General features: G+C 48.8%; 8 protein-coding genes across 17 annotated transcripts; 6 read left to right on the forward strand and 2 right to left on the reverse strand.

The window, feature by feature from the left end:
* Window positions 1–11,715: 11,715 nt before the first annotated feature.
* Window positions 11,716–43,357, forward strand: Cd4 (CD4 molecule). 3 transcript variants are annotated; one of them, XM_087904238.1, is made up of 10 exons: window positions 11,716–12,076; window positions 22,342–22,437; window positions 22,565–22,729; window positions 35,217–35,375; window positions 35,720–35,956; window positions 38,151–38,486; window positions 39,983–40,180; window positions 40,719–40,843; window positions 41,046–41,195; window positions 41,753–43,357. In XM_087904238.1, the coding sequence occupies exons 2-9, from the start codon at window positions 22,389–22,391 to the stop codon at window positions 41,169–41,171; spliced, it is 1,395 nt and encodes a 464-aa protein (XP_087760364.1). In that variant the 5' UTR covers window positions 11,716–12,076; window positions 22,342–22,388; the 3' UTR covers window positions 41,172–41,195; window positions 41,753–43,357. The 3 variants fall into 3 exon arrangements, with proteins under 3 accessions (XP_087760364.1, XP_087760366.1, XP_087760365.1); XM_087904240.1 differs by having other exon boundaries at window positions 11,727–12,076; window positions 41,128–41,195; XM_087904239.1 differs by lacking the exon at window positions 11,716–12,076 and adding an exon at window positions 13,869–14,148.
* Window positions 43,358–43,982: 625 nt separating this feature from the next.
* Window positions 43,983–49,740, forward strand: Gpr162 (G protein-coupled receptor 162). Its single transcript, XM_085687103.2, has 5 exons — window positions 43,983–44,421; window positions 45,938–47,215; window positions 47,741–47,930; window positions 48,540–48,697; window positions 48,974–49,740. The coding sequence occupies exons 2-5, from the start codon at window positions 46,349–46,351 to the stop codon at window positions 49,523–49,525; spliced, it is 1,767 nt and encodes a 588-aa protein (XP_085543229.2). The 5' UTR covers window positions 43,983–44,421; window positions 45,938–46,348; the 3' UTR covers window positions 49,526–49,740.
* Window positions 49,741–50,420: 680 nt separating this feature from the next.
* On the forward strand, window positions 50,421–66,197 carry P3h3 (prolyl 3-hydroxylase 3). Its single transcript, XM_085687101.2, has 15 exons — window positions 50,421–50,967; window positions 51,930–52,082; window positions 52,667–52,865; window positions 52,953–53,084; window positions 53,494–53,630; window positions 54,787–54,876; window positions 55,991–56,043; window positions 56,141–56,208; window positions 56,395–56,519; window positions 61,952–62,053; window positions 62,349–62,499; window positions 62,662–62,779; window positions 62,883–62,958; window positions 65,363–65,503; window positions 65,663–66,197. Exons 1-15 carry the CDS (start codon window positions 50,476–50,478, stop codon window positions 65,828–65,830), a joined length of 2,205 nt encoding a protein of 734 aa, XP_085543227.2. The 5' UTR covers window positions 50,421–50,475; the 3' UTR covers window positions 65,831–66,197.
* An 88-nt stretch (window positions 66,198–66,285) lies between these two features.
* On the forward strand, window positions 66,286–73,870 carry Gnb3 (G protein subunit beta 3). Its single transcript, XM_048444208.3, has 10 exons — window positions 66,286–67,338; window positions 67,537–67,623; window positions 67,889–67,927; window positions 69,365–69,471; window positions 69,552–69,615; window positions 69,743–69,905; window positions 70,004–70,070; window positions 70,168–70,369; window positions 72,338–72,554; window positions 73,340–73,870. Exons 2-10 carry the CDS (start codon window positions 67,567–67,569, stop codon window positions 73,444–73,446), a joined length of 1,023 nt encoding a protein of 340 aa, XP_048300165.1. The 5' UTR covers window positions 66,286–67,338; window positions 67,537–67,566; the 3' UTR covers window positions 73,447–73,870.
* Window positions 73,871–74,522: 652 nt separating this feature from the next.
* Cdca3 (cell division cycle associated 3) lies at window positions 74,523–78,117 on the reverse strand. Of its 2 annotated transcripts, none has more exons than XM_087904243.1 (6): window positions 77,970–78,117; window positions 77,167–77,314; window positions 76,514–76,640; window positions 75,461–75,757; window positions 75,238–75,341; window positions 74,523–75,119 (listed from the first exon to the last, which is right to left on the reverse strand). In XM_087904243.1, exons 2-6 carry the CDS (start codon window positions 77,284–77,286, stop codon window positions 74,967–74,969), a joined length of 801 nt encoding a protein of 266 aa, XP_087760369.1. In that variant the 5' UTR covers window positions 77,287–77,314; window positions 77,970–78,117; the 3' UTR covers window positions 74,523–74,966. The 2 variants fall into 2 exon arrangements, with proteins under 2 accessions (XP_087760369.1, XP_087760368.1); XM_087904242.1 differs by lacking the exon at window positions 77,970–78,117 and adding an exon at window positions 77,534–77,655.
* Window positions 78,118–78,358: 241 nt separating this feature from the next.
* Window positions 78,359–93,164, forward strand: Usp5 (ubiquitin specific peptidase 5). Of its 3 annotated transcripts, none has more exons than XM_048444205.3 (20): window positions 78,359–78,541; window positions 81,222–81,347; window positions 82,387–82,453; window positions 82,580–82,713; window positions 82,861–83,006; window positions 83,270–83,454; window positions 84,100–84,194; window positions 84,816–85,009; window positions 85,759–85,830; window positions 86,132–86,219; window positions 86,338–86,463; window positions 87,007–87,160; window positions 87,383–87,557; window positions 88,141–88,229; window positions 89,112–89,303; window positions 89,751–89,894; window positions 89,975–90,120; window positions 90,327–90,480; window positions 90,736–90,820; window positions 92,516–93,164. In XM_048444205.3, the coding sequence occupies exons 1-20, from the start codon at window positions 78,431–78,433 to the stop codon at window positions 92,607–92,609; spliced, it is 2,577 nt and encodes an 858-aa protein (XP_048300162.1). In that variant the 5' UTR covers window positions 78,359–78,430; the 3' UTR covers window positions 92,610–93,164. The 3 variants fall into 3 exon arrangements, with proteins under 3 accessions (XP_048300162.1, XP_048300163.1, XP_048300164.1); XM_048444206.3 differs by having other exon boundaries at window positions 89,112–89,234; XM_048444207.2 differs by lacking the exon at window positions 78,359–78,541 and adding an exon at window positions 79,621–79,641.
* A 771-nt stretch (window positions 93,165–93,935) lies between these two features.
* On the forward strand, window positions 93,936–97,344 carry Tpi1 (triosephosphate isomerase 1). Its single transcript, XM_048444217.3, has 7 exons — window positions 93,936–94,188; window positions 95,303–95,426; window positions 95,511–95,595; window positions 95,671–95,803; window positions 96,275–96,360; window positions 96,569–96,656; window positions 96,775–97,344. Exons 1-7 carry the CDS (start codon window positions 93,963–93,965, stop codon window positions 96,891–96,893), a joined length of 861 nt encoding a protein of 286 aa, XP_048300174.1. The 5' UTR covers window positions 93,936–93,962; the 3' UTR covers window positions 96,894–97,344.
* Window positions 97,345–97,431: 87 nt separating this feature from the next.
* On the reverse strand, window positions 97,432–106,222 carry Spsb2 (splA/ryanodine receptor domain and SOCS box containing 2). 5 transcript variants are annotated; one of them, XM_085687100.2, is made up of 3 exons: window positions 106,121–106,222; window positions 98,071–98,813; window positions 97,432–97,781 (listed from the first exon to the last, which is right to left on the reverse strand). In XM_085687100.2, the coding sequence occupies exons 2-3, from the start codon at window positions 98,732–98,734 to the stop codon at window positions 97,651–97,653; spliced, it is 795 nt and encodes a 264-aa protein (XP_085543226.1). In that variant the 5' UTR covers window positions 98,735–98,813; window positions 106,121–106,222; the 3' UTR covers window positions 97,432–97,650. The 5 variants fall into 5 exon arrangements, with proteins under 5 accessions (XP_085543226.1, XP_048300172.1, XP_048300173.1 ...); XM_048444215.3 differs by lacking the exon at window positions 106,121–106,222 and adding an exon at window positions 99,262–99,419; XM_048444216.3 differs by lacking the exon at window positions 106,121–106,222 and adding an exon at window positions 99,049–99,182.
* Window positions 106,223–121,669: the final 15,447 nt, after the last annotated feature.

Below are 121,669 nucleotides of genomic sequence, written 5' to 3' on the forward strand. Positions count from 1 at the left end.
TGTTCTTGGATTCTGTTTGCCAGTATTTTATTAGTATTTTTGCAGCAATGTTTATGAGTGAGATTGGTCTGTAATTCTCTTTCTTAGTAATATCTTTGTGTGGTTTGGGTATCAGGGTAATTGTAGCTTCAAAAAATGTTTCTTCTGCTTCTATTGTGTGGAACAATTTGAGGAGTATTTGTATTAGTTCTTCTTTGAAAATCTTGTGGAATTCTGTACTGAAGCCATTTGGTCCTGGGCTTTTTTTTTTGGAGACTTTTAATGACTGTTTCTATTTCTTCTGCTTCATCTATATTGGGGTGTTCAAGTCTTGCTGTTGTAGAGCTACTAGTTTTTGTTGGTATCATTGTAACGGATTAAGTAAAATGCTGCAGATCCCCGAGCGGCTGCAGTGGCAGAAACGCTGCAGGTCCCCAAGCCATGGCAGTGGGCAGCGGGTCCTGAGAGCAGCCAGTCCCAGGCAGGGATGGCGCAATTCCCAAGTGGCTGCATTGGGCCATAAGGGACAGCAAGTCCCATGAGGAGAGATAGACAGATGGGCAAGTCATGAAACCACGCCGCAGGCAGGCAGAGAGCCACATGGCGGGCAAGAGACAGAGACATGGATAGGCACGCCATGCAGAGTGAGGTTGGATATTTATCTAGTGGGTTATAGAAGGGAAGGGGAGAGGGGATAGGAGGAGAAGGGGGAAGAGCAGAGAGAAACAGAAAGAGAGAGAGAGAGAGAGAGAGAGAGAGAGAGAGAGATGGGGGGAGGGGAGAAGTGGGGGGAGTGGAGTGAGACAGAAGCTGCTTCTTAGTGGGAGAGAAAGAAAAGAGAAGGGACTCAGTTTGAAAGTTGAAGATCAAGAAGGGGGAGAGTAGGCCTGGCTTGTCTCTTAAAGGGACAGAGCAGACCATTATGATCATCTTGCTCTTTATGCTGTTGAGTGTGTTCTTACCTTGTCTACCAATCTTTTCCTCTGATTGGTGTAGTTGGGACTGTGTCTCCAATGATCAATCTTCCAGGTGCCAGTGGATCAAAGACCCAGATAGTTGCTCCTTGCGGTGCAGTTGGGGTCACTGTTCCACCCACCCTGGAGGTCACTTCGTGTTCTTGGAGGTCACTTCGTGTTCCTGGAGGTCGGAGGTCGCTTGTCACTCCCAGGGGTTGCTCTGCAATCCCAGGGTCATCCAGGCCTACTCCCATGGAGGTTGATGGCTTGGGCCTGGTCCCTGGGCAGTTGCTCCCTTGTAAGAGTGGGTCCTCTACCAAGGCTGGGTAACCACAAACTAAGCCTGCTTTTGTTTTTTTTTTGAGACAGGATTTCTATGTGTAGTTCTTGTTGTCATGGAATTTGTTCTGTAGACCAGGTTGGCCTTGAACTCATAGAAATCCTCCTGCCTCTGCCTCTCAAGTGCTGGGATTAAAGGCAGGCACCATCATCGCCTGGCTCAGTTTTTAAAAAACTACCATTCTGTCCCAGTTTCTGTATCTATGCTTGGGGAGTAGAGCCCAGGCCCTGCCATTCTTGGTTTTTTTTTTTAAAGCTTTATTTATTCTCATTTTTATGTGCATTGATGTTTTGTCTGCATATATGTGTGTGAAGATGCCAGATTCCCTGGAACTGGAGTTACAGACAGTTGTGAGCTGCCATGTGGGTCTGGGATTCGAGCCCAGGTCCTCTGGAAGAGTAGTCAGTGCTCTTAACTGCTGAGCCATCTCTCCAGCCCCTCCTGCCATTCTTGTAAGGATTAAATAAACATCAATCAGCCTGGACGTGGTGGTGGTACACGCCTTTAATCCCAGGACTCGGGAGGCAGAGGCAGGTGGATCTCTGTGAGTTCGAGGCCAGCCTGGTCTACAAGAGCTAGTTCCAGGACAGGCTCCAAAACAACAGAGAAACCCTATCTCGAAAAAAAACCAAAATAAATAAATAGATAGATAAACATCAATCACAGGAAACCTGTGGCTAAGTCAAGTGCTCACCACAGACCTTTCTTCCTCTTTTCTTGTCCTCTCTAGAAGGCCCCTCAGGGGAAACCAGCTTGCACGTCCTTGACCCCCAGGAGCCCAGCTGTACAACCACTCACAGCCTATACCCCAAAGTCAGTGGCTGACTCAGCCCACAGTTTGCAAACTGTTGGGTCCAGAGCTAGAGCCAGGCCTGGGAAAGCTTTGATCTACCAAGTGGCCTTACAGAACACTTCCCTGTGGTCATTAGAATAAGAAGATATTACAGAATAGCTGGTTTTCTTACTCTCCTTCAGAATTTTGACAGAGCTGGCCATTCTGTCATTATGATATAAATTCTACTGCTGAGCAGGCCATGGTGGTGCAAACCTATAATCCCAGCACTTGGGAGACAGAAGGCTGGAAGATGGGGAGTTCAAGACCAGCCTGGTCTGGGGAGTGAGTTTCAGGCTGCATGAAAGCTTGTTGGAAATAAACTTCTATTGGTTCCGCTGAACCTATGAAGGTGGCTTCAGCGCTTCCTAGATGAGGTGGGTACCCCCTGACTTTCCTTAGTTCCCACTCCTCCCTATTACAGTCAGTTCTTTCTCATTTACTTCACGTAGCACACTCCTAAAGCATTTAGTTAGGTTGGAGACCTACTGCAGTAGGCCAACCCTCTTCCGTTCACTTCCTCATTCATCCGTTCATTCATTATCAAAGAGCTAGGACCTAGCAAGCCCCCCATTTGTGTGTGTGTGTGCACGTGCACGCATGCGTGTGCACGCGTGTGTGCACATGTGTAGGAAGTTATGGCGTTTCATGAGGACAGAGTTTAGGTGGGGAGCATGAAGTCCTTCTAGTGGTGGATGGTGGCGTCGATGATATAACTATGTTAGGGAAAAGTTCCACGCTGTTCTAAATTTAACAACAAGGGCCCAAGGATGGAGAAGAGCAACAGGGGAAGTTACTCAGCTAGCAGCTACGTTGGCAAACCAACACCAGCACCACAAAAATATCCTGCAACTCTGAATGTATATATCAAAGGCTTGATATATACAAACAGCAGGTGGCTGACTGCCAAGAGTCGCTATACTTTAAACACCCACATTTTCCTTCCTCTACTTATAAAAATCCTTGCTGGGCTATGGTGCCAGTACGGGGGGGGGGGGGGGAGAGAGGCAGGCAGATCTCTGTGAGTTCGAGGACAGCCTGGCCTACAGAGCTAGTTCTAGGCCAGCCAGAGAGACCCTGTTTAAGTATATATATATATATAAAACAAAACAAAAAAACCTGCTCTTGGACAAAAAAGTGTAAAGAAGGTGTGTGTGTGTGTGTGTGTGTGTGTGTGTGTGTGTGTGTACAGACTACAGTGATTCAGTGGAACCCCGTTATTTTGTATATTAAAATTGGGGGTGTATACATATGTGTGCATAGGCGCTGTTGTGCACACGCACCGATGTGCACACAGGTCAGATGGACAATGTCAGATGTTTTCTGTGGCATTCCACTTCAGTTTTTGAGACAAAGTCTCTCAATGAACCTAAAACAGGCCATTTCAGTTAGGTTGGTTGCCAATGAGCTTTGGGGAGTGATCTCTGCCCTCCAGCACTGGCGTTAGGGGTACATACACACAACTGTGTGAGTGTTGTGGATTTGCACTGAGTCATCTTTCTTTCATGGCAAGAGCTCTTATCCACTGGACCATCTCCCAGCCATAAGTTTTTCTCTTTCTTTCCTCCCCTTCCTTCTCTCTCTCTCTCTCTCTCTCTCTCTCTCTCTCTCTCTTATTATTATTATTATTATTATTATTATTATTATTATTCATAGAGGTGGGAAAAGTGCCATAATTTGAGATCATCCTTATCTACATAATGAATTCCAGGCCAACCAGAGCACACTGGCTGTTCTCTCTGAGGACCCTGGGTTTGATGTCCAGCACCCAAAAAGCAGCTCCAGTTCCAGAGGCTCTGATGCCTCATCTGGCCTTCATGGGCACGCATGAACAGGTATGCAGGCAAAACACCCACACATATAGGATAATCCTTTACTATTATTATTATTTAGTGTATGTTTATGTCACATGTATACAAATGCTTGCTAGAAGCCAGAAGAGGGCGTCAGATCCCTTGGTGTGGGAGCTGCAGGCATTTGCGAACTGCCGGATGTGAGTGCTGAGAACTGAACTCGGGTCCTCTGGAAGAGCAGCAAGTGCTCTTGTCCGCTGGGCCACTTCTCCAGCCCCCATCCCTCAAGATAAATTTTAAGAATTAAAAACCAGGAGGGTGGTTGCTCACATCTGTAGTCTTAGCACTCGGGAGGGGAGAAAGAAGGACCAGGAGTCTGAGGCCAGCCTTGATTACATGAGAGTCTGAAGTTACATGAGATCCTATTTCAACAAAATAAAAAATAAAAACAATTTTTTTTTTTTTTTTTTTTTTTTTTTTTTTTTAGTTCTCGGCTTGTCAAGCCTAGTGAGTGTATTTTCAAGTGCTGTTTAACTTCCCGCTGGAAATCTTGAGAATGTACCGTTTCCTAGCAGGAGTTGGTAATGATTCAATAAACCCTTTTATTTCTGGAAGCTCTTGGTCTCAAGGGTTTTGCTGTAAGATTAAATCAATAGAGCCTGTAATCACAGCACTTGTGAGGCTGAAATGAAAGGATTTGTTCTTTTGTTTTGCTTTTCAGCAGGGTCTTGTGTTCAGGCTGGACTTGAATTTTCTATATAAGCATAGGATGACCTTGAACTTCTGATCCTCCAACATCTACCTCTTAAGTGATGGGACTTTAGGCATGTGCCACCATGCCTGGTTTAACAGAAAGAACTTCTGAGTTAGAAGCCTATATAGACTATGTAGAGAGACTGTTGAGAAGGCAAAAGGTTTCAGTTTAATATAGTGAGTGTACTTAATCCCACAAAGGTGTGCATTTTAAAATGGTTGCAATGGGGGCTGGGATATAGCTGGGTGGTAGAGCTTGTAGTTAGCATGTATTCAATCCTCAATCCTCAGGACCAAAATTTAATATATAAAATTTAAATGGTGTAGAGTTGGGTATGGTGATGCATGCCTGCAATCCCAGCACTTGGGAGGCAAAGGGAGGAAGATTAATAGTTAAAGGCCATCTTTGGCTATGTATCAAGTTCAAGGCCAGCCTGAACCCTGGCTGAGACCCTTTTACCTACAAAAAAAAAATCATTACCACCACAAGAAAAACATTTACATGGCTAAAATGGCAAATTTTATGGTATGTATATTTTACTGCAAGAAATTTAATATCAATTTCATGTACATTAATTTTAGCATATACAATATATTCAATAAATGATATGAATATAGGCCATGATTTAGGAAATAATTGGTTGAGAACAATGGTTTAGAAATTGATAAAACAGGGGCTGGAGAAATGGCTCAGTGGTTAAGAGCACTGACTGCTCTTTCGGGGATCCTGAGTTCAATCCCCAACACACACATCACAGCTCACAACTGTCTGTAATTCCAGTTCCAGGGCATCTGACACCCTCACACAGACATACATGCAGGCAAAACACCAATGAACATAAAATAAAAATAAATAAATCCCTTTTAAAAAAAGAAAAACATTGATAAAACAAAGAGCCGAAAAGTTGTGGCATACACCTTTAGTCCCAGCATTCCCGAGGCAAAGGCAGGCAGATCTCTGATATCTAGGCCAAATCGAGAAATGGATAAAAACAAAACAAAATCATATCCTGGCCAGAGTCTGCAACAGTTCTTGTCCTGATGACCCAAGGTCAAAACCTCATCCACTCAATCTACAGGAAGTAAACGACACGGCTTGATTCTAAGAAAGTGTCTCCTAATTCTGGAAAATGTCTGTTTGTGACACGAAGACCCTAAAACAACGCAGACAGGCGATGGCTGAGACAGAGCAGGGCTTACCTCACAAGCACGAGAACGCGGGTTCAGTCCCCAGACCGCTGAGCCTGGCTGCTCTCCGTGTCTTGGGCACATACTCTGCTCTTCTGTTTGCTCCAAGAAATCTGCCTGCTCTTGTTGAAGCTCTTTTTAAAAAGGGGGAAGGAGTCTTGCTATGTAGCCCAGGTTGCCCTAAGCCCAGAGCCCTCTGTCTCCCTTTGTCTTCAGTGTTGGGATTATAGACATGGGCCTCGTTTCCCTTGGATTTCTTTTCCCCAGAACACCAAGAACCCCTGAGACGACAATATGGTGACCTAGGTATGGAGTCTGCTAGGGTCACTGTACTCTGCTGGGATCCTGGGGGTGGAGCGCTAAGTAAGGCACTGGCCACCATTAGGGAGATGGACACCACCTAATACGTATTTTATTCTGGTTGAACATTGGCTACAGAGAGAAGGCACAAGGCGTCCCTCCTACCTTACATTAGGAAAGTGTATTTTATCTGAGAAACTGGTGTGGCCTTAGACTATGGGCAGATGTCCTGATGGGAAGCAACAGAAGGCCAAAGCCTAGCACTAGCACCTGGTGCTCCCTCCCACAGATCCGCCCGCCCAGGACCTCTTTCATATGAGGAATAAACTCGCATTTTGGTCAAGTCAAGCTACTGTCTTGCGCTTTCTTTCGTTTGCAGCAGACAAAAGTTTGCGATACTTAATAATACATGTGTCGTTGACATAAGGAGACTTTGTGGTAAGCTCTCTCAGCCCTCCGTGTTTTTCCTTTTGTAGTGCATGCCGTCTGCAATGAGATGATTCTTTATAGATGTGTCCCCCCAAAGCTTGCGGGACCCTATCTGTTTTCAGATTCACTGTCACACCCCAGCCCTGACTAAATTGCCTCAGGCTGGTGGGTAGTTAACATCCCTTGAATATGTGGATGGACGGATGGACGAATGGACGGATGGATGGATGGATGAATGGATGGATGGATGGAGAGTATAGAATCGAGTCACAAATTCAGCTGCCTACTGAAGCCTGCTAGGTAATGCGGATGAGATGGGAGGCTGGTTATATTATAAAAAAGGTGTTTGCATGCCAGACTGTCAGAAAAGAAAGCCCAAGGCAGAGCTTTTAAAGAGCAGCTCAGAGGATCTGTGTGGCCCTTTCAGTTCGATTCATTCACAAAACTGTGTCACTTGGCCAGGCTGACTGCAAAGGAAGCTTGGAAATACGTCTTATATCTGGGTCGTGAAAGTCAGAGCCAGTTGCTGCAGCTCTGTAATCCCAGCTACTTGAGAGGCTGAGGCAGGAAGATTGTTTGAGCCTGGGAGCTTAAGATCAGTCTGGGCAATATAGTAAGATTCTATCTCAAAATAAATAATCAGTAAAAATTGAACTCAGATAAAAATCGTGAGTTCTGGGGCTTGGGAGATGGCTCAGGGATAAAGATTCGTCTCACAAATATGAGGATTAGATTTTGGATACCCCAGGCCCCACGTAAAGTCAGCTAGACGCAGCAGTGAATGTTAGTAGCCCCATGATGAGACGGGAGGCAGAGGTAGAGGAGCCCCAGGAGGCTCGTGGACCCAGGATATGTAGCAGTGAACAAGAGACCCTTTCTGAAATAAGGAGGAAGGTGGTGACTAGCAAAGATTGCCCTTTGACCTCTGTATGTACTCAGTGATACACTCAACCTCTCTCTCTCTCTCTCTCTCTCTCTCTCTCTCTCTCTCACAAACACACACACACGCACACATGCACACATGCACACGCACACACGCACATGATAAAATAATCGAGGGGCCTATTACTAAGAAGAAGAAAACCGATTTGAGAAGCAGCTACAAAGAGAGCTAGGGTCTGAAGAATGAATGACAGCTCCCTAGATCTGTGATTCTCGTTACGAAAGGGTGGCCTGTGGACCCCAGGAGGCCCTGAGACCTTCCAGGGGGTCTTAAAGGGCGCTAGTTCCATAAAAGTGACAGGACCCCATTTGCCTGTCCTGTGTTACATCCCAGCGAGGCTGCAGAAGCTTCCTGTGCGTAACTGCTGCCTTGGCACAAAGCAGGGTAGTAGCGCGAAAATGTGCCATGGGTCCTCCTCTGCCAGGCACTGACAATGTAAGAACATGCCCGTATTTTACTGAAGAGTGTCTTTGATGAAACAATAAAATTTAATTTTATTAAAATGCAGCCCTTGGGAACACCGTGTTAAGAAGCAAGAAGAAGCAGGGAACATTGTCTGCAGATGAAGTTGCGATGGTTGCTGTGAGTAAAAGCACTATATTCATTGTGGGTGTTCCAAGCCTAACTACATTTTAATATCTCTCTTTTATTATCATTATTTTTAAATAACTAATCTGTTTTAGCAGCCAGTACTCTTAACTGCTGAACTATCTCGCCAGTTCCTTACTCTATTAAAGTTAGCATGCAAAGTGGTGGGTTTCATTATAGCATTTTCATACATATACATTATTATACTTTGTTCATATCTTATTCTCCCCTCTCCCCTATGCCCATCTTTCTGAAGTAGCCCCTTTTTCTGTTTTTAATGTGTGTGATGATATTTTCCCTGCATCTCTGTGCATCGTGCATGTACCTGGTGCCTGAGGAGATGAGAAGATGGGAGTGATCAATTCCCCGAAGCTGGAGTTACAGACAGTTGTGAGCCACCGGGTGGGTTCTGGGAATCAAACCTTGATCCTCTGGAAGAGCAACCAGTGTGTTATTAACCACTGAGCCACCTCTTCAGGCCCGGAACCAGCTAATTTTTTAGAGAGGGAACGGCTAGAGGGTATGTGCACCGTTTATAGTCAACACTCTGGCTGTTCTGTGAAACATGACCTGGAGGAAGGCAGGATAGAGCGCCATGGCCAGTCCAGCCATGGGTATCAAATAGACCTGGAGAGAAAGGTCACGATAGGCAGAGACCCAAGACCCTGGATTCACTTCAAGACTGAACAATTTTTCCGGGCATGGTGGCACATGCTTTTAATCCTAGCGCTCAAGAAGCAGAGGCATGGATCTCTGTGAGCTGGAAGCCAGCCTGGTCCACAAGGCAAGTTCCAGGGCAGCCAGGTCTATGCAGAGAAACCCTGTCTCAAAAAACCAACAAACAAAAAGATGGACACTTTATTTTCCCACCATCATTTGTGTACTGTTTCTCTAGCTACCAGAGACTGCATTGCAAGCAGAACTTGAAGAAACAGCATCTCTGTCCCTTCGATGAGTTCTTCCTTCTACACACCCTGCGCTTGTGGCTTTGTCTTGCTCCAGAGGACATTCCTCCTAGGTTTTTATCTGTGCTTGCAGCTTTCCAAAGTCATGCAGTCAAGGGGCCACATCTGGGTCAGGGAAACAACAAATCACTTGGACCCCAACAGGACAGGACAGGAGATGAGAGGTTGAGGTAGGAGCTACTGCATAGGGGGGCAGTGCCACCCAAGCCTGGAATGGTGGTGCAGAGTGGCCTGGAGAGACTTTTGAAGACATTTAGAAGGTGAAGTCACAGGATTCATAAATAGGTACACGAGAGGGGTTGCATGAGGAAGTTAGAGCACTTTCAATGTGTTTGGCTTGAGTAGCTTGGATGGCAATGCCTTCACTCAGTGGTTAACCTGGGACAAAGGTGTGCAGATGCTAAGTTAGTCTGGAACTAGCCTGAGAAGTGTAGAAATTGCTACATCTGTGTCTTAGTCACTGGTCCATTGCTGTGAAGAGGCACCATGCTCAAGGCAACTCTTATTAAAGAACTATTTAATTGGGGACTTGCTTATGGTTTCAGAGGATTAGTCCATTTTCATCATGGTTGGGAGCACGGCATTGGAGCAGTAGCTGAGAGCTACATCCTGATCTGTAGAAAAAGAGAGAGAGAGAGAGAGAGAGAGAGAGAGAGAGAGAGAGCCAGTCTGGCAGGACTTTTGAAACCTCAAAGTCCACCCTCAGTAATATATTTTCACCAGCAAAGTGCTCTCTGTCTTTCTCCCTCCCTCCCTCCCTCCCTCCCTCTCTCTCTCTCTCTCTCTTTCTCTCTCTCTTTTTGAGACAAGCTTTCTCTCTGCAACAGCCCTGGCTGTCTTGGAACCTTGGAACTAGTTCTGTAGACCAGGCTCGAACTCACAGAGAGTCCTCCTGCCTCTGCCTCTGAGTACTGGGGTCAAAGGCATGTGCTAACAAAGCCCCAACTAAGATCACATCTCCTAATCCTTATAATCCTTTCAAATAGTGCCACTCCCCAGTGGCACTAAGCATTCACATATAGGAGCCTATGGGAGCCGTTCTTACTCCACCACGTTATGGTAAACAAACAAGTGGAGATGTTCCCTGGGAAGGCAGGTATCTACCCACAGAACTTAGAAGAGAGCTAGGCTAGAGAAGAGTTAGGTGAAATTTTGAAGGGAGCAGGCAAAAGCACTTGGCCATTTGACTTCAGACTCCATTTTAGCTGTAGGATGAAATAAAATTCAGGTTCCCAGGCCCTGGGGAACGAAGAGCTTTTCAATGGCCAACCAACCTCTTCCCTAAACCACAGAAATAATCATTATGCATCTTCAGTTCTCTAGAAACGTGGCTGTCCTAATCACAGAAAGAACAAATGGATCTGATTGGTTGGACTGAAAGGCTTGCATTATGTGTTGGTTGACAATGATGGGACAGGCAAGGAAAGTCCCTACTCTTTGATTCCTGATTGTTGAAAATTGTAACTGCAACTTGCCAACAAATGTTTGTGAATTTTGTGCTTATGAACCCCATTTCTGCCTCTGTTCGAGGTTATCAAGAGAAACAAGGTTCTCGAGTCCTAGTCTTGCAGCCCTGATTGATCACTTAGGTGGTGATTTAATAAAATTTTTGGAACCCATAAGTGTTGTCTCTCTTCTTCATCTTGATGCATAACAAGCTAGGTGTAACAATGTTAGCAACGGTGTAGTCCATGGTCACTCTGGTTCCCTCAGGCATCCACAGTGTGGTCATGGTTACTCTGGTTCCCTCAGGCATCCACAGTGTGGTCATGGTTACTCTGGTCCTCTCAGACATCCACAGAGTGGTCCATGGTCACTCTGGTCCTCTCAGGCATCCACAGTGTGGTCATGGTTACTCTGGTCCACTCGGGCATCCACAGTGTGGTCATGGTCACTCTGGTCCTCTCAAGCATCCACAGTGTAGTCCATGGTTCTCTCAGGCATCCACAGTATGGTCATGGTTACTCTGGTCCTCTGAAGCATCCACAGTGTGGTCCATGTTCACTCTGGTCCTCTCAGGCATCCACAGTGTGGTCCATGGTCCCTCTCATCCTCTCAGGCATCCATATTTCAACCCAGGCCTTCTCTGTCACAGTGGACCAGATACATAGCTGCTACTGTTCACAGCCCTGGAAGAGGCCACACAGAACAGATATGCTCAGAGGTGTGGAACAAGAATCCTTTGTGGCATTTGCCACAGCTGCTTTCAAGTTGTCTCTAAAGGAAGAAAGGTCTTGCTTGCCCACCTGTCCAAACACAGTGACCCTGTTCTTCCTGTCAGAGAGGCCGTGCAGTCTAAATGGCTTATCCATACCTTTTCCATAGAGGAGACACATAAAATTCTCATGCTTTTGCATCTCAGCAGCATGCAGCCTACTCAGTCCCGAAGAATGGAAGGAGTAAAAACCAGACAAGTACTGTGTTCGCTGCGGTGGAGCCCTGGCCCTCTCCAGGCCCTTTATCATCTCTTAACAGAACAGCTGACTCAGTGGGTTTGTTGGGCAATATAATCTCATCAAAATTTTCCACTGATTTAATTTGTGCTAACTTTTCTTTTTCGTACGTGGTATTACTATATAACCCAGTCTGGCCTTGACTTTGTGATTCTTCTGCCTAAATCCCCCAAGTTCTGGGGTTACAGCTATGTGGCCCCTAAACCCTGCCTGGTGCTAGCTGGATCTGATTGTGCCGGCCTGTGTCTTGGCCCCCAAACAGACAACAGTAACTTTCCAGACTCTAGCCCAATTCTGCGTCGCTGCTTCCAATGACTTTGGTAGTTTTAATTTGTCAATTTCCCCAACAGCTGGGGTGGAAGGGAGGGACTCCAGAGGGCTGGCCCACGTCTAGCGTGCAGCAGAGCCTCACTACCAGGCTTCCTGTTTCTTCACTTACGGACATCTGTGAAGACATAGCAAACCCTTCTTCCTCAGGAGGCACCTGTTTGTAGAGCTTCGCCTCCTCACACAGACACACCTGTGCAAGAAGCTGAGCCAAGAAGGGCTGGCCAGAGGTAAGAGCAGCGCTGGACTTCGTCTTTTCAAGGAGCTGGAAGGGGCAGCAAAGGTGGCAGCAGAGGCGCCGGAATGTTCTGGATGCTGCTCTCTGTGCCTAGCTGTGTTTCTCTCAGAACAGGTCATGAACCATGATCTCCCACTAGAATCACGAACTTCAAGAGGTTAAGCAGTAAAGCCATGCTCACCCTTGCCTGCCCACCCGGGCGGAGTACAGAGCTCAGAGCAGCAGGCCTCAGGGAAACACCCTGACTAGAATGCAAGATCAGAAAGGCAATGGCCGGGAGAGACAAGAGAAGGCAGCTGGCCCAGGGGTCATGGTGGAGAGGCGAGGCTGGGAAGAGAGAAAAGGCAGAAACAGTTACGGAGAGAAGGGAAGGCTAGAAAGAATGACAGCTGTTGAGTATGGAGGACACATAAGAAAGAAAAAGAAGAAGAGAAAACCAGGACCATATGCAATTTTTCTAAAATCTTCCCTAGAAATCTTCGCTAAGGGTCAGATACTCAAGAACAATTTAAACCGTGTGATCTCTGCAGCCTCTTTCATCTCTTTTGTGATTATGTGAGCTCTTTAATGTTTGTCCTTTTCTGTGAAGTTTTAGGAGTTTGGCTTTTATTTTGTTTTCAGGTCTCATGTTGTTGCCCGGACCGATCTTAATGGCCTGGGCTCTGGTGACGCTTTTGCCTCAGCCTCCCCAGTAGCTGGGACCAAGGCACATGCCACTATGCCTGGATTGATATTTAGAATCTTTGAAGTGTCTAAGGGAACTCTGTTTTCATTAGCTTGAGTTAGGAAGGGAGGAAGGGAGATCCTCAGAAAGTATTAAAACTGGACTCTTGCCTCTGGAGCGCGGCAAATGGATGCTTCTTTCGGTAGACAAGTCGTCAGGACCCTGCCGACCCTGGTGCTCTTGGTGGGAAGTGGGCATGAAGCCAGGCTCTATTTCTCAAGGAGGGGTGCACTATCCAACTCTAGCCCTGCCTCTGCACCCTCAGGCCTTTCTCTTCTCTTAGTCGTGAAGTCACCCTGTGCCCCCTGGAAGTCCTTCAGTTCATAGCATTGTTCCCAGAGAGATTCCCTGAGTTCAGTCTGATCCTTCAAAATGGAAAGGTTCCATTTTGATAATTCAAAGACTTTTCTGAGTGTATAGCTCTTCCCAAATGTTCTGATCTTGAAGGGCACAGTGGGTTTTTGTTTGTTTGTTTGCTTGCTTGCTTGCTTGCTTGTTTCTGTTTCTGGTTTATTTTAATGTACTTTATTTTGGCAAGCCAGGCCCAAGAGTCTGAAGAGGGAAGACCGCTGTTATTTTTTGTTCTTAGGATTTCTGGTGCTGCCTTAGAGTCTGTAGGTTTATACAAAATGGCTGCCTTGCACTGCTGACGGAGAGCCCCTGAAGAGCTAGAAAGGCAGGAACCAGGAATCACTTTCCCTTTTCAATCCTAGGCACTCTCAGAAGAGGCCTGCCCCAGAACCATCTCCCAGTTCTCCCCAGAGACTTGAGGTGGCCTCAGGCCTTGCTCTCGGCCGCAGGGGTGAAGTGGCAGTGCTTGGAGTTGGGTGGTCAGGTCTGGCACATTTTAGACGCTTAGTAAATGCCCGTCAGATTGAATAACTTGGTTGGAGATGGGAAATAAGACCAGTGTGGGGAGGATGTGGGCGTCTGGAGGGCGAATGTTGCGTGCTGTTTACAGCTCTGTTTAGCGCTTTCAGAGAGAAGGGAAGGAGGGGGTGCAGAACCCAAATCCACCCCCCCACCCTCCATCCTGTGGGCATCTGAGGCAAAGGAGAGGGTGACAGAGGTTGCAGCCGCTGAACCGCAAGGGTCGCTTAGAGGGTCGCATCTCTAGGAAGTGTGAATGAAGCCCGTCAGAGTTGAAGGGTGTGTGGTGGGGGCCACATCCCACGACTGAGCTCGAGTGGGCTGACTGGAGGCCGTGAGGGGAAGATAAAAGTGTCTGTGGACCACAGATGGTCGCTGTGGTGGAGCTGTGCCGGGACCGTGCCCTCCTCTCCCGTCTCCGGGGGCCCTGTGAGGGTAGCAGGAACCCCAAGCACCCTGCAAGCTGTGTGGTAGGTATTGCCATTTTCATCACGTCCCTTGTGTGAGCCCTCCCTGCATCCTTTGTGTCCCCTGCAAGCTTCTTGCCTCCCGGAACCCCTTCATGTCTTTGCCTCTCCTCTATCATTCCTGAGAGGCTCTGTGTGCTTTGTGTGTTGGTGGATGCAGGGATGGGTGGCTGTTGCTTTAGGGACCTCTCTGAGTCCCTTTCTCCTTCCCTCGAGGCCTCTGTGCTTTGTTTCCAGAAAAATCTGCCTACTGTCCTTTGTCCTCTGTGTCTCTCCTACTCGGCAGCCAGTTCCTCTCACATCCACCCCTTGGGTCCAGCCCATCCTCTGCAGCTTTGCCGCAGATCAAAGCTTTGGAAGACCTGCTGGCCTGCAGGAAGCCAGTCTGCTTGTTTACAGTGTAGAAAAAAACTACATCTTAGTGGCATCTAGAGAGGGGAAAGAGGAGAAAGAAGAGACAGGAGAGCTCCAAGTTCTCTTCCAAGCCAGAGAACAGTGCCGACTGTAATGGTTGCAGCCCCGAGGAAGCCACCCTGGGAGCATAAGCATGGAAGAGAGAGAGATTCAGAATTGCAGATGTGAGCAGAGAGAGGGGGAGGGGGGCGTTGCAACCAGTCAGTCTCTGCAACTTCTCCCAGGGGTGATGTACACAGGATGCTACCGCAGGAGGTACAGCACCCCTGGGGAGGCTGAGGCTGTGGGAATCAAAGGCCAGGTCTCTCAGGTGGCAGCGGAAGCCTACAGCACCAAAGTAGGCTGTGGCTGGAAACCCACAGCCTCCTCCACTAAGCCAAAGCCCAGAGTGCATTGGGGTGATGCTAGGAGATGTAGACAGAGATAGCTCTCTGCAGAATCTTGGAGTGAGGGGGAGAGAGTGGTTACCATCTGGGGAAGAGCCAGGAATGCCCTCATTCCTCAAGCATCTTTACCAGGACCAGGAGAATTCCAATCCCGCGGAGGGAAAGCCCATGCAAACTGTTTCTCTGTTAGCTTCTCCTCCAGGGACACGTCTGCTGGGAAAGGTTCTCCATCCAGGAGTAGGGGGGCAGTAGGAAACCCTTTCGGGGCTACACTGCCCCTACAGCTCTGTCACCACACCCTTCCCTTAAATGCTCTGCAGGCCCCTCCCCAAGCTAACAGAGCCAACTTGTAGGCACCCTCAGGACTCAGGGACAAGTTTCTTGCTCCCCCCTTCCCCAGACTCCTCTTCTGACCCCTCCTCTTTCTAGCTCCCTGTTTTCAACAAAATGTATTCTCTCTCTCTGTCTCTCTGTCTGTCTCTCTCTCTCTGTATCTCTCTGTCTCTCTCTATCTCTCTGTCTCTGTCTGTCTGTCTGTCTCTCTCCCTCTCTCTCTCTCTCTCTCTCTCTCTCTCTCTCTCTCTCTGTGAGTGTGTGTATGTATCCATCATCTATCTGTCTCTTCTTCTGAAGCATCTAATGTGTTTCAGGTTCTGGAGAATTCCTCTTTCACCAAGTGGAGGAACTGGACAGGGTTATTTCTTAGCTTCCCCAAACCTTATTGTTGGAACAGCCCCCAATACCTTCTCTGAGTGCTAAATCCCTGTCAAGAATTATGTATTTGTGGTCAAGATGGCCCAGCAGGTGATAGGGTAAGTGTCAGGACCTGAGTTCAGTCCCCAGCATCACTAAAGTTGGAAGGAGAGAACTGACCCAGAGTTCCCTGACATTCTCTCCTCTCACTTTCTCTCATAACACAATAATAATTTAAAAAAATGTGTTAGAACCCAGTAGGAAATCTACCTCAGATGGTTCAGGGACTGCAAAGAAAGGGAATTATTCTGGAGTCAGGGACAGGGACAAAGAGACCCACCAGCATGTTGAGGGGCACAGACACTAGCAACAGCAGCGAGGCATTAGAAGGCAGGAAAGGTGTTTCTGGAAGCAGTAGAGCCTAAACTGTGGATAAGGGCTGACAGACAGCGGTTGCAATGCGACAGGGTGGAGGGAGGGTGGACACACAGCTATTGGTGGTGAACACACCAGAGCATGGAGAGAGAGAGAGAGAGAGAGAGAGAGAGAGAGAGAGAGAGAGAAAGAGAGAAAGTAGGGAAATACACTCTCTCTCGCTAAGACACTCCCATCTCCTTTTCGCATTTCCTCTGGGAAATGCCCCAAGTGGTCCCTAGAGGGCCAGGAAGCCTAAAGGACACAATGGCAGCCAGCCCCTTCGGGGGCATTTGGGCACAGATGATGGAGAAGAATACGCTGTACGCTTGTGAATGACTTGGCTCCGTCTGGGCCAGTGCTGGGTGTGAATACACACTTAGGGACTGGCCTTGCTTCTCCTCCCTCCCTTCTCAGGTTCCTTCTCTCCCCCTTCCCTTCCTTCTTCGTGGCTACATTTTTGTAGTACTGAGGATGGAACCCAGGGTGTGCTGAGGAAATCTGTACCACTGAGCTACATCCCAGCCTTCAGTGACCCAGTTAAGAAACAGAATTCGTGTACTACATGCAGTAAGACACACCAGTGAGTTATTTTCCTCTGTCCCATCCTACGTGGCCTAAGTGACACAGGCGTATTATCCATCTCTGCGCTTGCCCGGTGCCGGCCTTGTGGCAGCTCAAGGCAGCCTGAACTGTTCAGACTAGCAGGGAAGCGATTACATGAATCCTTCAATCTTTAAGGTGGACGACGGGACGTGGCCAAGAGAGCGGCAACAGGGAACTGAGTTCACAGAAGGCAGGTTGCTGTAGAACAACACAGGAAGGGTGAGGCAAAGGGAGAGAAAAACCAGGCTCAGGAGGAAAAATAATAAGAAAGTCTTCACGAATGTCTTGTCTCATCAGCTCTGGACCAGATCCCTGGGGAGTTTCTAACAGTCACTTCTCTGAAAGCCACTATAGCCTGGGCCCCTGGATTGCAGTGTGTGTGTGTGTGTGTGTGTGTGTGTGTGTGTGTGTGTGTACGTATGTGCACGTGTGTGTATGTGGGCGCACGTGTGTGTGTGTGTGTGGTGTGTGTGTATGTGCGTGCATGCGTTGTGTGTGTGTGTGTGTGTGTGTGTGAAGTGTAATCAACAGTGGCTCCAGTCACCTCCAGAACTGAGTGAGTCTCAGCTCTCCTAGCTTGACGTTAAAATTGTCAGGCCCCAAGACCATCGTCTGTCAGCGAGCGCCCTGCACCTGCTGTCGCACACTCTCTTTGTTCTCAGAACATCTGGCACACCCCACACCTCGGAGGCACTGAGAACACTCCTCTCCTTTTTCCTCCACCTGAGTGTGTTTTAGGACTTGGACGTGCCTGGGTCTTCTAGAGGCTTGTGAACACACCAACGTGAACCCCTTGTGCCAACTTTGGAGCCCTGGGTCTGGGGTGGGTCTGTGGATCTGTATCTTACAAACTCAGTTTCTCACCTGTTTTCCTGGATATGTGGCAGCAAAGAATCACTCTTCTGCGCTCCGGAGGCAGAGGCAGGCGGATCTCTGTGGGTTCAAGGCCAGCCTGGTCTGCATAGTGAGTTCTAGGCCAGCTACGGCTAGTAACGAGGATTGCTCTTGTCCTATAAGGCTGTCTTTTTCCTCGCATCTGTCGCCCTTTCTCACCTTCTACCTCAACTGTCAGCGTCACTCACAGGCCACAGCCCTTGTCTTTCCGCTGACCCAGACTTCGTAGGCTTTACACTGTCTGCCTGTCGGTCAGTCTGTCTGTCTGTCTGTCTGATACTGACCAGGAAATGAACTCTCTGGGCTTTTGTTTTGTTTGCCTCTCGGCCCTACATGATGCTAAGTCCTCATCCTAAGACAGGCAAAGTAGTGGTGCACACCTGTAACCCCAGAATTTGGGAGGTCTGGGCAAGAGGATCAGGGGTTCAGAATTATCTTTAACAAAAAGAGATGAAGGAAGAAAGGAAGGAAGAAAGGAAGGAAGGAAGGAAGGAAGGAAGGAAGGAAGAAAGAAAGAAAGGAAGGAAGGAAGAAAGAGAAAGACTGGCAGACAGACAAACATCCGGTCCCTCGGCTCTCTTGCCTTCCAGCCGTCTTAGGGAGTCTGTGTCTGCTCAGTGGAATCACACCTTGGTTATCTCAGGCTTATCCTTTCTCCTGCAACTGGCGGGATCCATTTTGCAACCAGAATCACCTTCTCTGCCTAAAACTATCTCCTGGTTCCTGAGCCTCCAAGATCAAGGCCCAGGGTCTCCGCCTACACCCCAGATCTTGGCTCTGTCCCCTCAGTCCCCATCACTTCGCCATTTTCTGAAACCGCTGTTTCCATCCGCAAATAAGTCATTCTTGGCCAGGGCACAACATTGAAAAACATCTGAAGAATTTTTTTTTCTTTGAAACAGGCTTTTTCCATTGCTTTGGAGCCTGTCATGGAACTCGTTCTGTAGACCAGGCTGGCCTCAAACTCACAGAGATCCACCTGTCTCTGCCTCCCGAGTGCTAGGATTAAAGATGTGCGCCACCACCGCCTGGATTGAAGGAAAATTTTGACAGGCTCTCGTATAGCCTAGGTTGGCCTCTAACTCTGTGTAGCTAAGGGTGACCTTGAACTCCTGATTTCCTGCCTCACTCTACCTCCTGTGGTACACACTGTGCTGCATCGCGGCAGCTAGTACCACTGATACTCCTGTATTAGTAATCGCTCCTGAACCCAGGGCCTCCCATACGCTAGGCAGGTACCTACTAGCTGAGCCACATTCCCCATTTTAATTTTCTGAAATTTTTTTTATTAGAACGTTACCATTCTCACCACAGTGACTTAGTGGTAGAGCACTTGACTCATGCGTGTGGCCCTGAGTTCCACCTCAGCAAAAAGAAAATGAGTAAACCGGGCTGGTGAGATGGCTTGTGGGTAAAGGTGCCTGCCACTAAGCTGGCATCTGTCTACACCCCTGAGCGCCACACAGCGAAAAGAGAGAACGGGCTGGCACACAGAGGTCGTTTGCTGACTGCTACACAAGTGTAACATATACAATAGATACATGAATAAGTAAATAAAGTAAAAAAATTTAATTAGTAACAAGCTTCCCTTGCCCATTTAGTAAGCAATGCGTTTTGTTTTCAGTCGGAGTCTTTTTTTTCTTTCTTAAGAAAGTTTTTCTTAGACAATCTTGTACATGTGTAGAATGCATTCTGATCGCTCATCCTCCCCACCTTCTTACCTTTCTCCCACCCTTATCGAATACTCTCTTCTCCCCAGCAAAGTCCCCTTCTCAAGTCGTTTTGATTTTGTTGTTCCGTGACCCGCCCAGTTTAACTGGGGTAGTCCCAGAATCGCTCTGGAGCTGTGTACAGTGCATGGACAAGACACCCTAGGGGTCTCGGAATCACTCTGGAGCTATCTAATGCAGGGACAAGGCACCAGTGGCCTCGCCCAAAGACTATGACTGTGCCTCCAGCAGCTGTCTGCTACCCATAGTTCCTCAGGGAGAGGCAGGACCATGGCCTCCTGAGCTCCTGCCCACCCATGAGTGGGCCCAGTCTTGCACAGGCTGAATGGTTTAAAATGACAGAAGCCTGGGCTATCAATCACACTCGGTCTTGGAGCAGTTTTAGCTTTGGCAAGTAGGCAGAAAATGCAAGAAACCCAGAGGCCTGAGGATCCAGTTTAGTGACAGAGCTCTTGCCTAGCAGGTGCGAAGGGCCGGGTTGCATCCCTCGTACCGCAAAACAGAAAAAGAAGCCAACGATGTCGCCTGGGTGCAAGGTCCATCTGTTAATATATTAAATATTTGAAAATTACAGCTATCAGGACTGGGAGAGTGTAGTAATGCTAGAGAGGTCCACGAGGGCCCGGAATGGAGGAATCCAAAGGTTTATTTATTTGGGGATAAACTCACAGTAAGGATAGCGATCCACAGTCCCCTGCATGCGCTGGGAACTGAAACCAAATCCAGCGGAGAAAGGACTGCGCACGCTTTTCATTTGCACTTGTAGTACATGAGACCACACCCAAAGTAGGTTGGATCTTAAAGGCTGTTGACTGAAGGAGTTCTCACAGCAGGAGAGCGGCTCAGTGGTAGAACACCTGCCTGGTGTGTGGGAATTTTTAGGTTCTAGGCCCACAGAGGAAAAACAAAACAATTTTTAATAGTATCAGTAAAGGTGATACGGCTTATAGGTGAAATAAACCTACCTGGAAATGGTTTACCAAACTTTCTGAACCTGGATCTAAATACATATATGTGTATGTGTATGTATGCATGTGTACATATGTCTATATTATTTTATTTACATGAAATGAAATTGTCAGTCTACACTTATATTTTAGTTTTTTGTTTATTTACTTTATGTGCATGGATGCTTTGTTTTTCTGTGTGTCTGTGTACCATGTGTATACCTGGTGCTGTGGGCCTGAGTTCCAGACAGGCCAACAGTGAGTGCTGGGGATTGGACCCAGGTCCTCTAAAAGAGCAGCCAGCATTCTTAACCACTGGGCCATTGCTCCGGCCAATGTTTACTTTCTATCTCTCTATCTCTCTATCTCTCTATCTCTCTATCTCTCTCTCTCTCTCTCTATCTATCTATCTATCTATCTATCTATCTATCTATGTGATTTTTCGAGACAGGGCTTCTCTGTAGCTTTGGAGCCTGTCCTGGAACTAGCTCTTGTAGACCAGGCTGACCTCAAACTCACAGAGATCCGCCTGCCTCTGCCTCCTGAGTGCTGGGATTAAAGGCATGTGCCACCACCGCCCGGCCACCAGTGTTTATTTTAAAGCCCAAGTCTAACCAGGCCAGAGATCTAAACTAAAAAGAGATATTTCTCTATCAAAATCCAATAGCTTCTTTTATGAACTACTTGTCCAAACTACAAATAATTCTCAAAACAACAAAATCCATTCATAATATTGTCTCTCAAAACTGGATGTGTATGTATGCAGGTATGTATGCTTGAGTTAGTGTATGCGGGGCATGAGTATCCATGCCAGCTTGCTCCAGGGAGCCCCTATTTCTCCCTCCCAGTCGCTGGGATTACAGGTGCCTTCCTGGCTTTTAAGTGAGGTCTGGGGGTCCCAACTCCAGACCTCACATTTGCATGGTAAACATAGTATCCACTGACCAGTTCAAAATTAGATATTTCTTAAGTAGAAAGATCAGAATTATTTTTCTGTTTTGTTTTGTTTCGTTTCGTTTTTACAGACAGGTTTTCTGTGTAGCTCTGGCTGTCCCGGAACTTGTTCTGTTGACCAGACTGGCCTGAACTCAGAGATACACCTGTCCCTGCCTCCCAAGTGCTAGGATTAAAGGTGTGCACCACCACCTGGTTATAATTATTTTTATTAAAAGTCTAGTGGGTTCCTAACCTTTGAGACAGGGTCTCATATAACCCAGGTTAGCCCTGAACTTGCTGTGTAGCTGAGGCTCTCCTTGAATTCTCTCTCTCTCTTTTAACTAAAAATATATTTTATGTTTATGAGTGTTTGCCTGCATATACATGTGGGCACCAACTGGGTGCCTGGAGCCTGCTGAGGTCAGAAGAGGGTATTGCATCCCCTGGGACCAGAGTTACAGATAGAGCCACCATGTGGGTGCTAGAAATCGAACCTGGTCCTCCGCAGGAGCAACACATGATCTCAGCTGCTGAGTCAGCCCTCCAGCCCCTTTAATCTTATTTTTGAGATGTGGTCTCACTACGCAGTCCTGGCTGGCTTTGGACTCATGGTTCTCCTGCCCCAGACTCCTGAATACTAAGATTACAGATACGTGCCTCTGTGCCAGGGTAGGTGACTGGAACTCTTCATGGAACTGCCTGAGATCGTAGTTTGTATTGACACCCATGATTATACTTATTTCTAGGTATACATAATACGCTGCTGTTGCTTAGGATATTAAAATTGCTGTTATGTACCGGGTGGTGGTGGTGCACAGCTTTAACCCAAGCACTCGAGAGGTAGAGGCAGATGGAGTTCTGTGAGTTCAAGGCCAGCCTGGTCTACAGAACAAGTTCCAGGACAGGCTCCAAAGCTACATAGAGAAGTACTACGTTGAAAAACAAAACAAAACAAAAAAATGTTCTTATGCTACCAACATCACACAGTCTTAATTTGAATTTGGCACGGAATACTGCGGTACATTACTGCAGGGTGACTGCTTCATGTATGCAAATAAGGTGCTGGGGCTAGTTACAAAGGCCCTGAGGGAGAGAGGGGTCTTGCATGCTCCATATCCAAGGAATTCCTTAAGACTAATGATTTCTATCTGCCTCTGCCCCTGCCGTTTTTTGCAGACTCCAGTCCCCAGCGACTCAAGTCTGTCGACCTCAGCAAGGCCACAATGTACCAAGGAGTCTCTTTTAGGCACTTGCTCCTGGTGCTGCAGCTGGGTAAGTTTTCTGACTTGAGGACCAGCAGCAGATGGTGCAGGGAGGTGGGCAGATGGGAAAACACAAAAGGCGGGGCTCGGAGAGGAGCCGGCAAGAACACTGAAGCTCGACCTTCTTTCCTATCCAGCACAGCTCCCAGCCATACTTCAAGGGAAGACTGTGGTGGTGGGCAGAGAAGGGGACACGGCGGACCTGCCCTGTAAAAGTTCCCAGGAGAAGAGCATGTTCTTCATCTGGAAGCTCTCTGACCAGACGAGGATTCTGGGGAATCAGAATAACTTTGTGACTAGAGGTAGGATTCCCTGTTCCCCAACCCAGGGAGGAAAACAGTGAGTTGAGTGAACTTACAGGAGGAAACCTGTGCCTAGAAAGCCCAATGTCTCATGGTGGCTAGGGTTGACAAAAGTCTCAATGGTCCTCTACTCTGGTATTTCCTTTCTTCAGCTGCTGCTGATGAATGACTTCTGGTAGGATCTTTTGTTGTTCTTTTAATATTCATGACTTTAGTGGACATTGGAAAACTCATCATAGAAAGTGTATGATTTCAAGAGTTATTACTACAGACTGTGAAGATGATGTGGTATTTTGTTTACTCCCATTAAAGGCAACAGCTAGTGATACAGAGTGCTTGCCTAAAACATCTAAGGGTTTGAGTCCCCCCCCCCCAAAAAAAAACAAACAAAGAAAGAAAAAAACTCCAAAAACAAAGCCAAGTGGTGGTGGCATATACTTTTAATCCCAGCATTGAGGAGGCAGAGGCAGGTGGATCTCAGTAAATTCAAGGTCCGCGTGGGTACAGAATGAGTTCCAGGACATCCAGGACTACACAGAGAAACCCTATTTTGGAAAACCAAAACAAACACCACCACCACCACCCCAAAAAACAAACAAAAAGCCCACAAACAACAAAAACAATAGCTCATATCCTGTGATTAGGTGTTAAGGCAAGAAGGTGGTAAGTTTTAGGTCATATGCCAAGACTGTCTCAAAAATAAATGAAATAAATTTATTTAATCTTAGAAGTGAACACACTCTGAGTGAGTTCCAGGACAGCCAGGGCTACACAGAGAAACCCTGTCTTGAAAAACCAAACAAAAACAGAACAACAACAACAACAACAAAAACCTGAACACATTCTAAGATGCTGCATAAAGTAGATAGATTTGGATAAACTATGTGCGATGTCCCTGAATGGCTGAAGTTTGAGAACAGCCCCAGCCCTACTCTTCTTGGTAGGCAGCTGAGGCCCCACCCCAATCTTTCATGCCCACATAGAAGCAGAGCTGGGTCTGGAATGCTGGCGGGGGAGGGGGCTCTAAAGAGCTGTGATCTAGGCAATGAGATCCTGCTTGATGTCTAGACAGGTATTTTAAAGATGACTCTGTATTCCAATGTGTATAAATACATATGCCTGGCTGGTGGGATGACGCAGCAGGTTAAAGGTGTCCCTGCCACATCTGCTAACCTGACTTCCAGTTTGTGACCCACGTGGTCCGCACTTTGTCTTCTGACCTCCATGTGTTCTCTGTAGCAGGCGTGAGTGGGGACTCTCACATGCCCTCTAAATAAAGTAGTAAATGTAGTACAAAAAATTAAAAATACTTATAAATATCTGAAGTTAATATGTATTTCTAGATCATTTCTTTTCTGTAACTGCTAATTCCTCATTCAACTCTACTATGATTTATTTACTTTACTAATCCCATATTGTTGGACACTGAGGCTCGGATCTCCAGGGAATACCTTTGAGCTCATTTTGCAAATACCTTTTTTTTTTCCTTCGAAGCAGGGTTCTTCTGTTGCTCTGGCTGTCCTGGAACTCGCTTTGTAGACCAGGCTGGCCTTGAATTCACAGAGTCAGCTGCTTTGCCTCCAGACAGTCCTGTGCTGGGAGAGGCCTGCACCATCACCCTTGGGCTCATTAGGTCTTTAAGATCAGCATAATCTGCTTCCTGGCTAGATTTGCATCCAGGACTCTGCTGGGTAGAGCCCTGGCCCCTTGGCAGAAGCCAGATGGCCTGTTGAAACTAAGATAATGGCTCTGAGGATCTCAGAGCTGGTGGGGTGATTTTTCTTCCTCTTGAAAACAGCCCTTGCCGGGCAGTGGTGGCACATGCCTTTAATCCCAGCACTCGGGAGGCAGAGGCAGGCTCAGCTCTGTGAGTTCGAGGCCAACCTGGTCTACAAGAGCTAGTTCCAGGACAGTCTCCAAAGCTACAGAGAAACTCTGTCTCGAAAAAAAACAAAAAACAAACAAAAAAGAAAGAAAAAAAGAAAACAGCCCGTATTTATCCCTAAGTAGCTCAACTACTTCAAACCAGCAGTGTCCGCCCATAAGATCCGTGAGCTCTCACTGCCTGGAACACATTTCCTCATGTTTGGAATATGAGAGGACTGATAATTTTCCAAATCTTTAAGACTGGGTCTTTTGTGCTTAGAAACCTCTTCAGCTAAATATTCAGTTTGATTATTGTGAATTCTACCTACACAAAATAGTAGAAAATTAGCACAGTTTAGTCAAGCCCTTGATCACTTTGTAATAAGAATCATTTCCAACAATGCACACCTCACTTCTAAGATCTGGAGCCCAAAGCTATCTAGACATGTGGAATAGGCCCAGAAAGAAACAAACCTCAGTGAAAGAGAGCCTTCACTCCCTGAAGACTAGGGAAGACACCCAATCTAGAAAGACAAAAACCTCTTAGGTAATTACTGCCCTTCAGCCAAACATCAGAGGCAAAACTGTGTCCTGTTCCCTAATGTATGCCAACCCTGAGCAAGGAGCCACACTTCCTCCTCTTGAGACCTCGGCAGGGACGGTGCCCTCGGAGGTGAACTTGAGAGCTCACTGTTCATCCAGACCAGTCTGTCACGGGCCCTGCAGTGTTGGTGCAGCGTGTCAGAGAGTGTGGCTCAGCCCGCCTGACAATGAATGCCACTTCCTGTAGGGGGTGGTGTCGGAGGAGGCCTGGTGGACAGTTAGGATTTCCATCATCACCAGCAGCAATGAGATCACTGCGCGGCCATGTGGGTGGAGACCAGGGTACAGGCTGGCGTTTCCGCTCAGCCCAGCAGTAATGAGGGGCGTGCCCCTCAAGGGTCAACAGATGATGGAAGGAATGTGCATTTCTAGCTATCTGCAGTGTTAAGGAGGTTCCCCACCTTCCCTGAACAAATGTCATCCAAAGGAGTCAAAGTCGAAAGTTTAATGCAAGCCACTCATCTTCTTCCTGTTGTCATTATTGTTGTTTATTTTTGTTTTTTGAGACAGGATCTCTGTGTAGCTCTGGCTGTCCTGAAACTTGCTGTGAAGACCAGGCTGGCCTCAAACTCACAGAGCTGAGCCTGCCTCTGCCTCCTGAGTGGCTGGGATTAAAGGCGTGTGTCAGAAAACCCAGAACAATACAAAATCTTAAAGAGTCCAACAACAAAGTACTTACAACGCAGCACTCAAATCTCTAAATGTCCACATTGCTTCTCTCCCTTTCCTCCTTCCTTCCTTCTTCTTCCTTCTCTACACACACACACACACACACACACACACACACACACACACAATGATTTTTTAAAAAATGTTTAAACACTAGGAAGGCAAGAAAAGGAATACTGAAACATGTGACTTGAAGGATGAAGCTTGGTTGTAGAGTACCTGCCTGGCACACAGGTTAGACCCCTAACAGACAGGAAACCCTGGGCTAGACTCTTAGCACATAGGAAAGCCTGGGTTAGACCCCTAGCATACCATAAGCTGGGCCTGAGAGGCTTATAACACCAGGACTTCAGCTATGAAGCAAAAGGATCAGAAGTCCAAGGTCATTCTTAGCTACTTGAGGAGTTTGGAGCCAGCCAAACTCAAAACAAAACAAAACAAAACAAAAATAAAAATAAAAACTAAAAGTAACAGGCACAAGCCCTAACATCAACAATTACATTAGGTATAAATGATCTGCATACATTACAGTAGTCTACATGAATTGTAGTAGTCTGCACACATTATAACAACAATGCACATTGTAATAGTGAACAACATTTTAACAGTCTATACACTTTATAACAGTCTATACACATTGTAACAGTCTGTACACATTATAACAGTCTGCATACATTGTAACAGTCTATATACATTTTAACAGTCTATACATATTATAATGATCTACACCACATAATAGTCCACACGGGTTGTTGTTATTATTATTATTATTTGTTGTAAGACTAAGTCTCACTACTTAGCCCTAGATGGCCTGGAGTTCACCATGTAGACCAGCCTGGCCTTGAACTCATAGGAATCCTCCCTGCCTCTGCCACCTGAGTGCTGGGGTTAAAGCTATGTGCCACCACACCTGACCATTATTTCTATTTATGTATTTGCTTAGTTTGGGCTGTGCTGGAGGTTTGAATCTAGGGTCTCCCACATGTAAGGCAAGTGCTCTACAACTGAGTTTTATTCCCAGCCTCCAGACATTTGTTAACAGAGAGTGTTGGGGGTATGGCTGTAACTCAGTGGTGGAGTATTGATCAAGTCCTAGGTTCAATCCATGGCGCTTCCAAAAAGGGAGGAAAGAGCAGTAGACAACATTCTTGAAATTCCTGATTATAGAAATGGACAACAGAAAGGAATGAGGGTCCACAAAGAAAAAGGATGTGAGCCGGGCGATGGTGGGGCACACCTTTAATCCCAGCAATTGGGAGGCAGAGGCAGGTGGATCTCTGTGAGTTTGAGCCCAACCTGGTCTACAAGAGCTAGTTCCAGGACAGTTAGGACTGTAACACAGACAAACCCTGTATCGAATAAAAAAGATGATGTTTTAACTTTCTTTCATTCATTTGTTTTGTTTTTGTTTTTCAAGACAGGGTTTCACTGTGTAGCCCTGGCTGTCCTGGAACTCACTCTGTGGACCAGGCTAGTTTCTAACTCACAGAGATGTGCCTTTCTCTGCCTCCCACATGCTGGGGTTAAAGGCGTGTGCCACCACTGCCTGGCATACCACAATTTTGTAAGACGTGACTATTGAGATAAACTGGGAAGCGTCCGTAAGATTTCATGCTCTTATTTCTCACAATTGCATGTGACTGACTCTACATCTCTAGATAACTAGAATAACATCAGCTTCCATAAACTGAAAAGAAACACCCATAAAGGACCTTGTCAAGGATATTCTGCTAAGTGAAAGTTGATCGGTGGACGTGTCATATAATCCCATTGGAAAGATTGCTTTCAACTCTGTATGAATGTGTGTCTAAGTGCAGTTGCTAGAGGAGGCCAGAAGAGGGCATCAGATAACCTGGAGCTGAAGTCACAGACTTGTAAGCCACTTGACAATGGATTCTGGAACCAAATTTAAATCCTCTGCAAGAGCAGTATGTGCTCTTAACTGGTGAGCCATCTCTCCAGCCCCATTTTAATTTGAAGATTGATTGTATGTGAACATGTTTGCATGAGAAGAAAAAAAAAACCATTGAAAACTCTATATCAAACTGTTGATAGAACTAGAACGGTGGACAGAGAAGTGGAACTTTTCTGGTTTAAATGACTAACCCGAAAAAATAAAATTATCTTAAAGCAGCTTTTAAGATGTATGTTATGGCCAGGCGGTGGTGGCACACGCCTTTAATCCCAGCACTTGGGAGGCAGAGGCAGGCGGATCTACAAACTGAGTTCCAGGATAGCTGGGGCTACACAGAGAAACCCTGTCTCAAAAAAAAGCCCAAAACAAACAAATAAAAAGATATATGTTATGAATATTTTCCATTTCATGAAATACTATATAAAAGCATGTAGTGCCAGCTCTACATGGAATTATGTCCTCTAGTGTATAGCCATGGTGGTTTGAGTAAGGACGGCTCCCTTAGGCTCCTGTGTTTGAGTGCTTAGCCCCAGGGGGTGGAACTGTTTAAAGGGTTGGAAGAATCAGGAGGTGTGACTTTGCTGGAGGAAGTGTGACCCCGGAAGTGGGCTTTGAGGGTTCAATAGTCCATGCTGGCCAGCCAGCTCTCTCTCCTTGCTGTCTGTGGATCGATCAGGACGTAGAATTCTCCAGCACCAGGCCTCACTGTGTACCACCATGCTAACCACCATCTCCCTGCCACGGTGATAATGGACTAAGCCTCTGAAACTGTAAGCAAAGTCCTAATTAAATGCTTTCTTTTATAAGAGTTGCTGTGGTCACAGTGTCTCTTCACAGCAATAGAACTAAGACAATAACCATTATCATTTTCTGTTTTTTGAGACAAGGTCTCATTTGGTAGCCTAAGCTGCCTTTGAACCTACAGTAATTCACCTGCCTCAGGCTTTCAAATGCTGAAAATAAAGGCATGTGCCAGTGATATTTAATAATACCATAACTATGATTTTTATTTCAATATAAGGTCTTACCATATGGCCCTACTAGCCTACAACTTCCAATGTAGCCTAGGCCGGCCTTGAACTTGTGCCCCTCCTGCACCACCTTTGAGATACTGGACTTTCAGGAATACACCACCAAACCCAGCTAAGTACAATTTGTGAGCCGAAATTTTGGTTTGCGTTTAAAAAGCGTTATTTTTAAATGTTCATTTGCTTTTAGCAGCAGCAGCATGTACGTGTGTGTATTTGTGGGTGTGGACACGTGAGAGTTGCTGGGCACGTGCTAAGATCAGAGGACAACTTTTGGGAGCCTGTTCTCTTCTCCTGCTGTGGACTTCAGGGATTAAACTCAGGCAGTAAGGCTCCTGCGGCAAGGACTTTCACCCGCTGAGCCCTGAAACCATTTTGCTGTTGTTTCTGAGGTTTCTCTTTGTAGACCTGGTTGCGCTGAACCTTGTTACATAGACCAGGCTGGCTTTGCACTCACAGATCTCTGCCTGCCTCTACCTCCTGAGTGATTAAAGCCACACTCAGCTAAAATTATTATTTCTTATTTATTCATTTGTTTGGTTTTTCAAGACAGGGTTTCTCTGTGTAACAACCCTAGCTGTTCTGGAACTTGCTCTGTAGACCAGGCTGGCCTCGAACTCGCAGAGATCTGTCTGCCTCTGCCTCCCCAGTGCTGGGATTAAAGATGTGTACCAACACCCATCTAAAATTGTAATCTCTAAGATAATGTTTTGTAAACTAAAGCCTGATAAACTTTATTTACTTATTTAGACACGTGGTCTCTTGTAGCTGAGACTGGCCTCAAACTCAGCTGTGTGGCTGAGGATGACTTTGCACTTCTGACCCTCCTGTTTCTTGTCCCTTTTGAGTACTGGGATTACAGACCTGTAACAACATACCGCCTAGTCTGTGTGGCCATGTGTGGTGCTGAGGATCAAACTTAGGTCCTTGTCCAGCATGCTGTGAAGGAACTCTCCCACATCCGCATCCTGAGCTACATCCAAGCCTTGTTTACTCATTGTTTGAAACAGTCTATAGCCTAGGCTGGCCTTGAACCCATTATGTAGCAGAGATGACCTGGAAGTCTTTTTTTTAAGGAATATTTATTTTTTTTATTATGTCTACAATATTCTGTCTACATGTATACCTGAAGGCCAGAAGAGAGCAACAGACCTTATTACAGATGGTTGTGAGCCACCATGTGCTTGCTGGGAATTGAACTCAGGACCTTTAGGAAGAGGAGGCAATGCTCTTAACCGCTGAGCCATTTCTCCAGCCTGACCTCTTTTGTGTTCTATTTACAGGCAAGCCCACTTTATTGGTACTAGGACCGAAGTCAAGATTTTGCGTATGCTAGGCAAGCACTCTGTCGACTGAGTTACGGTCCTAGGTCCTGAACCTAGGAACACAAACCACAGTGAGCACAAACCACACTCTAGATGACTCTTTACACAAACTCAGCGTTACTGTGTGCTTCTGCCCCTGGCATCACGACCAGCATCGGACATTTTATTCAAACCTGTGTGTGCACTTGTTTGTGGGTACGGGGGCATACATACCACAACAAACACATGGAGGTCAGAGGACAACCCCATGTGTTAGTCCTCACATTCCTCCATGCTTGAGGCAGGCTCTCATGCTGTTTGTCACTGTGTGTGCCAGGCTTGCTGGCCTGTGGGCTCCCACACATTTTGCCATCTCTGCCTCCACCATTTAGGAGTAGCTGGGATTTATAGACATGGGAATTTGAACTCAGATCCTCGTGAATTCGTGGTAAGCACATCACTTATTGAGTTACCTTAACTTTTTTTTCTCCTTCTGATTTGATAGTTTAAAAATATGTTGTTTTAATTTGCATTTATTTTCCTCACCTGTGAGATTAAAACACTTTCTAAAAATTCCTAGTCCTTTGTGCTAATGCTTTTGTTCTCTTTCTGTGATCTGATTTCTGTAGCAACAGTTCCCTTCCTAACTTCCTGGTTGTGTGTGTGTGCATACGCATGTGTGAATGTACGTGTGTGTATTCGGGTGTGCTCACCCTGTGTATCTGAGTGGATCTATTGGGTGTCTGCTTTACACGGTTACAGGAGATTTGAACTCAGGTCAATGACAATGACAATATCACCCTCTCATTGCTTCCACTTGTGTGGAAGGGGTTTGCCCTTTTCTCTGCTCCAGTCTCTCATTTCTCACTGGTCTCCAGCTACGGTCACTTCTTTCTTCAACTGTTATTTGGTTTCCTCCTCTTTAAAGGCCCACTTGTGTGTCTCCTGGTTGTTCTGCTTCTCGTCTCTCTTGGATTTCTCTTTCTGCTGCTGCGGTACTGACTTCCAAAGCATCATCCCCCGCCTAGGACCAAGACTAGCCGCTTCCACTGGACACTGCCCTCTCTGCACCAGTGCCCACAGTTCCCCAGCTGGAAGCCTCCTTACCCAGACATCCTTGACAGCTTGCCTTGTGCTACCTCCTTATGCCAGCTCCCCTTCCTGGAATGTTCTTCCCCCTCATCCATTTTTCTGTACTTAAACATTTTCCCCCCTGTGGCTGGGGAGATGGCTAGTGCCTGAGAGGACCTGAGTTGGAAACTCCATCACCCATGTGAAATCTGGAACAGTGTTACCACTGCAATCCTGTTGCTGCACAGGGCAGAGACAGGAGGATCACGGGGGCTTGCTGAGCACCGCACTAAGCCCAGGGTTAGCAAGAAACCTTGTCTCAAAGAAATAAGGTGGAGAGCGATAGAGTGCGCGTGTCTGCTGCCCTCCTCAGACTGCCTGCACACTCGCGAGCACGTATAAAAAACACACACCAAAAAAACTGAAATATTCTTTCTTATTGTGTTAGAAATAACAGTTGTGCTACCACTGGGCCACACCCCTAGCCTGCCTTGTTTTGTGTTTGTTTGTTTGTTTTTTTCGAGACAGGGTTTCTCAGTAGCTATGGAGCCTGTCCTGGAACTCATTCTGTAGACCAGGCTGGCCTCGAACTCAGAGATCCGCCTGCCTCTGCCTTCTGAGTGCTGGGATTAAAGGCATGCGCCCTTACCGCCCAGCTATATTTTTCTTTTTAAAAATAATTTTATTGATTATTGGGCTGGAGGGATGGCTCAGTGGTTAAGAGTCTGCTCTTGCAGAGGACCTGGTTTGGTTCCCAGCATTCATGTAGGGGCTCCCAACCATCTGTAAATCAGTACCACGGGATCTGACACCCTCTTAGTTTCCATGGGCACCAGGCACACAAATGGTGCACATACATACATGCTGTCAAAACACTCATACATTCAAAAGTAAAAGTAAATCTTTAAATTTTTTAATTTATTCTGGACAGTGGTTGCGCATGCCTTTAATCCCAGCACTTGGGAGGCAGAGGCAGTCAAATCTCTGTGAGTTTGAGGCTAGCCTGGTCAACATAGCAAGTTCTAGTATAACTAGGCTACTCAGAGAAACACCCTGTCGCAAAAACCCAATATATATATGCTTTATTATTATTATTACTACAGTGTATGTGTGAGTGTGTATACATACATATATATGCTTTATTATTATTATTACTACAGTGTGTGTACATACATATATATATGCTTTATTATTATTATTACTACAGTGTGTGTATACATACATATATATGCTTTATTATTATTATTACTACAGTGTGTGTATACATACATATATATGCTTTATTATTATTATTGCAGTGTGTGTATACATATATATGCTTTATTATTATTATTACTACAGTGTGTGTGTGTTCAGAGAACAAGTTTTAAACTCAGTTCTCTACATCCACCTTTCTGTCGGTTCTGGTTTGCATTATCAGGTGACAACTTTAAGCCATCTCAACCCCCACCCCCACCCCATCACACACAACTCTTGGTGGTGGTGGGACAGAGATGGAACCCAGGACCTGTGTGTAGTAGTCAAGTACTCTACCACTGAGCTACTCCCCGAGCCAGGCTTTTAAGACTTAGTTCAATACCACTCTCCTCAACGAGTTTGTTCCGGATTTGCCCAATCTCTTAGTCGCTCTGCACTCTTTTGAATTGCCTTTGCCAATTACAGGGCAGCATGGACAGATGGGTCATGATTTTCTTCACCAGGGTCAAAGGCAGGCAGGAAGGGAGACACATTTCAAGAGAAGGGCACTACATATTGTGAACAGTTGAATCTGGAGTGGTAGGAGGTTATTCACAGGAAGAAGCTAACTGTCCCCGGGGCTATGAGAAACATGAGCCTAGGGGGCAGGAGAGAGGCTGGGCTTGGAAATTCATTTGCAGCGAAAATAGAAATATTTAGTGGAATCGGGGTGGGGAGAACGGAAAGAATTTAGGGTAACAGCAAACAATAGTTTAAGACACAGAATAGGAAATGGGACCTAGGTGTAAAGGAGAGGAATCAAGAAAGGTGAACGGGGCTGGAGAGACAGTTCAGCAGGTCAGGGCACTTGCCACCAAACTTGATGGCTTGGATTTGATAGAGAACCAACTTCCCAAGGTTGTCTTCTGAGCTACTCCCATGTGGTCACATATAAAGACATACACGGAGCGCGGGGGGTGGGGGGGAACGGGGACGGGACGACTAAGCAACTTCTTCAGGAAGTGTGCTCAGTAGTGAGAAGAAAGGAATTGTAGGGTCGCCCCTGCATCTGGAAAGCTACAGAAAGGAGTTAGTTTTCCCTTCACGGTGGCCGTGGCCACCGGATAAACTGATAAGTGTATTCAATTTGATGGGATCTGGGCCCACCCATCTAGGAGACAGGCCACCAGGGAATTTGGGAGAGACTGTTTAATCTCTGCGCTTGCCTGAGAGGACTTGCCACGGTCAGATACTGGTGAGAGGACCAGTCCACTCTGGGTGGTGCCATTTTATAGGCTCGGTCCTGAAATGAACAAACGGGGAGCGGGGTGGGGTGGGCACACACAGGAACTGACCAGCTGAGCACAAACATTAATTCATCCTTCTCTGCGTCCTGCTTGTGGACGCAATGTGACCAGCTGCTTCAAACTCCCGAGTTGCCTTGATTCTTGTGCCACGATGGACTGCCCCCTAGGGTGAAGAACCAAAAGGAGCCCTTCTTCTCTTAAGTTGCCTATTTTAGGGTGTTTTAACAAAACAACTGGAAAAGACACTAAGACATGAGAGAGAAGGCTGGCTAACTCAGCGGTGCCTGCTTGTGTGTGAGACCTCGGAATCCACCCCAAGCATGAGAGGGGCAAGGAAGGGAGGAGAGAGGGAGAGGGAAGGAAAGAAATAGACCCTGCATCCACGCTGAAGGGACTTCCCAGAGACAGCATTGCAACGTGCGTGCAGAGTGCATGCACATACAAGGCCTGAGCGTAAAGCCACGTCTTACGGATGTCAGGATTTTAAAGGAAGAAACCAGCTGTGCATGGTGGCACGGAGGCGGACGGGGGCGGATTCGGTGATGGGGAGGAGGAGGCAAGGGGAAGGGTTCGGACGGGGGGGGGGTGTTTTGGGGGAGGGCGGGTTCGGTCAGTCTGGTCTATAAAAAGTCAGTTCCAGAACAGGCAGAACTACACAGAGAAACCCTGTCTCAAAAAACCAAAAAGAAGTTTCTATCATGGGTATGGGTGTGGTCAGAGGGTGACTTGTGGGGCTTTGCTCTTTCCTACCACATAGGTCCTGGAGACTGAACTGCGCTCATCAGAGTTGAAGGCTTTTACTAACTGAAGCATCATCAGGGAATTATTATTATTTTTTTTGTCAGGGTCTCACTATGTAGCCTAAACTGGCCTTGAACTCCCAGTCCTCCTTCCTTAGCCTGCTGAGGCCTGGTTGGGATTACAGGTATACCACTATACAAGACCGAAATGTGGTATATTTAGCTATCCTTTGGGAGAGATATAAACTTCTGAATGTGAATTAACTTCGACTGAGCCAAGTGGTGATGGCGCATACCTTTAACCCAGCACTCGGGAGGCAGAGGCAGGCAGATCTCTGTGAGTTCTAGGCCAGCCTGGTCTACAGAGTGAGTTCCAGGACAGGCTCCTAAAACCCTGTCTCAAAAAACCAAAATAATAATAATAATAATAATTCTGACCGATATGACAAATTCCCAAGGTGCATGAATTTGAGCAGTTGTTCCGATGCGGAGTGACAGTGTCCATATCTGCACTGTAGGCAAAGCAGTCTGTGTTTCCTGGAATCAGTGTGAAGATTCCTGGAGAGGGCGAACGTAAAGTGTTCAGCCTGGAAGAGTGGGTGCTGTCCAAATAAGCAGATTGTTTTATAATATTTTTGAGCTAGTGGGATATTGCTCTCATCACGTAAATAGATATGATTTCTCATCATCTGGGGTTACCTGAGGGATGAAGTGAAGACCCTGCTGCTCAGCCCGGCAGAACGGTGGACACTCATCTCGGCAGGGCACCAGGGCACCTCAACTTCCTTTGTACGGCTTCTGTTCACAGCTCAGTCTGAGCGGTTCAGCCGTTTTGATTCGAAAAAATCCTCGTGGGATAAAGGATCGTTTCCTCTCCTCATCAACAAACTTAAGATAGAAGACTCAGGCATTTACATCTGTGAGGTGGAGAACAGGAAGATCGAGGTGGAGCTGTTGGTGTTCAGAGGTGAGTGGGGCAGCCCTGGGACATAGACCCCCCCCCCACTCCCTTCCACCCCTGCTCTAAACCGGGACCTGACCTGAGCTCATCTCAGAGACCACAGAGGTCAGACTGTTCGTCTAGGCAAACAGGGGAGGGACAAAGACTGAGAGAGGAGGAAGGAAAGGAAAGGAATGGAAGGAAAAAGGGAAGGGAGGAAGAGGGGAACCCTGCCTTGTGCTGGGAATATGTGGCGGGGAGCGAGGCAGGGAGGCACTGTTGGGCAAGGGGATAATGGACTTTTGTTTTCCTTTCTTCTTCCTTTATCCTTGGAGATGCTGTGTGTAATGCAGGCCCTTCTTCTTCCACAGTGACTGTCAGCCCGGGCACCCACCTGCTGCAGGGGCAGAGTCTGACCCTGACCTTGGAAAGCAGCCCGAAGGTCAATGACCTCTCAATTGAGTGCACGTGCCCGAGGAAGAGAAATTTCAAGAGCCCTAAAGCCATCACCGTGCCCAACCTCAGCATTCAGGACGATGGCACCTGGCAGTGCACAGTAACCGTGAACAAGCAGAAGGATACATTGTCTATCAAGATCTTTGTGCTGGGTAAGAGGCTCAGGAGCTCCTAAGTCTTGCTCTCCTCTTAAGTTGGTTTTAGGAGCTGCTGGAGCGGGTGATGGGGGTGTCCAGACTCTTCTCTAGCTGTGGTTTGTCCTCAGGATGCTTCCACTTTGGGGGTGGAGGGTCCATTACAGCAACCTAGGAAGTGTACAAGAAGGAATGCATGGGAAGTGGAAGGTGAGAGACTCCAGGGGCCACGGTAGAGAAGTGGCAAAAGCACTTGTCCTTGTCACTGACTTCCACTCCTACTGAGTTGACAGATCCGTTTACTCAAGAATACTACCTTCAGCAAACCAATCATGTAGGGCATCTGCATTGCCTCTCTACACCCCGAGCCAGGCGTCATGGAGAACCCTGGACACAGATCCTGTATAGTACTGTTTTAAATTCAAACTCTGCCCCCCACACAGTCCTTTTTTATTATTTATTTTTTTGAGATCATAATATCATTAGATCATTTCTTTCCTTCCTTCTTTCCAAACCCTCCCACCCCCACTCTCTTTCATATTCATGGTGTCTTTTTCTTTGTTTTACATATGTGCACATGCATGCGCATGCACACACACACACACACACACAAACTTGCTCAGTCTGTATAATGCTGCTCGTATGCACAGGTTTTCAGAGCTGACCATTTAGTATTGAACAGTTAATTGGTGTGCTTTTCTGAGTAAAATTCTTTCTCTGCTCTCACCATTCCTCAGTTGCCTGCAGCTTTGTTTTGTTTTGTTTTTCTCCCCTTCCACATTAGTATGTCCATTGGTGTCATCCTGGTTCAGATTATTTGTAGGCAGCCACATTGGTGAGATTCTATGGGTGTAGTTTCTGACATTCATAGGAGACACAATCTCACGGCAAACTCTCGGTTCCTCTGGCCCTTCCAATCCCCCCACAGCCTTTCCTGAAATGATTTCTGAGCCAGAGGTGAAGGAGTTGTGTTGTAGATTTATCAGGTGGGATTGGGCTCCACACCGCTGCAGTTAAAGGTCTCCATTTGTTTCCTTGATGAGGGGTGAGAACTAAACTTATCTGTGGGTATAAGGACAAATAATTAGAATGTCATTAGGGATTATGCTGGTTTAATAAAGTGATGGTTGTAGGTTGTGAAGGTTTGAATAAGAATGCCCTCAGTCTGGTGGTGGTGATGCCCGCCTTTAATCCCAGCACTCAGGAGGCAGAGGCAGGTGAATATCTCTGAGTTCGAGGCCAGCCTGGTAAACAGAGCAAGTTCCAGGGCAGTCTCTAAAGGTACAGAGAAAAAGAAATAGATTGCTTTCATAGGCTCATATTTCTGAATGCTTAGTTACCAGGGAGTGGCACTCTTTGAGAAGGATTAGAACGATTAGGAGGCGTGGTCTTGTTGGAGGAAGTGTGTCACTGGGAGTGGGCTCTCTGCCTGTTTGCCTTTGGATCAGAATGTAGCACCCTCAACCATAGCCCCAGTGCCAGCCTATTTGCTGGCTTGTGTCCCACCATGATGATAATGGACTAAGCCTCTGAAACTGTAATCAAGTCCCCAATTAAATGCTTTCTTTTTCTAAGAGCTGTCTTGGGCATGGTCTCCTCACGGCATCAGAACACTGACGAAGGCACAGGTTCTCCTCCGGTATCCACAACTTCACCAGCTCTGGGTAGTCGGTTTGGTTTCCGCAACCAGGAATGCTTTCCCTCTTGTTGAGTGGGTTACCGTGCACTCTAATGTTTTGGTTTCTGCATCTATAAAATAGAAATGATGCTAACTGTGACAGCACCAACCTTCTACTACAATAGTAAGAACCACAGTGTGCAGTGTGCCGGGTGGTAGTGGCGCACACCTTTAACTCCAGCACTTGGATCTCTGTGAGTTTGAGACCAGTCTGGTCTACAGAGTTCCAGGACATTCAGGGCTGTTGCACAGAGAAACCCTATCTCGAAAATCCAAAAGAAAAGAAAAGAACTACAATGTATAGCATCTAGGCCAGTGCCTGGCCACAGCAAGGCTTATTTTCATGTTGACCGGAGGATGATAAACAGAGGTCAAGTCGTTCCTGGACTCCAGAGGTCCCAAGGAGAGAGAAATGACAACCTTGGTGGGCAGACTGACCTGATCCCCTGGGCCACATGCTTGCCCCGCCATATACTTCCTCATCTTCCTCTCCCTCCTCACTCAGAGTTATTTCTGTTTCCTTTTCACCTCCAGGTTTCAAGGAGGCATCTACCACAGTCTTTAAGAATGACGGGGAGTTGGTGGAGTTTTCCTTCCCCCTTAACCTTGGTGATGAAAACCTGCAGGGGGAGCTGAGGTGGAAGGCAGAGAAGGCCCCCTCCCCCCAGCCTTGGATCACCTTCTCCCTGGAGAACAGGAAGGTGTCCCTGCAAAAGACCACAGGCAACCTCAAGCTCCAGCTGGCAGAAACGCTCCCACTCCACCTCAAGATACCCCAGGTCTCACTTGAGAACGCTGGCTCTGGGAACCTGACCCTAACTCTGGCCAAAGGAACACTGCATCAGGAAGTGAACCTGGTGGTGATGAAATGTAAGGGGTGGGCTGAGAAAGGGCAAGCCGGGGTCAAAGGAAAAGAGATGGTCCAAGGCTCTTCATGGCCTGTCAGCTCCCGAAAGGGGGGATGCTCTAACCCTGCTTGTCTGTCTAAATGATGAAGGACTCTCCAGGTTGCTGTTTGATTTGCTTTTTTTGTGGGGGGTGGTGGTGCTGGGGACAGAAACCAGGACCTCATGCATGCTATGCACAAGCTATTGCTGAGAGGCACCCAGTCCTGAAGTGGTTTTGAATTGAGGTTGAAATCTACACATCCTTCCCCAACATCTATAGTCTGGCCTGGGATTGGCTCCACTGAGGCTCGGACTAACAACCAGAATCTAGTTCTTCCTCTGCTTGGCAGCCTGTGGCCCTGGCTGGACTCCTTCACACCTGGGACCTGCTTGCTTACCTTGTCTTTCTTTGCTTTTTGTTCTTTGTTTTGTTTTGTTTTTGTTTTTGTGAGACAGGGTTTCTCTGGGTAGCCCTAGCTGTCCTGGAATTCGCTCTGTAGACCAGGCTGGCCTTGAACTCCGAGATCCGCCTGATTAAAGACGTGCGCCAGCGCCGTCTTTATTTTTATTTTACTTTATGTCTGTGTGAGGGTCAGTTTCCCTGGAACTGGAGTTGCAGACGGGTGTGAGCTGCCGTGTGGGTGCTGGGAATTGAACCCAGATGCTCTGGAAGAGCAACCAGTGCTCCTAATCACTGAGCCATCTCCTCTCCAACTCCTTAAGATTTATTTTTATTTATGTAATGTATGTGCATGAGTGCGTGTATGTGTGTGTGTGTGTGTGTGTGTGAGAGAGAGAGAGAGAGAGAGAGAGAGAGAGAGAGAGAGAGAAGATGTGTGCTGTACAGGTCATGACAGAGAAGGCCCAAAGAGCATCGGATGCTCGGATGCCCTGGAGCTCAGGCTGGAGAGGTGAGCTGCCATGTGGTCCTTTGGAAGAGCAGCAGACCCTTTGGCTCTCAGCAATCTCTTCTGCCCCATCATCTCTTTAACATGGAACAAAGTCTTTGCACATAGTAATGGTTGTAACATCAACCTTGCATCTGAGTTATTTGTATCTTTAACTCATCATTACACCAGGTCTACAAATAACAGTGGCTAACCCTGACCCTAGCACATGCCAGGCCCCATGCAAACACTCGGGAACTCAAACATTCCATTGTTGTTTTGGGACAAGTGGTTAAGCGGTTTGTCCAGGGACATACTGTATGTGTCTCGGCAAACGCCAGGGCTGGCAGAGTAACAGTCTTGTGCAGCAAGAAGGAAATCTGGTTCAACAAGACTTTGGGTTCAAATCCAAGGAGAGCTCAGTCCTGGGCTGTTTCTCCCTGGTAATTACAAGAAAACACAACCCAAGAAGCTAAAAGGCCACTCACATGTAGGATCGTTTTCCCCATTCTACGGAGTCACCCTACTTATAGCTCGAGAGTGCAAGGAACCGTGAGCAAAAGGCTCCAGGTCTCTGTTTCTTCCTCTGCAGTGGCTATGAAAGACAACGCTTTGATCTGTGAGGTGAGGGGACCCACCTCCCCCAAGATGCAACTGACCCTGAAGAAGGAGAATCAGGTGGACAGGGTTACCAAGGAGAAGGTGTTCCAAGTGTCGGCCCCTGAGGCAGGGCAGTGGGAGTGTCTCCTGAATGAAGGGAATAACGTCAAGACAAGCTCCAATATCCAGGGTAAGGATTCAATTCCTAAGGCTCACGCTAAGCCTCGGTCTCTTCAACTGTGGAACCTTCCCAGGGATTAGCCAGGCTGACCCAAAGTTACAGCTCCCTAGCTCCTTTGACATGGAAACAGTATGTGCACCGGCCTGAAGACATAGGTCCTGGGTTCCAGATTCTCACTTCCATACAGCCTAGGAATGAGGCCTTCCTGCTAAGAGATACCCTCTTCCATGGCTTCCTTCTAAACCTAAACAAACACATGGGGCCCCTGGCTTTTAGCTCTTTAGGGAACTGTGTAAGAAAAAAAATCTCCCTTCCCTGTTCTGTACCCCTAAGGCCTGGTGACCTTTGAGAACACTGTGTCCTCAGCTCTTCTATTTGATCTGAGTCCATAGACAAGCCTCTCTCTCTCTCTCTCTCTCTCTCTCTCTCTCTCTCTCTCTCTCTCTCTCTCTCGGCAGGGCTTGGGATGGAACCTAGGGCCTCCCTCCACCACTGCTATATCCCCAGCCAAATACTTCCCCTCTCCCCTCTCTCCTCTCTCTCTCAGTTTTATCCAGAGGGTTGAACCAGAACCAGCCAATGTTCCTGGCTGTCGTGTTGGGAGGCACCTTTAGCTTTCTGGCCTTCATCGGGCTCTGCATCCTCTGCTGTATCAAGTGCCGGCACCAACAGGTGAGTGAACTCCTATCATCCCTCACTGGGCCCTTGAGCACAGCATCTTGTACGAGCTGAGCACCATCTGACATAGCGCTCCCCACCCAGCCCTTGAAATTCCTCACTGTACACCAGGCCTTGCCTCTGATCCCATCGGAAGGAGCAGAGTCAATGACAGGACAGGTGGCTTGATCCACAGTAAACGCTTCTTCTCTGCCAGCTTCCCCCTCTCCCCCCTCCAAGGGGCACCTCCCTCCTGGAGGACTGGGATCCTCACAACTCCTCTCCTTGTCCCTGGGCAGCGCCAGGCAGAACGGATGTCTCAGATCAAGAGGCTCCTGAGTGAGAAGAAGACCTGCCAGTGTCCCCAGTAAGGATCTGGGCTGAGAGGGAGGAGGGAGAGGGATGAAGGAAAGAGAGAGGAGGGAGAGAGAAGAGGGGGAGAGAGAAGGGGGAAAGAGAAGAGAGAGGGAGAAAAGGAGGGAGACAGGAGGGGGAGAGAGAAGAGGGAGAGGGAGAGAGAAAGGGAGAAAGGGAAAGAAGAAAACCCATGAGGGAGACAAAATGAAGGAGTTGAGAAGAAAGGGAGGTTCAAGGAAGAGTGAGCAAGTAGATGGGGTAAAGAGGAGGTAACGGGGTGGTGGGCCTGTGGCATGCCTGGACAGGGGTGGCAGAAGTGGAGGTCACAGGGCAGAGGCTGTGGCATGCCTGGACGGGGGTGGCAGAAGTGGAGGTCACAGGGCAGAGGCTGTGGCATGCCTGGACAGGGGTGGCAGAGGCTGTGGCATGTCTGGACAGGTACCACAGTGCTGTCCGTTGGTACCACTGTGTTCCAAGAGAAGAGTAGGATTCTGGGAACAATGGAGGCCACAGCACACTGTGGGGTTGGGAGAATGGATTTGCTTCCTTTATTCTTCTTTCTTCCAGCCGGATGCAGAAGACTCAGAATTTCATTTAAGGCTGAGGCCCCTTTGCAGCCGACCACGTCTCGGCTGCTAAGGCCTGTGGACCAGAAGAATGTAGCAGACCCGTTACTCTGGCCTCCTGCCCTCCTCTTTCAGAACTGGCCACTGCTCCTCTCTCTATTCCCAAGCCCAAAGCAGAGCTTGCTCTCTAATTTTCAGACACTTAAACACACTTTGTTTTTCCCAGCGTCCTTTTCACCAAAACCTCAGCTCTTCCCTGACTACTGTTCAGACCCTCTTTTCAGTTGTCTGGATCTAAGGGCAGTGCCCAGAACCAAACATGGATGTGGGGCTGGTGCGTGGAAATATTCAACACAGTTCACAAGAGATGGCCCTGGGACCAGACTGAGTGGGGACTTGTGTCAATGACCCAGCCTTTCAGGCACAGATGGAGACCCAAAGGCTTCTGAAATAAGCCTCAACTCCCCACACTGCCTGCTTCTCACTTTGTGAGAAGACCAGACTCACATTCTGGCCAGTGCACCAACACACACCCAGGCCACATACCTCTGCACATCGCCATACACTTATCCATAGTTAAATAAGCCAGTTTAATGTTCTTGGTATTCAACCCTAACAAGAACCTTACATGTGGGCAAGCAAAATGGTTCAGCTGTAAAAAGCCCTTGCTGCCAAGCCCGAGGACCTGAGTTCAATCCCGGAGCTGAAAGTTGTCTTCCATTTGTGTGCCATGGCCCTCATGTACACACACACACACACACACACACACACACACACACACACACACACACACAATGCAATCCTATGAGCTGGCAGTGATGACCAAGATGGCAGAAATGACCAATCGTCTCCAACCAAATGGGATTAAGGCTGTATGACTGCCCAAGGTTGCAGAGTTAACTACTGTAGATGTCAAGATTAACCCAGGCCCATGATCCCTGGAGCCACTATCTGCAACACAGGAGTGAATGCCAGGCAGATCCTTGGAGCTAGTCACAGGCACCCAGTATGCACCTTGGGAGCATAGAAACACGCACACCATGTGCAAGATGGCAGGCCTCCAGATTCTTGTTTGAGTCCCACCTTGACCACTGCTGTTTGTGGATTCCTTTACTGGAGGACAAAACCCCAGTTCTCTTAGAGCAAGGCCAAGAGAAATGTGCAGAGAGACCCACCACTCAGTGCAGTGTGTGCAGAGACTGCCACTGTGTGTGTGTGCGGAGCCTGTCACCCGGTGTGTGCAGAGCCCGGAAAGGGAGCCGTGTTCAGGTGTCCTTTGAGAAGATCCTTGGGGAAGCTGACCATGCCTTTCTCCTTTGCCAGGCATCCAGGGAAATCAGGGTTATAAGAATTCTCCCTGCCAGTCTTCATCTGCTTTTCTCTGATGCTCAGCTTCCTTGGCTTCTTTCACTCTCCTGCCTTAGCGCCTCCCTTTTTCCTTCTGACCCCATTCCTTTTTTTCCTCTTCTTTTCCACATGGCCTCTTCCAGAAAGTGCGCCCCCCCCAATTGCCACCAGGCTCCTCTTTGCTTACTTTTTATTTGTTTTCACTGCCCACTCCTGCCCCCTCAGCTAACAGAAAAATAAAGCCTATAAGTAAAATGCACTTCGTGTGTGTGTGCACACATGTGAGTGCGTGTGTAATGTGTGTATGCATGTGTGATGTGTGTGTGTGTGTGTGTGTGTGTGTGTGTGTGTGTGTGTGTATGGGAGGGCATTTACTTCTCTGGAGATCCAGGAATCTTTGGGGCTGGCCCAGGAAGAAGATAAAGTTGCCCGGAGAAGGAAGGATTCTCTAGAGGTTGATTTCCCACCTCCTCATCCCAAAAGTCCTGTGTGTGACTCTGCAGTTGACCCAAGAGACTGTGGTGCGATGTGTGCCTCCTGCCGTCTGTGCATGGGAGAGGAAGAGGACGTGAGAAATCGGAATGTGTGTGGCAATTGTGTGTGTCCTCATCGTAAACGTACGCTTGCGTTCTGGGAGGAGAAAGAGGGGTGCACAGGTGCACCAAGAGCCCACATCCTTTTTGATCCATGCCACTACCTCCCAACTTCACAAGCGGTCTTAGCTTGCTTGCATCACAAGCACCCTTAGCTTCCAGCAGCCCTTCTTCAGGTGCTGCCCCTCTGAGCTCTACCCAAGAACAGCCCCCACAAGGATGCTCACAGTGACACACGGTGACACACGCTTCCTCCGCCCCGAACAGCTAGCTCCTCAGTCCCTAACAACACCAGCTGCCTCCTCGGGCTCATTCGTGTTGGAAAAAAAGGGACAGGGTGGGGGCAGGACACCAACTGCTTCACCAATGAAGCCCGCTCCCCGCCGTCCTCCTCGCCCCCTCCCTCTCCGCTCCTTCCTTGCCCCTCCTCCTCTAAGTCACCGCCGTCCAGTTTCCCCGCCCCACCCTCGCCACCCCCGACCCCAAGACTGGCCAGCGGCTCCCTAACCCCGGGCTCGGAGGCCGATGACCCCGGGAGACAGGGGCCTCGAGGGGCCGCAAGCTAGTGCGCCGCGGGCTGAGCCTGAGAGGCCAGACTGGGGGGGAGGAGGCCAAGAGGGAGGGAGCGAAGGAAGGAGGAGGGCTGGCGAGCTGGAGCCGGCAGGCGGCGGGAGCCCGGGCGAGCCTCGTCGAGAGTGCGTCTCCCCGGCAGAGCAGGACGCAGCCGGAGGTAAGAGGACCCTTGCCCGGTCCCCCGCGTGTCTCCGCTCCCCCCCGACACCCCGCCCAGCCAGCTGCCTCCGCTCCCCTCTTCCCCGCCCCCTCCTCCCCAGCCACCTGCTGTTTCTGCCCAGGAGAACACCCTAGGTGACAGGAGGGTGGAGCCACCTGACCTTATCCCATCAAGATGAAGGGCGAGGGACCCCTGTCGGCCAGGAAGCCCCCAATAGCCCTCCTCCCTTTCCCTTATCTCTCTGTCCTTCATCTCCTTCTCTCTGTCCTTCACGTCTTTCTTCTTCCCTCCCTTTCTGACTCTCCCTCTCTCTTTCATTTGGAACCACCAACTGGGTCTGCGGGTGGAGGTGGGGGTGAGGGTGGGTGGGAAGAGGTCTGGCTGTAGGGGAGAGCAGTGGGGGGCATCCGAACCTATTCCTTACACCTCCCCCTGGTGTCCATTGCCATGGCAACTAGGATGTACTGGGCTGGAAGGGGGAGAGACAAAGCTGGGGGTTGGACTGGGACCTCTTGGGGAGAGCTAGGGCCTAAGCTTCTTCCTCAGGAAATAGACGGTGGCACAGCTGTGCCGGACTCCCCCTTCTCCCCCATTTGCCCCGAAGCCATTATGCCAGTCCTTACAGCCTCTCCTCTGTTCAGCGTTGACTTGATTTCCTAGTGTCTTCCCCAGGTCTCACTGGACAGTGTCACTAAGATCAGGACCCTCCTCCTCCTTCCGGTCAGAGGGAAACTGAGGCTCGGGAAGGAGACCCAAGGTCTCTTAGCGAGAACAGCATACTGAAAGTCCAGCTCCTGTTCTCAGGCTCCCTGCTCCCTACCTCCATAACCCTCCGTCCCACGCCCCTCCCTCCAATGTCTCCTCCCCAGGGGTTTCTGAACCTTCTATTTTCAGATACTACCACTTTCCCCCTCTTTCTTTTCTGCTCAAACTCTCCTCCCTAGTTCCCCCTCTTTCCATTTCTGGATGCTTCTGATGTCAGTGGTTTCCCCGCCTTCAGGTTCCCTAGCTACCCCCACTTCAGTCCCAGCCTCCTTTCTCCCATTTTCCTTGGGCAGCTGAACGGTTGAAAATCCAGGCTTAGAGAAGGGGGCCGAGCAGGAAGGCTGCAGGAGTAGGAGAATGGCCTGCAAGGAAAGGGCTCTTGCTTTGCTGTGAGCCCCCAAGAAAGAACACATCACATGTCTCCTGTTAGCAACTGAAGAAAGATCTGGGGATGCGCAGACAGGGGTGGGTAGTTCTGAGCACAGGCTATTATAAGAAGGAACTTTGGAATTCCAAAGCAGGAAGAAAGGGCTAAAAAAGATGGAGACAGTGAGACTTATCCCACATAGTCTGCAAGTATAGGAGGCCTTATCCGTGTGGGTAAGTAGGCTTCCGATTTAAGGCTCTGAATGACCCCAGTGACCCTCAGCCATCAGTTCTTCCTGCAGTTTCTAGAGAAAGGGTTCATGTGAGCCAGAGTACAGCACAGGCCTAATTCTTGTCCCCTCCATCTCCTCTTCCCACACAGCACATCCAGGTGACTGAGCTCCACCCCTGGGCACTGACTGGTCAAGATTCCCTGGAGAGGCAGATCTGGAAGTCCCAGCACGGGAATCAGAGGTCCCTAACCAGTTTCAGAGATGGGGAAGCAGCAAGCTTGCTCCCCTCATCAATCACAGGGATAATTAAGAAAAAGCCCCACCAACATGGAGGCTAAGGACCACTACCTCTACTGAGTCTCTGCCTTCTGCCCTGCCCACGGCACCTTAGCTGGGTCCCTCATGCAATGCTGAGCAGTAAAGGAGACTTAGGGTCATCTTGCCTGGCTACAGGGCAAGAATTGTGGGCATCATGGGGGTGTGTGTGAGCGGGGCTCCAGGGTGAGACCTAGCCCCCGCCCCCAGGAGTTCAAGGGGGTGGGGGTGGGGCTGAGAAAAGGATGGCTCGGGGTGCCCTGGGGGCAGAAGAGGCCTCTCTCCGCTCAAACGCACTGTCCTGGCTGGCCTGTGGGCTCCTGGCCCTGCTGGCTAACGCCTGGATCATCCTTAGCATTTCCGCCAAACAGCAGAAGCACAAGCCGCTGGAGCTGCTGCTCTGCTTCCTGGCGGGCACACATATACTCATGGCGGCTGTGCCCCTCACCACCTTTGCCGTGGTGCAGCTCCGGCGCCAGGCGTCCTCTGACTATGACTGGAACGAGAGCATCTGCAAGGTCTTTGTGTCCACCTACTACACGCTGGCCCTGGCCACCTGCTTCACAGTGGCCTCGCTCTCCTACCATCGCATGTGGATGGTGCGCTGGCCTGTCAACTACCGCCTCAGCAACGCCAAGAAGCAGGCCCTGCATGCCGTCATGGGCATCTGGATGGTCAGCTTCATCCTTTCCACCCTGCCCTCCATAGGCTGGCATAACAACGGCGAGCGCTACTATGCCCGAGGCTGCCAGTTCATAGTCTCCAAGATTGGTCTCGGCTTTGGTGTTTGCTTCAGCCTCTTGCTTCTTGGGGGCATTGTCATGGGTTTGGTCTGCGTGGCTATCACTTTCTACCAAACACTGTGGGCCCGGCCCCGGAGGGCTCGGCAGGCCCGGAAAGCTGGGGGCAGTGTGGGAGCCAAAGTGGGTGGGCTGGGGGGCTTGGGTACCCGACCGGCTTTTGAGGTGCCAGCCATTGTGGTGGAGGATACTCGAGGGAAGCGGCGATCCTCATTGGATGGCTCAGAATCTGCCAAGACATCTTTGCAGGTCACCAACTTGGTCAGCGCTATCGTCTTTCTCTACGACTCACTCACGGGGGTACCCATCTTGGTGAGACTGAGGTCCCTCCAATTCTATCGACCACGCAGGAGCTCCCTCGTGTTTTCACCATTGTCCTTTCCTCCTGGCATTTGTGGTTCCCTGTCTCTATCATCCATCTTTAAGCTCCCACTACTCAGTCTCCCAGCTCCATCATTTCTGTTTCTATTCTCCAGCTCCATCTTCTATCCTGCCCCTGCAATGTTCAGCCTGGCACCCAGCTGCCCAGAGGCGCTATCTAGTCCCTAATTCCCTTTGGCAATCACAGTCACACTATCCAAGCCCCATTCCTGGGTTTCCCCCAATCTTTACGTTTCTTGCTGTCTCAACTCTCTCTTGCTCTGTCTCTCTGTGCCTGTCTCTGTCTCTCCCCCAACAACTTAGGGTTTTGTCTATAGCATTTCCTGACTTTTCTCATTCAGGCCCTCCTTATTCTCCCCACCTCCCTTCCTACTCTCCTGCATTAGGAGTGGGTATCAGGCTTAGGTGGGTGTCCGGGCTCTCACACCTGACCAGTCATTCTGCCTCCCCTGCCAGGTGGTGAGCTTCTTCTCCTTGAAGTCCGACTCAGCTCCACCGTGGATGGTGCTGGCTGTGCTGTGGTGTTCCATGGCACAGACTCTGCTCCTGCCCTCCTTCATCTGGTCCTGTGAGCGCTACCGCGCCGACGTGCGCACGGTGTGGGAGCAGTGTGTGGCTATCATGTCGGAGGATGATGGCGATGACGGTCAGAGGAGGGATGGGGACTTTTATTTCTTGGACAGCTACCTCTATTTTCTGTCCTTTCTCCTGCCCTTCTCCTTGAGGAGATGTGCTGCCCTGGAGTGCCCCCTACTGGGCTGAACTGGAGCCAGCTCCAGTCTCCCCATAGCCTGATTATGCTCTCTGTCATCCCTGCCTTGTTCCTTTCTGCACCGAGGGAGCTTTCCACTAGGCCTCTGCTCCTCTCTAGAGGCCTACGCTGCCCTGTTTGGTCTGTGCCAAGTAGACTTCCGGGGAAAGGGTCCTCAGTCCTAATGCAAAGAGAGTGTGACCTTAAAGGAAGCTAAACTTCCTGAAAGAGAGAGTCCCTGCTTTTGGAGAACAAGCAAAAAGAGAGAGAGAGAGAGAGAGAGAGAGAGAGAGAGAGAGAGAGAGAGAGAGAGAGAAAAGAAAAAGAAAGTTTGTCTGTGTAAAGGGCCGGGAACTCAGTGACTGTAACAAAGCCAGCCATTCCCTTGGTTCTCCTGGGGCTTACAGACTAATGGGGCGAAGTTTCCTCCTGAACCTTGTGAAGGGGATGGGGAGGTGGTGAGGGTTCTCTGCCTGTGACCACCCTGCTGTTTCTCTCTCCTAGATGGAGCCTGTGATGACTACACAGATGGCCGAGTGTGCAAAATTCGCTTTGATGCCAATGGGGCCACAGGGTCAGGGGGTCGGGACCCCAGCCAGGTGAAACTGCTGCCTGGACGGCACATGCTGTTCCCGCCCCTCGAGAGAGTGCACTACTTACAGGTATGGGGCAGGAAGACCGCCTCCATTCTGGTCCCTGCACCACTACTCCATGGCTTTGGACGGCAGGGTACCCCAGGGGACAGATGAGGGAAAGACCAGGGAAGGAAAGGTTCCCTCAGGTCTCGCAGAACCAGGTTTGCATGTTAGAGCAAACACTTTGCAGAAACGGAAGAGCGGAAGAGCGTGAAGCCATCTTGCGGAGTCCCCTCTTTGCCTTCTGCCACCTCTACCTTTGTTTCGGCAGCATCTCCAGGTCTCACCTCCTCCTCTTCCCAGGTCCCTTTGTCTCGTCGATTGTCCCATGATGAGACCAACATCTTTTCTACTCCTCGGGCACCAGGCTCCTTCCTGCACAAATGGTCATCATCCGATGATATCCGGGTCCTCCCAGCCCAGAGCCGAGCCCTTGGTGGCCCTCCTGAATACCTGGGACAGAGACACAGGCTGGAGGATGAGGAGGATGAGGAAGAGGCTGAAGGCGGGGGCTTAGCCAGTCTTCGTCAGTTCCTAGAAAGTGGGGTTCTGGGGTCAGGTGGGGGACCCCCACGAGGCCCTGGTTTCTTCCGAGAGGAGATCACCACTTTCATCGATGAGACACCTCTGCCTTCTCCAACTGCCTCACCAGGACCCTCTCCTCGTAGGCCCCGGCCATTGGGTTTTTCACCTCGACGCCTCTCCCTTGGGTCTCCTGATAGCCTAGCTGTTGGGCTTCCTTTGGGGCTAAGTGCAGGGAGACGCTGCTCTTTGACAGGGAGCGAGGGGAGTTCAAGGGCTTGGGGAAGACCCTGGGGCCCAGGCAACCCCATTTTCCCTCAGCTGACCCTGTGAGGTTACATGAGCCTGCTTAACTCAGAGGAGGGGGCGTGGGTGAGTACTCCTCATTCTGGCCCTGAGCCTATGGCAGCTGCCTCCAAGGAGATGGGCGCTAGATCTGGGCTCTAGGGCCCCAGTTCTCTCCCATCCAAGTGACCAACCAGACACCCTACTCACCCATCTTCACCCCTAGCAAAAACGTATTAAAGGCTGAAGTATTGCCATGGAAACCCTGGTCTCCAGCGTCTGCGGTGGCAAAGGGTACTGTGGGGGTTTGGAGGAGGAAGGGTGGCTCATAGAAGACAAGATGGGGAAAGAGGCACAGAAGGAGATCGGTCAACACGCAGACAGGAGGAACGGACTCGGGGCATGTGACACTGGGGTGCGGTGGCACTGGACACTTGAGTGTGTTAGTTTGAAATGCAAAGATCTGTGTTCAGATTAGTAGAAGAGTTCAATCCTCATCTCCCCTAAATGTGCCCGGGTGCGCACTTGCTGGGTAAAAAGTTTTGGGGGCCAGATTGGAGTCCCAAGCCCGGAGTCATCCTTTTCCACGATGCCTTCCAAAGATCCTTCTCCGATTTGGTTTGTTGGCAGAAGTGTGGATTAGATACACGTGTGAGGGGCGTCCACAGTTCTTTTCCAGGACCCAAGGATAAACGGGAGCAAAATTATCCCCACGCCACAGGCCTCCCAGATCCCCCATTTCACCCTTCTGTTTCCATTTCCTTTTCTTTCCCACACTAGACTCATATGTCCCTCGGAATTCTCACTCGGTCTCACTTTGGTTTTCCCTGTGGCAGGCCTAGGCCCAGCAGGCTTCTTTGGCTTCACTTACTCCTTCTCTTTTCCTCTCCCTCCTCCTCTCCATTTTTCCTTCCTTCTCCTCCCCCTGACCCCCCTCCTTCTCCCTCCCTCCGGGCTCCTCATTTCCCTTCGGCAGTGGGCCCGCGGCTCTGGGCACCATGCTCCGGCTCCTGCGGTTGCTGCTGTTGCTGCTGCTGCCTCCCCCAGGATCCCCCGAGCCTTCCGAGCCCCCGGGCCTGGCCTCATTGTCGCCGGGGGCGCCTCCCCAGGCCCCCGACTTGCTCTTCGCGGACGGGCTGCGAGCCTACTCTGCTGGGGCTTGGGCACCCGCGGTGGCGCTGCTGCGAGAGGCGCTGCGGAGCCGGGAGGCGCTGGGCCGCGCACGGCGGGACTGCGGGGCGAGCTGTGCGGCCGAGCCAGACGCCGAGCTCCCGGGCCAGCTCCTTGGCGCCCCGCAGTCTGCCTCGAGGCCCCGGGCCTGGGAGCCGCTACTCCTGCGAGCCACGCTCCGTCGCGCCGAATGTCTGACCCAGTGCGCGGCGCGCAGGCTGGGCCCCGGGGGCACGGCGCGACTCCGCATGGGGAGCGTGCTGCGGGATGCCTTCCGCCGACGGGAGCCTTACAACTACCTGCAGAGGGCCTACTACCAGGTGCGGGAGCCCCCGAAGGTGCTACCCCAAGCCAAGGGGATGTCTTACTTGGAGCTGACCAGGAGAGGGCAGGATGCTCAGCGTCCGGACTCAGGGGTGGAGTCGTGGGGGGCGTATAATGGGCTTCTACACTTGAGTGGGTACCATCAAAGCGGTGGCCAGGACTTGTGATGGTCGCAGAGGTAGGGCCAAAGGAGAGGTCAAGTTGTAATGAAGAGGAGTGAGAGTAGGTCGAACACTGAGGGAGGGTCCGCAGTTTTATTTTAGCGGATCTCAGTGAGTGAACGCAGCCTCTTCTAGGCATGAAAAGCAGATGGTGAGGGCCCAAACCAGGCACAGCAGGATAGGAAGTAAGCGTGTGTGTGTGTGTGTGTGTGTGTGTGTGTGTGTGTGTGTGTGTGTGTGAGTGTGTGTGTGTGTGTGTGTGTGTGTGTGTGTGATGTTCAGGAGTGGGAGTCTGACTGTGAACCTTCTCTCGGGACAGGACGAACCTTCGGAAAGGCTGAATGAGAGAAGTTAGGTTTAGAGAAGGAAGCATGGTTGGGGCTGGAATCTGGCTCTGTGGCAAGAGACAGCGAACAGCTACCAGGATGGTAGTGAATGCCTACGTGGCTGGAGGCGGGAGGGGCTCTAGTTACACACACCTCAGCTCAGGGTCCTAGAGGCCTGCAGATTCTGGTCATTCAAGGTCTTCTGCACAGCCCCATCTATTTCGGCAGTCATTCACTTCACTGTCTCCCAAACTGAGGCTCTGAGGGCCTCTGCCCATGACCCACTCACGCCAAAGCTTCAGACCGCCTTTCTTCCTGTACCAGAGTTCTGGGAATACCACCTTCTGGCTTCCAAGGGATTCGGTAGTTCCTACTTGGGACAAAGGCTGGTGAGGGGACATTGGTCTGAACTCCCCCCCCCACCCCACACACACCTCGGGGCTCTGATGTCTCATCCCTTTGGCTCCTCAGTTGAAGAAGTTGGACCTGGCAGCTTCTGCAGCACACACCTTCTTTGTGGCAAATCCAACACACTTGCAGATGCGGGAAGACATGGCTAAGTACAGAAGAATGTCTGGGATCCGCCCCCAGAGCTTCCAGGACCTGGTGACACCCCTCTACTGGGTGAGCCTCTCAGTGCTGACTGACTGCTGCCAACTCTAACCATCTGCAGCTATGGCATCAGGAGATCTGGTACTGTTTCTCAGTGGCCCTGGGTGAAGAGTCTTTCACTAGCTTTCTCTGTGGCCACTAAAGTGTGTGCTGTTCCAATGCTCTGATTCTTAGGCCACGCTGTTCTTCCTCCGGGTCCACGCAGCAGGAAAGGGATTAACCACTGAGCCATCTCTCTTAGCCATGCTTCCTTCCTTCCTTCCTTTTTTTTTTTTTTTTTTTAAACAGGATTTATCTGTGTAGCCCTGGCTGACCTCAAACTCATAGAGAGCCACTTGCCTCTGCCTTCCAAATGCTGGGATTAAAGGCGTGTGCTACCACTGCCCAGCCCATCTTTCTTTTTGAAACAGGGTCTGACTGTGTAGCCCTGACTGTCCTAAAACCCACTATGTCAACCAGGCTGGCCTCAAAGTCCATGAGATCCAATTGTCTCTGCCTCCTGTGTGCCAGGATTAAAAGCATATGCCGTCATGCCCTTCGACCTCCCAATCTCATTGATACCCCACCACCACCCATCTTGCTCCCTTTCCCCACAGGCAGCCTATGACACTGGCCTGGAGCTACTGGGGCAGCAGGAGGTGGCACTGGCACTGCCCGAGCTAGAGGAGGCCCTCCAGGGGAGCCTGACCCATATGGAGAGCTGTCGGGCTGACTGTGAGGGGCCCGAGGAACAGCAGGTGTCTGAAGAGGAGGAGGAAGAAGGGAACCAGGGGGGCCTGTATGAAGCCATTGCAGGTGAGGGGCTGGACTGTTTGCTGCAGGAGAGCACGGATGTCAGGGGAGGAACATGCACAGCCTATGGCTCCTTTGTCTTCTCTGCAGGACACTGGATCCGGGTTCTGCAGTGCCGGCAGCACTGTGTGGCAGATATGGCCACCCGTCCCGGTCGCGACTTCCCTGTTCCTGACTTCATTCCCAACCAGTTGAGACGACTACATGAGGCCTATGCTCAGGGTCAGCTTGGGAAGGATGAACCCTGGGGTGAAGATGTGTCTCTGCTGCCATTCTGAGCCCCGTCTGTCCCTTCTTTTTTCCACCCCACTCTGCGTTGAGAGTTTCACTGTCAGGGGGCCCTGGGGACCAACGCTTCAGCATGGAGTCCTCTGGCACCATGTGCGGAGCTCAGGAGATGGGTCACTGGGCTCCTTCAGCCCTCCTTGCTTCTCGCCTTCCTTTATTTCTTCCCCTCTTCCTCTTCTTTGGGCTCTGCCGCTGAAGGTATGTTTGAGGATGCTTTTGAAGGTGGGTTCATCTCCCAGTCGGGTTGGGGCTTCTTGGAGTTGGCAGCCTTTCTGGTGACCTTTGGCTTTCTTTGTTCTGTCATGTTTGCTGCTGTCCCCTTCCCACTGTCCTCCATCTCCAGTGGGGAACGTGTCTAAAGCCATGGAAAGTATCCTGAGTGTCCTGCTCTTCTACCCAGAGGATGAGGCTGCCAAAAATGCTCTGAACCAGTACCAAGTGCAGCTGGGAGAGCCAAGACCTGGCCTGGGACCACGAGAGGTAATCCCTCACCCACGCTCACTGATAGGTAGGGAATGGAGCAAGCCAAACACCCAGGAGTGTACTCCATTCTGGCTTCTTTATTTATTTTATTTGATTTTTTATTTGTTTATAATTATTCATTTATTTTATTTTATTGCATTTCTTTGTGTGCTCCATATATGTGCAATCACAGGTCAGAAGAGAGCATGAATCTGGGCGTGGTGGCACACGTCTTTAATCCCAACAACTCGGAAATCAGAGGCAGGCAGATCTCTGTGAGTTTGAAGCCAGCCTGGTCTACAGAGTGAGTTCTAGGACAGCCAGGGCTATATAGTGAGACCCTATCTCAAAACAAACAAACACAAACAAGAACAATGAACAAAAGGACCTGGGATGGGATGGAATGAAGATCCCTGGAATGGAGTTAGGATGGTTGTGAGCCACCTTCTGGGTGCTGAGAACTGAACCTGGGTCCGCTGCAAGATCAACAAGTACTCTTAACTAGTGAACCATCTCTCCAACCCAAATTTATTTACTTTTTTGAGATAGGGTCTCGCTGGTCTGGAACTCTAATAGACCAGGCTGTCCTGGAGCTCACAGTGATCTGCCTGCTCTGCCTCCTGAGTGCTGGGATTTAAAGTGTACAAACCACACTCAGCTCATTCTGGCTTCTTACCCAAGCTCTTTAGCCACCGAAAGGACACCCAAGTCTAGGTTCTGACTTCTGCCTTGGCTCCCTGCCCCCTACCCATTCACTTGGGAGTCTATCCCAGCACTATTCTTTTCCCTTAGTCTCATGCCTGCCTGTCTGTGGGCATAAATGTATGTACGCACACTCACGTGCACACGTGTGCACACACACAGAGTCTCTCAGGTCCTCTCTTACACACATGCACACACGCACACAAAGTCTCTCAGGTCCTTCCTCTCTTACTCACACATACAGAGTCTCTCAGGTCCTCTCTTACACCCACCCACACCCACACACACACACACACAGTCTCTCAGGTCCTCTCTTACTCTGAGCCCAGACACTCTGAAAGGTGAGCCATCCATCAGACTTGGTGGCGGATCTCTCTATAGCTTGCAAACGTCCCCTCAGACCCGGCTGGCCTGTTCTCAGCTTTCCCTTCTCTTCTCCTTACATCTCCATTCACCTGTCTACCCTGCTCAGGATATCCAGCGCTTCATCCTTCGATCTCTCGGGGAGAAGAGACAACTCTATTATGCCATGGAACACCTGGGCACCAGCTTCAAGGACCCGGTAAGGAGCTGTGGTCCTCTCCCCAGGGCGAGGCACAGAGATGCTGGACGTTCACAGGCCACTGCAGTCAGCAGCAGTGTCCTGCTTGCCCACAGCCCGCAGACTTACAGAACTCTGGCATCTCAGGTTCCCAGGAACCTGAACGGTGTGTGTACAGTTAAAAAGGTCATGGGATCACGCATGGCTAAGAAGCAGGCTCTCTGCCACAAATATCCTCTGGTTGCCTGGTTTCTTTACCTGTAAACTGTAAAGATCAAACATGTTCCACAGTCCTGTTGTTGAAGCTATGCCATCTGCTAAAAAAAAAAAAAAAAAAGTACAGAAAGCATCATAGCTCCTGAATCCATTACCCTCCTTTAGTCATGAGCCCAAGTCCAGTCCCAACATTATGGAGCCAGTACTTAAGATAATGCAGTAGTTTTTATTGACTTTTTGAGGACCTGGATGACTTAGTGGTGAGTGCTTGCCCAGCACACATAAATGCCCAGGGTTCTAGCTTCAGCATTGAAAAAAAAGAAGGAAGGAAACTATTTTGGACCCAAAGTTCTTTGTTGGAGGAGCGAATGGGGCTGTCCTCACATTTGATGGGTCTTTAGCTGTTGTCCTGACCTTTTCCTAGTAGGTGTCAACAGTACATTGATAGCCTAGTAGTTTCCAGACTTTGTCTAGTGTCCCCTGGGGAGTCAAATCTGCCTCACAGAGAGCCGCTGAATAAAAGTGAGGGTTGTAAACCTGGTCTAAACCCTACTCTGCCACTTAAGAGGGTGTGAAGTCCACCCTCCTCTTCGACCTTCCTGTGTCTCAGAACCCTCCCCTGGGAAAGAGCGCATCAGAACTACCTGTTCCATCAGAATTTATGAGCTATTACGAACTCTAATCCACAAAATCTCACTGCAAGTATAAAACTTTTAGCACTTGGCAAACAGTAAGCGTGATGGAAGTCGTTTATTACAGTCTGGCCTAAAACTCAAGGCACTGGACACTATCATGTGTGAGGTGGTCCTGGCACTGGGTCCAGGCCTTTCTCACTTTGCCTTCCTCTCTGGAAGATTCTAAAGTCAGGAATCCCAGGAGCTAGGCACGAGGGTGATGGCCCTGTTCTTGACGCTCACAGGATTCTTGGACCCCAGAAGCTCTCATCCCCGAGGCTCTGAGAGAGAAGCTCAGGTAGGTGGGGGCCTGTGGCGGGGGCCAGTTGGCCCGGGCTGGGAGGTGACAGGATGGGTCTGCGCTGTGATGACTGAGTTTGTCTCTCACCCCTGAGAGAGGATCAAGAGAAGAGGCCTTGGGACCAGGAGCCTCCACAGTCCAAGTCCTTGCCTTACTGGAAGGGTGAGTTCCTTAGTATGTGAGGAGTTAGGGGGCAAGAGCTGGGAGTGGGGGCGCAGGGTGGGGGGGGATGAAGAGGTAGAAAGGCAGGATGGGGAACATCAGGAGGCAGAAGTGAGGACCTGGAATCTGCCAGCTACTGCCCTTCAAATGAGCACTGGTGAGCTCTGCCCCCATTTCCCCCTGTAGATGTCCTTCTCCTGGAGGGTGTGACCCTCACCCAGGATGCCCAGCAGCTGAATGGGTCGGAGAGAGCCGTGTTAGATGGACTGCTAACTCCAGCCGAGTGTGGGGTTCTACTGCAGCTGGCCAAGGTATGATGGTGTATGGTTCAGTCACCTGGCTAGGGACCCTCAGGTTCAGCCACCTGCTCCTTGTTCTTGGCCTGTGTCCACCCAGTGTTCTGTCTGCCTCAAGTTTCTCCCTCTCCCTCTCCCTCTCTCTGGGTGAGAGTGTCAGATCTCCCGGAGCCAGAGATACAGACAGTTGTGAGCTGCCATGTGAGTGCTGGGAATTGAACCCGGGTCCTCTAGAAGACCAGGCAGTGCTCTTAACCACTGAGTCATCTCTCCAGCCCCATCAAGTTTCTCCTAATGTCTGTGTTTTATCTCAACTGTGGAAAAGTTCTTTTTTCTCTTTTTATTTTTTATGATTTTTATATAAATATGATGAGTTTATTCATTATACACTCTTCATATTATCTCACTTAAAGTCAATGTCTAATAAAGTCTAGTTTAAACTATATTGATAATGTGAAAACAGGCATAAACATGAAAAGAAATACTCTTGATTTTAGAGATCGTCTTACTGTGGAATGTCCTTTTAACATTTTTATTGTTTTTTTTTAAATATTTATTTATTTTATCATGTATACATTATTCTGTCTGCATGTATGCCTGTAGTCCAGAAGAGGGCACCAGACCTCATTACAGATGGTTGTGAGCCACCATGTGGTTGCTTGGAATTGAACTCAGGACCTTCAGAAGAGCAGGCAATGCTCTTAACTGCTGAGCTATCTCTCCAGCCCCCTTTTAACATTTTTAGTGTCAATTCTGGGTGAAATGGGGTGGCTTCTTCTGGTGTCATTCAACAATCCTCTTGCCCTGATCTTGTTCTGATGGTGTTTCTCCTGTGTACAGTGTCTATGGTAGGATTCTTAAAATGGTTCATTTTGGCAGGGCAGTGGTAGCACACATCTTCAATCCCAGCAACTTTGGAGACAGAAGCAGGCAGATTCCAGTATGAATCATTATAATCAACTATATTTTTGGTTTTGATTTTTTGAGACAAAGTTTCTCTTTATAGCCTTGGCTGCCCTGGAACTCTCTCTATAGACCAGACTGACCTCAGACTCAGAGATGTGACTGTTTCTGTCTCCCAAGTGCTTGGATTAAAGGCATGGGCCACCACTGTTAATCTACTGTTTTTATCTTGTGTGTTCTGGTCTGCAGGTGCACACATGTACGTACAGGTGTGCAGCTGTGCTGTATGTAGAAGCCTGTAGCTGGAAGTTTCTCTCCTGCCTGCCAGTTCCTGAACAAATACTCAGAGGCTTAATACCAAACTCTTTGGCCTATTAACTCAGGCTTATTATTAACTAGCTCTTACATCTTAAATTAACCCATTTCTATTGTTCTATATTTTACCATGAGATTTGTGACTTGTTATATCACATTTTGCTTCCATGGCTTCTGGCATCTCCCTGACTCTGCCTTCTTTCTGTCTCTCTGCTTGGATTTCCCACCTGGCTCTATTCTGCCTGGCTATTGGCCAAATCAGCTTCTTTATTAACCAATGAGAGTAATACATATTTACAGTGTACAGAGATTGTTCCACAGCATTCTTCTTGTTTTCATTTTGAGACAGGGTCTCACGCTGTAGGCCAGGCTGGCCTTGAATTCAGAGTTCACTTGCTTCTGTTTCTTGAGTGCTAGGATTAAAGGTGTGATCCACCAAACCCATTCCTTCTTTGTAGCTTCCTGGAGCACTTTCTCAGAGTAACAGCCACAGAGAACATGTTTCTGCTTCCAGTGACCATATTCAGGACAAATATCTAAATTGTTCTTAACTTAATAAGGTCGTAGGGCCTCTTCTCCTACCCCTGTTAGCTTCAATCCCGTACCTGTTTGGGGAGTTGCCATCCAAAAGATCCTATCTAAAAGGCTGGGGCTTTCCACGGGCATCATTTGCTAGTTCTGTGAATATGGATGGACCCTGGACTGCTAATGCCCACAGAGGACTGCAGAAGCATCCGGAGCTCCCAAAATGGTCCAGGATGCACAGCCCAGAGCGCCCTCAGCAGCAGTGCAAGTGCCATATTCCTCTACTTCCCTGTCCTCTTAATTTAGCTGATATAAAAAGCATGGGTGCTCTTATTTGAGACAGGGTCTTGCTTTGTTGCCCAGGCTGATCTTAAAATCAGGATCCTGCTATCAGTATCCCACCTAAACCTTGGAATGACAAACCTTGCAGGTCTATGTCACCACGTCTGGCCAGGGTGGATATGCTTTACAAAGAATAGGAAGAGAAGACAAAATGGAAGAGCGTAGACCTGGGTGTATACGCATGGAAGGTTCCTTGGTTACCTGAGAATTCAGATGGCACCCAGGCTTCCTTTCCCAGGCATTTCTTCCTCTCCTAGCTTGTGCTGAATGACCCACGCTCACATGCTGAGGCTGTCATCTCATGCTTCACTCCCGGCTCAGATTCATTCCTTCCATATTCATGGAGCACCTGCTGTGAACTAGAAGTGGCTAGATCCCAGGGGGAGGCAGATGAGCAAAGACTTCCCTTTAGAGTTATGTAATAAGAAGGGAAACCAACATGGAGACATAATAGGAGCAGGTGGTAAGTTCTGTAAAGAAGTGTGTACTATCTAAAGCCAAGTCCTAAGTGGCTTATCAGAGAGCTGATACTCCAGTTCAGTCCTACACCAGTCTTGCTGTGGTTTGCAGTGCTGGGGGCGGGAGCAGAGTTGTCAAGTCCAGGTTATTGCACACTACACAGGCACTGTGCCACACCCTCGGCTCCTTATGCCAGCCTTACCCATTTGTTGTCCTCCTAGCTGTTGGGAAGGCTTACGTGGGAGGATTGCTTGGGCTCTGGAGTTTGAAGCCAACCTGGGCAACATGAAGAGACCTACCCCATCAAAAGGAGAGAGAAAGAGAGAGAGAGAGAGAGAGAGAGAGAGAGAGAGAGAGAGAGAAGAGGAGAAGACAAAGAGGAGGGACGAGGGATAGAGAGACAGCTCTATGAGATGGTCAGGAGCACTGACTGCTCTTCCAGAGGACCAGGGTTCAATTCCTACCACATGGCAGCTCACAACCATCTGTAATTCCAGTACCTGGCGATCTGAAACCCAGACCTACATGCAGGCAAAACACCAATACACATTTAAAAAATGATAATAAAAACTTAAAAAAAGAAGGAATAACAAAGTGCTTTCTAGGAACTGCAGGAAAACATGGATTAAAGGTGTGTGCCAATTTAAATAAACAGTTACCTGTTTGTTTATTTAAATGTCTGAGTTAGTTCCCCATGTGTAAACTGGGATTTATCATGTTTCTGTCTTGGCGTTTTCCTGATAAATAAATTAGAACACTGTGAAGCCTTTAGGAGAGTCAAGAAAGCGCCCAGGAAGCGGAGCAGCTGTATTCTGCTGCTTGTTATCAAGAGGGGTTATGGGTAAGAGGGAGAGCGTTTGAGTGAAGGTCTATGGGCGAGAGGACCTTCTGTTCCCTCCCCAGGAGCCTCGGCTTTAGTGGAAGAAGGTAGACAGTAGCTGAGGGCTTTCCATGGTTCTCTTCCGCGTTAGTATAGACAATCCAATACTGCATCCTGTAGACTCAGGAGCTCCCTCTAGTGGCAGTCTCCAGAGACTGTGGCCTTAGGTTCTGGTTTTATTCAAGGGAATGAGAGGCTGGGGGAACATATGAGAGAGACAAGGAACACTAAGGAATAAAAGTTAAGTACTTAGTCTGCAGGAGATTATTAGAGGACGAGACCAGGGGTAACCTCAAGATGGCATTCTGTTTCTTTTCTAATTTTGTTTTGGTTTTTCGAGACAGGGTTTTTCTGTGTAGCTTTGGAGCCTGTCCTGGAACTCGCTCTGTAGACCAAGCTGAGCTCGAACTCACAGAGATCCATCTGCCTCTGCCTCCTGAGTGCTGGGGTTAAAGGCACGCCACCGCCCTGCTTTGTTTTGTTTTGTTCTGTTTTGTTTGAGGGGGGGTGTCTTTCCATTTCTTAACGCAGTCTGGCCACAGGACCTTCACATTGGTTTCCATTTCATATATTCAAGTGGCATTTCTGCAACATTTGGTTTCAATCCAGACGTCATCTCTTTAAGTAGTTGTGAGTGAACACTCGTGAAATCGTAACCCTGCTTTAATTTTCTTCATACCACTTATCACCATCTGAATTGGTTTTTCTATTGATCTGTTATCTTAAAACACAAACTCTAGGGGCTGAGGAGGTAGCTTATTTGGTGGAGGGCTTCCCTAATATGCACAAAGCCCTGGGCTTGATCTCTAGCACCGCGTGAACCAGGTGTGGTGACACAGTCTGTAACCAACACTCAGGAAACTGAGGCAGGAGGATCAGGACTTCAAAATCATCCTTGGCTACATAGCAAGTTTAAGGCCAGCCTGGGCTACATGAGACACCATCTCAAGAGGCTAACAGTCAATGCATGTAAGCAGATAGTTTGGTGTATAGCCAGCTCCATGGGGGAGACTGCTTAGCCTTGGTTAGCCCCTAGGTTTGATCCTAGCACTGCAAAAGAAGACGAGAAGGTAGAGGTAGGAGCTAGACCACTTGGTGACTAGGTGAACTCTCGGGGGCGAGGTTTGTATGTAGGGGTAGCAAGGGAGTGGCACTTACACAGAGATTCAACAAGTCGACTAGAGAGTGAATGTCTAGGGGCTGGAGAGATGGCTCAGTGGTTAAGAGCACTGGCTGCCTTTCCAGAGGTCCTGAGTTCAATTCCCAGCAACCTCATGGTGGCTCATAACCATCTCTTCTGTATACATAATAAATAAATCTTAAAAAAATAAAGTGAATATCTGTCGGGCATGGTGGTTCATTCACTCCTATGACCCCAGCACTTGGGAAGTTGAGGCAGAAAAACTGCGGCAAACAAGGCCACATATTAATTTCCAGGTCAATCTTGGCTACAGAATAATACCCTGTCTCAAAAGAAAAAAAAAAATCTCATAGTCAGACATCCAGACCAGGGGAGAGCCCAGGAGAGAAGAGTCACAGGAGGCAGCTGTGTAATAGGGATCCAGCATCAGAGGCAGTAGAATCGGGGAGCCCAGAGGTTCTCCAAAATAAATAAATTACTGGCCTGTCAGACTTCCTGTTAGGGTCCTGCTTGCAGAAGGACTCCCACCTCCCTAGGAAAGGGTGACCCAGTACTTCCTTCCCTGGACCCCAGCTCTGTCTCTCCTTCAGCCACTCTTACCATCTCAAGGTCCCTTCTTCCCCACTGTGGGGTGCTCTCCAGGGTAATGTCCACATAGTCCCCTTGGGAAGTAGCACTCCAGGGCTTTTTTGAGAATGACAGTCCAGAAAACCAGGCCAAGTGCCATTTTCTGGGAAAGGGCCATAGTTCAGGAAAAAGTCACAAGGGAATTCTGGAAGTTCCTAGTCAGTTCTGGGGACTGAGAAGGCCTGAAGGAGAGCCTGGGAGCCCTGTGGCAGCGAGGTATGCCAAGAATGCTTCACGGGAAACCTTCCCATATAGGATGCAGCTGAGGCTGGAGCCAGGTCTGGCTATCGTGGTCGCCGCTCCCCTCATAGCCCTCACGAACGCTTTGAGGGGCTCACGGTGCTCAAGGCTGCTCAGGTAAGAAAGAGCAGGCACTCTGGCCTGGTCTGACGCCCAGGACTTGGGAAGAGGGGCTGTGTCAGGAGGCTGAATATCAGGCCTGGGTGTCTGTGGAGGAATTCTCTGGGGACCTAGATCACTGCATGCTTGGTCCATCGTTGAGAAAGGGTGTATTCGGTGACCTGGGGCCCTGGTGTTGTCATGGGTTTGCTGGAAGGAGACGTTTGGGCTACCGGACACACAATAGGATGGTAGTGTCAGAGACACAGGCGCTAACGCTAGACCTGCTTTTCCCACCTCTCCCTGCCTGCAGCTGGCCCGGGCTGGGACTGTGGGCAGGCCGGGTGCTAAGCTGCTTCTGGAGGTGAGCGAACGAGTGCGGGCCTTGACTCAGGCTTACTTCTCCCCGGAGCGGCCACTGCATCTTTCCTTCACCCACCTGGTGTGCAGAACTGCCATAGAAGGTAACCACCAGGGAACCCCATCTGTATGGGTTCCGTCATTACTGCAGAAAGCCCCCTGCTGGCCTAACTGGGGACGGGGAGCTTCTCTGTTTGTCACCCCAGAAGCTCCGGGCACGGACCCACCAGGAGGCCCATTTAGTCACTAGATGGGTTACATCCTAGGTGAGCAAGAGCAGCGCATGGACCTGAGTCACCCGGTCCACGCAGACAACTGTGTCCTGGACCCTGACACTGGTGAATGCTGGCGGGAGCCCCCAGCCTACACCTATCGAGACTATAGGTGGGTAGCCTCTCTGGGGACTGGCAGGTAGGCACACAAGGCCCAAAGGCTGTCTTGGGTCTGGGTGGGGCTCTCATTGCCTCCTGTCTTCTCTGCTTTCCAGTGGGCTCCTCTACCTCAATGATGACTTCAAGGGAGGCGACCTGTTCTTCACACAGCCCAACGCCCTCACTGTCACGGTAGGGGGTTGGGGCAGAGGGCCCAGCTGTGGGGTCAGGATTCAAAACAGAAGCTCTCAGAGGCAAATGCAGGGAAATGGATGGGGCCACCTTAACCCTGTCCCCTCCTGCCTCTCTAGTCCTGCTGGTCACTGGACCACATTCAAGGTTTTCTGCAGACGTTTATTGAGCCTTGCAGGAGATCTCTAAATGGTCCCCCACCCCATCATCAGGTTGGCCTTGCCTCCTCAGGGTGTCTGAGCATAGCCAAGCACAGGATACACACTTGTAGTCCCAGCTGTTGAGGAAGCTGAGGTTGGAGGTTTGCTTAAATCCAGGACTTCAAGGCCAACCTGGACAATTTATCAAGATACCTTGTAAAAAACAAGCAAACAAACAAACAAACAAACCAATCAGGGGCCAGCGAGGTGGCACAGTGGGTGAAGTTTCTCACCCGTGAGCCTGACAGCTGGAGTTTGCTCTCTAGAACTGACATGGTGGAAGGAGAACCAGCTTCCACGCGTTGCCCTCTGACCTCCACAGTATGCTGCACCATTTACCCCCTCCTCCAATAAACGTAATAAAGACTTAGAACAAAAACAGAGCAAGGAAGGGCTGGAGAGAGGGCTCAGGGGTTAAGAGCACTGGGCTGCTCTTCCAGAGGACCTGGTGTGGTTCCCAGCATCCACATGGTGGCTCACAACCACCTCTAACTCCAGTCTTAGGCATCTAACTTCCTCTCTGGCCTCTATAGGCACCAGGTACAGACGTGCACATGGAGACGAGCATGCACATAAAGTACAATTATAAAATATATTAAAGAATAAAACCAAGGGTGAATGAGTCCTGTGTCCCTATTCTAGGGGTCTGAGGACTTAGCCCTTCCTCCCTCATGGCTAGGCAGCAATGGAGCTAGCTAGTAGCACAGGCTAGCACAGGGACAGACAGGTCCATTAGCCTAGACTTCATGTTGGGGTTCTTAACACTTTTGAAATTCCCTTTCCTAACTAAGGGTGATAGTAATAGTACCGATCCTTATCACATTATTCCTATTATTATCATTATTATAAACAGGGGCTTGCTACATAGCCCAGATTAGCCTTGAATTGACTATGCTGCTAGCCCTGGCTGCTCCTGAACTTAAAGCAATTCTCCTGTCATGGCCTTCTGGGTGCTGAGATATAATCTCAGCATGCACCACCCCAAGTGGTTGACTTTTATTTTTGGAGATAAGAACTCATGGTCTAGCCCTAGCTGGCCTGGAACTCACATGTAGACCAGGCTGGCTTTGAACCAGTGTTGGGATAAAGGCATGTGCCACTTTGCCTGGCTTTGCACACACATACTATGTGGAGTGCAGGTGTGTGCACCTGCCACGGTGCACATGTGGAGATCAGAACGCAACTTCAGGCGTCACCCTTACCTCCTGCCTCTCCCTCACATCTGGGTGTGGGGCACTGGGATTCAACTCCAGTCCTTCATTTGGCTTTTGTGTGGGCACTGGGGACCCAAACTCAAATCCTTTTACTTACACAGCAAGCACTTTACCCACTGAGCCATCTTTCCAGCACTATGAGAAGTAATTTTTAAAAAACTATTTTATGTGTGCATCTGTGTGTGAATGAATGTGCAAGGGGTGGGTGGAGGGGAGGGTGCATGTGCCACACACAGCTCGTGTGTAGAGAACAGAGAGCAACTTGTAGGAGTTGGTTCTCTCCTTCCACCATGTATGTTCACACATGTGTGTTCACCATGTGTGTTCACACGTGTGAACATATGTGCTCAGGTTGTTGGGCTTGGTGGCAAGCACCTTTATACCCTGAACCGTTTCTCTGACCCTATAAAAAGTAATTTATATTATATGCTTTAAAAAATGAGCCAGTGCCTTGTATTAATAAACAACTAATGAATGCTAGGTGTTGCCATTGCCCTAGTCCTTGAGTGTGGTGACTTCTATACCTGGGCCTAGAAGTGGGAAGAAGAGGGGCAGGCATGGCAGATATACACTGTAATCTGATCGTTAGGGAGCTAGGCCGGACTGTGCTACAAAGAGGCATTCTGCCGTGCTCTTCATCCTAGAGGCATAGGCACAGTGGAGCAATCGCCTACACTTATGTACAGTCTAGGATTTCCCAGGTGGAACTGCATCTAAGATCCTCGTCCCCTTCCATCTGGGGCTGCTCCGGGGCCCTCGGATTGCTTCACTCCAGGCTCATGGGGTTAGGCAGGAGAGGTCGGGGGGCTCCAGGACAGAGAACCCCAGGAGGCACCTGCCCCCTTTGGCTTCAGTCTCCTCCAGCCCCAGTCTTGCATTTTTCCTTCCTGAGTCAAAGCCAGTTTCTCATTTGCCCCAAGCCAGTCCCTGAATGAGGGTGTGAGGAGTAACAGACACGAAGTCTGAGGCTGTGTCCCCCCATCTCCTCAGGCTCAGGTTCGCCCTCGATGTGGGCGCCTCGTGGCCTTCAGCTCTGGTGGTGAGAATCCCCATGGTGTGTGGGCTGTGACGCGGGGACGGCGCTGTGCCCTAGCACTGTGGCACACGTGGGCGCCTGAGCACAGGGAACAGGTAAGGAGGTGAGGGGGTAGGAAGATGTGAAGGGGCGGGTGGGTGGAAGGTCACTACAGGAGTCTGTGCAGGAGTGGGGCTCACAGTGAAGCCGTTGGGTGGCTGAGATGACCCAGGGAAGGTGGCCGCAAAGGACTGAACCAGTTTTATCCACCCCAGGAGTGGACAGAAGCCAAAGAGCTGCTGCAGGAGGAAGAAGAAGAGGAAGAAGAGGAGGAAGAGGAAGAAATTCTCAGTAGAGATCTTTCCCCAGAACCCCCAAGTCATAAGCTTCAGCGGGTCCAAGACAAAGCCGGGAAGCTACTCAGGGTCCGAGAGGAACTCTGATTGCTGAGTCAGCTTCAACTTGTGAGCAAACTGATGAGAAGGCCCCGTGTGACATCAAGGACAGCGCAGCAGGCCCTGTGTGACAACAGGGACGGTGCAGAAGGCCCTGTCTCTTCAGTCAACCATCCTGGGGACCTATGAGGGCCACTAAGCCCTGGGCTCACAAACTTACTACACAGACTTAGCCTAGAGCCCACCAGGCCTCGAAGCCAGGTCTGGCCCCATCTGAGGACAAACTAAGATCATTATGCCTCCCTGAAAGGCATGGCAAGGATTGAAGGCTAACTGCGTCTAATACGGGAGACACAGGAGGAGACTATCCCAGCCTCTCCCAACCTGTGCAATAAAGAACATGAATAATTCCCCAGCCAGGGCCTGGTCTGGCGTATCCCAGCTTCTCTAGTTGCTGGAGGTGGGGGTGGTCAGGGCTGGCCTGGGAGGAGACAGGTGGTGTCTTTGGGCCTCCCAGAGGCGGAGCCATGAGAGCCTGAGATTTGTCAGGGAAATCTCAGCCACCTGCTGCCTCATGCAAATGGACCCATGTGCCCCATCACCACCACCACAGCTGCTCCTTGGGCTCCACGGTTAAGCCCTGTTATCTCTCCCTGAGTAAGGGTGAGAGGGTAGCCTTATTCCTCAGCTCCGACCTTCACAGTCCAGCAAGACCCCAGGAGTCATGTGGGCAAACATGAAGACAGACCCCCATCCTACAGGGTTCCCTTCTCTTTATAGTCCTTTCTTTGCCCGGAAGGCAGGGGCACATCGACCCAGAATCCCCCTGAATCTCCTGTCAGCTCCCCCGGCTAGAATCAGGCCCAGGGGCAGCTGGCTGGGGCTTGTCTAGAAAAAGGATTATCCAGATCAGCCCCTTCTAATCTCAGCTTCTGCCTGTACCCTCTTCCCCCACAGTCCTCATGAGGGAACATGGTTTGGGGTGTTGACAACAGGGTCATCTATCACCTTTCTGTCCTGGCTCCTAGCCTGCTTGCTGAACAGGCTTGCACTGCCAAGATCATGACCACAAGTTAGGGCTAGGGCCTGGGGCCCCTGGAGCTGTGGCTGCTCTTGTTCTGTTCTCCCCAAACCCAACCAGTAATCCTCACAGCTTTTCTCTGATCCGTGGGCCTGATGCTCTTATCTCTGCCGGCAGACTGACCATGGAGGCACCCCTTTATTCCCCCCTTCTTGTGGCTGGATGGGGGCGTGCTCTTCTCTGGCTCAAAGACCTGCTCCTCACCCCTCCAGGTTGGCCCAAGTCTCTGGAAGCCATCCGCCTCCCTCCCTGGCCTCTCCCCCACCCCTGCCAGCTGATTTCATTTGCCTGACGTGGTTGTCGTGGTTGTCGTTGGCCTTACCCTTCCCTGTCAGTTTCCCCCTCCCAGTCGGGGCCAGGCCAGGCCAGCTCCTCTGGCAGCAGAGGGGGGCAGGTGACAGGCAGGCATCGCAGCTGAGAGACTCAGGAGGCGCCTGGGAAACAGAAACCTGGGAGAAGTCCAGCCACAGCCCAAGTAAGAGGGAGCTGGCAGACTCTGCCCTCTGGGATTGGGGGCCCACTGGGAGGGCTCAGGCAGGTCTGGGACTGATGTACGGGACCTAACCCAGGAGGAGGGGAAGCCCCCCATCACTTCTCAGGAATGGGTTGGATGTAAAGGACAGAAACACGGTCCGATGGGGACTCCTCAACACCTATTCCATGTTCCTGGCAGGAGCCAGAACCGCCCCTCGATCTGTGCACCATGGGGGAGATGGAGCAGCTGAGGCAGGAAGCGGAGCAGCTCAAGAAGCAGATTGCTGTAACCCCAGAGCCCTCGTCCTGGGGACCCTGGCAAACAGAGCTCAGGACATGAGGGAGTGTGGCCTGGGAGGGGCTGGGGGACTGGGTCACTCTTGGGTGACACTTTAGAGACCTCTGACCTACAAGGATTCAGAGACTTTAAATTTGAAGCTCACATTTGAGACCACCACCCAACTGCAAAGCCCCGTGTCCACCCATGTGTGAGGTGCATGTACATGCCCCCTATCCTACCACAGCCTCCCTGATGCCTGCTTTCCCTGCAGGATGCCAGGAAAGCCTGTGCGGACACCACCCTAGCTGAGGTGAGACTTTCACCCTTCTGAGGCAGGACGTGAGGGGAGGGAAGGGGAGGGAGAGGAGGGAAGAGCTTCCTGACCAGTGACATACTGTTGCCTCAGCTTTTGGCACATCCTGTCCTTGGAGTGAGGAAAGACACTCATGTATTAATTTAACAAACATCTATTAAGATCTGCTCTGGGTCAGGCATTTGGATGCTGAAGACACAGACACTGGTCTTGTCCCCTTCATCCTTAAACAGTAAGGATGGGAGGGAGCAAGCAGGACTTCTCATAGGCTCGAATTGACAGTTGTCTAAGACTGCATCTCATCAGTTCTAAGATGTTTGCTTCTTCACAGATTTCTCTAAAATTGAGATGCATTTGACAATACATAATACTTTGTTAGCCTAGTGTTTCTTTCTTGGTGACACACAAAATAATACTGTTTTTTAGAACTGACAGTAAGTATCAAGCCTTGCTAGGTGGCACAGGCTTGGAATCCAGCCACATGGAAGGCTGCGGCAGGACTGAAAATTCAAGACTTGCCTGGGCTGCAGAGTGGTTTTAAAGCCAGCCTGTCTCAAAATAAAAAGTAAAAAGTTAAGCTAGGAAAAAAAAATTAAAAAGAAGACATGAAGTTGGGTGGGGGTAGGAGGTGAAGGGTGGATCTGGGAGAAGCTAGAAGTAGGGGTGAATATGATCAAGATGCATTGTGTGCATGCATGAAATTATCAAATAGTTAATAGAAATAGTGTATTAAAAAAGAAACAAGTAAAAGGGTCTGGGGATGTATGTCAGTGGTAGACTCCTAAGCCAGCATACCTGAGACCCTAGGTTCAATCCCCGGGTACTGAGGGGGAAGAAAGAACGTAGAATCGATTGTATTAAATATGTTCGTAAGAGTAAACATCATGAGAAAAGCACTGTGTTAGATGCTTAAATACATAATTCTGTACGATTCCCATGGCAACTCTGTAAGATAATAGGCTCAAGGGAAGATGTGATTTGCCGAAGTTGACAAACTATGATAGACCACCTCTGTGGACCCTGGCAGCTCAGCAACTGGGAGGCTGGTTGTGGTTGGAGGGGTGGAGTTCAACAGGGGCAGTTCCTGGTGAGGGCAATACCTCAGAACCCATGAGTGCTGGCTGGGTGCCACTGGTGTGTGAAGACAGGCACCTGTCAGTCTGGTATCACCTGTGTGTCTCAAGCTAATGTTCAGTGACCTCATACCAGCAACTTGAGCTTGATCTAGGTGGGAATATCTCCCTACCACTCTTCAGTCTGGAGACACAGTGCTAAACACTTACCTCTACCATTGAACAACTTGCCAGAAGCTATCCCAGCACCTGTCTACCACAGGAGGCCCGGTCGCTCCAGGCCGGGGACCTCTTGAGCTGTTTCTGGTCCCCAGCAGGGGCTGCGGCAGACATGTGAAACCCAATACCCCTTTCTCTGCAGCTTGTGTCTGGCCTAGAGGTGGTGGGACGAGTCCAGATGCGGACACGGAGGACATTAAGGGGACACCTGGCCAAGATCTATGCCATGCACTGGGCCACTGACTCTAAGTGAGGATCCAGAGCTGTCTAAAATGGAGGGGGTGGGGCAGGGAGAAGAGGTAGGGATGACACAGGTGCCCTTTCTCCAGGCTGCTGGTAAGTGCCTCGCAGGACGGGAAGCTGATCGTGTGGGACACTTACACCACTAACAAGGTACCAGCCCTTCCTACTGACCACCTTCAAGGAAGGACCCTCCATCCTTCCTAGGGTTGCATGCCTAATCTCTGTGCCGTTTCCTGAAGCTCAGGTCCCGCCCGCCCCAAATCTACCCTCTCCGCAGGTGCATGCCATTCCCCTGCGTTCCTCCTGGGTCATGACCTGTGCCTACGCACCATCAGGGAACTTTGTGGCGTGTGGGGGTCTGGACAACATGTGTTCCATCTACAGCCTCAAATCCCGTGAGGGCAATGTTAAGGTCAGCCGGGAACTCTCTGCCCACACAGGTGAGAAGACCTCTTTTCCTGTGTAGGGGTCACGGAAATCCAGGCCCCTGTCCAGCTGAGACCCTGAGCCAGGGCCCTGCCCTTCTAACCACCTCCAGGTTATCTCTCCTGTTGCCGCTTCCTGGATGACAACAACATTGTGACCAGCTCTGGGGACACCACGTGGTAAGGGTTGAATGCCATGGGTGCTGAGGACTGGAAGGTCGTTCTGTGCTGGGCAACTGTGACATTTCTTTGTGATGGGCTCCTTTCCTCCTGACAGTGCCTTGTGGGACATTGAGACGGGGCAGCAGAAGACGGTGTTTGTGGGACACACTGGTGACTGCATGAGCCTGGCTGTGTCTCCAGACTACAAACTCTTCATTTCGGGCGCTTGTGATGCCAGCGCAAAGCTCTGGGATGTGAGGGAAGGGACCTGCCGCCAGACTTTCACTGGCCACGAATCCGACATCAATGCTATCTGTGTGAGTGTCCCTTCATGTGTGCCCTTGAGGAACTAGCTACCTTAAACCCCCGGATACATCTCTGATCAACTTCCACACGACCTTGAAGCCCTTTCCTTATTATTTCTAAAAATAATCTTACCTTTATAGGATAGTTTGAAAACCAATGACAAGAAATCCCAAGTCTGCTTCACCCTGATTCACTGGTACCACTTTGCCACACATTCTTTACGATTGTCTCTAGACATACCAGCACACACCCTCACACATGCACTTAGCTCCTCCCGTTCTCTGTCTGGCGTGTAGCACTGGAGACGCAACTCAGAGCTTTTCACATCCAAGACAAGTGCCCTACCAGCAAGCTACACCCCAGGTCCTCATTCCTGGGTCCTTTGAGAATAGATTACTCATATCATGGCTCTGTGCCTCTCAAATGCTTCTTGGAGGGCAGAGGAGGGTGTTAGATCCTCTGGAACTGTTGGAATCACAGTTATGAGCTGTCATGCAGGTGGGTGCTGGGATCCAGCTGAACTTGGGTCCTCTGCGAGAGCAAATGCTCTTAACTGTTAAGCCATCTTTCCAGTCCTAAATCATAAGTTAAAAAAAAAAAAATCTCAGGCTGGAGAGTTGGCTCAGAAGTTAAGAGCACTGACTGCTCTTCCAAAGGTCCTGAGTTCAATTCTCAGCAACCACATGGTGGCTCACAACCATCTGTAATGAGATCTGATGCCCTCTTCTTGCCTGCAGGTGTACATGAAGGCAGAATACTGTATACATAATAAATAATAACATTTAAGAAAACATTTTAAAAAAAACCTCCCCTAAGACAAGGTCTCACTATATAGCTCTGGCTGGAATTTGCTATGTAGACCAGGCTGGCCTCACATTCTAGGTGTCAGCCATGACCAATTTTTAATTTTTCTAAAATTATTGAGTGTGTGACTAGTCAGAAAACAGATTTTAGGAGTCTGATCTCTTCTGGGGATCAACCTCAGGTCATCAAGCTTGTATAGCAAGTCCTTTTCCCTACGGAGTCATATGGCCACCCCCAGTTATTAACCCTATTACTTTATTTTCCATACTTTTTTGTTTTGGTTTTTGAGACAGTGTCTCTCTGTGTAGCTCTGGCTATCCTGAAACTCACTCTGTAGACCAGGCTGCCCTGGAACTCACAGAGATCTGCCTGCCTGTGTCTCCCAAGTGCTGGGCTTAAAGGCCTGTGCCACCACCGCCCAGTTTATACATTTTATTTTTGTCAAGATAGAGAATGAACCCAGGTTAAGCTAGAGCTGTATCTCTAGTCCTCATCTTTTGAGACAATCGCAGAGTTGACCATGCTTTACTGGAGCCCACTTTCTCACCCTGGAAGGCTAGCTTTAAACTTGAGGCAATTCTCCTGCCTCAGCCTCCCAAGTGCTAGGATTACAGGTAAGTGGCCATTCCCATCTACAGTATAAGTTTTATGTGTATGAGTGTTTTGCCTGCGTGTATGCCTGTACACCAAGTACACGCCTGACACCTGTGGAGGTAAGGTGTCAGGTCCTCTGGAACTGGAGTCACAGGTGGTTGTGAGCCACCATACGGGTGCCGGGAACTGAATCTGGATCTTTTGCAAGAGCAACCACCGATCTTAACTCCAGCCCCAGTATAATTTGTAAGAACCAAGAAATTCAATATTTACAGAATATTGCAGCTCACACTCAAATATAACTGTTATCTCATAAATGTCCTCACTGCAAGGTTTTTCTATGCAGAATTTCAATCATGTGACCCTGGGAACCCCTGGTGCACTGCTGCAGTCAGGGCAGAGGGGGCCACAAGAACACAGCAGTGAACAGCTGTGCTGCAGCTGGCCACCTCACCCTACCAAGGAGACAGGCAGAGAGACTGAGTCAAGCGGCTTCCATGCCCCATGGGAACCAGGAACCAGGCAGAAAGGTGAGGTTGCCCCAGGTCTGAGCGCTGACCACTGCTTATCTGTATTCTCAGTTCTTTCCCAATGGAGAGGCCATCTGCACTGGCTCAGACGACGCTTCCTGCCGTCTGTTTGACCTGAGGGCAGACCAAGAATTGACCGCCTACTCCCATGAGAGCATCATCTGCGGCATCACATCAGTAGCCTTCTCGCTCAGTGGTCGCCTACTCTTCGCAGGCTACGATGACTTCAACTGCAATGTCTGGGACTCTTTGAAGTGCGAGCGTGTAGGTAAGGGTCTGCCCCAGACATTCCAGCCCTCCCGCCTTTCCTCCCAGTTTCTTTAAGGGGACCCTCTTACCGCTGTTTCCCAATTGTTGCCTAACTTGAGCCTTGGAAACCAACACCGTTTGCTTCAGAAACTAAATCGAGATTCCCCAAACAGAAAGTGCTCTAAGCAGCCCTTCTGCCTCGTGTCGTGCCTGCTCCTTCTGGTCACCCCAGACCAGTGTATCTCAAATGCCAGTCCTTTGTGTACCTGAGATTTAAGGGACAGCCTCGGGGAAGTGTGAATAAGAGTAAACCAAAGGTCCTGGGCCTAGCCTAGGGGCTTGTCTAGGACTGGCACAGTCTCGAGTGAAAGACAGCCTGGCTTCTATCAGGAGCGACCAAGAGCTGAAGGAAAACAACACGTACCTCAGAATCAGACCCCAAATCCTATTCAGTTGATTACTTTCCGAGTTTACCTACACATGTCACTTTTCTGGGCCTTGCCTTGTCTTTTTCTTAAAAACAAACAAAGAACCTACAAACAAAGAACCCCTTCCTTGGATCTATCAAAGTAACCCTGTCCTTCCTCACAGCTTACTGACATTACTAACCAATTTACCCTTGCCCTACCAGAGACTCGAGCTCTGGACAAAGGAACTGGCCTGACAAGAAATCCCTCGGCTCGGGCTAATCCTCCTTCAGCTCCTTAGTCTCCATCCGGGCGGAGCCTCCCCGGGCTGGAGCTTCTGCACATCAGGGGCCTTACACACCTGGGAAAGCAGACCGACTTTTCCTCTCTTCCTCAGGCGTACTCTCTGGCCATGACAACAGAGTCAGCTGCCTGGGGGTCACAGCTGATGGTATGGCTGTGGCCACTGGGTCCTGGGACAGCTTCCTCAAAATCTGGAACTAAGGAGGCTAGAAGAAGAGAGGTGGAAGCCATGAAGATTCTCAGCTGCTTCCTCCTATATTCATCTCTTTAGGGTCAGTCTTCTATATCCCAGGGGCCATTCCCAGTAAACTTTCTTTTGAGAGCAGTAGGGATTATGGGAGTGTGCCTTTGGAAGCATCAGGGACACAAGGGCAAAGAACTGCCCCATTTCCGCCCATGGCCTCCCCTATTCAGAGCCCTCACAGCTTCTCCCTTAATAAACAGGAACAGACCCTCTCAGCCTCTAGGGTCCTCTTGAGCTACCCATAGCCTTTGTCCAGACCTGGAACGGTCAGGGTGCTCAGCTCACGACTGTGGGTGTCACTGCTAGTCCCCTGGCCCTTTCATACTTTCTCCTTTTCTACCTTTCCCCCTTTATTATTAGCTAATAAAACGTAGCATCCTGTGTTGCTAGCTTCCACCCCTTTATGCTACAAGAAGACCGAGGTCCTGTTAACGGACAACAAGATATTACAGGTGCTAGGATAAAGGCTAAGTACTAGGTAGACTGTGGGCAGGAAGAAGGATCAAGGCAGAAGCTGAGGTTTCTTGGGGAGGCACACGACAGCTTGCTCCAGACTACAATCATGTGTGCATGCCTGCATAGGAGCTGGATGATAAAGGGCCTTGGAGGCCACTAAAGAGTTTCAAGTGGGGTATTACCACGATCTTTAAGCTTGTCAGGAAAACTGCTCTTCCAACAGTTTAGGGTGGTAAAATGGAAAGACTGGCCCTCTAGAAACATGAAGCAGGTGGCAAGAAATGCTAGGATGACAGAACTGGGGCTGAGTGTGAAGCTCACTAACAGAGTTATTTGTCTAACATGAGCAAAACTCCGGGTCAACCTCCAGCAACACACACACATACACACACTGACAAGACAGGAGAAGAGATCAGAAACATGGAGTCACCAAGATCTTGTGGTCATACTCACAGATATGCCATTCTGAACAGAAGAATTCAGTATGATAACCAAGGCCAAGACTAATGTCCAGGCAGATAGGTGGGTGAGGGTCTTCCCTATCCACGAGGATGGGGAATAGGCAATGAGGAATAGCTTTAGGGAAAAAAAGATCATAAACTTTATTTTAAGGGAACTAACGCTGAGTGCTTATGTGGCAGCTGAATAAAAGTCTGAAAATTACCAGAAGCAAGTAAGTAATAGCTAAGCCCCAACAAAAGGGGAAGAGGAGAGAGGCGCCAAGGGCAGAGCCTTGGAGAACATCAAAACTTAAGGCATAGAAAAAAGGCTTAGATGTGGCAGGAGAGATATATATCCAGGGCTCATAGACCCCCCGGCTACCATTGTACACACAGAAGACCCAATGCAGCTTTGTCTAACTTCCTAAAGCATCATTTAAAACCATCTCCTTTAATATGAAAGAAACACACAAAACAAAACAAAGTCCAAGTATCAGAGGTGGTAGCCTGGGAGGAGCCAGACTTTCCTCAGTGCTCTTGGGGAAGAGATTATCACCATGCTGGGTGAATCCAGCATGGACCTAGCTCTCCATTAAAGCAAAATGCTGATTTTCCTTGTCATGGTCCTGGCTTTGCTCCCATGCTCCTCCAGTTTTCAGGAATCTTCCAGTTCCAAGGATGACTCCTTCCTTTAGGTCCTTACCATTCTCACTTAGTGGAGAAGGTCGTTTACCCTGCAAAAGGCGGTATGTGAGCCAAGGGCCAGGGGACATGAGGGAGAGGGGAGAGTGAGGCGAGGGCTCCGACTACAATGATGGATACTCAGTGACAGTTTTCACCCTCTTCCTTTACCTGTCGCAATGTCAAGGTCCCAGGGGAGTTGTCATCCTGCAGGACGGTGAGAGGGGATCTCCCTAGCACCTTGCTGTTTGCTTTCCGTCTACTGCGCTTAGAACCTAGAAGAAAGGTTTAATCCAAGTAAGGACTCAGAAATTGGGCTTAGCTATTCTTCCTATACTATCCCAGGATGTGATTCTAGCTTCTTTCCCCTCCATCCTGCTCTTCAATTTTGTACCTGAAGACTGGGGAGTCTCGGGATCTCTTGAGGGCTTGTCTGAGTTCTGGCAGGCAATTATGGTTTCTGTGGATTGTTTAGCTTCCTCCTTGGTAAACACCTGTTTGGAGGGGAGGTCAGTCTGGCTCCAAGGCAGCAACTGGTCCTCTAGGGATAACTGAGTCTCCAAAGGCAGGTCCAGTTCAGGAGGAGATAAAGGTGTTTGCTGGGGCAGAGCTAGCTCTGCGGGGGAGATGGATTTGGAAGCTTCGGCCTCAAACACTTCACTCAGTTCTCTCACCAGGGGACTCTGAGGGTCTAGAGGGAAGAAAGGAAACAAGCTATAGCCTTCTGAGACAAACCAAGGAGGAAAAGAGAGAGGAGAATGGGATGTCTGCTCAGATTGGGGAGGGAGTGGGAAGAACAAAGTCAAGGCAGGAGAAAACAAGCTATGGAGAAGACTGAGACGGAGCTGGGGTGGGGCTCAGAGGTAAAGTGTGAACACAGAAGGAGGGCTGGGGTTCGGCCCAAGTGGGCTAGGGGAGCTGGGCACGGCAGCACAGGCCTGCGATTCTAGCACTCATGCTAAAGCAGGACTGCCTTACTTCCGGAGCAGCCTGGGCTACAGTGTGAGACCTTGTCTTAAAAAAAAAAGTCAGGTGGTGGTGGCACACGCCTTTGATCCCAGCACTTGGGAGGGAGAGGCACACTCCGTGAATGTGAGTTCAAGGCCAGTCTCGTCTACAAAGCATGTTCCAGGACAACCAGGGCTGTTTCGCAGAGAAACCCTGTCTCAAGGGTTAAAAACAGGATCCCCTTAAGTTGCCCTCTGACCTTCACACATGAACTGTGTCAGGTGTCTGTCCATACACGTAAATGTTAAAAAAAATAAAATTAAGTGAGGAGTCCAACAGGAGGCTGGAGCTCCTGGCATGTTCAAGACCTTTGGCTCAAAACTCAGAGTTACAAAAAGAAGCAAATAACAAAAACCAGTAAAACGAAAATGGTCTTGCCGGCACCCTAGATAGGTGTCAGTTTCAGCAGTACCTCCCCCCCCCCCAGTCCGTCACTCACCTGCAGCACCGATCTTCATGGGTGTCCGTGCAATGCCAAGAGTAGGAGAGCGGGGGTCTGGGTCCTGGGCTTGTTTAGGACTGTTCAGCTGGTCTGTTGGCAGACTTGGCTGCGGGGAGCTCTCTACCTGTCAATACCATAAGGTAGAACAAGCCTGGGCCCAGAACTTTATCTCCTCCCCATATTCCCAGACAGAACTGCTAATGCCCATGGATATGCAGATTAAAAAAAGCAGAAAGTTGCCAGACACGGTAGTGGCACACACCTTTCATCCCAGGGATTGGGAGGCAGGGGCAGGTCAGTCTCTGAGTACGAGACCAGCCTGGTGTGCATGGTGAGTTCCAGGCCAGTCAGGGCTTCACAGTGAGACCCAGTCTCAAAAACAAAAACAAACAAACAACAAACCCCAGAAAGTCAGTAAATGAAAAAGAGACCATAAATTTGAAGGACAGCAAGGAAGGGTTTGGAAGGAGAAAAGGGAAGACAGAAATGATGAGATTATATCAGAACCTCAAAAAATAAATAATAAAAGAAGGGCAGGTGAAGAAACTAAGGTTCCAGTGGCAGGGGGATGAGGACTCACAGAAACAAGCTAGACAGAGGCCCACGAATCAAGACAGCTTCTCTGCATTCTCCACCCCAGCCCAGCGTACCTGAATAGGAGTGCGCTGGATGCCGGCGCTAGGTGAACGAGGGTCTGCTACCCGAGCCAGATGCTTGTTGTGTGGCAGAGGCCGCGCTGGAGTGCCTGAGATGCTCTGAGTAGAGCCCATCTCCACGAGCGGTGGGGACGAGGCCCGGCTGTGCAGACAGAGGAAGGGACGCCCGTCAGGAGCGACTCAGTTTACCGCCACCGTGGCGGACCTCTGACCCCAGATTCACCCGATCGTCCCAGTTTCCAGCAGAGGAACCTCAGGGTCGCTGGCCCAGAAACCTCTGAGGGGACAATGAGTGGAGTTGTCTAACGGCGCATTCAGATCTGCTGGAGCCTCGATTTAGGCACTAATTAGCATCACTTACCGGGCCCCAGCTCGACCTCGGGGCGAACACTACCAGCTTGAAATACAACTCCCAAAGCCAGGCGTTTCAAACTTCCCGCCACGCCCCCTGCCCTGACCCTATTGGCTAGGCCGAGGCAGACTTTCATAGGCCAGTTGTGGGAAACGCGCCCTCCAGACCTGAAGGCCATTGGTCTGGAGGATGTCTATCACGAGGGCTGGCCAATGGGGTGAGGACTAGCTTGTATCTCGGTGAGCCGAGGGGCTCTTTTGTTCCGTATCCGCCCGTCAGCAGTAGGCGGGAGACTCTGGGTGTTTCTCAGCTTTTCGCTTTTATTAAACAAAATAGGGAGAGCGAGTTATTCTGCCGTTCGCGCAGAACTGGCTGGAGGCCGAGTTAGGATGGTTTGCCTAAAGCGAGACAGCAATCCTTATTGGTTGACGAAGTTATCACTCACATCTCTCAAAGTCTGACTCATTGGTTACTGCTTTTCAAATACCCAGAAGACAAGTGCCCGTTTGTTTTCCGGTTGGACGAGTCCCTGACAAAATTTCAGTAATCCATGGGGTTAAACAGCCCACAGTTTCTGCTTTTTACATAAAGCCCTATTCTCGAGTCCTTGAATCAGAGCCGCAACTGCACGCCCTCCCCGCGGCTCCACACGCGCGCCCGCCCTGGAAGAGCGCGATTGGCCCTTTCGGCCATCAGTTGTGCCAGGAGAGGTTTTCATTGGCGTTCGCTAAGAGTGGGGCGGAGGGCGAAGCACCAGGCGGCAGGCTGAGGCCAACTGCCGTTCTCGCGCGGTTTGCCTTCAGCGCATGCGCCTAGCGAGTCGCGTTCATTGGACGCGAGAGCAGAAGTGGGGAGGGACTTGGGACAGTGGGAGCTGCCGTGTGAGGAGGAGCTGCTGCCGGTGTCATGGCGGAGCTGAGTGAGGAGGCGCTGCTGTCAGTGTTACCGACTATCCGTGTCCCCAAGGCGGGAGACCGGGTCCACAAAGACGAGTGCGCATTTTCCTTCGACACGCCGGTAAGCGCATTCCCCATGCCCGCGGCGACCACGACTTCCTTCCATCGCCATGGTCATTCGGCCGGGCCTGCAAGCCTTGGGCTACCGCCTCCTTGCGATGCACCCTGGGAGTTGTAGTTTTCCCCGCGACTCTCTGCTTTTGCTTTTCATTATCTGGAGCTGTAGTGTGACTACCATTCCCGGAAGCTATAGCTCTAGCTTTGCCCATTCCTGGTCTCGTGAAGCATTATGGGCATTGTAGTTGCTCCTGTCTCTTGTTACCATTCTAAGATAGAGTTAGAACCTGATCGGCGGACTACATCCCCCAGACGACACCCAGAAAAAGCCTGGAGGTGGTCTTGCACGTTGCGCATGGCTCTCCGGGTTTTGTAGTTTCATGTGGGAGGACTAGGGGCGACTCCCCACTGTTCTGGGTAGGGGTTGAGATTGGGAAGGTGTGGTCCGCAGCTTCTAGTCTGGAAGAGGGCTGTGAAGAAGTCCAGTTTTGGCGAAAAACTGAGTTAAACATCCTCCACTCGTGGTTAATTTGGATAGGGGATGGGGAGGTGGGTCACTGGTAGGGAGGAGGAAAAACACCCAGTGGAAAGATCTAGTCGTTTCTTCTCGGAAGTGAATTATGGCCGCGCCCCCCTCCCTTTTCCTCCGTCCTTCACAGGTTACCGAGACAACCCCTTTTGAAGTATTCCTGGAGAGGGTTTCTTTCTCTGGAGGATGCTAAGGCTCCTTTACCATCTTGCTCCCACTCTTGTCTAGTTAGACAAAGCCACCACCCACACCGTGCTTCACGTTCTGCAGGCTCCACCTCATACCTACCTCCCTTCCCGCAGTTCTGCCTCCCTGTGTCATCCTCAGCTGAAGCCGAGCCTCCGGGCCCGAACTGAAAGGGCTGCAGTTTGCTTGGGATCCGCCCCCCTCACGGCCCCTCCCCTCAAGCGGCTGTTGGGCCCTGCCCAGAGCATTCAGCCAGACCAGCTCATGGCCTGAAAACTGCAAGTCAGAGTGGAAGGCTTCATTAATGCATCCCTAGTGCTGAGTACAGCAGCCTGCTGTGATGCCCACTTCAGGACCAGTACTGTGATTTGTGGTTTGCTTGCTTTGATGTAAGCCCCAGATAATGCTCTGCCCCTCTCAAGTTGGCCTTGGTAGAAATAAAGGAGGACTGCCGGCCTAGAGCACCAGGGTTTTCAATCCGTGCTGAAAGCAGCACCTTTTATTTTCATCGGAAGAGTTAGTTACTTGAGAGTGCCCACTTTCCTCCCAGGAGGGAAAGGAGACAGTGGGTCTGTCTTTACACTTAAAGCAATTTAAAGTTGTTCTTGTCTCCTCCTTAGTAGCTACTTTAAATGACCCAGAAAAGGGGTTTTTTGTTTGTTTTGTAATTTTCCAACACCTTCCCTTTTTCCATTCTAAAACCAGAAATCTCCAGTAGAGCTTTCCTGATTTAGTAACAAAGTCAAGTACTTCAGATTATCTTCTGATTCTCTGTGTAGAATAAGAGAGTATAGTTGACCTCTGTGGTGAGAAATGCTTTGCCTGTGAACAGTGCAGCCTGTCCTGAGGGGTAGTACAGCGTTCTGGTCCACTAACTATCTTAGATAACGACCTAATTTCACTAGCACAGTGGGAAGTGTTCAAGGCCACTAAGCTTTTATTCCAGGAAAAGGACACCTTTGCTCAGAGCCTTGGGTCCGAGACCAGACTCTCTATTCTCCAGTCTCCTCCCCCACTTTCTCACTGTTACAGAGGCAGCCATGCTTAGAAAGGCACTAGCAGACTGGCTTAGCTTTCCCTCCTTGGGATTCAGGATGGGCCTTTGTCGACTGCGTTCTTGATTATGTAGTCTAGCTATCTCAGCGAGTATTGCCAGAGTGTTGGTGGAAGAGATAGCTCAGCCAGGTGTGGTGGCAACACACCTGTAACCCTGGGAGGCTAAAGCTGTACAAAGGTTTCCATCATCCTAGGCTACACAGTGAGTTCCATGCCAGTGTAGGTTATACACTGTGTAAAAACGTGTGGTGTAGGACCGTGTGTCAAAAATAAACAAAGTAACTAAAAAGGGCAGGCTTTGAGGTTGCAGGTTGATGGGGCTTCAGTAGGGCTCTTACTGAGGAGAGGGATGGGGTAGGGGTAGCCAGTGGCTATAAAATGATGGACTTCATGACCTTGATAATCTAGGTTCAGGTTATGCTGTGAGTCCCAGACAAGGTATTTTCCTCTCGTAGAGTGTGGCAAAGGAAAGGTCTGGCTGTTGTCAAGCTCAGGGTTAGGTGTACTGCTTGGTACTGTGTGCTCTGCCCCTCTGGCCTAGGAGGTCTTTTTGTTGATAGGTCTGAAAGTGTAGGCCTTTTTTCTTCTGAATGTAGTCCCTCACACTGCCAGCCCCATTTACTTTCTGGATCTCCTGAGCCCAAGAAGGTGAGCCTCAAAGCCCACTCAATGAACCAGAAGATCAGTAACTGAGGGGTGTTGTTCAGCTGCCTCATGAGCTTGTTGGCTGTTTTCAAACTCATAGAGGATGCTGGGAGATCTTCAGCCATATGTCATGCCCCAGAAGGCTGGATAAGTTGCTAAGAGCCACACAGTGTTAGGAAACCTACAGTTTCTGATTCTAGATCCTTAGTTTCCCCACATGTCCAGGCTTCACCCTGCTTGTGTTTCCCCACTGTGTTGTGCCCTGCAGGAGTCTGAGGGTGGCCTCTACATCTGCATGAACACATTCCTGGGCTTTGGGAAACACTATGTGGAGAGACATTTCAACAAGACGGGCCAGCGTGTCTACCTGCATCTCCGGAGGACCCGGCGACTGGTAGGCCCAGTGGCTAGGGTATGGGCTGGGACCATCCAGACACTTTACACAGGTGCCTGTTTTTTATGTCTGTTCCCTTCTAAGTGAGGGTTGTTATTGCTATGATGAGACACTATGACCAAAAGCAAATTGAGGAGGAAAGGGTTACATTTTATTTGGCATATTCTTCTGCACTCTAGTCCATCATTGAAGGAAGTCAGGACAGGAACTCAGAGAGGGGAGGAACCCGGGAGGACCTGATGCAGAGGCCATGGAGGGGTGCTGCTTATCAGCTGGCTCAATCTGCTTTCTTATAGAACCCAGGACTGCCAGCCCAGGGGTGGCACCCACAATGGGCTGGACCCTCCCATATCAGTCATTAGTTAAGAAAATGCCCTACACCAGTGTTCTCAGCTTTCCTAATGCTCTAATGCTTTGATCCAGCTCCTCCTGTTGCCTTGACCCTGTAACAGTTATCATTGTCACTTCCTAACTGTGGCTTTGCTACTGTTGTGAATCGTAATGTAAATATCTGATATGAAGAATATCTAATATGTGACTCCTGTGAAAGGGTCGTTTGACCCCCACCATCACCAGAGGGGGTGCAACCCACAGGTGGAGAACTACTGCCCCCCAGGCTGCCTACAGCCCGGTCTTATGGAGGCATTTCCTCAGTTGAGACTCCTCCTCTCTGATGGCGCTAGCATGTGACAGATTGACACAGAACTAGCCAGCGCGCCTCTGACTCCCCCATTGTGCTTTGCTTTTCTTTCACCTGCTCTCATTTGTGTCACTAAAACTTGCCATAATTGTTTTTTAATCTTCATTCCATTGTACGGTTAACCGTTCCTTTCCCTCCATCTTCCTCATTTGTTCTGTCCCTGGGCTCATGGCTGCTCCTGGCCCTCCTTTTTTCTTTGTTTTTGTCTTTTTGAGACAGAGTCTTACTGTGTAGCCTTAGCTAGCCTGGTACTCATAGAGAGCCTTCCTCTGCCTCCTGAGTGCTAGGACAAAGTCATGTGCCATCACACCCGGCCCTCTGAACCTCTTTTCATTGCAGAAAGAAGAGGACACTAGTGCAGCCACTGGGGACCCACCTCGTAAGAAGCCCACCCGGCTGGCAATTGGTGAGCTACCTGCTAGAAGAACCCTAAACCTGATCATTGGCCTTAGCGCTGTGGAGGGGACGAATTGGAGAAGAGACAATGACAAATGGTAGTTGCCCTCCTTTCTTTCTTCCCTGTCCTCCCCAGGTGTTGAAGGTGGGTTTGACCTTACCGAGGACAAGTACGAATATGACGAGGATGTGAAGATTGTCATTTTGCCAGATTACCTGGAGATCGCCCGGGATGGGTTGGGGGGGCTTCCCGACATTGTCAGAGATCGGGTATGATTCCCTTACCTACCCAGAGACTCTAGGGCAGGAGGGGCTGCTGTGGTTGTGGCTTGGACAGCACTAACAAAACTGGAGACCAAGGGTAGAAAGGGTCTGTGGGGCAGGGGTTGGGTCCTGCTGACTCTCTGCTCCTTCTAGGTGACCAGTGCAGTGGAAGCCCTACTCTCAGCTGATTCAGCCTCCCGAAAGCAGGAGGTACAGGCTTGGGATGGGGAAGTCCGTCAGGTGTCTAAGCATGCCTTCAATCTCAAGCAGTTGGACAACCCTGCTCGGATCCCTCCTTGGTGAGGCCTGCCTCCTCCCATTTCTGGGCACAATCCCTAAATCAAGGGTAAAGAGGCCAGCCACCCTTGTGCTGGAGCTGGTCAGAGAGAGGGTAGGGAGCAAGACCAGAAAGGAGAAGTGGGGAAAGACAAACAGTGCAGAGTACAGCCAGAAGAGAGAAGAATGGTCTCTTGGACTGGCTGGGGCCTGCAGAGCCCCTTCTCACTGCCACCCCCATAGACCCCAACCCAGAATTCAGCTAATTTTCTTCTCCCTGGGCTAGTGGCTGGAAGTGCTCCAAGTGTGACATGAGAGAGAACCTGTGGCTCAACCTGACAGATGGCTCCATCCTCTGTGGCCGACGCTACTTTGATGGCAGTGGGGGCAACAACCATGCTGTGGAGCACTACAGGGAGACTGGCTACCCCTTAGCTGTTAAGCTGGGCACCATCACACCCGATGGAGCTGGTACTCGCCTGCCCCTCCCCACTTAATGTGTTCCACTTACTCATTTCATATGACATGAATAATACATAAATGTATCCCCTTGATACAAAAATGAAACGATTTAAAATTTCACTGCTACCTTTCACAATCCTATTCCCCTTCCTAGAGACAGCCATCATTATCTGTTTAGTAACTTCTTTCCAAACCTATCTTAACTGTAGTAACTTACGGTACAAGGCAGAATCAGAATCAACATTAAACTAGGTATGATAGTGCACTAGTACATCTGTTAGCCTAGTGCTTGGGAGGTGGAGGCAGGAGGATCAGAAGGTGAAGGTCATCCTCAACTACATAATGAATTTGAGGTCATCCTGGGCTACATAAGACCTAGCTCCAGAATCAGAGAGAAAAAGAAAAAACCCTGCACATGCACATGAACACATACATGCATTTAAAAAGGAAATCACAATCCCACCCTCATCCTATTTGACCCTCTTCCCGCTGACAACCACTCCCAGGTGGGCTCGTTCCTCACTAATGCTCAAGTGAGCCAAGAGGGGGATCCTTACTGGCTGTCCTATGTCCTCTGGGCAGGAGGTAGAATTGGTTTCTAGGCCAGTGCCAGCCTGTGTCCCCTGCCCACATTGTGTCTGCCTTTTGCTCTAGATGTGTACTCATACGATGAGGATGACATGGTTCTGGACCCTAGCCTGGCAGAGCACTTGGCCCACTTTGGCATTGACATGCTGAAGATGCAGAAGGTGAGTGCCTCCTCTTCCTGTGAGTACCAGATTCTCTTTCCTGCCTCTGTGGCCCTTGTGTGCCTGAAGCTGAGTTTACCCAGTCCCCAAGTTGCATGGATTTCTCTTGAAGAGAAGTCTACGGTCAACTGGTCATTCCGTGAATACTACCAAACACTTGTTACATACGGGGCCCTGGGTGAATAAAGTAGACATGGCCCAGGAGTGTGGTGGGTCCCAGTCATGTTCACAAATAAATGAATAATTACAAACTACTGGTTTGAGAGTGGTCTGAGCGATGGATGATGGTGTGACACTACCGTAGTTTGTAGCAGAGGCCCTGGGCTGGCTAGGATGTCAGGGACATTTCTCTAAGGAAGTGTTCTTCAAGTAAAGGTGAGTAGGAATGACCTCAGAATGGGAAAAAAACATTTTGGCTAAGGGAATCTCAGCCATTTCACTCCCTTATTCAAGCAAAGGCCTGGTGACTAATGGATCTAGGATGGTTGCCATTCTGGATCTTAGACACTACATGATATTTCATTCTCCAGGCTGCTAATTCTGTAAATCCTGGGCTATATCTGGGTCTTGCCCTAGACTCTGGGAGACTTCTTGCCCAGTCTAAAGCCCCTTTCCTGGCAGACGGACAAGACGATGACTGAGCTGGAGATAGACATGAACCAGCGGATTGGTGAATGGGAGCTGATCCAGGAGTCGGGAGTGCCGCTCAAGCCCCTCTTTGGACCTGGTTACACGGGCATCCGGAACCTGGGGAACAGCTGCTACCTCAACTCTGTGGTCCAGGTGCTCTTCAGCATCCCTGATTTCCAGAGGAAGTGAGTGGTTCTCTTTACCGCTGTTCTGTGGCTATGTACCTGCGCAACCTGAGTATGCTTTAGTTTTTCCACATTTTTTGATTAAGGACCACGAAGTTGAGAAAATTATTAGTTAACTGAAACCAAATACCTCTTAAAATCTTCGCTCCTCTCCTGGTTGCCAGTCTCTTTCAGCACTGGCCTTAGGCTCTCCTCTTATCTGTGTGCCTGCTCTCATTCTTAGAATAGCCCCTGTGTGGGCTGGAGAAGTAGCTCAGAGGTTAAGAGCACTGGCTACTCTTCCAGAGGTCCTGCGTTCAATTCCCAGCAACCACATGGTGGCTCACAACCAGCTATAATGAAATTCAGTGCTATCTTCTGGCTGGCAGGCATACATGCAGGCAGAACACCGCACAAAATAAATAAATAAATCTCTTTTTTAAAAAACAAAAAGAATAGCCCCTGTTCTACTATGGTAGGTGTGCTGTATTATAAAACTGCCCTTGCACACACTCCCCAGTAATAGAGCAGAAAAGAACAAAAGAATATGACTTCTGTTTCTTCTAATCCTGGGCCGGAGTCTCAAGTTTTCTTGGCTTTGCCTTGGGAAAGAAGCAGGAAAAGTGCCTTGAGCACACTGCATGCTCTCTTTAGTTGAGAAGGGAGGATGGATAGGTTGCTGCAGAGAAATTAACTATAACTCTAGGGAAAACATGATCCTAGGATTTGTAGATGATTTAGTCCTTTGTCCTATTCTTTTTGCCTCCTAGGTATGTAGATAAACTGGAGAAGATCTTCCAGAATGCCCCATCAGACCCTACTCAAGACTTCAGCACCCAAGTGTATGTAGCTAGGACATTTGTGCAAAGGCTGTTGAGAGCATCACAGCTTTCTCCTTTTCTGCACCATGCTCGCCTGGGGTGGGCCTGAGAGACCCGGACAGTTAGCAGCTGTGGAGCTGTGGGCTGTCTCTTGAGCTGAGCTCCTATGCGCCTCAGGTGCGCCCATCCCCACAACACCACACACACATTTTTAAGAGTTGTTCAAGTAAGGTCATGAGCAAGATTGAGGGGAAAAGATGCAGACAGCTGCAAGGATCATCAGTTGACTGACACTAACTGGTTTTCTTGGCTATGCCTGCAGGGCCAAGCTAGGCCATGGCCTTCTCTCTGGAGAATACTCCAAGCCAGCACTGGAGTCAGGTGATGGGGAGCAGGTACCGGAACAAAAGGTAATTTTAGGATTTTGTTCTTCTCAGATTTTAGAATTATATAGGGAAACTAAGATCTGGGAGGTGTCCAAATTAGGTCAGTTGGTGGCTACTGAGTCTCTGTCCTGCCTCTGCCTAGGAAGTTCAAGATGGCATTGCCCCTCGAATGTTCAAGGCCCTCATTGGCAAAGGCCACCCCGAGTTCTCCACGAATCGGCAGCAGGATGCCCAGGAATTCTTCCTTCACCTTATCAACATGGTGGAGGTAAGGATGGGAAGATGGCAGAGAGAATAGTATTGGTTCTCCCATTTGCCTTCAGTTTGTACCCACTTACTTCCTCTCCTTAAACCCAGTCCTGTAATTCAGCAGTCTGTCTGCACTTGGCCTGCCCTCAACTAGTGGTTGCACCTGAGGAAAATAGTCAAGACAAGTGCTGGTCTTTACCCATGATCCTTCTTGTGATAAGCCTAAGTAAGCTTAGAACAACAGCAACAATAAAAGACAAATGAGGGCTGGGAGTGGGGCACAGAGGTAGAACACTTGCCTAGCATGCACGAGTCCCTGGTTCATCCCCAGCCCAAGAATACTTAGTGCTTAGAAAGAAAAGTACAGGTAGAGTATTATGGGGACCAGAGTTGGGGTTAAGGGTGGTTGGCTAGGGAAGGCTTTTACTCTGTCTGTGTCCCTGTGCTCCTAGGTGTAATCTTGTAATCCACTGTTGTTCCCTACTGGCTCCCTAATAAATTTTTTGAGCCTCAATTTGTCCCCTGACTGCCTAGACTTTCCTATCCTGACTGTTTCCCATAGAGGAATTGCCGGAGTTCTGAAAATCCAAATGAAGTATTCCGCTTCTTGGTGGAAGAAAAGATCAAATGCCTGGCCACAGAGAAGGTTAAGTACACTCAACGAGTTGACTACATCATGCAGTTGCCTGTGCCCATGGACGCAGCCCTTAACAAAGGTAACTTGCTTGCTCAGCAAGGCCTTGGTATGAATGAAGGCTAGAGGTCTGAAGCTGGGCCACAGTGGGAGTGGGCTTGTTAGCACTGTTGTAATGAGCAGCAGCGTACATGGGCCAGTGATCCAGTGGGTTTCGGCAGGGTAAAGAAACAGGAATAAAGGGTAAAGCTGAACAGAGGATAAGGACATCCTCTAAGAATACACCACCCAATTCTTTCACCAGAGGAGCTTCTAGAGTATGAAGAGAAGAAGCGGCAAGCTGAAGAGGAGAAAGTACCATTGCCAGAACTGGTTCGGGCCCAGGTGCCCTTCAGCTCCTGCCTGGAAGCCTATGGGGCCCCTGAGCAGGTGGACGACTTCTGGAGTACAGCCCTACAGGCGAAATCAGTAGCTGTCAAGTATGTCCTTTGGCCTGGGTGTGAGCTGCAGGCCTTTGGTGGGGTAATCATCAAAGACATATTTGTCTCTTGGCTGTTTGCTCATCCCTTTTAGTTGAGATCTCAGGGTTAAATCCCCTGGCCCTGGGGGGATTTTGTTCCTGAGGGCACCAGGAGACCCCAGCAGGATAGACACGGGTGATGACTGCATCTGTTACCTTATCCTTTCCTGACACTTCCTCTTTTATAGTGCAGCCTTTTCTCCAGTATGGCCTCTGCACATCCTCCCCATTATGCCAGGGCATAGGCACTTGTGTCAGCTGAAGGGTCATTGGACTTCTAGCAAATAGCTTGCTTTTGGCCACTGGCATGACCTAGAGAACTGAAGAGGTGCTTCAGTTTTAGCGACCAAGTGCCCAGCTTATTGCTGCTTCTGCCAAATAGTCCTCTTCCTGGCTCCTGCAGCTCCTTGTGTAGACCTTTAACCCCTACTCGGGCAAGAAGTGAGGGGAGTATCTTCTGGGATCCTGGACCTTAACTAGAGAGTCCAGATCCAGGTAGAGGAAGGAGCATCCTGGGGTACCAGCACATTTTCTCTCTGCAGGACTACACGGTTTGCCTCCTTCCCTGACTACCTGGTCATCCAGATCAAGAAGTTCACCTTTGGCTTAGACTGGGTGCCCAAGAAACTGGGTATGCTGGTCGGGGTGAGGGTGGCAATGTAGAAAGCCCTAGAACAAGATAGTCTTAACATGTATCAAGGAAACATTCTGTGTAGGAGATAGTCTTAAGATGTATCAAGGAGGGGCTGGCGAGATGGCTCAGTGGTTAAAAGCATTGCCTGCTCTTCCGAAGGTCCTGAGTTCAATTCCCAGCAACCACATGGTGGCTCACAACCATCTGTAATGAGGTCTGGTGCCCTCTTCTGGCCAGCAAGAATACATACAGACAGAATGTTGTATATATAATAATAAAATAAATATTTTTTTTTTTAAAAAAAAAAGATGTATCAAGAAAACATTCTGTGTATGTTTCAAAATGTATCTAGTTTGAAAAGACTGATTAAAACTTTTTGGGGGTTTTTGTTGTTGTTTGTTTTTGAGATAGGGTCTCACAGTGTAACCCTGCCTGGCCTGAATTTTTCTCAAGTGCTGGGATTAAGGGTATGTGCCATGATTCCTAGCTAAAACCATTTTGATAGTTGTGATTTACAACTGATTTTATTAAAATTTTTCTAGTTGATAAGTTTTTATTGTGATAATCTTGAAGCAGATCTTACAGATCTGTGTCTCTAACTTGACATGACTGGTTTATCTTGATTTTCTAGATAAGGAAATTGAGACCTACAGTTGTGTAAGGTGACTGAGAGGCCCCTGGCCTGTCTGTAGCTCAGATGGTAGTAGAAGTAGGACTAGAATATAGGTCCTTGACTCCTAGATCTCCACATGTGTCGCAAGGTTGGAACTACTAAGAGCAGTTCCAGAACATAGGAGGAGCCTGAGGGTCTGCTGTGCCTGTGCTGATGAGCATTAGGGAGCTGCTGAATTCACTCTTTTCCTGCCCTTCCAATTACAGATGTGTCCATTGAGATGCCAGAGGAGCTAGACATCTCCCAGTTGAGGGGCGCAGGGCTACAGCCAGGAGAGGAAGAGCTGCCTGACATTGCCCCACCCCTGGTCACTCCGGATGAGCCCAAAGGTAGCCTTGGTTTCTATGGCAACGAAGACGAAGACTCCTTCTGCTCCCCTCACTTCTCCTCTCCAACATGTTAGTGATTCTTCTTCCTGCCTGTCTCTCTCCCTTACTAATGGGGGAGGGCTTTTCTGTATTTCCCCACCATCCTTTATGTTTCTCCTGTCCTCCCTTTCCAATTTTCTCTGTACCTTTATTGGATATGAAGACTGGCTACAATACTCCCAGCTGCGTTCTTAAGATGGATGTCTGTAGCCTTGGCTAATCTCCTCTATATCTTTGTTGTTTCCGTGGTTTGGCTTGGGAAGGGGTATACTTCTTAAATGGCAGAAAATCAATCCCCTTTGGAATACCAGGTCCGCATTTTGCTTGTGTTATTTTTAGTTTTGATATGAATACCTGTCTGTGAAAGAGAAAAACTTGTAGGTAATTGGGAAAAGGCTAGAGGCTTGGCATGTGAGACAATAAAGGAACACATCGAACCAGTAGCGGTAAGTCATAGTGCCCGCCATTCTACCACAGCACCCATGCTGGATGAATCCGTCATCATACAGTTGGTGGAAATGGGCTTCCCTATGGATGCCTGCCGGAAAGCTGTCTACTATACAGGGAACAGTGGGGCCGAAGCAGCCATGAACTGGGTCATGTCACACATGGATGATCCAGGTAGGCAGAGGTGGGTAGCAGGATGGGACAGGGCCTCCATCCATCCCCCACCCAAACACTCATCCCTTCCGCATCCACAGATTTTGCAAATCCCCTCATCCTGCCTGGCTCCAGCGGGCCTGGCTCCACAAGTGCAGCAGCTGATCCCCCACCAGAGGACTGTGTGACCACCATTGTTTCCATGGGCTTCTCAAGGGACCAGGCCCTGAAAGCTCTGCGGGCCACGGTATGCATGGGCTGCCCCAGCTAAGGACTTGGAGCTCATGGGAAAAAGTGGGGGTGGGAGTAAGGTTATATTAACAGCTTTGGTTAGTGGTACCAAAACCCAGTATAGTGTGGTTGACGCTGGCTGCCCTCGTGTGATTGTGATAGTCACAGTGTTGGTGAGCCTGCCTGACTTGGTAGTAAATGTGATACTTCCCTCCTCTCAAGAACAATAGTTTAGAACGGGCTGTAGACTGGATCTTCAGTCACATTGATGACCTCGATGCAGAAGCTGCTATGGACATCTCAGAGGGACGCTCAGCTGCTGACTCCATCTCTGAGTCTGTGCCAGTGGGACCTAAAGTCCGGGATGGTTCTGGAAGTGAGTGTCTCCAAGCATCAGGGCAAACCTGAGGCTATCTGCTGCACCAGACCCCTCATCCTAGCGCTGTGCCCTCCGATCTGAGGGTTAGAAGCTTTGCCTCTCTGATGGGGCGGGCTTGTGAGGGTGGAATTCTAGGAGCTGAGATACGCTTTGCCCCTTGTTCCCTGAAATTCTTGTCCTGCGTTTGAGCTGTTACTGTCGCACGGGAACATTGCATTTTCTCCTCTGCTTTATCATCCTTTTCTTCCTCAGAGTATCAGCTCTTTGCCTTCATTAGTCACATGGGCACTTCTACTATGTGTGGTCACTATGTCTGCCACATCAAGAAGGAAGGCAGGTAAGTGGCTAGCAATATGCACTGTGAATGAAGAGGTGCTGGTGGAAATGTGGAAGGGCAGCCTGGAAGTCCTTAGAATATTTGTGGGAGAAGGCAGGGGAAAAATGCCTCCACATGGATAGGCAAGCCATATCCCAGGGCTTTGCTTTTGTAAATGAAGTTTTACTAGTCCATAGTCATCTGCTTGTTTATGGATTGCCTGTGGCAGCAGCAAAGTTAAATTACAGCAAAGACTATAATTACTCAGTGAAAATGCTGGCTGATCAGTAGCTGTGTGTGGCTCATGGCTGCCGTGCTAGCATTGGAAATGGAGCCAGGTGAACCAGTAGTTGAAGCTCATCCTTGGCTCCATGGTGAATGAATTAAGTGAACTTGAGCTGTATGAGACCCGGTCTCCCAAGCGGGTATGGTGGGCTATAAAGGTGCTCATTGGCTAAGAGCACAAGACCTGCTTCAGTTCTGGGCGCCCAAATGGAGGCTAACAGCCATTGTACGTGACTCTACTTCCAGGGATCTGGCACCTTCTGGCCTTCATGAGCGCCGTCACTCATGCGCAGACACCCAAACACACTTTTTTTGGTTTTTCAAGACAGGATTTCTCTGTAGCTTTGGAGCCCGTCCTGGAACTAGCTCTTGTATACCAAGCTGGCCTCGAACTCACAGAGATTCACCTGCCTCTGCCTCCTGAGTGCTGGGATTAAAGGCGTGTGCCACTACCACCCGGCTTAAAAATCCTTTTTTAGAAAAGAAAAAGGGCTGGAGACATGGCTCAGCAGTTAAGAGCTCTAACTGCTCTTCCAGAGGACATGAGTTCAATTCACACCAACCACATGGTGGCTCTAACGAGATCTAGTTCCATCTTCTGATGTGCAGGCATACATGTGGGCAGAATACTGTATACATAATAAATAAATAAATCTTTAAAAAAAGAAGAAAAGGAAAGAGGGATAGAAAACATTGGTCTCTCTAGTTTCTCCAGCTTCACAGAAATGGGTGGAAGATGATTATAAAATACAGTCCAGGCTGACAAGATCTTAATGAGTAAAGACACTAGCTGTCAATCCTTACAGCCTAAGTTAGATTCCCAGAACCAGAAAGCTGACCTCTGGCCTCTAAACACACCTTGGTTCAAATGCATATTAGTGCAAAATAAATAATTGTAATTTATGAAAATACAATCTGGATAGGCATGGTGGTGCATACCTTTAATACCAGCACTCAGGAGACATGGAGGCAGTTGGATCTCTCAGTTTGACACCAGCCTGGTCTATAGAGTGAGTTTCAAGACAGCCAGGGCTGTTACACAGAGAAAAGGAAAAAAAAAAGAAAAAGAAAAAAACAAAAAACCCTGACCAAATGTATTCCAGCATTATGGATGCAGAAGTAGATAGATCCTTGAGTTTGTGGCCAGCCAGCCTGGTCTACATAGTATTCCAAGACAGCCAAACTGTTGGGATCCTGTCTCTAAATAAATACATAATCTGACATCAAATGGGAACTGCTGCGTATGGGATTTTAAAGCTCCTTTCAGACTCCTAGCTGGAATGTAGATTTGGGAATCACAACATAGAAAGAAGGAGGTTGGGATCCTTGCCCAGAAACACCTCAGGGATCTCAGGTGGGCACGAGAGATGAACATGATGCAACTTGGCATGCCCATTTTGTTATCTTTCTCTGTCCCTTCCCACCTCCCAGATGGGTGATCTACAATGACCAGAAAGTGTGTGCCTCCGAAAAGCCACCCAAGGACCTGGGCTACATCTACTTTTACCAGAGAGTGGTCAGCTAAGAGTCTGCCCTTAACCCTTACCACTTTGGGCAGGGGACAGACCTTCTGGCATGAGGGACAGGGTTTGAGGGATGGACTTCAGCCCCCTGCTCTGTACCCTTTTTCTTTTTGTCCCCAGCAGCTGGAAAGAGCTGGAGGCTATTGGAGAATGGCCAAGCAAAGAGGAGGGGTACTCAGTAGACTTTGGGGATAGAGCAGGGATGGGACAGGAAGAGGCCAACTGCCTGTCCACACTGGGACCTTGTTGCTTCCTTCCCCTACCCCTGAAATCCACAGTGCTCTCTGCTTCTCTGTGATGGCCCAGCCCCTGGAGTGGGGAGGGGTCTTATCTTTGTGTGCGTGGGTGTGGCTTTATGCATCCTTCCTGGGGAGGGAGCGACTGTGTCTCTCCTTCCCTTAAAGTGTTTGCTCCCTTGTGGTTGGGCAAAGAAGGATATGAGGGAAATAGGGACACCTTCCACCCCTTGCCCTTCTGCCTCAGCCTCCCATTCTGTCTCCTCGGTCCTCTGGAAAAATGCCAAAATACATGATGTGAATAAAAGTACAATGACTGGCTGCTTTTGTTTGTTTCTTTATGGGGAACTTACTTTTCTTGGGGAGCATGTTCAGAGGCCCAGCTGGGGTCCTTTGCCTGCCTCCACCCCTGGGCAATTCTGTCTCTAGTTCTAAAGTGCTCAGAAAACGGACTGTATGTGTGTGTGTGGGGGGGGTGCGGGGATAATAAGGGAGAAAGTCCAGAAGAGTGACTGCATCCCCCTACTGCTGACTATGGAATTTGATCTGGCCCCACTGTAACTGGAGAAAGGGGATCTAGAGCAGGCGGTGGCAGTCCATACTGGTATTAGCTGACAGGCCTTACAAGACAGCAGCCCATCTGCCCCTCCCTTCACACACACACACACACACACACACACACTAGTATCCCACTCTACTCCATTTGGCCAAGACAAGAGGCCCAGCGACGTTTGTGAAACACTTGGACCCCTTCCCTTGTGATTGCTGGGAAGGCTCCTCAACCATGGCTCTGCCTTGTGCTGTGGGGGAAGGGGACTTTGAGTTGGAAAGGCGCTCTCCGCCTCAATGAGACTGGTTCAGAGCCATGTTGCTCTCAGCTCCACCGGGAATACCCTTCGGTCTTCTAAAATCACAAAGTTGGTTTCCCTGAGCACGAGGCTCAACATCTCAACTGTCGAACAATAGGCGGGACGTTTGAGCTCCCGGAACCCCTTCGAACGTTGCTACAAGAAAGGAGAAACGTCAGAATATCGAAACACCGGGAGGTGGATAGGCGCGGGGGGGGGGGGGGGGGGGAGGGGCGGGGGGAAGGCCTAGCAGCAAGGGGCCGGGCTAACCATGGCGGAGGGCGGGGAGAAGGAGGAGTTCTGCTTCACAGCGCTCTATATAAGTGGCCAGTGGCCAGGGCTGTGCGCTCGTAGTGACCTTCAGCCAGCCAGTCCCTGCGCAATGGCGCCCTCCAGGAAGTTCTTCGTTGGGGGCAACTGGAAGATGAATGGGAGGAAGAAGTGCCTGGGAGAACTCATTTGCACCCTGAACGCGGCTAAGGTGCCGGCAGACACCGGTGAGCTCCATTTGGGAGCGGCGGCTCGGCGGCGGGGAGGTGGAAGGAGGAGAACGGGGGAGAAGATCGGGCGTGGCAGCACCTACTCCCTTTCCTTGTGGACCTGGATGCTGGCCTGGGGACAAGGGCCATTTGGTGTCCGGGAAGCAAAAGAGGCGCTGAGGTTGGAAAGGCTTTGAAATAGTGCCCTGGCCCTGTGGAGCCGGAAAGGAATTCTTGGGGTGGGGGCTGGGTGGAAGGTAGCCCCTGGGAGTAGACCGGGGCTGCACCAGCTAGGGGCCGCGGTTAAGAAGCGGAACCAGTGTCCGGGTGGATAACCGAGGAGAGTGGCACGTGTCCTCCAGAGTGTGGAGGAGGAAGCTGAGCTTGCGCGGGCTCCCAGCTACCTGCCCCTTGTTCTCTAGATCCGTGCGTCTCTGCACGTAGCCTGAAACTCCTCCCCCGCGTCGCAGCTAGCTTCGGCCTCTGAGCTGGGGGCTCCTACTTCTCTACCCCTCCACAGCCTGGGCCACTGCTGCCTTCCTCTAAGGGACTGAGCAGGTGCCAAACATGCTGAACCGTTTGGGAATGAAAAGCTATCCTACCGCTCTCCGCAATCTGGAAATAGGAAAACACGAGGTCTCTGGGAGCTGCTCAACTCCCTGCTGCTCACAGACTCTATCCTCCATCCTTCCACCTCCTACCCACCTAAAAGAACCTTGAGAATGACCAAAGGGTGTTGGTTGTCTGCTCGTTTATTTCCCAAAGAGCCCAATACAAACCCCAGTAACTGGCCTGTCTTCTTAAGCTAAAAATCCTTGCCGCGTTGGAGAAGTGGAGATGGGCTATTTTAGAAAGGATTGGCCCCCGGAGAATGCTGACTCTAGGAGGTGCCCATTCCCAGAATAGCCTGAGGAAATTAGAGCCACGGCTGTTAAAAAGAGCAGAGGGCAGGGTAAGGGCCGTGGCCTATCAGGAGCCTTAGGAAAGCTTTGCGATTGGTACAGGCCCTGCCTGGGCTGTAGTAGACAAAGGTCATCTTTCTGGAATGAAAAAGGGAGGAAAATAGAACCAAGAAAGCGAAGGCATGACAGTTAGCCTGGAGAATGAAGGCTTTCTTTGATCTCATTTTCAGAGGTGGTTTGTGCACCCCCCACCGCCTACATCGACTTCGCCAGGCAAAAGCTAGATCCCAAGATTGCTGTGGCTGCGCAGAACTGCTACAAAGTGACCAATGGGGCCTTCACTGGGGAGATCAGGTGAGCCGGAGGCAGAGAGGGGCGTAGAGGGCAGTTTTCTTGTAGGCTCCTTGCTGAACCTTGGTGTTTATCTGTTTGTTTTAGCCCTGGCATGATCAAAGACTTAGGAGCCGCATGGGTAGTGCTGGGGCATTCGGAGAGAAGGCACGTCTTCGGGGAGTCCGATGAGGTCGGTAAGCAGGAGAGGAGGTAGGGGATGCTTTCATCCAAGAGGGCTGGCTCACTGTATTTTTTTCTTCAACAGCTGATTGGGCAGAAAGTAGCCCATGCCCTAGCCGAGGGGCTTGGAGTGATCGCCTGCATTGGGGAGAAGTTAGATGAAAGGGAAGCTGGCATCACCGAGAAGGTCGTTTTTGAGCAAACCAAGGTCATCGCAGGTATGTCTGGAAAAGGACCTTTGAGCCTAGCAAGAGCCGCCGAGATGGGTGGGGAGGTCAAAAACCCTGCAGCCTGCCTGATTGTGTTGAGCCAGGAAAAGAGAGAGAGCGATTTGCGTGGTCCTTGCCACTTCTGTTCCTGCAGAAAGCAGAAACTCTACCTTCAAAAGTCACTAGGGGCTGGCGCTTACAGCCAAGGCTGAAGGCCTGTTTGATTCCCCCAAACCCACATGGTAGGAGAGAACCAACTCCTGCAAGTTGTCCTCTGGCCTCCATATGTGTGCCACATGTATACACACACACACACACTCACATATAAATTGTTTTTAAAAGAAATAGGTGTTTTAAAAAATTTAAAAAAAAATAGAAAAGGCCCACCAGGGGCAGCAGGCCATTACTGTTAGACCCTAGAGAGCTTTACTGGGCAGCTTCCTCCTCTTCACTGTTCTCACCCTGATCTCTGTCCTGCAGATAATGTGAAGGACTGGAGCAAAGTGGTCCTGGCCTATGAACCTGTATGGGCCATTGGTACTGGCAAGACTGCAACACCTCAACAGGTAACTGCCCAGAAACTCTCCAAGAAGAGTGACTTCCCAAGGATTCTAGACCTGACTGGGATGGAGCCTTGCTATTCTCTGATCCCAGGGCTTTTCCAGAAACTAAACTCTGTCCAAGCACCAATGGGGTTTTTTGTTTTGTTTTGTTTTGTTTTTTTCTCTTTGAATGAACAGGAAGGGTCTTACTTAGTCTACCTTCTCTTTCTAGGCCCAGGAAGTGCATGAGAAGCTTCGGGGTTGGCTGAAATCCAATGTCTCTGATGCGGTGGCTCAGAGCACCCGAATCATTTATGGAGGTGAGTGGGTCTGGCTCCGGCCAGGATAGAAATGGGCTAAGATCGACTAAGGCCCCACAGAGGTGGGGTTTAAGTGGATCACCCATCCCTGACCAAGCTGCCTTCCTGTTTGTTACAGGTTCTGTGACTGGAGCAACCTGCAAAGAGCTGGCAAGCCAGCCTGACGTGGACGGCTTCCTCGTGGGTGGTGCTTCCCTCAAGCCTGAATTTGTGGACATTATCAATGCCAAACAATAAGCACCGTCCATGCTGCTGCCCTCTGCCAGGCCAGGACTAGGTTGCCCAGAAGCTTAGAACAGCTCCCACCAGTCACATGCTTCTGATGTCATCTGCCTCATCTTGTGTCCTAATCCACGCTGTATCTTCCCGAACCTTTTACACCTCCCTGTAATGGTTGGGACCAGACCAATCCCTGTATCACCTAATACAATGGTTAGAATGAAATACGTCACCGGTTTCACCAAGGCTCGGGGAGGAGGGCAAAACAAGTGGAACTGATTCTGTCCCTTCAGGCAAGGCAGGAAAGCGAAATCACCTTTCCTTCCCTTCTCGATGTACACTAAAGTCGAGATCCTCTCGCCCTGAGAGGCCGGGGCTGTTCCCCTCTCCCACCATGCCGAAGCCCTAGTATTGTGTTTGTGAACCATCTTACATGTAAGGGAAATAAACACCTGGCCCGAGCTTTGTAGTTTGTCATCTTTGTCGCATGTTTCCATACGATTTCTTAGACAGTGGCAGGACTCTGGGGTTCAGGGTGGAACAAAACAAAGCAGGCTCTGACAACACATCTCACTTTTACTTGAAAAACATCTTTTGTAGCAGGCTACCACAGCCTTTAGGTCCACTTCCTTGTCTTGGCCCTCTGTAATGGTTAGTGAAGGCGCCTAGCCTCTCCTCGCCTCAGCTTCACTGGCTTTTACGTTGTCGTTCTAGGTCGATGGTGCGCCTCCACCTGTCCCCACCGTGCTGATGGCCAGGTGCCGGTATGAAAGGGTCATTTGTAGAGCAGGTAGCGCTTCATGGCAGGGGGCAAAGGCAGGGTGGAGATTTGGCCAAGTCGGGTATCCCCCAGCGCATGGCGCACACACAGGCGGCTCAGGTGCATAAGGGATTGTGGTTCCTCGGCTGAGAGAAGGAAACAAGGTCAGTAGAGATGCAGTTGGCAGTCAGACATCCTCAAACTCTAAGGTCCTGCTCAGGCTCCCTTAATCCTTCAGTTCTGCCTCCACCTGACGAGATCTAAGGCTCTGAATTTCCACACCACACAGCCAGTAAGGCCTGGGAGTGAAGCTAGTTATTCAAGTGACAAGCCAAAGTGATTTAAAGCCCCCTTCCTGTGGCCCAAGCATGAGTTTCCATCCCAAACCATTGCCAAGAGTGGCAATTCTCTCCCCACACCTAGGCCAGGTCTCACCTCTTCTCTCGCCCATGTAGCGGATGCGGACCTGGCACTGGCCCCAAACAGCGCTTACAGAGGGATAGAGGGTCCTGCCCTTCAGTCCACGGAAGGCTGGTCCCAGGTAGGTGCCCCCAATAGAGTAGCCCAGAGTCCCCTCTTCCATGTCGAGAACCACCAACAGTCTCTCTGGCACCACTAGCTGCTCACCCTGAGGTACGGCTGGGTACTGGGGAGCCTCCAGGCCCTTACTCTGATGATACAATTTGCCCCGCCCAATATCCCAGCCCCACGACTCGCTGTTGCTGCCCAAAAGCGCCGCATAGTGGTCAACCTGTAGCGGGGCGAGAGCAGTGGCCACGCCCACCACGGCGTGTGTGCCCCTCTGCTCCAGGGGCCAACTGATCTCCCAGGCATGCAGGCCCCTCGAGTAACCCTTCTTTCCCCGGACCCCATCGGTACTTTGGGCTACAGGGCGCCGCTCGAAGCACAACCCCCCTTCCTTGACATCGATGTTCTCGGAACAATCCTTGGGATTCCAGCCGTGGCACCGTTGGGCCCCTAGGTCAGGAGGGGGAGCAGACAGGAGCTCCTCCAAGCCCTCGGGAGGGGAGAAGTCAGAGTACAGAGCCTGCGAGGTGGGGGTGCTGCTGCTGCCCCTTGCAAGGGCCGTCTGGCCCATGAGGTGAGCAGCTGAAGGGATCCTCGAAACAGACCTGCCGGGGCTTCTCTCTTCTGAAAGTTGAACTCCGGATCGTCCCCTGGAGCGGTGTGGAAAGAGAACCGACTGTGAGACGCAGCATCTTTCCCTCCGCTCCCGTCATTCGTTCACCCGTGTGTGCCAACCAGCCTGCATGCTTTTGGTTCCCCAACCCTCCTGGATCCATCACTCTGCTTTCACCCCATCTGTCCCGCGCCCCCCCGCCGCAAGATTCTCACAAGTGTGCCCCTCAGACCTCACCAAGGGCCGTCCCCCTTGCCGTCTCTAAGCGTCACCTCGCTGTGCTCTCCAGCCCGCGGGGACCTCAGCCGAAGCACAGACCGACAGGGTAGGGTCGGGTAGACGCGCCCCTGACCCGCCACCGCTTCCGGCTCCAGCGTGCACGCCGGACGCCCGCCCGCGCTCCGCCCCGGGACTCGGTGGGTGGTTAACCCTCTCGTCCCCGCCCAGGCCACGCTCGCCAGCCACGCCCCCCGTGGGAACCTCACCCGCTGTAAGAGACCGAGGCAAAGAATCTGTGGTGATGCCAGCCGAGGACAGGCGCACATGATTTGTGGAGCCCACTCTTGTCCCCTCCCAGGACTCGACCTGCCCCGACGTGAGGCTCTACACCGCACTTAATCTTTCCGACGCCACCTGAACAGCTGCGTGCCCCGCCCCTAGCCCCGCCCCCGCGTCCCTGGCTAGAATTAACCCTTTGATGACATCATCCCCTTGGATTCTCCACGGAGAGTATTCTCCACTGGAGACCTTTGTGCTACCTAGACGAGTCATTCCGAGGCCCTAAGAGTAAGAGGCATTAACACCCTTTCTGAACTACTGCTCCCACTCCGTAGAACGTAAGGGCTGTTTCTTCCCTGAGTCTCCCTATGATGCTGAAGTGGTAGCCATTCATCCTCCTGCCTCAGCCTTTTGAGACTACTAGTGGGTACCTCCTCTCCTGGATGTGCTTCAAGGATCACTTTTGAGTGAAGCTAGGTCATTAGCTGCATTATCATGGAGATTGCCATTGACTTTTACCTCCTCAAATGCCTATTGATAACAGTTCAAATACCCCATAATGCTACAGGTAACTTTAACTCTTTTTTTCGTGATAAGACCTCACTATGTAACTTTGGCTGGCCTAGAACTCTCTAGACGTTGATCGGCCTGCCTCTGCCTCCTAAATGTTGACCTAATTCTAACTTTTTTTTCGTTATTGTTTGGTTGGGTTTGAAACGGTGTCTTGTAGCCCATCCTAGGACAAAACTGGCTATGCAGCCAAAAGCTGGCCTTCGATTTCTGCTCCTCTTAGCCCCACTTTCAAGTACTTGGATTATAGGGGTATGAGTCACGTATGGCTAATTTTAACATTTTAAAATTCAGATGTGGGGTTGCTGAGATGGCTCAGGAGTTAAGAGCAGTGGCTGTTCTTTCAGAGGACCCAGTTCAGGTTCCAGCACCCACATGGTAGCAGCTCACGACCATCCATACATCCCAGTTCCAGGAGATTTGGTGCTTTCTTCTGACTTCCACATGAATGTGCCACAGACACACAGTTGCGAAAGAAAAAACAAAAAACAAATACGTAAGTAAAATAAATGAATCTTTTTCTTTTCAAGACAGGGTTTCTCTGTGTAGCCCTGGCTGTCCTGGAACTCGCTCTGTTGACCAGGCTGGCCTCAAACTCAAAAATCTGCCACCATCCAGCAAAACAAAGTAATCTTAAAAAATAAAATCTAGACGTAATAATATCCTAAGTTGCCCAATTATATGTGCTTGCTTCCATTTGGATGCTGGGAATTAAACTGAAGTCCTATTTACTAAGCAAGCATTGCTTTACCATTGAGATATGTTACTCGGTGAATTTTACACGCATGTGCACACTTACTTGACCACCAGAAACAAGGTAAAAAAACTTCACTAGCATTCCGGAAGGCTTATTCTTACTTTTTCCCTGATGCTATACTCCTAAGGGTATGACACCCACGAACATAATTGGTAAATTTTTTTTTAAGGGGATCAGGATTTGTAGCTCTGTAGAACACACCACCAAGTGGGTCTGGGAAAAGATGGAAGACTGCTTTTCAACCGAGGCTTTAGGATTCCAGATGGGAAACAGAAACACAGCTGAGCATTTTCCCCGGGGAAGATACCAATGGGAGTTACTGAGTACCAGGCTCAGCACTCCCCAGGGTTCAGAACAGGATGCCTACAGCAAGCAGAGGCTGGCTAGATATCTGGGGGTAAAGAAAGTAAATTAGCTCACATAAGTCTTTTTATCATGTCTCATTTATTCTTCCTATGCTCTCCCCAATCTTCTCTGGATGTTTCCCTTTCGATGTTCCTCCTCGCTGTTCCTCCACCTTGTTCTACCTATCCCACAAGGCTTCCAGTTTATACTCCACAGACATAGTTAACAAACATGCATTTTAAAAATGTTTTTAGTGGCTGGAGAGATGGCTCAGAGGTTAAGAGCACTGACTGCTCTTCCAGAGGTCCTGAGTTCAGTTCCCAGCAATCACATAGTGGCTCACAGCCATCAATAATGAGATCTGGTGTCCTCTTCAGACAAGGAAGGAATGCTGTATACATAATAAATAAATGAATCTTTTTAAAAAATGTTTTTAAGTTTATTTAAAAAAGAGTGTCCTGTCTTTGGTCACACCAGAAGAGGGCACCAGATCTCACTACAGATGGTTGTGAACCCCCATGCGGTTGCTGGGTATTGAACTCAGGACCTTTGGAAGAGCAGCCAGTGCTCTTAACCACTGAGTCACCTCTCTAGCCCCAAACATGCACTTTTTTAGGGCTAACAGGATGGACAAAAGACTGACAAGGTAAGCACCGTGTCTCAGAAGGGGCATGACTGGCTCCCTGGCAGATAGATACCAGAAGGATTAGGATGGAGCTCCCCACCCACCCAGGGGGAGCAAGCATCCCAGTGCTATATGGGTGAGAAGGAATTCCTTCTCTGGAGTTGGTGTAGCAACCAAACCTTTTTCCTGTATATTTCAGGTGTAAAGGTGCAAACAGTTAATTTCCTAGACTAAGACCTTGTGTCAAGTGAAAGGTGAAGGTAAGTACAGAATACTAACAGCCTGTTAGGGTAGAGCAGGGGTTAATCCATTACACCTCCCGAGTCTGCTGCTAGGGAATTCAGGGCCACCCAGACCTGTTTGTCAGTAAGAGCAGACATACTATCTCTCTGCTCAGCGCCTCCTGCTCAGGGCTCCTTTCTTGTCAATAAATCCTGGCAATAAGGATAGTTGTGGGGAACTAGCTTTATGTATATTTGACTGTGAGAACAAAGGTTTGGTTGAGTGAATGTTTTCATGCCAGGGCCCCACAGTGTGGGAGAAGGTATACAGTTGTCAGTTCAGGAAAAGTCAGGTGTGGGTTTTTTTGGTTTTTTGTTTGTTTGTTTGTTTTTTGCTTTTTTTGTTTTTTGTTTGTTTTTTGTTTTGTTTTGTTTTGTTTTGTTTTGTTTTTCAAGACAGGGTTTCTCTGTAGCTTTGGAGCCTGTCCTGGAACTAGCTCTTGTAGACCAGACTGGTCTCGAACTCACAAAGATCCGCCTGCCTCTGTCTCCTGAGTGCTGGGATTAAAGGTGTGTGCCACCACCACCCAGTGGAAAAGTCAGGTTTAAAGAATGCTTTATACAGGGCTGGAGAGATGGCTCAGAGCCTAAGAGCACTGGCTGCTCTTCCAGAGGTCCTGAGTTCAATTCCCAGCAACCACGTAGTGGCTCATAACCATCTGTCATGAGATCTGGTGCCCTCTTCTGGCATGAAAGTGTATGTGCAGGAGGAACATTGTATGCATAATAAATATGTATTTTTTTAAAGAATGCTTTAAACAGTGCTGGGATATTTGGGGATGAATCCCATGATGGAAGGGAGAAATGTCTTGCTATCACAAGATCCCAACAGAATCGACAGTGACTTATCCAAAGCAGTGTTCCCGAAGCTCTGCTGCTTGGGTTCTCCACCGGATCATACTCCTGTGAATCTGCTCACGGACCTATCGCTGTACTTTCACTGTATAATACCTGTGGTTCACATCAAGATACCTCGTTCAAGCTGGAAGACAGCCCTTTTGCCAGTGACTCTAATGCACTAGATCCACCTCGTTGCCTGTTCCCCCAGACATAGCCTCACTAACAGTCTGCATGTTTTGCAAGTTGAAATCGGTTCTAAAGCTGTAAGTCCATCGATGGCTAGTCTTGAACTTCCATCCAAAGGCTATCTTATCTAGCAGGAGGTTTGAACTGTGACTTAAGACAGAACATTTAAAAAAAAAAAGATTTCATTTTCTGTGTCTGAGTTTTTTATTGAGCACACTCATGCATGTATGTATGTATACCATATACTTTTTTGGTGTCCAAGGAAGTCAGAGAAGGACACAGGATTGTCTGGAATTGGAGTTATAGACGGTTGTGAACCACTGTGTGGGTGCTGGGAACCAAACACTTGTCCTTCTGCAAGAAAGTCAAGGGCTCGGGGCCTGGAGAATGGCTCAGAGGTTAAGAGCATTGCCTGCTCTTCCAAGGGTCCTGAGTTCAATTCCCAGCAACCACATGGTGGCTCACAACCATCTGAACTGATATCTGATGCCCTCCTCTGGCCTGCAGACAGACACACAGACAGAATATTGTATACATAATAAATAAATAAATATTTTTTTAAAAAAAAGAAAGTCAAGGGCTCTTAACCTTTGAGCTGTCTCTCCAGCCCGAAAACAAAACCTTCCCTGTGGTCTCACTCTGCTGGTCATATTGGGGAAGTACCCAGAGCCTCATGTCCGTATTCCACTGCTGAGCTACAAGCCCACCCTGAATCAGAGTGCCTTCTTGAGTTTCTATGTAGCCTTGCATTGACAGTGCTGAGCATTTTCTGGTTCATGTCTTCCAGCAAGAAATACATGAAATCTATACAGCTTTGGATTCTGGTTGGTTTGGGTTTCATTGTTGTTTGCTTTTTAATTTTTAAAATTATATTTATTTTTGAGTGGATGTGGTTGTGTGTGACACAGTCTGCAACGTGTGTGGGATCACATGACAACTTATATTTATTTTTGAGTGGGTGTGGTTGTGTGTGACGCAGTGTGCAATGTGTGGGGGTCACAGGACAACTCTGAGGCAGCAGCTCTGTGAGTCCCAGAGGTGAAGCCAGGTGGTCAGGCGTGGCAGCAAGTGCCTTTACCAAGGCAACCATCTTACAGCCTCTGTGCATGTGTGTTGTTGAATGTATATGGTCTTTTGCCTACATGTATGTCTGTGCATCATATGTGTGCAAAGCTTACGGAGACCAGAAGAAGGTGTTGGCTCCCCTGGGACTGGGGTTACTGATGGTTGTGCGCCACCATGTAGGTTCTGAGAATTGAAAACGAGTCTGCTTTAGTGCTGGAGAGATGGCACAGCAGTTAAGAGCACGACTTGTTCTTCCAGAGGATCCGAGTTCAATTCCCAGCATCCACATGGCCACGTACAACTGTCTGTAACTCCAGTTCCGGGGTTCTGATACCTTCACACCAATGCACATAAAATAAAGTTAAATAACTTGAAAAGAAAAGAAAAGAAAATGGGACTGCTGGAAGGGCAGAGGATTTTTTTTTTTTTTGAGCAGAGGATTTTTAATCATTGAACTCTCTTTCCGGCCCTGTTTCTGTGTTTGTTTACTTATTTGATTGTTTTGTTGTTGTTGTTGTTTTCTGGGGCACAGCATCACATGTAGCCCAGGCTGGCCTCCGACTAGTGTGTAGCCAAGGATGACCTTTAATTCCTGATCGTCCTCCAAGTGCTAGGATTACAAGCATGTGCCACCATGCTGAGCTGTCAATTTTCTTTAAAGATGAATCACTTGAACTTCGGTGGAACTGTAGTAACTTTAGAACTGGATGACTCACTTTTACAAGTGTCTTCAACTGCATTTAGTTTTGTTTGGGACAAAGGGAACACTGGTGAAGATCAAAGGGCAACCATGTGGGTGCCAAGAATCATACTGAAATCATTAGACTTGGCCACAGGTGCCCTTCACCTGTTGAGTCACCTTGCTAGTCCACTTTTAGAAATCTCTTGAATCTCAAAGACACATATGCTGATGTCTTGAGATCATATTTAGAAATCTCTTGAATCTCAAAGACATATATGAAAACCTATACATGAAACCTATATATGAAAACCTATATACGTATGCATGTACATATACACATATGCATATTGATATATATGTATGCATAATGCATATATACATATATTAAAACAAATATACATACATGTACATGTGAAATGGGAGCTATGGCCCTTGTTCAGTAAGCCAGCTTTTTTCCAGATTGAAAAGATTCTGTTTCTTTGCTTGGGTAACAAATGAAGTGCTAGCCAGGCAGTGGTGGCACATGCCTTTAATCCCAGCACTTGGGAGGCAGAGGCAGGCAGATCTCTGTGAGTTCGAGGCCAGCCTGGTCTACAAGAGCTAGTTTCAGGACAGGCTCCAAAGCTACAGAGAAACCCTGTCTCGAAAAACCAAAAACACAAACAAAACAAATGAAGTGCTTGGACTGCCTTCAGATGGGTCCTGTTGTGTAGAAACAAGATACCTTAAAGCAGTATAATCTAAATGATAAACAAAAAAAGCAAAACAAAACACATCTAGCCTTGGTCCAGCACTGGATTCAGTAGAACATAGATCAGTTTCCATCTTACATGCTGGCCAAGTTCTGCCCCATTTAATAAGACCATTGTTGAGTTCGCATTCATGTCTGTTGTAAAACTGAACCTTTTATTCTCACCAGTGATTCCAGTTTTCACAGGCTCATACAGAAGGTTCAGATACCTTTAACTTGGGAGCCAGAACATCTGCTGAGAGACTGTGTCGTCTATATAGGACAGGGAAGCTGCACCAATGAAATTTTAACAATATGTTTGCCTAAATAAGGCCTGAACAATGACAACGCTATCTGACATGCCACGGAGAAAGGCCCCACCCCTGTCTGAAGAGCTAAAGGCAATTCATGGCTGACCCCAGGGTTCTCCAACGCCAAGGGGGTTAGTTCTAAAAACATGTACATACGAGCGACACTAAATAAACTCAGAAGGTTGTATTTATATGTTTATGTGTATCAACAATGAAAGACAAATAGTATTATGTAATATGTAAAACAAAACAGAAAGGATTAAACCTGAAAGGAAAGCCTATTTCAGAATTCACCAATGAGGACGAAACGGCAACTGGGCTGAGGTTGAGAAACCTGGATTACTGGCCGCACGCAGGCCCCGCCTCTGGCTCCGGCCCCGCCCCCTCCGCCCCTGGTGCTAGCCCCGTAACCAAGGCAACGTACTGGCAGGATGGGGTGGGAAAGCTGACTCACTCAGGCTGACGGTCACGTGCGTGGGCGCATAGTGTGCGCTCGGGAGGACTGGGGGTCTCTCGAGTCGTCAGTCGGCTCCAGAAGTCGGCCACCTCGAGCCCTCCACTGAACTGCAGCTCGTGCTTTGGGCGTTAACACTCAGGTCTGGAATGTTCTACCAGAGGAAACCTGGGTGGGGATGGGTTGGAAGCTAGGGAAGGCCTTTCGGAGGAGAGCTAACCAAGGAAAACCGGAGAGGTGAGCAAGGGTAAGAAAAAAGCCTTGTGTGGTGTGGTGACGCACGCCTGTAATCTTAGATATTTGGACAGCCTGGGATATATACCAAGACCTTAGCTTTAAAAAAAAAAAAAAAATCCGAGCCACACGAGGTGGCACCCTCCCAGCACTCAAGAGTCAGGTGGATCTCTGTGAGTTCTATGTCATACAGAGCCAGAGCCAGTTCCAGGACAGCCCGGGCTACACAGAGAAATTCCCATCTCAAAAATAGATAGATAAATAGTTAGATAGCTACATAGATAATAAAAACAGAATCATACAGAAGACTTTTAACTGCAAGCCAGAAAAGGCTTGGAAGTAGGGAGAACCAAACCTAGACCCAGGGTGGTAAAAGGGAGGGAGATTTATGAGAACACCTTAACTGAAGCTTGCCTTACCCCAGTTAGTTTTGAAGACTCGGTTTGACAGCCTGATAAAATGTTTCCTTGCTCTTCATCTGCTGATCTTCCCCCACAGGCAATCCCCCCCCCACACACACACACGGGTCTCAAGGAGACAGCTCAATTTGTGTTAGAAATCTCAGTATAGCGGGGTGGTAGGTCAGTGGGAGGGGGCTTGCCTACCACATACTAGACCTTGGATTTGATTCCTGGCACTTCGGAAAAAACAAAACAAAACAAACAAACAAACAAACAAACAAACACACCTCAGAGGAAGGTCTCAGGAGACCCCTACCTTCCTTGCGCTTTTCTAGGCAGTCGATGCTGGGAAAGGGAGGAAGGTTTCTTCTGTGGTACAGACCTTGGTAAATTGCTAACGTCCCTTTAACAGTCCCTCACGCATGCTCCTGTAAGTTACCCTAAGCAAACTCACTGGATCCACAACCACCCAAATTGTGAAGTATAAAGGAACACACCCATTACAATAGCCATACCCTCTTAAGCTCTGCCAACTCTACCAAGATTAGTCACCCAAAACCTTAATTTACCCAATAAAATGATTTGTAATCCTAGCACTGAAGAGTCCTAGGCAAGGGGACCAAGAGAAAGCCTGGGGTACCCTGTACCAACAGCGATGACTGAAATACTCAAGTTTTCTTCTGCCCTTGGCATTCTTCAGGACCTGGGTTTCCTTCTGAAGTGTCCTGACTGGAGACCCTCCAGGCTTGCCATTTCAGCCCATGGTGCTTCTCCAAGAAGAGGGAGGAGCGTTTTGTTAGCAAGGGCTCATCTGAATGGAAGGGAGGGTTTTAAAGATTACTTTTTCAAAGTATGACAAAGTTGCTGGAAAGATGGCTCAGGAGTTAAGAGCACTGACTGTTCTTCCAGAGGGCCAGGGGTTGATACCCAGCACCCACGTTGCAACTCACAACCTTCTGTAAGCCCAGTTCCAGGGGATCTGACGCCTTCTCACCTCAGTGGGCAGTAGGCACGTGCTGAAGAGATTCATGGGGCAAATACATCTCCTTTGTGCTGAGAACTTGGAACTTGGTCTTGGGTGTCTTGTGTTGACCACACAGTCCCTTTTACATATATGATATACACAGACACACATGCAGGTAAAACACCCAAACATATTTTTAAAAATAATTAAATTAGCCACGTTAAAAAGTCAACTCTGGTGCAGATATGCAATCCTAGGAGAACGGAAGGAGAGTCTGGGCTACAGTCTGGCAATTTAGTCAGACGCTGTCTTAAAACAACAAAGAGAGCAGGGTCAGGTGTTGTGGTATATTTAATTCCAACACTTGGGAGGCAGAGGCAAGTAGAAGCCAGCCTGGCCTACATAGCAAGTTCCTGGACAATCAGGACTATATAGTGAGACCCTGGAAAGAAAAAGAGACAGACAGACCGAGAGTGCACAAGAAGCTCCCTGGTAGAACACTTACCTAGCATATGTGAGGCTCTAGTTCAGTCTCTACTATCCCCTCCCTTTGTTGTGTGCAGCACATACATCTACTCACACCAGCTAGGGAACCCATGACAGACCAAAGTATGAACGCTATCAGAGTCCAGTTTAGTAAACGAATGTGTTTTCTTGGCGGTTACATACAGGAGTATGGGTGAGGGGTTACAAGAGCAGACATGACCCAAGGACAGCTGTATCATCAATGCCCACCCCAGCATGGGTGACAACTCACTAAACTGTAAACCTGGGGTACACTGCATAGCTGTAAACCACAGGCAGCTCAGCAGGTTACAGGGTTTCCTTCCCGGGTACTCAGCTGGTCTAGACCTCTTCCAGGCTGCTGGCTGGTCTCAGAGTCTTCCTTGAAGCTAATCAATTTTCTTCATTTCTCAACTTTTATAGTTTATGCTGGCAGGGAAAGGCCTAATGAATCTGATCAGTTTCAGGGACTTCCTGGAGCTATTTGAGTTGTATACATTCTTGCCCAAGGAGCTTCCTTGCTGGATGAAATGTTTCAATCTCAGAGAAAAGTGTTACAAAACACCTGTTCAAAAAACAAAAACAAAACAAAGCAAAAACAAACAAAAAAAACCAAACACCACTAGGGGTGTGTGTGTGTGTGTGTGTGTGTGTGTGTGTGTGTGTGTGTGTGTGTGTATGCAGTAGCATACCTGCAATCTCAGCAATCTAGAGACCTATGCAGGAGCATGGCTAAGGGTTGGAGAGGACTGTCTGGGCTACACAAAAGACCTTGTCACAAAAGAACAATGGATGATAGCATATTAAGGGTATTGAGGTTGTTCAGTGGTTAGCAACTTGCCAATAAGCTTGCCACCTAAGTTAGATTCTTGGAACCCACATGATGGAAAGAGAGACCCTCCCCCAACATGTGCACTGTGGCAAGTGTTCTCCAACACACACACACACACACACACACACACACACACACACCACGAAGTTAAAAACCAACAGAAAAACCAATGAACCATGGCTTAAATCTAGCCTCCTTGGCCCCTGTGTATAGTGTAAGGCTCCCTTTGCTCAATGTCTCGTCTCCACTAGCCCTCCTTTCTCTGATCTCTTCAGTGACAGAATTCTGTGGACAAAAAGGAATGGCGCTGGGCCGTGGTAGCACATGCCTTTAATCCCAGCACTCAGGAGGCAGAGGCAAGTGGATCTCTGAGTTCAAGATCAGCCTTGTGTACACAGCGCCAGTTCCAGGACAGCCAGGGCTACACAGAGAAACCCTGACATAAAATAAGTAAATAAAAAATAAAAAGAATGCCAGCACACACTTTTTGGCTGGAGAGATGGCTCAGCAGTTGAGTGCTTGCTTCATAATCAAGAGGATTGGAGGTCAGATCCCGTGTGCTGTTCTGGTCTCTGAAGGCAGAGACACATGCATTTGCTCACATACTCATCCTAATGAAAATGCAAACAAGATGTTGACATGTTTCTTCTAAGGGCTTCTTCTGGATTTGCAGAGAGCCACGTGTGTCCTCACGTGAGGCCTTGGGGCCTCCTGACAGTGTCCCTGGTGTCTGTGTGTGTTCCTATTTGTTTCAATGCAAAGGGAGGAACGGATGAAGCCTGGTACCAATCAGAGGAGGAGCTGTGTCCCGGGAAGAGCTCAGCAGTTCTGCCAGGGTGTCACAACACCTTGTCGGAGCGTCTGAGCAGACACACTATTTTGGCTATGCATACTTAGTGTTCTCTCTTTAATCCTCCTGTCATGACCTCAAAGATTAACTTGAGACCAGAAACCTGACCTCGGATTTACTCGTCCCAACGTTGAAATAAAGCTTTCTCTGCTTTTCATTATTACTTCTTTTTTTTTTTTGTTTTTAAAGATTTATTTATTATGTATACAACATTCTGCCTCCATGTCTACCCACACACCAGAAGAGGGCACCAGATCTCATTACAGATGGTTGTGAGCCATCATGCGGTTGCTGGGAATTGAACTCATGACCTCTGGAAGAGAAGTCAGTGCTCTTAACCACTGAGCCATCTCTCCAGCCCCCTCATTATTATTTCTTATATTGAGGGCGGGTGAAGAGCCCAGCCTGCCAGATCAGCCAAGACCCCAACTAACAATAACAAATTTACTGTAATCTCCATTTTTTTGAGACTGAATTTCTCTGTGTAACAGTCCTGGCTATCCTGGAACTCATTCTGTAGACCAGGCTGGCCTTGAACTCACAGAGATCCGCCTGCCTCTGCCTCCCCAGTGCTGGGATTAAAGGCTACACCACCACCGCCCACTTTGTAGTCTGTTCTGAGGTGGTTTGCCTTCATTGCGTCTATACAGTGGAAATGCTGTCACAGTACGTGCCGCATATTCTCCCATTTCCATGCTCAGTTCCAGTTTGAGATCAGCCATTTTTTTACACTCCACACACAAGCCAGAAAGTACTTAAAAGCAGGCTTCTGTTCTTCCCATGGCGTCTGACGTTAGACTTCATCTTAGTCACTGTTCTGTTGTTGTGCAGACACCACGGCCAAGGCAACATAGAGAAGAAAGAGTTTAACTGGGGACTAAGGATCCCAGAGGGTTAGGACCTACAACCACGTGGATGGGAACATGGAGACAGGCAGGCGTCAGGCAGGCGGGCAGGCATGGCACTGGAGCAGAAACTGGAGAGTTTACATCCTGATACGCTAGCACAAGATGACGGCACGCTGGGCAGAAAGAGCTAGCTGGGAATGATCCGAATTTTTGAAACCTCAAAGCACACTCCAGTGATCTATCTCCTCCAAAAATCCCACGGCTCCTACTTCTCAAAGAATTCCATCAACCAGGAACCAGGCATTCAATACCTGAGCCTATGGCAACCATTCTCATTCGGACCACCACAGACTTTGTGTATTTATTTATAAACAGGTTCTGACTGTATATAGTACAGACTTGCCTAAAACTATTTAATTAATTAGTTAATTAAGTTTTGGGATTTTGATACAGAGTCTCTCTACATAGACCTGGGTGTCCTAGAACTCACTGTATACATAGACCAGGCTGACCTCAAACTCCAGATCCGTTTACCTCTGCCTCTCAAGTGCCAGGATTAAAGGCGTTTGCCACCATGCCCAACTCTCTCAAATTATTTCTGTAAGAGATTTAACAGAACGACTTGGCAGTTAAGAGTACTTGTTGCGGGCTGGAGAGATGGCTCAGAGATTGGGAGCACTGGCTGCTCTTCCTAGGTTCAATTCCCAGCACCCACATGGTGGCTCACAACCATCTTTAATGAGATCTGGTGCCTTCTTATGGTGTGCATGCATACATGCAGACAGAACACTGTATACATAATAAGTAGATCTTAAAAAAAAAGAGTACTTGTTACTCTTGTTTAACTAAAGTTGAATAAACAAACTTGCCAGGCGGTGGTGAAGCACTACATGAATCCTGGCACTTGAGAGTCAGAGGCAGGTGGATTTCCAGGCCAGTCTGGTCTACAAAGCAAGATCCAAGACACCTAGGGCTACACAGAGAACCCTTGTCTTGAAACACAAAAAAACAAAACAAAAAAATGAACTGTGGCTGATAGAAATACAAAGAAGTTCTTCTGAGAGTCAGTGGTTGCAGACAGGTAGGTACATCAGAACTTTCCAATGAGACTTTGGTTTCAGGCTGTTCCTAGTCTAGAGAACTCAGGATAGGCGTCTGGGTGTGGCGCTGTATATCTGTAATTCTAGCACAGATGAGGTGAGGACAGGAGGGCCACCTGTGTGAGGTTGGCCTTGGCTTATGAGCCCCCAGCACCAGCACCACCAAATATACAGCTATACAGAGTACATTTGGGAAGCCCCAGGGCACAATGGCCAGGGTTCACATTGGCCAGGTCAAGTCCACATGATTGAACAGAATGTTATTAAAGTCTTAGACAGGCAACCGGACATGGTGACTAATGTCTATCCTGCCAGGTAGGAAGTAGGAAGATCAAAAGTTCAAGGTTAACTGGGTGGTAGTGGCTTAGACCTTTGATTCCAGCACCTGGGAGGCAGAAATAGGTGGATCTCTGTGAGTTTGAGGCCAGCTTGGTCTACAGAGAGAGTTCCAGAACAGCCAGGGCTACACAGAAAGACCCTGTTTTTTTGTTCTTTGTTTTTTGTTTTTAAAGTTCAAGGTTAGGGCTAGAGAGATGGCTCAGTGGTTAAGAGCACTTCCTGCTCTTGCAGAGGACCTGAGTTTGGTTTTCAGCACCCATGTGGTAAGTCATAATCACCTGTAACTTCAGTTCCAGGGAATCCAGTGCCCTCTTATGACCTCGTGGGGCACCAGGCACACATGCGGTGCATATGTGTGTATGTGTGTGTGTATACAAGCAAACAATTGGACACATAAATGTAAATAAACAAAAAATAAAGTTCAAGTTTATTCTCAACTACATAGCAAGCGTATATAGTGAATTTGAGACCAACTTCAGGTACATGAGACCCTTAAAAAAAAAAGGTCCTACACCTGGCAAGCTCACTAGTGTTCAGAAAGTGGATGAAATACACTCCCCCGGACAAGTGATGAGTCCTTCTGCAGCTCTGAGGGCTCCACTGCATTGCTGTCTCCTTAGTCTCAGTCAATAAAGAATCTTACCTCCTAAGAAAAGAAAGCCTAACTCCCTTTCTCTTGACTAGACAAACTCAGTGAGACACTTCCAAAACTAAAGTAGAAGTGATGACGTGGGATTTTTTTACGTGTGTATGTGCATGTTTGTGTGTACAAGAGTGTGGGATAAGCACATGTGTGAGCACACTTAGGCCAGAGGATGTCCTTAGCTGTCATTGACAGGTCCTAGCCACTTCACCTTCTTTGAGACCACATCTCTTATTGGTCTGGGGCTCACCTGTTAGGCTAGTGTTGTTGGCCCAGGGATCCTCCTGGTTGTGGGATTATAAACCTATACCACCACGCTGTGCATTGTGAAAGCTTTGTTTTTATGTTTTGTTTTAATTTTTTTCTGTTTTTTGCTTTCTTTCTTTCTTTCTTTCTTTCTTTCTTTCTTTCTTTCTTTCTTTCTTTTGAGAGAGGGTTTCCTCTGTGTAACAGCCCTGCAATCCTGGCTGTCCTAGAACTTGCTCTGTAGACCAGGCTGCTCTCAAACTCACAGAGATCCACCTACGTCTGCCTTCAATAAAGGCATGCACCACCATGCCCAGCTCTCTGTTTTGCTTGTTTTTTTTTTTTTGTTTTGTTTTGTTTTGTTTGTTTGCTTGTGTGTGCATGCGTGCTTTGATATTTATTTAGATAGGGTTTCTCTATGTAGTACTGGCTGATCTGGAGCTTATTATGTAGAGCAAGCTGGCCTTGGACTAATAGAGATATACTTGTCTTTGCCTTCTGAGTGTTGGGATTAAATGTGTGCACCACCACACTCAGCCCTAGACAGGGTCTCATTAAGTTCCAGACTGTACCCAAGGCTTACTTTTTATCCCCCTTCCTCACTCTCCAAGGATTACAGACCTGCACCTCCAGACAGCATGTTTCATGTTTTTTTTTTGTTGTTGTTGTTCGTTTGTTTTGTTTTGTTTTGAAACAGGGTCTCTTGTATCACAGACTGGCCTTAGAATCTATGCAGTCAAGGATAACCTTGAGCCTCTGATTACCTGCCTCACCAGTGCTAGGATTACAGATGTGCACCATATCAAGTTTATGGAGTGTCTGCATTAAATTCTGGACTTTAGACATTCTACGCAAGCAATATACCTACTGAGTTCCAGCCCAGTCCTGGAGATGACGTTATGTTAAAAAAGCAGAATAACTTCTAATCTTGTTCTCTTTCTTTCTTGGATCATTGAGTCTGTGTGAACCTGCTGTCATAGCTAAGGATACTCAGTTTCCAGAGAGAAGGCCAGAAGTAATGGACTGTCTGGCAATAGCTGTATGACTGTGCCATCTTGGAAGCAAGTCTTTTTTTTTTTAATTTATTAATTCATTATATATACAATGTTCTGTCTGCATATTTGCCTACGCTCCAGAAGAGGGCACCAGCTCTCATTATAGAGTATATATATGAGCCACCGTGTGGTTCCTGAAAATTGAACTCAGGACCTCAGAAAGGGCAGCCTGTGCTCTTAACCTCTGAGCCATCTCTCCAGCCTAGAAGCAAGTCTTTCAGTTCCAGTCCTGCGTCCAGACAATAGAAGCCGCAGCTGACTTTCTGGCTGCAACCCAACAAAGCCACTCTCAGACTGTGACACACAGAAACAAAGAAAATGTTTTTTATTTGTTTGCTTTTTTATTTTCAAGACAGGGTTTTTCAGTGTAACACTGGGCTGTTCTAGAATTAGCTCTGTAGACCAGGCTGGCCTTGAACTCACAAAGATCTGCCTTGCCTGCCTCTGCTTCCTGAGGGCTGGGAATAAAGGCATGCACCACCACGGCCTAGCAAGACAATGTTTAAGTAAATAAAATGTGGAACCAATGACATGGTTCAGCAGGTAAAGTTGTTTGACACCAAGTCTGACATCTACCTGACTCCAGTCTCCTCCATGGTGGAAGCAGAGAACAGACTCTTGTGAATTGTCCTCAACACTTGCCCTGTGGCAAGCACACGCCCACACACACAGTAAATAAAATCTGAGGTTTTAAGACTGGACGCAGTGCTGCTCACCTTTAATCCTAACCTTTGGGAGGCAGAGGCAGGGGAAATTTTGTGAGCGCAAGGCCAGCCTGGCCTACACAGTGAATCCTAAGATAGCCAGGAGATACCCTGTTTCAAACAAACAAGTGAAGAGATAACAAAACAGACCATGCGCGTACTAGCCATCTATAGAAGTCCCGGCTGTGCAGAGAGTAACCTAAAATACAATGGAATGTATCTATGTGGTGACACAGTCGGTGACACATTCATATAGAATGGAATGTATATGAGCTGGTAACACAGGTCGGTAGGTAAAGGCGTTTAAGGCTGAGCCTGACAACCTGATTTCAGTCTCCAGGACTGAATCTTCAGGTGGAGGGAGAGGATCTCTCAGGTGGAGGAGAGGATCTCTGACTTCCTCTTGAGTATCACAGCATCAGTGGCTTCATCTTTAAAACAGATCAAGAATCTAAAAACAGAGTCCTTTTAGTGGTTGATAGATCTGACTTCATTCACCTTTTTCATATTTTTTTAAAAGGTTCATTTTATGTTTTGCTCGTACATGTGTCTATGCACCACTGCATGTCTGGTGCCTGAAGAGGTCAGAGGGCATGAGAGCCCCAGGAACTGGAGTTACAGACAATTGTGAGTCACTGTGGGGGTGCTGGCAATCAAACCTGGATCCTCTGCAAGAGCAGCGGGGCTTTTAAGTGCTGAATCATCTCTTCAGTCCCCAGCTTTTTCATATTTTAAATTTTGTTTTCATCTTTTAGATATTTACAGCAGTTTGTTTATTAACACCTGTGATACATTATGCTAAGGATACAGAAAAGGAAGATAGATGTATTTGTTCTCAAAATGTCTGAGCTGGTAAATATATTTGTGGTTGAAAAATATATTACTTTTTTGTTGTTTGGTCTGTTTGTTTTTTTAATCAATTTTATTTTTTAATTTTTGTACATTGGTGTTTTGCCTGCATGTATGTCTGTGAGAGGGTGTCAGATCTTGGAATTACAGACAGTTGTAAGTTGCCATGTGGCTGGGGATTTGAACCCAGGTCCTCTGGAAGAGTAGCCAGTACTCTTAACCGTTGAACCATCTCTCTAGCCCCGTTTAGTCTGTTTAATTGAGACCTGATCTCAATAAGTAGCCCAAACAAAATGACCTGGAACTTGAAGCAATCCTCCTGCCTCAGTCTACCAAATGCTAGGATTATAAATGAGAGTCATTGTAACTGAAGTATATTCTGACTCGACCAGCCACTGGGGGAAGGCTATCAAGCATGGTAGAGAATCTAGCTCTGATTACATAGTGTACATGTAGCCCTTGCCAGCTAAACACAGAACGAAACCTTCAGTGGCTCCCCACAGCTTCCAGGATGAAGTCCAAGTTCCCAGCTGGTATCCAGCTCTGTTTTCCCTCCCATTGCACACCCCCCACACACTCACCTACTGTTCCAGCCAGGAGAACCACCTGCTTTCCTTGAGCAGGCCTGTAATACAGATACACCCGCTGTCTCGAATCTGCCCCAAATATATAATATTGTATATATGCAAATACTGTAAAATGACCTCCGTGGGCACAGGGTGTGGCTCAGTGGTGGAATGCTTGCTTAGCATGCTTAGGGCCCTGGGTCCCATCTCTAGCATCAAAAACAGAAACAACAACAATAGTGAAACTCCAGCCACTCAGTAAAAGCCCCATTCTGCTGGTCAGTGTTATGTATGATAGCACAGGTTTCATTGTACTGGATTACGTGTGTACTTAACCCCAACACTGTGAACCCCTTGAAAAGGCAGAGACTAGACGAGGCTTGGCCCTGGGAACTTAGTCCTCGAAACCTGTCCCAGAGCAAAAGTCGAACAAAAGTGCACTCAAAGATGCATCTAATATGTCTGTTTCTCCTCAGATAAAACCCATACCTTTTCCCATCACTTGGGTCTTTCCCTTCTCCAATGAATTAATCTCTTTGTTGTTGTTTTGAGACAGGGTCTTGCTATGCAGCCCAACCTGAGCAGGGTAGAGAGATGGGGAAATTATGGGGACAGGGTGTCTTAAATTAGGATTTCTAGTACTATGAAGAGACACCATGATTACAGCAACTCTATTTAAAAAAAAACAAAACATTTAATTGGGTGGCTTACAGTTCAGAGGTTCAGTCCTTTATCATCATGGTGGGACATGGTGGCAGGCAGGCAGACATGGTGCTGGAGAAGCGGAGAATTCTATATCTTTGATCCACAGGCAACAGGAAGAAAACTGATACAGTGGGTGTGGCTTAAACATATATGAGATCTCAAAGCGCACCCTCACAGTGACACACTTCCTTCAACAAGGCCGTGCCCACTCCAAACAAAGCCACACCTCCTAATAAGTCACTCCCTGTGAGTTTATAGGGGTCAATTACATTCAAATTATCACACATGGGGAGCAAAGGTTCCCCTCTTCCCCTCCCTACAATCTGAAGTCTCTCTCACCAGCAGAGATGTATCCTTATTCCTGTCCAACACTATTGACAACGTTCTCTGTGGAGATTGCTGACAGAGCAATATGAATTAGCTTGGTTTGCAGGAGAGATATTCTGCCTTCCTGCATCCCTGTGAGATCCAGCCAGTGGAATACCTCAGGGGCCCCAGGAACCACCTGCTTAGCTTCCTTGTTGACCCTTTGAAAAAAATAGCTTCAAACCACCAACATCTTTTCTACCACTGTGGTAAAGACAGGGAAGGGTGGAGCTCTCAGGTGAGTTTACCCTTTCTTTTCAAACACCTCTTTCCCTCTCTTAACCGGCAAGCTTAGAGTTTATATTTAAAAGGTTAGCAGCATGGTGGTGGTGCACACCTTGAATCCCAGCATTCGGGAGGCATAGGCAGGTGGATCTCTGTGAGTTTGAGGTCAGCCTGATCTACAAAATGAGTTTCAGTACAGCCAGGGATACACAGAGAACCCTGTCTTTAAAAAATTAAAATAAGGTTTCTGTGTGTGTGAGTGTGTGTTTCTGGGCATGCTCACGGGAGGCCAGAGGTGGACCTCAGGTGTCTTTCTCTGTTCTTCTCTGCCTTATCTTTTCAGACAGGGTCTCTCACTAAATCTAGAACTCATGAATTGATTAAGCTAGTTAACCAGTGAACCTCCTGTCTCCACCTCCCCAGCACTGGGCTTACAGGTGTGCGCCTCCACATCTGAGCTTTTGTTTTTGTTGTTATTGTTGTGTTTGTTTGTTTTGGTTTGGTTTTTCAAGACAGACTTTCTCATAGCTTTGGAGCCTGTCCTGGATCTTGCTCTGTAGACCAGGTTGGTCTTGAACTCACAGAGATCCATCTGTATCTGCCTCCCGAGTGCTGGGATTAAAGATGTGTACCACCACCACCTGGCTGGACTTTTATTTTTTTTAGCATGGATGTTAGGAGTCTGAACTTTGATCCTCATGTATGCCTGACGTGCACTATACCCACTGAGCCATCTTTCCAGCCCCCAAAATATCTTTTTTGGGATTTTTTTTTATGTGGATGGGCATTTTACCTGAATAATGTTTGTATGTGTACCATATGTGTGCCTGGTACCCAAGAAAGCAAGAGGAGAGCATTGAATCTCCTGGAACAAGAAGCGAGCTGCCATGAGGATGCTGGGAATCAAGTCTGGGTCCTCTAGAAGAACAGCCAGTGCACTTAGCTGCTGAGCCATCTTTCCAGCTACTCCCCACCTCCAAATATCTTTCAATAATAATAAAAAATTAAACACTGCTTCATACTAGCTAGCTCTAAATTTTTTAATTAATTTTTATTTTATTAAAATATAATTATACAATTTCTATCTCCTTCCCCTTTTTTCATCTCTCCTACAGCCTCTTTTTCTAATTATTACCATTTTATATATATATATGCAACCTGCTTGATCTGTTTAATGTTCCTGGTACTTGTATGTTTCTGGAGCTGACCACTTGGTGACCACCTTTTAGGAGGCTCGTCCCTGGGGAAGACTAGTTCTCTCTCTCAGAACCATGTGAGGTGCTCCTCATCCACCTGGCACATTGACTATTGTTGTCAATGTTGGAGTCTCATTGAGATTTCATGTGATAGCCTGAGGTTACTTTCCCCGCTGAAGCTGTGAATCCAGGGCTGACCTGTGGTCACTATGTCCCTAAAGGATTAAGGGAATTTCTCAGATTGCTGAGGGTAACAGGACGAAACTGTCTCCTCTCTTGTACCGTTGACAAGGCTAACCTTGACCTTACTGTGTGGTCTAGGCTGGCTTTGAATTTATTAGCAATCCTCTTGCCTCAATGTTGTGGAATACTATTTTAACTAGACAAAGATCTGTTACATTTGTTTATGCTGTGGAATGTTACTTTAACAATGTAAAAGTGTGTTACATTTGTTTCTGCTGCCTTTGTTAAAGTTGTAAAGATGTGTTATTTTTGTTAATGCTGCATTTGTTTAATTATCTAAAGATGTATTGTGTTTGTTTCACTTTGCCTGCCTAAGGCACCAGATTGGTCTAATAAAGAGCTGAATGACCAAAAGCTAGGCAGAGAAAGGATAGGTAGGGCTGGCAGGCAGAGAGAATAAATTGGAGAACCTAGGCTCTAGTAGGTGAGGAATGCGAAGAAGAAGGAGAAGGGAACAGCCACGGGCCTGGGGCAAAAGCCAGCAGACACCAGCCAGCTGAACTGAGCAGCAGTGAAGTAAAATATACAGAAGAAAAGATAAGCAAAAAGCCCTGAGACAAAAGGTAGATAAAGAGAAACAGGTTAAGCTAAAAGAGCTAGCCAAAAATGAGCCTAAACTAGGCCAAACATTCAAAACTAATAAGAAGTCCCTGTGTCATGATTTGGGAGCTGATTGGTGGCCCAAAAGAAAAATCCTGGTACACCTCAATAACCAAGTACTGTGGGCTGCAAGACTGTGTCGCCGTGGCTGCCTTAATACAATCATTTCCATTTGCAAAGCACTTCCAGTTTTCAGAATACTTAACATTTACTCTTTCACCTCTAATTCCAGCTGTTCAGAGGTTGAGGTAGGATTGCTGTGAGTTGAGGCCAGCCTGGACTACACAGTGACTTCCAGGCCATCCTGGGCTACAGAGCAACATCTTATCTCAAAACATCGTTTTTCATTTTTTTTTTTCCTTCTTGACAGCCTCAGTACTGAGAATACTGAGGAGAGAATAGGGGGCAGGAGTTTCTTTACTGAAGGGTAAACCAAGTGAAAAACCATTTATTGAAAATTCTCTAATCCTTCAAGGTGTGTGCTGTCTTATTTTGAGGTAGTCCAAGCTGTAATGGTCGTTCTGTCTCTTTAAGAGACAAGCCACGCCCACTCCCTCCCCCATCCGCTGAGGCAGGCTGATTTTCAGTTTCCGGTCTGAGCTCACTTTTTTTTCCATCTTCCTCTCAGAGAGGCAGCTTCGCTTCTGCCGCTCTCCCCACTTTTCCGCTTTTTCCCTTCTCTCTCTCTCTTTCTTTCTCTCTCTCTCTGCCCCCACTTCTCCCTTCCCCCTCCATAACCCCCTGAATAAATAAATATTCAACCTCACTCTGCCTGTCATGTCTATCCATGTCTCTGTCTCCTGCCCGACCGCCATGTGTCTCCCTGCCCGGGACCAGCCATTGCTCGGGGACCGGCAGCTGTCTCTGCCTGGGACTGGCTGCTCCCAGGGCCTGCTGTCTGCTGCCGCATGGCCTGCTACCACCATTTGGAACCTACAGCATTTCTGCTGCCTGTTGCCGCCAGGGATCTTGCAGCATTTTTTAAAAAAATCATAAAACAAGCTAGCCTGTAACCCCTCCTGCTTCAACTTCCAGAGAGCTACTGTTGACAGTTGCGTGTCGCCATGCATAATTTAGCAATATATATTTTTAGATAATATAGGCTTGTGCGACATAACCTGAAGAGCGCACAGCGATTGAGTGATCGAGCTGTTTGGAACCTAGTGTTTATACTCTGAAATCCCTGCTGTCTCTAAGGCCCCAGTTCATTGACAACAAATGGACAGATTTTGTTCCTCAATCTAGACTGATCCAAAGGAACACTTCCTGACTTTCAGCCCACTCGGAATCAGACCTCTCTGCAATCTTTAAAAGATTTAACTATCTGCATGTGGGGGCAGGGGGGTATGGACGTGCAGGCCAAAGACATTGACTCCCCTGGAGAGGAGTGATTAGGGTAATGAGCCCTCTTTTGTGGGTGCTGAAAATCAAACCTGAGTCCCCTGCAAGGACCCATGCTCTTAGCCAGGAGCCATCTCTCTAGCATCCGATTTGCATTTTATCTAAAGCAGGTAACAAGATAAACAGTCCCATATCTTCCTGTAGCACCTAATTGCTCTGTTTTCTTTAGATTCCACAAGATAGCATTTAGTTGGGCTCTGGTAGTGGACCTGTAATTCCAGCACTTGGAAGGCTAAGGAGGAAAAGCGACTGCTGCAAAACAACCCTGCCTACTTTAAAAGACAAAACAAACAAAACACAGCAACAGTAAAAACCCAGAGTTACTCATAGAATCCTGCCAGTTGTTAAGTTTGTTCTACAGAATCTTAGCTAAATGGCTTGTAAGCTGCACATCTGCCAAGGCTCCAAGCCGGGCCTCCATTTTTTTTTTAATATTTATTAATTTTGTCATTTTATGTGTATTGTTTTATGTGTTTGCCTGGTGCCCTTGGAGGTCAGAGAAGAGGACATCAGATCTCCCTAGAGCTGGGTGTGTGGGTGCTGGGAATCCTGGGAGAACAGCCACCACGCTTAATAGCTGAGCCGTCCCTCTGTCCCCTGCAAGGCGTTCTTAGGGTAGGGCTTCTGCTCTGTAGGTCACCTTCCGAGGCTAACAAGAAAATAGCAAACGAGCTGAAC

The sequence above is a fragment of the Myodes glareolus genome, chromosome 3, assembly GCF_982192425.1.
Source record: "Myodes glareolus chromosome 3, mMyoGla1.1, whole genome shotgun sequence".
Lineage (NCBI taxonomy): Eukaryota > Metazoa > Chordata > Mammalia > Rodentia > Cricetidae > Myodes > Myodes glareolus.

Excerpts from the sequence above, each read along its gene's own strand:
- Spsb2 (XM_085687100.2), bottom strand. The coding sequence starts at position 98,734 with ATGGGCCAGACGGCCCTTGCAAGGGGCAGCAGCAGCACCCCCACCTCG. Across the intron at positions 97,782-98,070 it reads CTACATGGGCGAGAGAAGAG|CCGAGGAACCACAATCCCTT; the intron begins GTGAGACCTGGC and ends TCCTTCTCTCAG.
- Gpr162 (XM_085687103.2), top strand. The coding sequence starts at position 46,349 with ATGGCTCGGGGTGCCCTGGGGGCAGAAGAGGCCTCTCTCCGCTCAAAC. Across the intron at positions 47,931-48,539 it reads GGAGGATGATGGCGATGACG|ATGGAGCCTGTGATGACTAC; the intron begins GTCAGAGGAGGG and ends TCTCTCTCCTAG. Across the intron at positions 48,698-48,973 it reads AGAGAGTGCACTACTTACAG|GTCCCTTTGTCTCGTCGATT; the intron begins GTATGGGGCAGG and ends TCCTCTTCCCAG.
- Gnb3 (XM_048444208.3), top strand. The coding sequence starts at position 67,567 with ATGGGGGAGATGGAGCAGCTGAGGCAGGAAGCGGAGCAGCTCAAGAAG. Across the intron at positions 69,616-69,742 it reads ACACTTACACCACTAACAAG|GTGCATGCCATTCCCCTGCG; the intron begins GTACCAGCCCTT and ends CCCTCTCCGCAG. Across the intron at positions 69,906-70,003 it reads GGAACTCTCTGCCCACACAG|GTTATCTCTCCTGTTGCCGC; the intron begins GTGAGAAGACCT and ends AACCACCTCCAG.
- Cd4 (XM_087904238.1), top strand. The coding sequence starts at position 22,389 with ATGTACCAAGGAGTCTCTTTTAGGCACTTGCTCCTGGTGCTGCAGCTG. Across the intron at positions 22,438-22,564 it reads GCTCCTGGTGCTGCAGCTGG|CACAGCTCCCAGCCATACTT; the intron begins GTAAGTTTTCTG and ends TTTCCTATCCAG. Across the intron at positions 22,730-35,216 it reads GAATAACTTTGTGACTAGAG|CTCAGTCTGAGCGGTTCAGC; the intron begins GTAGGATTCCCT and ends TTCTGTTCACAG.
- Usp5 (XM_048444205.3), top strand. The coding sequence starts at position 78,431 with ATGGCGGAGCTGAGTGAGGAGGCGCTGCTGTCAGTGTTACCGACTATC. Across the intron at positions 86,220-86,337 it reads AGCAGGTACCGGAACAAAAG|GAAGTTCAAGATGGCATTGC; the intron begins GTAATTTTAGGA and ends GCCTCTGCCTAG. Across the intron at positions 89,895-89,974 it reads GTCACACATGGATGATCCAG|ATTTTGCAAATCCCCTCATC; the intron begins GTAGGCAGAGGT and ends CCGCATCCACAG.
- P3h3 (XM_085687101.2), top strand. The coding sequence starts at position 50,476 with ATGCTCCGGCTCCTGCGGTTGCTGCTGTTGCTGCTGCTGCCTCCCCCA. Across the intron at positions 62,500-62,661 it reads GTGCAGAACTGCCATAGAAG|GTGAGCAAGAGCAGCGCATG; the intron begins GTAACCACCAGG and ends GTTACATCCTAG. Across the intron at positions 62,959-65,362 it reads CCAACGCCCTCACTGTCACG|GCTCAGGTTCGCCCTCGATG; the intron begins GTAGGGGGTTGG and ends CCATCTCCTCAG.
- Tpi1 (XM_048444217.3), top strand. The coding sequence starts at position 93,963 with ATGGCGGAGGGCGGGGAGAAGGAGGAGTTCTGCTTCACAGCGCTCTAT. Across the intron at positions 95,427-95,510 it reads GCCTTCACTGGGGAGATCAG|CCCTGGCATGATCAAAGACT; the intron begins GTGAGCCGGAGG and ends TGTTTGTTTTAG. Across the intron at positions 96,361-96,568 it reads AGACTGCAACACCTCAACAG|GCCCAGGAAGTGCATGAGAA; the intron begins GTAACTGCCCAG and ends TTCTCTTTCTAG.
- Cdca3 (XM_087904243.1), bottom strand. The coding sequence starts at position 77,286 with ATGGGCTCTACTCAGAGCATCTCAGGCACTCCAGCGCGGCCTCTGCCA. Across the intron at positions 75,342-75,460 it reads CGAGACTCCCCAGTCTTCAG|GTTCTAAGCGCAGTAGACGG; the intron begins GTACAAAATTGA and ends CCTTTCTTCTAG. Across the intron at positions 75,120-75,237 it reads GGACCTTGACATTGCGACAG|GGTAAACGACCTTCTCCACT; the intron begins GTAAAGGAAGAG and ends CGCCTTTTGCAG.